This window comes from Cervus elaphus, chromosome 7, assembly GCF_910594005.1.
Source record: "Cervus elaphus chromosome 7, mCerEla1.1, whole genome shotgun sequence".
Taxonomy (NCBI): domain Eukaryota; kingdom Metazoa; phylum Chordata; class Mammalia; order Artiodactyla; family Cervidae; genus Cervus; species Cervus elaphus.
This window is the reverse complement of record NC_057821.1, coordinates 21,594,840-21,739,018: the sequence shown is the minus strand read 5'-3', so window position 1 is coordinate 21,739,018 and position 144,179 is coordinate 21,594,840. Positions and strand designations below refer to the sequence as shown.

The following is a 144,179-nucleotide window of genomic DNA, read 5'->3' as shown; positions in this document are numbered from 1 at the left end:
CCTTTGATGGTGTAGCTCCCCCTATAATGAAAACACATCTCACCTATCTGTACTAATTGTAATCAATACAAAACAGGGTGCCATAGAAGACTCACAAGAGATAATCATAGTTCCCACCACTTCTCATTTATGAAATAAAACCAATAGAGTATCTTCTGGACAACATAGCTTCCCCATAATTTCTACCATTCCAAAATACAAAACAATGTGAAAAAACCCGTAAAACACTTCAGTGGGAAAGACACAACAAAAATAGTAGCCTGACTGAAGCGAAAACTTGAAAATCATTACTTTTAAATGTTAAACTGTTAATTAATAACCATGCTAAATTAAATCAAGACAACACCAAATGTTGTCCCAATGCACAGCCCAGGCACTACACTGCTGAATATGGGGTAAATTGCTCCCTTACATCCTTCCAGCATCACATTTATACGTATACTGCCCATAGACATAACCTTCAGAATTATTCAGTTCATTATGACCAGCAAAGGCATAGCCTCGGTGCCCCGCCTAGGAAATTCAGGGTGACCAAAGCTAGATATTCTAGTCGGGGTGTTTGTTTTGCTATTAAATTATGCTCACAATGATTTAACCATTTCTGGTGTTTTCGCCAGGAGCTGTTGCTGACGCTGCTTAAGTCACTTCAGTCATGCCCGACTCTTTGTGATCCTACAGACTAGAGCCCTTCAGGTTCCTCTGTCCATGGGATGCTCTAGGCAAGAGTACTAGAGTGGGTTGCCACTTCCTTCTCCAGGGGATCTTCCTGACCCAGGGATCAAACCTGGGTCTTCTACATTGCAGGCAGATTCTTTAAAGCTGAGCCACCAGGGAAGCCCTTGCCAGGAGCTAAATATAAATAAATAATTTTTAAATAAATTTAAAGGAGTCTTCCTTTTTATATCAACTTTTGCCAGCAATTTTTTTTTTTTTTGTAGAGTTTGCCTGGAAGGGTTGCTGCTCTCCTCTGCCCATAAGTCCCCAGTTTATGAGATCCTCCAAGTGGCTGTGTCCACCTACCAGGCCTGGGCCCATAGCAGCTGCTTTAACAGCAAATGGACGTGCAATTCCCTTGTTCGTTCACTGTCTCATGCCCCTCCACTCCTCTCTCATTTCTGCATTATCCGCTCAACCTATTACAGTCCAGAGGTGATGGGTTCTTACCATTATTACCAGGAAGCCAGGTACTTCCCACAGAATCCAGGTTGATCCAACTGCTGATTTTCAGAACTGTCCTGCTCCTGGCCCATATTCTCCATTACAAGCTCCTCCTGGGAGTCTGCTCAGCTACCTTAAAAAGGTACCAAAAAAAGGCTCAAAAGAGATGGTGTTTTAAGGAGTTCTTTGCAGAAACCTGCCCTCAGCAGGAGGCCCCTTTTCTTATCACTTTAGCAAAACAATACTGTATTGAATAACTAAGTTTTAAGCCAGCACCTCCATCTTCTACTCATGTCCAGCCCAAGAACATCTTTCATATCTTTTAATCACACAATACCTGGGCTAACTTGTTGGTTCTTTCTGTGAATCAAAGGAGTAGAAATGAAGAGTAAGTAATTAACAGATGACCAGATCTCTTCGCTAGCTTCCCCTTCAACAATCTCCCAAACTGTGTGATCAAACTGTGTGAAAAAGTTTCTAGATGAAGACCATGAGTTGTCAAGCCTACACCCAGTGGGGGATGGGGATGGCTCTGACCCTTCATCTCAGTGATTAACTGAGATTACTTCCCTGTTTCCCTTTAAAAACTTTCTTGGCTGAATAGAATGTGCAGAGGTAGTTGGGTGGGGGTGGGGGAGTGCTTAGGCCACCATCTCCCCATCTCCCCAGATAGCCAGCATTCTGATTCAAGGCACCTTTACTTTCTACCAACATTTGTAAATATTGACTTTATAACCAGCGAGCAGCGAGATTTGATTTGCTAACAATGGGCAGATCTTTTCTCACCTTGGCCGTTCATCCCCATCCTGGAAGAAGTATCATCTTTGGAGAGTTCTTGGTTTCATCCTCATCCTGAGCTGAGGGCTTCATCTCTGACCCACCATCAGACTCAATAGCAGAATTAGATTTTCTTTCGGATGAATGCCCTGCCAGTTCCCCAATGACAGTGAGTTCCTGCAAAACCCTAGCTTGAAAGTATCTGTATCGTGTTCAGGTCTAGTCCTGTATTTAGTGAAGCACTGTCTCCACTCTCCTGGAGTGTTGAAAGTGACTTGCTACTTTAATGTTATTCTTCTTCACTCCCCATGCTTTAAAAGGTTTTATCAGTCTGGGTTCATCCATGGCCATGCTTCCTTCATGGATGGAACATCAAAATTTGTAGATTCAGATATTATTCTAGGCAGTTTGGATAAATCCTGCATGCTGGCTGCTGCCAAGTTTGGCTCATTTTTCAAATGGATCAGATGCTTTTCTTTTCCTCTGACAAAATTAGATTTTGTTCATTTGGGGGTGTGTGTGTGTGTATTTGGGGAGGGTGGGTGTTGCAAGTGGATGCTACATCCAAAATAGAAAATACTTACAAAAGTGTGACTCTTTGTATCAAGGGAAAATCTCTTTCTCTCTGAACAAGTTAGTTCTGGGCAGTCTATCCCCATCAACATCCCTGTAGACCAGGAAAGTGCTGACTCACCTAGCAGCCTCCTGTTTCCCTCCCCTGCTTTCCTGAGAAGGAGAATCTAACCAGCTTTGAAAAATAGCATATATTAATGCATTCCCTGGTGGCTCAGTGGTAAAGAATCTGCCTGCCAACATATGAGATATGGGAGATGCAGGTTCAATCCCTGGGTTAGGAAGATCCCCTGGAGAAGGAAATGGCAGCCCACTCCGCTATTCTTGCTTGGGAAATCCCGTGGGCAGAGGAGTCTGGTGGGCTACAGTCCACAAGGTCACAAAGAGTTGGCTACGACTTAGCGACTAAACCACAACCACCACATGGAATATAGGACAGTGGTATAGATGAACCTATTTGCAGGGCAGGAACAGAGGTGCAGACGTAGAGAATGGACATGTGGATGCAAAGGGGAAGGGAAGAGAGCAACCAGCTGGGAGAGTAGGATTGACATATATGGACTGCCATTCGTAAAATAGACAGCTATTTGGAAGCTGCTGTAGAGAACGGGGAGTTCAGCTCCAGGCTCTGTGATGACCTCGAGGGGTATAATGCGAGCGGGTGGTGGGTGGGAGGTAAGCTCAAGACAGGAGGGATATATGTATACATGTGACTAATTCACTGCATTGTATAGCAGAAGCTAACACAACATTGTAAAGCAATTATATTCTAATTTAAAAAAATACCTAAGCTCTGGTTCTGAAGACTACACTCTAAGCAAGGATTTAGACCATACTCTAAATATCATACATAGACATTAACTGGTTAAAAATTCTAGCTAAGCCTTCAAAATAGAATTCACTCTGCTTTAAATGTACTCTCCAGCTAGTAACCTGAGGGCCTGGTTGACTATTCGAGAATTTTTATAACTAGCTGAGCCTCAAAGAGAATTTCTGAGTCCACCTCTATTTCCAAAAAGATCTATAGCAGGAAATTATACTGTTCTCACTTCGGTGAAGTATCTATGGAGGGTTGGTCTTCTCGATCCTTCCATTAGAACAAAATAGACAAGGTACTCCAGCCTCCTTCTCCTTCCAGAAGGGCGCCCACTGGAATGCAGCAAACCTCTACTTTCTTGGTCTAATGTACCCCCCTGCCATCCCCAGCTGTGGTTTAAGCAGGTAAGCACATCCCCAAGGTGGTAGTTCTTAACACTAGCTATGTTGATAACGGCAGCTTTCATTTATGGTATAATTTCAAAGGGCCAGAACTGTCCTAAGAACCTTGCCAACTTAAATCACTCACAACAGCTCCAGTGAGGTAAGACTGTCCCTATTTCGCAGCTAGGACAAATGAGGACAGGAGAGAGTGACTCATCTGCCCAGACCCAAGCAGCTGGTAAATGACAGAACCTGAGTGTGAGACTAGCTCTGGCTAAATGAACATCTGTACCCTGTACTTCTACCCGGTGCTGTTTCTCTGATGCTCTAATCTTGGTTTTTGGGAGAAAATGCATAATTCACTGTGCCCCCAAACCGCCTATCAGTCTAATTTTGTTGTAACCTGGGAAAAGAAGCAGATTTGTGAACTTTTCCTTTGCTCAAACCAAGCGTTCAAATATCCAGAGTCTACAGCAGGTCACTATCTCAGGCAAGGAAAGAATTCAGTTCTGGAAGACTTGGTAGAAACCCCATATTTCTCCCCTCATCTGGAGCCCAGAGGCACCTATGCAAATCAGCTTCCCCGGATCTGTCTTGACACTCTGCATTTTCTCAAAGTACCCTACTAATGTAAACCCTACTGGTGTCTGTAGATCCCCATCTAAAAATTATAATTATTAAAAATAACATGAACCATTTATGAACTTCCCTGGTGGTACAGTGGTTAAGAATCAGCCTGACAATTCAGGACACATGGGTGCAATCTCTGGTCCAGGAAGATCCCATATGCCACAAGGCAGCTAAACCCATGAACCACAACTGCTGAGCCCATGAGTCCTAGAGCCCAGGCTCCTCAACAGGAGGGTAGCCCCCATGCGCCACAATCAGAGAAAACCCGTGTGCAGCAAAGAAGACCCAGCGCAGCCAAAAATAAATAAATAATCTTTAAAAACATTCATAGTGTAGGTAGAGGTCAAGATTTTGCAAAAACCCCAAATTCTTAGAGAACCGAAAGCAAAGCCTCCCTTTGTTTCGTGTCTCCCAAAATATTCAGGACAGGGTAGATGACAGGCCCTTTAATAAAAGCTTCCGGAATTCAAAGCTGAATGAGAGAACGCAATATTTGCCTACACAGATTTGACCAATATTAAAACCAAATTAAAAGAAAAGCAATAATAATGCACATATACAGATTGAATGACTTTTGCTCTCAAACATGTTTCATGTAATGTATATAATGCATGCTTGTCTATTCTAGAGGCTGTAATACATGTGAGGGTTAATATATATATATATAATTATATATAGTTTATTTTATGATCAATCTGGGAAGACCCTTATATACAATTACTCTAGCATGGTTCAGAAAAGCAAGTTCAAAGTAATTGAGAAAAGTACTAGCAATGCTTGTACTTGATTTAAATCTCTTAGATAAAATTGTCTTCGGAATATACTCCACACAATTTCATGACCCAATGAACATATATGTTAAAAGTTGTGCAACCTTTAAAAAATCACTCAAGGTCACAGTGGGGATCCTTGGTTTTACTTTGGGGTGGAGGTTAACTGTTTGAACTTGGACATGCCCTCCAATGTGTTTTCTTGTCAAATACCCTCTGGGTGTTATATTTCTTGATGTTAGCCCCTTTTTTCACAAGAGGAATGCAGACTGGTGCACTCTTTGGCCTTCTGAGTAATAGATCTGGCTCACTTTCTACAAAACTAGTCACTGAATCAAAGGCTGATGTTATCTTCCCTAACATTTTTTCTGTAATGACATACAGGCGCTCCTCATTTTACCGTACTTTGCTTTACTGCACTTCAAAGATATTGCGTTTTTACAAACCGAACGTTTGTGGCAACTCCACACTGAGCAAATCTAGGGGCAATATTTGTCCATTTTTCACTTTGAGTCTCTGTGTCACGTTTTTCTAGTTCTCACAATATTTCAAACTTTTTCATTATTATTGTATCTGTTGTAGTAATCTGTGATCAGTGATCTTTGATGTTACTACTAAACTCACTGAGGGCTTAGATGATGGTTAGCACTTTTTTTAGCAATAAAGTATTGTTTAATTAAAGTATGTACACTTGTTTTAGACACAATGCTACTGCACACTTGAGAGACTATAGTATGTACATAACTTTTAGATGCGCTGGGAAATTACAAAAGTCATATGACCTGCCTTATTGAACTATTCCATTGCTGGCAGTGTTTGGAACCCAGTCCACAGTATCTCTGACGTCTCCCCGTATAAACGTCCTCTGACATTGGGACAGTCTTTAAGACATTTTGTTATTCAAACATCAGTGACCCCTGCAGTATTCTACCCTCAAGCTCTTCCTTTCCCCCACTCAATTTGATAATATATCTCTAAAGCTGCTTTATACACAAAGACAAATTAAATCTGCCTATTGTAAAGAAATTGCACCAATATATAAGATGTGAAAACATACAATGAAATCACTCTATGCCACTTTTAACTGCATCTCTTTACCTGCAGACCTCACAAGGTATTTGTCAGAGGAAAAAGAGAATGAATGAAAGAAAGAACAAAGGTGACAAAGAATAAATGAATAAAGGGAACAACACGGCTATGTTCACTGCATTTGTTTCTTAAAGATTATAACTAGTAATACTCTGTATCACCCACTGCATTAATATGCAGAACTTAATATGAGAAAAATTCCATGTGAGTAAAATTATCACCAGTGGGAATTATTTTGGTCCTCAAATTCTGAGATAGAAGTGTTTTCCATTTAGGGATTGAAGGCAAAATTGATTTCCCTAGAGGACTACTTTGGGACATCACTACCATTAGAGTGTGATCCTCTCACAGCAGGAGAAGAGATAGGCTGCAAGAATCAAGAGCATCTCCCAGTCAAAGAGTCACAGTCCAACACACAGTCTCTATAATCACCCACCTACATGAGCCCCAGAAACAGCCTCCCTGGCCCTACATTAACAATAATAATGAAATTAAGTATGGCCTAATAAATAAAAGTTTCAAACATTGTTCTTAATATCTCAGGCTTAACACTTTGCATGACAATAGGCTTTAAAATAGAATTAAAAAAAAAAAAAAAAAAACCCAGGGAGGCTCATCCTAAGCAATATTCCTTAAAGTAGTAACTTATCATCTAGTTTCCATTTGGCCATTGGATTTCTCAGCAAGTCCTAGCAAGGAAAAAAAGGAAAAGTGTACAAAATATAAAAATATAATATCAAGAGAAAAGTGTGGTCACAATCAAACATTAACAGCAGTGAAGAGGCAAGTAAGTGAATCATCGTGTCCATGAGTAATGCTGTGTCCATCTTCATACCTCTTGATGGATTTCCAGCACAGCAGAAGACTTCCTGACTGTGGTTACAGTGTGCAGCCTGGACACAGGAGAAGAAAAATGCAATTTAATATATAACACACACATATTTGTATATATACACACAGTTATAGACACATAAATATGATGATGATGTCAAACTTGAGTACCATGAAGATTATTTTCACAAAACTTGAATTTTAAAGAGATGGGAAATAGTAACTCAATTTAGAATATTCAAAGTTAAAAAATTCCTTGAGCAGAGCTTTCCAAAAGCGAGCCACTTGCTTAGAGCACATTTCCTGTGCCCGAGTGAGTTTCCCGTCCTCTAGGACAAAATCCACTGCACACAACCTACCACTCAGTTGGGCCCAGTGACTCACCCAGCTAAGGTGATCAGGGGAGGCTTGATTACAAGCAATGCCAGAGTTTGGGGCTTTGTTCTTCATCTTTACTGAAATATTAGGGATGTGGAATGCCTCGGTCATTTGCTATGCACCCCCAGAGTCTTCTGAACATGTCTAGTCCATCTACAATTGGCCTTGCTTCTGAAGTTTGGGTCACCTGTTACTGGTGATGAGTGGACTCATTGGTCCTTAGGTGGGGTGGAAGGCCTATGACTTCATGAGCTGCAGTGTCAATGTCTTCCTTCCCCAGACTCTGGTTCACTGGCTTTCAGTCATGGCTGTGTGTGCGAATCATCTAGGGGAGATAACCAACCTAACAACTGACACTTGGACCCAATCCAGACCAATTAAATCCAAATTTCTGCAGATGGGTCCAGGCAGCAGTACTTTTGCAAATTTCCCTGGGTGATTCTAATACACAGCCAAGGTACAGAACCTCCACTTAGAAAATATGGGAGACTATTATGGATAATGGACCCCATGGACTGTAGCCTACCAGGCTCCTCCATCCATGGGATTTTCCAAGCAAGAGTACTGGAGTGGGCTGCCATTTCCTTCTCCAGGGGATCCTCCCAACCCAGGGCTCGAACCCGGGTCTCCTGCACTGCAGACAGATGCTTTACCGTCTGAGCCACCAGGGAAGTATTATGGATAATACAGTGCAGTGAGTAATGACACTTCAAAAGGGGCTCTTGGGCACATTTTCCCCTTCATCAGCTGCTACCAAAATCTCAGGAGACCTCAATTCAGAGGGGGGAGAAATGAGTTAACTTTTAATGAACCATTGCAATTACTCCAAGTTTATTTCCACAATCTCATATTTAACACATTAGCTCTTTCTATTTGAATTCAAAGTATTTCCCAAGAGGGTCTCCCAGTAGGAATAAATACATTTTACAGTTCAGAAAAGGAAAGACCAAGGATAAAATGAATGCAGTTTAATTGATCTGAGTTGTTCTGGTAGCATGTGAACCACTCTGGACTGGTTTCCCATCATGACACCTTACTCTATAATCCTCAACATTACTTATTTTCTTAGCTTCTTAATAAAAACAAAGACAAATAAGATTCCTTTTGTTTGTCTTCTTCGGAAAGCTAAAAATACAATTCTGGTGACCACTTCTCCATCTTCCAGTTCTCCCCCAAAATAGATCTTTCTAGAATCTGAAACTCATCACATCTCTTCAGCATTTCTTCCCTAAAGATGCTTCAACCTCTAGAATCCAAGCCCCCACCCTATTTCATCACCAGTAACTGATTTTTCCACCAAAAGCTGAAACTTTGGAGTAAGGAAGGCATCCTTGCCTTCCTCTATATTTCATATAAATGGCTGACAGGAGCAGGTGAACTGAGTTCTCTCTTGCCTGGCTGATTTTTCCAAAGGTTTGTGGCCCTAAGTCACTTTCTTCCACATAATTTTTTTTTCTCCTTTTATTATGGCGTGTTGAATATTTATGTGCTACTCACACTTGTGAGCAAATATACAGAACACAGAGTCAGTCTGAAGCAAAATTATGAGGCACGTGAAATTTGCCTTAAAGCCATGCCTGTCAAATTCTCATCTCCTTCAGAAGAAAAAATGCCTCACTGATTTCTCCCACAACTGCTGTATTAAAACTATTCCCTCCACCCGCATTCATAATAGTATTAATAGCTGATGAGGGCAAAGTGTCATTACATTTAAAGTAGATGCATTTTAGCGTTTGAATTTAGGCTTCCTTGGTAGCTCAACTGGTAAAGAATCCGCCTGCGATGCAGAAAACCCCGGTTCAATTCCTGGGTTGAGAAGATCCCCTGGAGAAGAGAGAGGCTACCCACTCCAGTATTCTGGCCCAGAGAATTTCATGGACTATACAGTCCATGGGGTCGCAAAGAGTTGGACACAACTGAGCGACTTTCACTTCACTTCATTTAGTTCAACAGAGATGGTAATAACCACCAGCAATGTGGGAAAAAAAGAGCACTAACACCACCTAGCTCTTTTTACATGGGCATTTTCTGTAATTACTACAGCCTGAAAGATGAAATCCTAGGTCATCCCAATCCTAGACTCTGAGTAGTTCATTTTTCCAAAGATATAGTTGTTGTTTGCGATTTCCCAGGCAAGAACCCTGGAGTGAATTGCCATTTCCTTTTCCAGGGGATCTTCCCAACCCAGGGATTGAACCTGCGTCTCCTGCATTGCAGGCAGATTCTTTACCACTGAGCCAAAAAGGAAGCCCTATAAATAGCAAAATCCTTCTTAAACAGTGGTCTCCTACCTCTATGTTGTGTATTCCTTCCCCCAGACCACAGCAGCAATGACAACACTACCTTTTGTTTTGTGCCTTTTAAATCTATTTTATTTGATGTTGTACCTATGTGCTAAGGAAATTCTGGGTCAAAAGATTTGCCCCTTGCTTGAGCACAGCAAAAGATCAGGGTCAAAACCTGCATCTTCTCATTAGTTCCACCTTTTTCTGCTGCTCCATATTCACTCAAGGAAAATAAAAACTATCTAGACCTCAAGTGAGTAAGAATTAAGTGGCCTTCTCAACACCCCTCACCTCAGACCTGGAATTTGGTGCCTGTTCCACATTTGACGAAGACTGTCCCTGAGTGAATACAGAAGATGACCAACTCACTGTTGACTCACTCTGAGCCTTTCCAGTCTTTAGGAAAAATGATGTTGGATCCCCAAACTCACTGGTTCATTGTGTAGCAGAAGATGTAAACCAGAACATCAAAATCACAAAATGTAGGAGAAGGGAGTACAAAGATGTAGATTTTTTTCCTGTTTAATTTTTTAAAATTATACCATGAATTAAGGATCTTTTTAGAAAGTGGGATAATTAAAAGCAACACAGTAGTCATAGCATAAAATAGCATTAATAATAAGAGTTAACATTAAAAATGTAGATCTTTCAGAATGTGTTTGAACTTAAATGAATATCAGTTTAAAGCAAGTATCAGTAAATATACATATAACCATGTGTGTGTATTAGTCACTCAGGTGACTTTTTGTGACCCCATAGACTGTTGCCCACCAGGCTCTTCTGTCCATGGGATTCTCCAGGCAAGAATACTGGAGTGGGTTGCCCTTCTCTTCTCCAGGGGATCTTTTCAACCTAGAGATCACACCTGCATCTCCTGTGTCTCCTGCATTGCAAGCAGATTCTTTACCATCAGAGCCACCAGGCAAGCCCAGATGTAACTACAGATGTAGTTTAAGCAAGAATCAACATGCTTGACTTTTGAAGCCCAATAGACCTTCACCTTCCTAAAACCTCTGTGTCCTCATCTGGCAAAGAGAAGGAATCATATGGGTCTTTTGTGAAAATAAAGAAACTGGCAGAGGTTAAAAGTGTCATCTCCCCTTCCTTTGCCTGTCCAAATCATACATCTTAGTTAACAGTAGAAATATCCCAAACAAGACACTCCTTTCTGTTGTGAAAAGTTAATTTGGGATCAATGACATGTGGCACAGACAGTACTCTTGGACTGAACTGAATCTGGTTCCACATAAGGAAGATGATGGATGCTCAAATGGGCATAGCTCCGTATCTTAGCTGCTCCATAATAAAAAACAGAATCACTGCTCTCACCCTCTACTCCTATTGTCTGACTCCTCCATATCTGATTACTTGATTTCAGGGATTTTGGCGAACAGAAAATAAAGTCCTCCTTGCATTCATCCTAAGTGATTTGAGCTCTAATCCTAAGAAGGCAGCATGTCCTGGTGCCTTGACCCCACGGGATTCTGAAACAAAAAGGGTGTCATTCATTTCCAGCTTATGAAATTTTACCTGAAGTCTTCCAAAGATTTCTTCTTGGTGGCTTTCAAACCACCAGTTTGGCAACAGGCAAATTTGTAATCGATGACCTGGTAAATGATGGGGTTGTACATTGCTGCTGATTTTGCCAGGAGGGTTGGCACCACAGACAGCTGTATGGGGATGGAGTCTGGCCGTCCAAAAGCTGACCACACAGAGACCACCGCGTAAGGAATCCAGGCAATCAGGAAGCCAGCGCAAATCAACATCGCCACCTGGTGAGGGAAAGCGACAGAGAACAAAATTGAGACACTTGGTGGAAATGATGGGGGGTGGGGAGGAACAGGTAGCCTATTCACACCCAAGGAAGTCTGTCTATCATCTTTTCATTTATCTTGCCAGTGGGAATCATTTCATATGGATTTCTGAGATATTCAGCCAGAAAAAGTAATGACTATTCTTACTCTATACACTGCATTCTCCACTCCAGAATTTGAATGTACCCAAAAGACCCAACGTTTGACCCTATAAAAGCTGTCAGAATGTGCCTACATGGAGCAGGAAAAGGATGCTGAAAAGACATGTGTGCACCTGAAATTTCCAGACTTCTCAACCCACGTTCACTTAAAAACTAGATGAAGAATATGTTCACCTTGATGAAATTTTAAATCACCCACATTTGCCTCAGGAAACTTAGAAACTCTGCCTTTGTTTGAAATTCTAATAGGAATCTTCTTCAGAGATTTCTATGAAATGCAATCTCCTTCGGCTCAAGTTTTTCTCAAGTCTGAGGCTCAGGTAGTAGAAATCCACTCGCTACAGAGGAAAAGAGAGTCGGTGAGTTCAAACCAAAGTGACACAGTTGTATGAAGTGAGACTTTTCCAGAAAGTATTTTTCTCTTTCACCAAATTATATTTACCTTGAGGAAACTCTTAACTTTTAGATCAAAGAATAGTTAGAGACAAGGTTTAACCCACCCTGACTAGTTCCTCACTTCCTCCAATCCAGTCTCTTTAAGAATGTAGTCTGACCCTATAGGTTATTCCACTTGAATCCAACAAACCTTTTTTAGCAAGTATTTTGTGTGAGATTCTGTGTAGGTGCTGTGGGGACACCAGCACACTTTCATGCCTTTGCTCCATCCCTTTACAGCAGTCCCCAACCTTTTCACCGCCAGGGACCAGTTTCATGGAAGATGATCTTTCCACGGATCAGTGAGGGGGATAGTCTCGGGACAATTCAAGCACACTTACATTCATTGTGCACTTTATTTCTATTACTGTTACAACAGCTCCATCTCAGATCACCAGACATTAGATCCTGGAAGTTAAGGACCCCTTCTCTAAAACACAAACAACGGCTCAACAAAGCTGAATATGATCTAAGTGCCAGCTTGGAGGAGGACAAAACTACACGCTCCGGAGAAAAGTAAGACACAGTCTCAGGAGGAAGGTGGCATACAACCTACACATTGGCACGTGGAAATAAAGGAACATGAGACCAGCACAAGCAAAGGCAAAGACAGGTATGTGTGAGGTTTGTACAGGACCTAGTGAGCAGTTCGCTTTGGTATACAAGAAAACAACAAAGGGAGATGAGACTGGAAAGAAAGATAACATCCACACCCTCAGGGGTCTGTAAAACCTACTACTGAGCTTGCACTGAATTCCATGTGTCTGAAAGCACTAGTAGGATTTTAGGCAGGAGACATATGAGAGGCGTGTTTAGGAAGATTAACCTATAAAAGAAAATGTGGCTGAAAAACACAGGAAGCAGAAAGGTCATTGTTTATTCATTCAACCAACAAGCATGATTGAGCATCTCTTGCATGTTTTTGTTGAGGATAAAACAATGAACAAAGCAGATACAGAAATTCTCCTCGCCTAGAATTTCCATTATGAGCAGGTTTGTTAAGGCAACATTCTAAACAAGAGACAAGAGGGGTCTTCATGAGAGTACTGAGACTTGAAAAGGAAGTCCAAGCCTTGGGTTTTATTTAAATCTGGACTATTTCAGGCCCTAGTTGAGAGACAGGTGACCTAACTTCAAAGCTTCCTTAAACTTTATCTACTAGACTATTCTTTCTGTAAAATGAATAATGAAATATACTCAAACATGCCCTCTGTGTGATGAAGATCTGGTGTTGTTCATTTGTATTTATTTTCCTCTTTCCCTTGTACCTTTGATTAGCACTGCCAGCATTCCTTCTGCCTTGTATCATCTTTTATGGAGTTGGTGTCACAGGACTCACAGGAGCTTGGTCAAACCAATGGACTGCAGGCCCCTGGCTACAGTCGTAGGAACAAGGTTGGACATATGACTATAAACAGAATAATCAGATCCACCTTGGGATTTCATACAGCAGTTTTAGGAAAAGTCAGCCTTCCTTTTACCTTTGAGTTCCCTACAGCCCTGGGAGGATGAGAGGATGGAGTTATTTGAGCTCAGGTACCGCTTTCTCTTTCAGCCCCCACCCCCTCATTTAAGAAGTAAAATAGGGACTTCCCTGGTGGTCCAGTGGTTAAGAATCTGCCTTCCAGTGCAAGGGATGTGGGTTCAATCCCTCATGAGGGAACTAAGATTTCATATGCCAGGGCAACTAAGCCCTCATGCCACAACCAGGACCTGACACAATTAAATAAATAAATGTTTTTAAAAAGAAGTAAAATAACAGTTCCCATCAACAAGGTCACAACAAGCTGGTGTGGAGGATCAAGGATGAGGAATGAGATAGCAAATGTTTTCTTAATAATAGTTAAAACAGCAATATTTGTGCATGCTTTTTTGTTTTTGAAATTCAACTGGGAAAGTTTTCCTTATAACAAAAGTCATCTGTGTGCATGTGTATTTCAATATGCTTTTGCAGAGCTGAGCTATTGTATGCAGGAAATGGTCTGTACCCCTCAGTCTTCTTGACCTGTGGAAGAGCCTGTCAGTAGGGTGCACTTGCCCTAGGAACCCCATATTTGTCAGGTGTCTCGAGGAGGAAGCATGAGAAATCTGCCAGAAAGTCTCAGGTTCTAAAGTTCTACCCAAAAAGCTCAGGCTCATCTCTAAATATTAACAGCAGCAGAGAAAAACCTCAACAATATCCATTTTGCTGTGGCAATCAATATCCCAAGCAGAGGAATCAAATGAGACCAGACCTCATGGACATCCTTAAGTCCCGAGTTAGGGTTCTGGACCAAAATTCTCACCTGTGCTCAGCAGTTATCAAGGAGGCCTAAAGCACACATGCAACTCTCTGACTTGCTTGCTTTCCCATCTTTCTGCAGAAGCTTAGCCAGGAGAAATGGTATTTGGTTTGGTCTGTGTGACTTTTGTTTGTAAATGGACTGGAGGCCTCAAAGCTCACAGTGAGGGTCTTTTTTTTTTATTTTTTTCCTAAATCCCCAAATAAACAATACGATATAAATAAAGCTTGCTCTCGCAGATGTCTAGAAACTTAACGTAACTCCATCCTTTTTCCTTTGGTGAGTCATAAGACAGTTTCACAGTATCTCAAAAGCTGTGTTGCTGCCAAAGTCATTGACAAAAAATAGATTAACTTAGTCCATAATATTTTCTACATTCTACATACTTCTTATTTTTATGGGAGTGTGCAATGGGGAAGAGTAAGGACTTACGACATTTGCATTTTGTTATCCTTTTTAAAAGGAGAGAAGAGAATTAAAATATACCAAAGCCTTTAAACACATAGCAAATGAACCCATGTGGTTTCTCTGAGATTTGAATAAAGCTAAATACTTTAAATTGAATGACTAGAAATAAAGTTTTAAAGTAGAAAGAGGGGGGAAAAACTTAGATCTCAAAGTACTGCATAATGTTACTTATGTTTTTGAAGTGAAAATGCAGTTAACATGAGGCACAATCATTTTCTATAACCTTCTCATGTCAAAATATACTCTACATTGCAGAAGAAGGTAAACTTCCAAACTCATTCTATGAGGCCACCATCACCCTAATTCCAAAATCAGACAAAGATGCCACAAAAAAGAAAACTACAGGCCAATATCACTGATGAACATAGATGCAAAAATCCTTAACAAAATTCTAGCAAACAGAATCCAACAACATATTAAAAAGATCATACATCATGACCAAGTGGGCTTTATCCCAGGAATGCAAAGATTCTTTAATATCCACAAATCAATCAATGTAATACACCACATTAACAAATTGAAAGATAAAAACTATATGATTATCTCAATAGATGCAGAAAAAGCCTTTGACAAAATTCAACATCCATTTATGATAAAAACTCTTCAGAAAGCAGGAATAGAAAGAACATACCTCAACACAATAAAAGCTATATATGACAAACCCACAGCAAACATTATCCTCAATGGTGAAAAACTGAAAGCATTTCCCCTAAAATCAGGAACAAGACAAGGGTGCCCACTCTCACCACTGCTATTCAACATAGTGTTGGAAGTTCTGGCCACAGCAATCAGAGCAGAAAAAGAAGTAAAAGGAATCCAGATAGGAAAAGAAGCAGTGAAACTCGTGCTGTTTGCACATGACATGATCCTCTACATAGAAAATCCTAAAGCCTCTACCAGAAAATTACTAGAGCTAATCAATGAATATAGTAAAGTTGCAGGATATAAAATTAACACACAGAAATCCCTTGCATTCCTATACACTAACAATGAGAAAACAGAAAGAGAAATTAAGGAAACAATACCATTCACCATTGCAATGAAAAGAATAAAATACTTAGGAATATATCTACCTAAAGAAACAAAAGACCTATGTATAGAAAACTATAAAACACTGATGAAAGAAATCAAAGAGGACACAAATAGATGGAGAAATATACCGTGTTCATGGATTGAAGAATCAATATGGTGAAAATGAGTATATTACCCAAAGCAATCTATAGATTCAATGCAATCCCTATCAAGCTACCAATGGTATTCTTCACAGAACTAGAACAAATAATTTCACAATTTGTATGGAAATACAAAAGAACCTTGAATAACCAAAGCAATCTTGAGAAAGAATGGAACTGGGGGAATCAACCTGCCTGACTTCAGGCTCTACTACAAAGCCACAGTCATCAAGACAGTATGGTACTGGCACAAAGACAGAAATATAGATCAATGGAACAAAATAGAAAGCTCAGAGATAAATCCACATACCTACGGACACCTTATCTGTGACAAAGGAGGCAAGAATATACAATGGAAAAAAGACAACCTCTTTAACAAGTGGTGCTGGGAAAACTGGTCAACCACTTGTAAAAGAATGCAACTAGAACACTTTCTAACAACATACACAAAAATAAACTCAAAATGGATTAAAGATCTAAATGTAAGACCAGAAACTATAAAACTCCTAGAGGAGAACATAGGCAAAACACTCTCCGACATAAATCACAGCAAGATCCTCTATGACCCACCTCCCAGAATATTGGAAATAAAAGCAAAAATAAACAAATGGAACCTAATGAAACCTAAAAGCTTTTGCACAACAAAGGAAACTATAAGCAAGGTGAAAAGACAGCCTTCAGAATGGGAGAAAATAATAGCAAATGAAGAAACAGACAAAGGATTAATCTCAAAAATATGCAAGCAACTCCTGCAGCTCAATTCCAGAAAAATAAATGACCCAATCAAAAAATGGGCCAAAGATCTAAACAGACATTTCTCCAAAGAAGACATACAGATGGATAACAAACACATGAAAAGATGCTCAACATCACTCATTATCAGAGAAATGCAAATCAAAACCTCAATGAGGTACCATTACATGCCAGTCAGAATGGCTGCTATTCAAAAGTCTACAAGCAATAAATGCTGGAGGGGGTGTGGAGAAAAGGGAACCCTCTTACACTGTTGGTGGGAATGCAAACTAGTACAGCCACTATGGAGAACAGTGTGGAGAGTCCTTAAAAAACTGGAAATAGAACTGCCATATGACCCAGCCATCCCACTCCTGGGCATACACACCAAGGAAACCAGATCTGAAAGAGACACATGTACCCCAGTGTTCATTGCAGCACTGTTTATAATTGACAGGACATGGAAGCAACCTAGATGCCCATCAGCAGACGAATGGATAAGGAAGCTGTGGTACATATACACCATGGAATTTTACTCAGCCCTCAAAAAGAATTCATTTGAACCAGTCCTAATGAGATGGATGAAACTGGAACCCCTTATACAGAGTGAGGTAAGCCAGAAAGATAAAGAACATTACAGCATACTAACACATATATATGGAATTTAGAAAGATGGTAACGATAACCCTATATGCAAAACAGAAAAAGAGACACAGAAATACAGAACAGACTTTTGAACTCTGTGGGAGAAGGTGAGGGTGGGATGTTTCAAAAGAACAGCATGTATACTATCTATGGTGAAACAGATCACCAGCCCAGGTGGGATGCATGAGACAAGTGCTCGGGCCTGGTACACTGGGAAGACCCAGAGGAATCGGGTGGAGAGGGAGATGGGAGGGGGGATCGGGATGGGGAATAAGTGTAAATCTATGGCTGATTCATATCAATGTATGACAAAACCCACTGAAAAAAAAAAAAAAAAAGAATTCATTTGAATCAGTTCTAATGAGATGGATGAAACTGGAGCCCATTATACAGAGTGAAGTAAGCCAGAAAGATAAACACCAATACAGTATACTAATGCATATATATGGAATTTAAAAAGATGGTAATGATAACCCTATATGCAAAACAGAAAAAAAGACACAGATGTACAGAACAGACTTTTAGACTCTGTGGGAGAAGGCGAGGGTGGGATATTCTGAAAGAACAGCATTGAAACAAGTATACTATCAAGGGTGATAGTCAGTGATCACCAGTCCAGGTTGGATGCATGAGACAAGTGCTCAGGGCTGGTGCACTGGGAAGACCCAGAGGGGTGGGATGGAGAGGGAAGCAGGAGGGGGGATCGGGATGGGGAACACATGTAAATCCATGGCTGATTCAGGTCAATGTATGGCAAAAACCACTACAATATTGTAAAGTAATTAGCCTCCAATTAATAAAAATAAATGGAAATATATATATATATATATATATATACACTCCACAAAATGTTAAACATTGAAATATTAAATTAAAGTTATTTTAGGAGAGACTACAAAAATTTGCAAAACTTTCACGTGACACTCAGTTTTCCCAGAAACTTTTTTGTCTTTGTTGATCTGTTACTATATTGCTTCTGTTTAATGTTTTGGCTTTCTGAATGTGTGGCATGTGGGATCTTAGCTACCCAAACAGGGATCCAACCTGCACCCCATGAATTGAAAGGTGAAGTCTGAACCACTAGACTGCCAGGGAAATCCCTCCCCAAAACTTTCTACTTAACTTGGAACACATTTAATCTTCTCATCAGTGTGTTCTTTACTTTCCACATTTCTAAGTGTGTCCTCATTTCTATTTTCCAAAATTTCTCTCCCAAATATCTTTAAACCAGTTCTAATACAGGCACCTGTACCAGCAGTCTCTTCTAAGTTGTTTATTTTTTAATTGCTTCATTTTTATCACTGTCTTTTGGTTCACTGAGAGAGGAGTAAAACTTTAAATTCTTAAATTAGACCGTTTTTGTGGGAGGAAATTCACAGAATATGTGTTTAGCTTCTACAAAAGAATCACACATCTGCAACTCAGTTGCTTTTAAATATATCTCGCTGCAGAGGACCAAGCAATACCGGTATGTTCCAACTATGGTTCAAGCTCATATGAAGTGTCACACAAGCAAAACTGCTCACCATGGATCAATTACAGTGAATTAACCAATTAAAGCAAGAACAGAATAGGGATGAAAAAGCTTTATAAGGCTCTACCTCTGACCCCAGTACATCTGAGGCATTACAGCAGAGGAGTTTTCCAAGAAGGAAAGTCCTCTGTCTCATCTGTGTGCGGAGGCTACATGGAACAGTAGGAAACTCTGACATGAAGGTGGGCTTCCCAAGTGGCGCAGGGGTAAAGAATCTGCCTGCCAATGCAGGAGACACAGGAGACTCAAGTTCAAGCCCTGGGCCAGCAAGATCCCTTGGAGGAGGAAATGGCAACCCACTCCAGTATTTTTGCCTGGAAAATTCCATGGACAGAGGAGAGTGGAGGGATACAGTGCATGGGGTTGCAAAGAGTCTGAGTGAGCACAAACACACACACACACAGACACACACACCGACACACACACAGACACACACATAGACACGGACACACACACACATGGACACACACACGGACACACGGACACACACACACAGACACACACAGACACACACGGACACACAGACACACACACACACACGGACACACACAGACACACACATACACACACACACGGACATGAGAACTCAGGGGTTTGGATTCCAGTCCCCATTCATCTCCACTAAGCACTGTGAGGGAATCCCTGACTCTCAAGCCCTGCCACCTTAGTTCCTTCCACCAGGCTCCTTTGCCCAGATAGAAATAAGACTTCAGCCAACATTTGAAGCTGCATGCCACCTTGGATAACAAAATAGATGAGGAGATGACTTGATGTGGAAGTGAAGGCTTAAAGTCAGGGCCAAAGAGATAGGATAAATTCCCCCCCAAGAATGAGGCTGAATCACACTCCGGAACCAGCTGGACTACCGATAACAAAGAAATTTCAGTGGCTGGGATGAGATCGGGTCCCAAGAAGAGAAATCACCACATCTGTGCTTTGAAAGACGGGGCAGGCAGAGGGTGCCACCTGCCAACAGAAAGCCTGCAGTTGGCAGGAGCACAGGCAGGATCAGATCTGGTTTTTCTCTCTTGCGTCTAGCCAGCAAATATATGGATTTGTTCCCAACCAGAGGGGAAAATTATATTAAAGGGTAGCATTGCAGTGATAAATGCCAGTTGGGAGACCACAGTCCTCCACGTGTGGGCAGCCTGCCATTGAGAGGTGGCAGAGAGGGAGCTGGGGCAACGGTGACCTTCCTTCCTTGGCGCCCTGTTCCCTCATCTATACAAAAATGGAGCAGCAATATTTTGCTTTCACACTACCTTTAAGAAGTTAAGTAATATGACCACTCCAAACTCCAAAGAGTTTCCTCTTTCCTTCTATTTCATCAACAGGATGATGACAAAGGCCAGCTGTCTCAGGCCCACCTTCATACACTGATAAAAATTTTTTTTTCTGAGAGCCCCAATACCTCTGTTATATGTTAGCCCTGGTCACGATCCAACTAGAAAATATTAATTCATACTTAAAAAAAAAAAAGTAGAAGAAAGAACAGGATTCTGCACTTCCCAATTGCAGTTTTCTCAAATCTTGAAATACCACTACTCCATAAACAAGCAAAAGCTGTGACCAGAAGCGGCGGATGTAAATTAGGTCCTGTCACTCTGCGCATCTGTGTTTGGGGCTCTGAGTCTAAAACTGAACACAATATTCCCTGACGAGGCAGTGGCTGGCTTACAGAACAGAACATACAGATTTCTAAATACCTAGTTCAACCAAACAAGGGAGACCTCACTCTTCACTTTAGATGAACTGAGGCCTCTGAGGTGGGGTTACTGCTATTCAGAGGGCAACAAATGCATGGTCCAAAGGCCCAGAGATATTAGTAATGAAAGCCATTTCCACAGACCTTTAAACCACCCAACCAACGCTAGCCATTTCCATAGCAATCCTTTTTGCCTTTCTTATCTGTCACTCAACACAGTCCCCTAAAAGCTGCCTCCTAGAACCTCGTGGGATTTCAGGAACAAAGGAGCCCAGATCCACTAGCTGGAAACAGCTCCCTGGGCAGGTCAGGGAGGCCTGAGGACAGCCTGGGATTCCACGGAGCAGAAGCTCTGGGCTCCAGCCTCCACTGGGCCCCCATCACCTGTCTGCCTTCCTGTCTCCATAGACATCATTCCCTTGGTCCCCTCATCCCACCCCCAGAATTGTGCACCCAAAAGCTACCTTGCAACACCCACCCGCCCCCTCCACCCCCACCCATCCATACACAGGGCCACCAAACACAGGGGTCCCGGCAGGAATCCTGTTTACCCGGATGATGTCATCTGACCCAGCCCTGATCTGGCCACTGATACTGCGCATCTGGTTACTGATACTGTGCATTGGCTCTCAGGGTTCAAGCTGCACACAGCTGCTGGTCTGACATCTGGGGCCAGGAGCCCGCCTCCCACGGCACAGTGGCAGGGGGGACACACAGGGGACCTGAGGGTGGCACCCAGGTCCCCAGCTGGGCTGCAAGGGCAGCATCGCCCACTTGCCCAGCACTGAGCTGAGCTCTCTGTACTATATAGCAGGGTCCCAAGAGCTGTCTGTTTTACACATGGGAGTGTATATGTCAATCCCAATCTCCCAGTTCACCCCTCATTCCCTCCCCCAACCATGTCCACACGTCCATTCTCTTGAGGCATGGTACTGAGTCCAGGGAACACAAAGTGAACCAAAAGACGTGGTTGTTGCCCCCATGGACCTTACTGCCTAGTGGCAAAGACAGACATTGACTAAACAGTCACAAAATAGGTATGCAATTGCAAATTAATTTTAAATTGTGGCAAATTCTAATAGAAAAATGCAAAAGCAATGAGGAAACATTTATATAGGAGGACTTGAATTCAATTCAGAGACTGCTTCTATGGGAAAAAGCATTTAAGCTAAGAACAAGTAAGAAGAACCAGAGGAAAGGAATTCATTAATTAGTTTAAAAAAGAAATACAATTCAGCTTTGCCACCAACTGCCCTCAGAGTCCACATGGGGGTCCTCTGACTCTGAACCCTCAACAATAAATAACATTCAATGAGCAATACTGAAGAGGAGTCTTTTGAAGGAAGCAGACATTTTTGAGTTTTAAAAAGATTTCAGGGAATTCTGAAGTGGTCCAGTGGTTGATTCCTTGCTCCCAATGCATGGGGCATGGGTTTGATCCTTGGTCAGGGAACTAAGATCCCACATGCCACCTGGCACAGTCAAAAAAAAAAAAAAAGAAAGTTGTCTTAAAAAGACTTCACAGTCAATGTGAAAAAAACAAAGCAAAACAAAATACCTCCTTGGGTATAAAAGGGACAGAGGCCCTCAAGCCAGGGGTCAAGAGAACGGTTAACACTGATCAAGGTAATTATGTTAACACAGTGTATTCAATTATTTGTCATCCCAGCAATCCTGATTAAGCATCTCACAGATGCCAGGCGCTGGAGAACTACAGCAAACAGCACTTGCCCTCATCCAGCTACTGTCTTGTAAAAAAGAGCCACAACGCTGTGTCATTCAAAAAAGTGAAAATGCGACTTCCCTCGGTCCAGAGGTTAAGACTGAGCTTCCAATACAGGGGCCATGGGTTTGATCTATGGTAGGGAAAGTTCCACAGGCCACACAGAGTCACTAAAACCAAACCAAACCAGAGTGGATATGCCAAGTGCTCTGATGGCCCACAACAGAGGGACTTCAACAAGCCAGGAGGGATCAGAAAGGTTTTCTGCTAGAAATAAAGAGACATTAGGAGATACCCAGGTGTCCACAGGATCTAGATATTAACTATAGGCCTGGGATACTGTGGATAATCTGTGTGTATTGTGTACATGTTCAGTCACTTAATTGTATCCAACTCTTTGTGACCCTATGGAATGTAGCCTGCCAAGCTCCTCTGTATGTGAGATTTTCCAGGCAAGAATACTGAAGTGGGTTGCCATTTCCTCCTCCAGGAGAATCTTCCCAACCCAGGGATCAAACCCACGTCTCCTGCATTGGCAGGAGGAATCTTTACCACTGAGCCACCAGGAAAGCCCTCAGTGTGTGTCAAGTGAATAAATATGAGGTACCAATATACACAGCACAGTAATATACAGAAAAATTCATCAAAACTTCTCTTATTTCCTTCCTGTTACCCTACCATCCCCTTTGTTAAAGCAGCAGCAGAAGTGTTCACTACAACAGCACGAAGGTTTTTACAAGCAGAAATGCCCAAAGAAGTAAAACATTCATTTCTCAGCTTATGAATTTCAAAATAGAAATTTGAAACTTATAAGAGAGGAAACAGTTGAGAGAAAAGGGTTTTGAGTGTGACAAAAATGACTTTGAGTATTTACAATCAGAGATGTGTAAGATTAGAGGCATTAAGTGTACTTACTGTGTGGACATGTTAAAGGGGTGTACATGGATTTAGGAGCCAGTTTTCCAAGCCCACAGTGAGTCAAGGGCCTGTAGCTCTTAGCAAGGGAGAACCTCAGAGGAGCTAGTAACTGACCTTGAGAAGCTGCCCTGAAAACACTCTACTGAACCAAGCACAGGGAGGAGCAATAGACTCTCAACATATTTGCAAGAGCAGAAAGCTTGTGCCTTACTTCCTAGGGTGCCAGCCAAGCTCCCAAAATCCACCCAGTGGGTTGCCATGGAAAGATGGGGAAGTAGCTCGAATTTCTAATGAGCCCAAAGAGCCCTTAACAGTTGAAAGAGATAGGATGCAAAGTGACCTATGACAATGGATGCCCGAGGCCAGAAGGAGCCAGGATCAATAAATTGACAACAACCAAACCAAGAGCCCCACCCACGGGTCCCACAGAGTTACAGAGACCTCTCTGGAATTTACATAGAGTCTAGGAAGAGGAGGAAAACCTGACTCAATTGAATATATCCTGATCCTCTAATGTTGTTTTTTTTACAAGGTCAAATGCAGGCATAAAAATGAGATTGTACTGCGTCATAGGAATACAAAGAGGTGTTCTGTTTTGTTTTGTTGGTTTCTTTGTTTTTTGTTTTGTATTTTGCACACCTCTGCAATTTTGGTAATCTGTGAAATTTCACCCTGCTATAAACGTCTGGCAAAACCATTTTTTTAATTAATCAGAAAGAAACTATAATGTGGAGAAAGGTTTATAGCTAGAAAATCCATATTTAAGCTGATGAGATCAGACTGGCAAAATGTAGGCCTAGATAATTACCCACCTAGAAATAATTAGAGGACATCAAAAATGAATGATTTTGATCCCATAATGCAGTGAAGTGGCCTTTAAGTAATAAGCTTTTAGACCAAGCCATTCTGGAGATCAGAAAGCGCCAAGTGAACAAGCAAACTCCTGATCCCAAGAGGTAGTTGAATGAGGACAAGGTTTCTAAAATTATGAAATGGTCCAGTGAAGGTTTTTCTACTTATTTTCACTCGGTACCAAAAAAAAAAAAAAAAAAGGATAAAAATTAAATAGTATTTTAAAACAGCTTAAATTTAGTAGAGAAGGTGCCACAGTAGAAAGGTGTGTTTATTTTTCAATATGGGTTGAATTGTGACAAATTTTTTGCACAAATGAGAATAATTAGAGGTATATTTTTAGATTATATTGATAAAGATTTTATATATACAAATGAACTATAAATGTAATACATAATATTACATGTGTTAAGGGTCAGTCTTGTCAACTCTTTGCAACCCCAGGGACTGTAGCCTGCCAGGCTCCTCTATCCATGGAATTCTCTAGGAAAGAATACTGGAGGAGTGGGTTGCCATCCCTTTCTCCAGGGATCTCCTCGATCCAGGGATTAAGCCCAGGTCTCCCACTTTGCAAGCAGATTCTTTACCGTCTGAGCCACCACGGAAGCCCCATATATAATATAGTGTCATTTAGAATACATGTTAGAAACTACATGTAAAATAAAATCAACCCAATCAAAAAGTGGGGAAAAGACCTAAACAGACATTTCTCCAAACAAGACATACAGATGGTTAACAAACACATGAAAAGATGCTCAACATTGCTCATTATTAGAGAAATGCAAATCAAAACTACAATGATATATCACCACACACCAGTCAGAATGGCCATCATCAAAAAGTCTACAAACAATAAATGCTGGAGAGGGTGTGGAGAAAAGGGAATGCTCTTGCACTGTTGGTGGCAATGAAAATTGATATAGCCCCTATGGAAGACGGTATGGAGATTCCTTTAAAAACTAGGAATAAAACCACCATATGACCCAACAATCCCACTCCTAGGCATAAACCCTGAGGAAATCAAAATTGAAAAAGACACATGCATCCCAATGTGCACTACAGTACTATTTACAATAGCTAGTACATGCAAGCAACCTAGATGTCCATCAACAGATGAATGGATAAAGAAGTTGTGGTATATATACACAATGGAATATTACTCAGCCATAAAAAAGAATGCCCTTGAGTCAGTTCTGATGAGGTGAATGAACCCAGAACCTATTACACAGAGTGAAGTGAGTCAGAAAGAGAAAGATAAATATCATATTCTAATGCATATATCTAGAAGAATGGTACTGAAGAACTTATTTACAGGGTAGCAGTGGAGAAACAGATATAGAGAACAGACTTATGGACATGGGGAGAGGGGAGGAGAGGGTGAGATGTATGGAAAGAGTAACAGGGAAACTGACATCATCATATGCAAAATAGATAGCCAACGGGAATTTGCTGAATGGCTCAGGAAACTCAAACAGGGGCTCTGTATCAGAGGGGGGGGATGGGAAGGGAGATGGGAGGGAGGTTCAAAAGGGAGGGGATGTATGTATACCTATGGCTGATTCATGTTGAGGTTTGACAGAAAACAACAAAATTCTGTAAAGCAATTATCCTTCAATAAAAAAAGAAAAGAAACAAACAAACAAAAAAAGATTGATGGTACAACATGGCATTTATATTGAGATTGCTGAAAAATATTTTTTCAATATAAAGGTGAGATGTGGTGAAAGTGTACAAACCACTGCATTAGGCTTTACTTGAATTCCTATAGGTTAGAAAAGAAAAGAGAAGCTACAGTTTCTTTGGCCTTCCCTGGTAGCTCAATGTGTCTGCCAGTGCAGGAAATGCAGGAGACTAGAATTCAATTCCTGGGTTAGGAAGATCCCCTGGAGAAGGATATGGCAACCCACTCCAGTATTCTTGCCTACAAAATCCCATGGACAGAGGAACCTGGCAGGCTACAGTCCATGAGATCACTAAAGAGTCGGACACAACTTAGCAACTACACCAACCAACCAATGGTTTCTTTACCATCATCTACGCACTAGATGACAAGATAATATGCTTATTTCATTGAATTCCCACCACAACCCAGAGAAACAGACGTTACCATTCCTGGTACACGAGATTCCAAGTATCTACCTCTGGGTCACAAGCCTTGCAAAAAATCCAAACCCGTGTCTGTTTTCAAATTGTCTGCTCTTTTACAGAGCACCACAATATCTGATGGCCCAGACAGTAAAGAATCTGCCTGCAATGCAGGAGACCCGGGTTAGATCCCTGGGTGGGGAAGATCCTCTGGAGAAGGGAATGGCTACCCATTCTTGCCTGGGAAATTCCATGGACAGAGGAGCCTTGGTGGGCTACATCCATAGGGTTGCAAAGAGTTGGACACGACTGAGCAACTAACACTAATATTTGCAGGACTGCCGACTCTGAGACTAGCATTTGTCAAGGGACTCAATGCTGCAGAAACTTCTCTTGTGTGAAGAACCCATAGGAAGGCAGACACAGCAAGCTGTTACTGTATAAATAAGGGATGTCCATAGTCACACCCATCAGAGTCCACATGTGCATGCATGCTCAGCCACTTCAGTCATGTCCGACTCTTTGTGACCCCATGGACTGTAGCCCGCCAGGCTCCTCTATCCATGGGATTCTCCAGGCAAGAATACTAGAGTGGGTTGCCATGCCCTCCTCCAAAGTCCATACAAAACATTAAATACTGTGAGGCATTTTAAGAGTCATAAAAGTTATTATTCTTATTGGTGAAATAATGTTTAAAAATCAATAATATCCTATTCAATAGAGGAAATAAGCCCCCAGTGAAGTGAAGTGAAAGTGAAGTTGCTCAGTCGTGTCCAACTCTTTGCGACCCCATGGACTGTAGCCTACCAGGCTCCTCAGTCCATGAAATTTTTCAGGCAGGAGTACTGGAGTGGGTTGCCATTTCCTTCTCCAGGCGATCTTCCTGACCCAGGGATTGAACCCGGGTCTCCCACATTGCAGGCGGATGCTTTACCATCTGAGCCACAAGGGAAGCCCCCAGTAGATCCATTGTATAAATTTGGTAGATATTAAAAGTGTGTGTGTGTGTGTGTGTGTGTGTGTAAATGAGACTGAGATAGAGACAGAAGGGATACTACAAAGGTTTAAATACATAAAAACCAAGTTCAGAAGGACATAAACAGAGGGCATTTGAAGTTCTCCCAGTCTTCAGCATTCCCCAGCTTCTTCACCCTGTGAAGTTTTAGTTGATTACAGAACATGTCTATAAATTATGACTGCAGTTACCTTGGTCAATTTCACTTCTAGCACATGGCTGCTATGGATCCGACTGTCAAAATGAGCTACTTCTTTGGACGAGGACTTAACCTTGGCAATGATCTTCACGTAGGAGAACACGATCACAGCCGTTGGGAGCAAGAGGCAGAAGAAGAGGATGTTCAGGATGAAAATCTGGCCCCCTACTGAGGCCTGGGCCAGCCACCAGTCCAGGGTGCAGGAAGTTCCGAAGGGCTCAGGCGCGTAGTCCCCCAGACCTACCAAGGGCATGGTGGTCCAGAAGGCAGCATAGGCCCAGATGACTGCCAGGCAGATGTAGGCGTGCTTTCTTTTCAGCCAAACCCCTGGAGGTGGAAGAAGAGCATTACCAGAATGTAATCTGCCCTCCACCCAGACACCTCCCCTCGACAGGTCAAATTCCACATCCAAAGAGTTGATCCATTGGATTCTGGGAGACGTGGTCAGTAACCAAAGCCGGAGGGAGAGTTGGGTGGAGGGATGGAGGGTTTCAGAGCTTGGGCTCTTTTTCCAAGAGAATAACACCGGAAGTGATTTCACAGGGAAGGTTTTCTCTAGGCGTCTGGGAGCCTTGGGAGGGGGAACGTGACAAAAGCTGGGGAGAGGTGGCAGTAAAAAGATGAGAGGATGCTGAAGACGGTGGAAGATATCCAGAATGACCTTGGAGATCCTATCCAGGATAAGAGGCTAACTGGTAGAATATACAAATGGAGCCCCCAAAAAGCATGTGTTAAGGGTTCATCAGACGTAGAGTCCTTTGGGGGAGAAATGAGAAGACACTGCTTGTGTCTTTAAATTATCCTTCTTCCAAAAAGCTTGTGTGCCTCTCACCTAAGAACTTGAGGAGTGGGGGTGGATGCCAGGGTCATGACTGCGTGGGGTGATGTGGTAAGGGTCGGGTGAGAGCAGGTTTTGACTCTTCCAATGTTATTAACACAACAGTCACACTCACAGCCAAAGGTGGAGAAGTGGGGAACCTAGGTAGAACATACCATGCTCTGCAAAAGTAATTCTGTGAAAATATTTTCAGAAAAACAAGGAAAAAAAAAAAAACTCCATGCTTCAGCACTGGTTTCCATTAGCCAAAAGAGAATTCCAAGAGGCAGAAACAGTGCAGTCAGTTAAGGAAAGCTGTAAAACACTAGTGATCATTTTACAAAGTTCAATACCACCACCAAAGACAGGTCAGCCTGCTCTAGGGCTTCAGCCTCTACAGGAAGTTACCTCCACCCCATTTATTGCCTGGAACCCAAAGAGCCAGAGAGGTGACTCTTACCTGCCCTGGGTTTTGGTAGCAGAGAAGAAATATCAAATCATATTTAATAAAAGCCAAATGATTTCTTCAGCACAGACTCTGCTTAGCGTCACGTGAGGTCTGGGAAAATCAGAAGGGCCTAATCCTTCTCATTTCTAGTATTTGACCCGCTTCACGTAACCTTTCCAGACGTCAGTGTTCTTAGCAGTAAAATGGAGGAAATAAAAATCTACTGCTTACAGATTTCGAGAAGGGTGAAATGAACCATGTCAGGTCTCCTTTGCAAACTATGAAGGACTACATTGACATGAATATTCACTCCTGTGTTTGTTTCATTTGGCACTAACAAGAAACGTAACAGATGGTTTCCTTGGTCTCTATTTTTTTTTTTTTTCAAATAGACATCATCATAAAATGCAAATCTCATGGTCCCACCAGATAGGAGTAACAATCAGGTAGCCACGATATCTGTCAGCGCTTGGTTATCCATTATTATAACGCAGAAAACATTGGCACGGATAATTATATAAATTTACAGGAACGTGCATAAGCATATGTAGAAGCATTTACGGTGAGGGTTGCTTGGTGAGGTGTTTTATACTTACATTCGGTTATGGTGAAAGGCTGTCAATACAGGAGGGAGTAGATTAGTAGATTGGTTCTGTGATGCTCCAGCAGTCAGAACTAGGACCAATGGGTGGAGGTTACTGGGAAGCAGTTTTGTCTCAATATAAGGAATAACATTGTAACAACCAGAGCAGACCAATCAGAGAATGGGCTGCCTTGTGCAGTAGTAAGCTCCCCGTCACTGGTCACTGGAATTACTCAAGAAGAGGCCAGGTGGCTGCCTGTCAGGGATGCCTTAAAACACTTTATCCCATTGCATGGGGTACATGGCCCCAAGCGACCTTCTAATTCCAACATTCCATGGTACCGTGTGGAGGGTTTAATTGTGCAACAAATCAAATGATGAAACCAGACTATCGAGAATCAATCTTAGAAGAAGCTGGAAAGCATATACAGTTCCCATGGTAGTTGTGCCCTGCAGTGATTCTGGGGGGTGGTGAGCAACATTATCTCTATATCGGACCTGAAGCCTAAAGTCAAGAAAATATCTAAAAAGCAGAGACATTGAGGTTTCGTATTCCTCAAATATCTTCAGGAAATTGAACTTTTTGCCTCTTCATCTGTAAAATCAATAGGTATATTTAAAGTTTACTTGATACGATCAAAAATAAGTTTATAGAAAAAAACTGACTCTGATATCATCCAGAATAGGTATAATTGTATTTTTTGTATTTTATTGGCATTTTTGATTCCAGTTATTTCTATTGCAGATTCTAAACTGTTAGAAAAAGTGATGCAAAATTTTTCTTAAAGATGAGTGCTGGATGGTGCACACGTTGGACCATGACCCTATCCCCCACCCCCACCTCCTGTATATTTTGTTTTTAATTTAGGACTGTAAACTTTCAAAATATAAAGAAAAATTCTACCCTGTTGAGAGTGTCACATCAACTTGATCTTTCCCATTTTGGGCCCCAGGCCATGATCTGTCTCCATGCTCACAGTCACCAAGCTGATTAAGACTGATGAACAAGGCAGTGTAGCGTGAACCAGTATCAATTTCTGGTTGCACCTAGTTCTCAATATTAAATTTAAAGGGCCAAATGCATCTCTTATGGGTTCAATAATTTTTCCAGAAGCCCAAGAAGCCAAAGTATGAAAAATTTATCTTTCCCATGTAGTATGGTCTTATCATTAAAATCAGATCACTAGCCTCTGAAAGTGTGTTTATGGCTGGCTCACCCCTGACCAATATTCTTACCCACTGGTCTTTCTACATACCAAGACCACAAAAAGAATGTTGGCTGGTATTTCGTATGTGTGTCCTTTCCTGCAGGCTTGGCTCTCTAACCTGGAGGAGAATTCCTCATCTCTGCAGCCACAGGGAGCCTGAGTGCTAAAGGAGAATCAGAAAAATCTTTCCATATAATTATACTTACTACTTGGGGAAACAGCTAAAACATCTTGGACCCAATATCTTTTCAACGCATTTTATTTCTTTTGCTTACATGACATAACACAGCTTACACACTTTATACAAAGAAATGATACTTTCATAAAAGCATCGTAGAGAAACACCAGACATTCCTACAAAAAATAGTATTGAAAGAAACCTACATGGACACAGGTTCAAGTCTTTAAGTGTAAGTTAGAACAAGATAGGCTATGAGTAGAAATACTCCTGGTCTCTGAGTGTATTCATAATCTTTGTTTATTATCTCTGGGTAACACATGGACCGCTCTGACAATCCACCTAGATTCGACTCTCAGGGAATAGAAACCTTCCTACTTACCATATGATAAATAGCAGATTTTCAGGTATCGGTCCAGGCTGACAGCAGTCATAGTAATAAGACTTCCACAGCCAAAGAAAAATCCAGCCCATCCATACCAGCGGCAGCCAATCCAGCCGAACACCCAGCGATGACAGAAGCAAGAGATGATGGTGAACGGTTTGCCTACAACTAGAGCGCCAAGTGACTTGTCAAGGGACGTTCCCTCCGGTTCAACTCTACCCCGCCCACCCAACTCACTGTCGAGTCTTCTCTTAGGCAGACAAGAGGGAAAGCTATATTGGGAAACGTTAGGTCCAATTTGTTTACAACCAGACCCAGATCTCTAGGACTTAAACTATTTATCCCTTCAGCCTTCATCAGCTTGTTTTGTTTCTTACCTTCTAGAAAGTAGTCTTCTATTTTAATTCACACCCTGCACCCTCCTTATCCAGCTATGTATTCAATCTCCCCACCCCACCCCCACCCCGAAGAGAATGGCTGAGGAAGCTTTCCAATTCCTGTATCTGATCCATCTATCAAAAGAGGGTTCCCCACCTCTTACACTGTTGGTGGGAATGCAAACTAGTACAGCCACTATGGAGAACAGTGTGGAGAGTCCTTAAAAAACTGGAACTAGAACTGCCATATGACCCAGCAATCCCACTTCTGGGCATACACACTGAGGAAACCAGATCTGAAAGAGACACCTGCACCCCAATGTTCATCGCAGCACTGTTTATAATTGCCAGGACATGGAAGCAACCTAGATGCCCATCAGCAGATGAATGGATAAGGAAGCTGTGGTACATACACACAATGGAATATTACTCAGCCATTAAAAAGAATTCATTTGAATCAGTTCTAATGAGATGGATGAAACTGGAGCCCATTATACAGAGTGAAGTAAGCCAGAAAGATAAACACCAATACAGTATACTAACGCATATATATGGAATTTAAAAAGATGGTAACAATAACCCTATGTGCAAAACAGAAAAAGAGACACAGACGTAGAGAACAGACTTTTAGACTCTGTGGGAGAAGGCGAGGGTGGGATGTTCTGAGAGAACAGCATTGAAACAAGTATACTATCAAGGATGAAACAGATCACCAGTCCAGGTTGGATGCATGAGACAAGTGCTCAGGGCTGGTGCACTGGGAAGACCCAGAGGGATGGGATGGAGAGGGAGGTGGGGGGGGGGGGGGATCGGGATGGGGAACACATGTAAATCCGTGGCTGATTCATGTCAATGTATGGCAAAAACCACTACAATATTGTAAAGTAATTAGCCTCCAACTAATAAAAATAAATGAAAAATAAATAAATATAAAGACAGCTCCCCAACCTTCATGCATTAGAAAACCCAAGTAACTGACATTCACAGCCTGCAAATGCTGGCCCCTTCCACTCTGTACCCTCCCTTGGTACACTGTTAGTTCAATCAAGTAACTCCTCTTTATTGGGTGCTTTTATAAGCTAGACACATATCACCTCTAGCTGTCTACACAGCCAGTGCCATACTCCAACTAACTAGACTGAGCACCTTCATCTCAGAGCTTTCTAAACCTATTGGGTCTACACTCCATTGTCAGTAGGGAAACCCAATGTAAAAGAGGTATTGTTTTGTTCAACAAATAATTATTTAATGCTCATTAGGTAAACGGTGATAGAGGACAATGTGGAGATCAAGATTAACAGATTCATTTTTAACAGAGGAGACCAAACAATAACTTGTAAGATATGATATGATGGAATGATGGCTCATGATGAGTGACGGGAAGAAAAATGAAACAGAGGAAGGAGAGAGACAGAATTTGCTGTTTTCAATCAGATCGGGGAAGACCTCTCTGTGAATGTGAGGTGTAGGTGGATGCTAAATCAGTGGCCCAGAACTCGAGCAAACATTTAGAGGGAAAACATTCTAGGCAGGGAAGACAGCAGACTCAGAGCTTGAGCTGAGGGTCTGCTGGGTGGTGCTAAAGGCAGCCAAAAAAGGCAATTGACAGTGACTTGATGGAGTACAGTTGTGTCTGTTGTGCCTGGGATCCATCAGCAAAAAAGATATTTTAGGTCTCTATCTAGAGTAGAGCCTTTAACAAACCTCTGGGATGTCATCTAGAGCCTTTGGGATGTCAAAGCATTTTTCAAATTTTTATTTTTTGTTTATTTACTTTTGGCTGCACTGGGTCTTTGTTTCTGTGTGCGGGCTTTTTCTAGTTACAGGGAGTGACGGCTACTCTCTAATTGTGGTGCTCAGGCTTCTCATTGCCATGGCAGGCTCTAGAGCTCACGGGCTCAGTAGTTGTAGCACTTGGGCTTAGTTGCCCCAAGGCATGTAGAATCTTCCCAGACCAGGGAGCGAACCCATGTCCTCTGTGTAAGCAGGCATATTTTCAACCATTGGATCACCGAGGAAGTCCATGCCAAAGGGGTTTGATGAATGTTTTGGAAGTTTCTCTCCCTAAACCCAACTGCACATCAAAATCACTGGAGGATTTTTTTGTTTTGTTTTGCTTTGCTTAGCTTAATTTTAAATATCAATGTCCAGAGTTCCAACCCCCAAATAATCTGATTTAATTTATCTCAAGAAAGCTAGGCCATCACAGTATGTTTTTTTATCTCCCCAGGTGATCATGATACATATTCATGATTGAGAGCCATTGATATATAAACAACAAATATTAGTTGTGTAGATGAAACACATCTAATGTGTTTTTCAAGGTGCTTATAATGAATATATTAAAGCAAGGGAAAAAATTTAAAAGACATAAACATTTTTTAAAAAAATAAACATTTTTAAGATTTATTGAAAGGAAAAAATGTATTTGAGAGATATCCAGGGCTTCCCTGGTGGCTCAGTGGTAAAGAATCTGCCTGCCGATGCAGGAGACACAGGTTCAATCCCTGATCCGGGAAGATCCCACATGCCTCAGAGCAGCCACTGTGTTGCAACTACTGAGCCTCTGCCCTTGAGGCCGTGCTCTGCAACAAGAAAAACCACTGCAACGAGAAGCCTGTGCACCACAACTAGAGAGCAACTCCTGCTCACTGCAACTAGAGAAAGCTCACACAGCAAGGAAGACCCAGCACAGCCAAAAATAAATTAATTTAAAAAGAGAGAGCGATCCAGAGGTTGGAAAGAATGGTCTGAGTTAATCAGAGAACCCATGGAAGAAGAGGCTTCCTGGTGAACTACTCTAAGATAGATGCAGAGCAGGTGGTTTATACAATCCTAGAGCAGACCTGCTTGGTTGAAAGCATTTTCAATGGACCCGGCCAATTATGCGTGCTGTGTGCACCCAGTCGCTTCCGTCATGACTAACTCTTTGGGACCCTGTGGACTGTTGCCAACCAGCTTCCTCTGTCCATGGGATTCTCCAGGCAAAAGCACTTGAGTGGGTTGCCATGCCCTTCTCCAGGGGATCTTCCCTACCCAGGGATTGAACCTGCGTCGCCTGCATTTCAGGCAGATTCTTTACCCATTGAACCACCTGGGAAGCCCCAGACTAGTCTAATTCAACTGTAAGCTTCTGTCCGCTACACGTGAAGGATGTGGCTGAACTGGCAGGTTTGTCAAGCATTTTATGTTCAGTACCAGAGAGAACCTCTAGGGGGCAGCATGGTGAGCCGAGCGGGAGCGCCATTATTCATGTTGCGACACCGCCATCGTGTGTCCAAATGGAAAACGGCACTCATTTTGCAGCGTCGCAAATCACCCCCAGGCGCATCTCAAATTATTTTCACAGATAGGGGCCGGGTCTGTCATGCTCCTCTTAGTATGCATGTGTATTTCCCAAAGAGCTGACGATACTTCAGCCTGTCCATGCTGAGAAAAGTCTTCCCAAATAACCAAGATCATCCAAACTCAGTAAGAAGGCAGCACATCCACTGCTGTGTGATAAATTGTAACTCAATGGATCAACACTTATCACTGAGCCCTGTTTTTAGAGATTGGCAGTAGCAGAAAAATCTACTTATGAAGAGAGAAACAAATACCAGGAAATATTTTTTTAAAGGATGCTTAGATGGGAAACTGCTAAAATATTTCTGGTGGAAAGACGAGTTGATGCGTGCTATTCAAACTCAGCTTCCCCAATTCTAGTAACTTAAGACCACATGCTACATAGCAGAGAATAGGGATCCAAAGACATATTTGTGTGTATCTAGCCAACACTGGGATTGTATGGCTGAACCCAAAAGGAGGTGACTTACCCCCAAACCATTCATATTTGTAAAAATGAATTACAGTTAAAGACAAATTGTATTCCAGTTCCTCCTTGCTGGGTAATCAGAGAGGCCAAAAAAGGAAGAAATAAACCAGGGGTTCAAAATTTTGGCTGCACAACAAATTTACCTGGAAGCTTTAATTTTCTAATCCTAAATAACCTGATCTCCGAGTAACATTCTCAACCAATTAAATCAAAATTTCTGGGTATGAAACTCAGCCATAAGTTGTTGTTCTTGTTGTAAGTTCCCCAGGTGATATTTTTGTGCAGCCAAATTCAAGTGCTATTGAACTAAAAGTTTCCTACACTTGCGATCAGTCCCTAAGCCACACTTAAGCATGTCATTACAAGGGCAGCCCTCCCTCCTTCCTAGACCTAGCCTCACCTCTCAGATTCATCTTTTAGCCTAAGACCTTAGTCCCTTGATGCTTCACAAACTTCCACAAGCGTGGGAAGGATGTGACTGAGCTCAAAACAGTGATCTACAGCACGTCTGTAAGTTTGCTTTTGGAATCGTTTAGCCCCATATACGATGAGGTATCTGAAGCATCATGTATCATTTCAAGTTGTATCCTCGCATCTAACGCACCTGGCACATTGAAAGGACTCGATACACACTAAATGGACAATCTCTATAGCCAGACAACACTCCGCTGACTTACCACGAATTCTGCAAAGATGATTTGTGAAAAAGAAAAAGCAAAAGCAGCTCAGGGTAGGGTGATCTGTGAGCCAGTGAGGACTTTATAACTGGGCACTGAAACCCTCAAAGAAGAAACAGCATGGCAGTGTTACCTGAAATCCCCAGATCACAGATTGCTAAATTGACAGTCATTATTTCCGCAGGTCTCAGCTTCTTTTTTCGTCTAGAAGACATATAAAGGACATACCCATTTCCAAACGTGGACAGAATCCCTACAAGGAAAAATAGAAATTTCCATCGTTAAGACTCGGATTTAGAGCTCCCTCGGATATGAAACACTTCTCAATTTCAAAAACGGACACCATTGATTTAAGAGGGTAGTGAGAGGACTCTAAATAAAAATCTAAGTTAAGAAGATGAAATAAAAAGCATGAGGTGTGAGTGACAGGCAAGGGATGGGTTGCCTCCAAAAAGGATAGGAGTCAGGGGTTATTAAACTGCACTTACCCAGAAAAAGGAACCACTGATTTCCCAGTGAAGCTCAGGAGGGTGAGGGAATCCCCATGGTCAGTACTTGTACTAGCCCCCAGGATGGAGCATCTCCTTAGCCATCTTTAGAGTACTGGCTTTATAGAAAAAAAACTCCTTCCCTCTGATGAGAAGGGTGAACCCCTTGGCTATCAGTAAATTCTGAAGACGAAGTGACCCAAACAAACTGAGGTGCTTTCACTCTCCTTGTGGACTCCTGAGGGGGAACTGGCATTCAGGAGTGACAGAGGCCAGATTAGGTTGGCATGGCCCCCTGCAAGGACAAGGCTCATCTCCTGGAGACACATCCAGGGCTTTCTGCATCCTGTGGACATGGACGTAGGGTGTCTGCCACTGCTACTGGACTAGGCATGGAGGGGAAGTGGGTGACAATTGGTAACATGTGCTCTCCCCCTCCCACCAAAGGGAGAGAAGGTGGCCGTCAACCCACCAACCTACCAACAATGGTATCAGTGTGTTCCCACTTTGTAATATCCTTTTATTAATGACTGATCAGCTTTGGCATTACAATGATAACTGTTCAAAAGCTCTTGCAAACCCAGTTTAAATCCAAAAAGACCCAATCCCTGCTGACTTTAGTGAAGAAAAGAATACACCTACTTCCATAGCTTAACATGTAGAGTAGATTTCTTCAGGAATTCTTGCTTCATAGCTGTGTATAAATGAGAATCTGGTACAGCTGCCTTTAGTAGTAAGGAATAAGGAGAGTATTAACAGGAGAAACCCAGATTTTTCTATCTTAACTTCTACTTCTCCACCACAATTCATTCGAGGGGCAGCCGTGCGTTTCACAGCTGGGTGTTTCAGCTGATGCTGTAAAACCAGCAGGCGCTAACTGCATTGTGCTCTTAGGAAATTGTGAATTCCAGGAGTCAGAGCGGCCTTGTGGTCCATTAAAACCTCTTTGGCTTTCTTAAGACAGAAGAGGCAAAAAATAGAAGAGATTGTGGAGATTCTAGAGCAAACCAACTGAAATGAAACCCAGGTCTCATTAAAGGGAACCACCTAGCAAGGCACACTGGGAAATTAAAAAGTGAAAACATGGCTGGAAAAAATTATAAACACGTGGCTTCTACTTCGTATCCAAAAAGATTAAAAGCAGTAACTATGCATGCGCGTTTGATACACAAAGATCATTTAAACATCCTATGTCTTTTTCTTCTCTTTTGAGAATACTGAATTTCTTACTTTTCTTTTCTTAAATTATTTTTACTACTGATTCATAAGGCTTCACCCAGTGCCCAAAGCTTATCAAAAAATAGTCAACTCTATGAGCTACATATAGATTATTCTCACAGGCAATCTCCCAAAGGGGAGTATTAACAGAACACAAGCTTATTTTTAACGAGAGTTAAAGGAGAAGAAGATGAAGAAGGTAAAAGCTAAAGCAAGGGGGGACTTTTTTGATGATGACAATCCTGATTCTTCCTATGAATACAAAAATATTAGATCTTGTACATAGACCCTTGATGAACTAAGTGTTTCCAGTAAAAGAGCAGAGGATGGAATGGGTCTCTTGTTTATTTCTCCTCTATTCCAAACACACTATTTTTTTCATCTTCCAGTTTTCCTTAAGATTTCTAGTATTTCACAAGAATGTCACTCCACTGGTTCCTTAAAAGAATCCGGGCACATCCTTACACCTGTGCTAGAAGTGGGTGAATCAGACACAGAACCGAGCCCCAAACCGGGTCAAGGATGAGTCCAGCCTCCCCTCCCCTCCAGCTGAATCTGGCCGCACCCTGAACAGTGACTCTGGAACACACGTCTGGTCCCACCTTCGACTCCCTGACTCATCTGAGGCTCCCTTTGTTCCCGGATTCTTTTGGGACCTCTTTTCCTGGCGCCTCCTCAGCACTCCCACTTGAATATTACAGTAGATTGTCCTTCAGACCCCTAATCATCCTCTCTATTTTGTGTCACCTGGAGAAATCTGTCAGGTTACAGATGCTACTTTGTACTTCATTCCTCACAACTGATTGAGACAAATTCTATTTTTAAGATGTCTATTTTTCTGTCTTTTCTGATCACTGAAGGTACTTACGTTTAATAAAAATGCAATGTGGATTTTACTACCAGAGTCTCTGTGTGGGCAGAGAGCAGTTTGCCCATTACGTTCACTGTAGTTTTTCCAGCAACATAAACAGTGGCAAAGAATGGGCACTTTGCCCATGCAGCTGTGTTTGAAAGGATGTGGAGGTCCATTTGTAAGAAGCAGAATTTAAGTCAGTATGATCATAACTAATAACAAAGCCAAGAACTCAGGAAAACCCTTTGCAGTAGAATTTCTAATTCAATTTCATTCATTCCTTTTCCTCAAGCACTGACCATAGAGGGGTCTCCAGACTTTTCTAATGAGTTTGGCTAATTTCAGGAGGTTAAATGAAAGTCTTAGCCAGTAATAAGTAGATGAGAAAGAGAAATGGGAGTAGGGAAGGAGGGAGAAGGAGAGAAAGAAATCGAGAAAGCTTGACCCAACATGTGAAAATATCAAAGGCAGACACACCTAAAGACGTAACCCACCTGCATGCTGGTTACCCAGATTTAAAACAATGATTTTAAATGTAAGAAAAATATTACGGTTGAATCTAATTACCTAGACTGGTGCTGTCCAATAGAAATATAATGGAAACCAGAAATATGAGTCACATACATATTTAATTTTTTTCTGGTAGTCATATTAAGCAAAATAAAAATATTACTATTTATTTGGAAAATACATTTATTTAACCTAGTGGGTTAGCTGTGTGTGCTATGCTAAGTCGCTTTAGTTGTGCTCAACTCTGTACGACCCTATAGATAGTGGCCTGCCAGGCTCTTCTGTCAATGGGGTTTTCCGGGCAAAAATACTGGAGTGGATTGCCATGCTCTCCTCCAGGGGATCTTCCCAAACCAGGGATCGAACCGGCGTCTCTTGGTCTCTGCACTGAAAGGCCGGTTCTTTACCACTAGCACCACCTGTAGCCAATTGTTTAAAACTATTAATGAGCTATTTTACATTATTCTTTCTGGCCCTGTGTTTTATGGTATCTGATTTCTATTTACACTACACACATCTCAATTTGGAGAAGTCACAAGTACTGAAGAGCCACTCGTGGCCACCAAACTGGGTACCAAAGCCAGGAAGAAGACGTACCATGTTGTGGATCAGGCACAAAAACTTTAGATCCTGGACTGATTTCCACTTATCATTCAGACATTTTTTCAACTCTCACCAAAATCACTTGGTGATGCTACTATGGCCGGACTTGACTTTAGGTGAAGCAAACTCAGTGTGACCCTCCTGATGGCAGCATTGGGATAGAGTTCCCTCCGTTGCAAAAAACAGAGGCTAAACTAGATGCGTCCTAAGGTCCATTCTGAGCCTATACTCTTATCATCATATCAAGAACATTTTTCAAAAAGTAAAAGCACTCTATTTTAAATAAGATCTCCTTATCATTAATTTTATTATTCGGTAGACAAACCTACTACCAAAGCAATCAAAATGAAATAGTCTCAAGATAAATTATTTTGCTGTAAAGCTTCTTTGATTATCGAGGGAATATTTATCCCTAATAATAAAGATAATGGAGTCATTTCTATGAAACATATAAAGGCCAGATGCCACCCGTTTTTCCTGCTTCCTCCCACTCTTCATCTCAAAATATTCACATAAGTGTTGGCATCTTTGTGCAAAGTCAACATAGCAGCCTATGAATTTTCTAGATGCAGCCTTTGTACGGGAAAAAAACGAGGAAACTTACCAATGATTGTTAAGTAAAAGCCGGCCACTAAATCCGCTTCCCAGGAAAGCTTGGAAGCAAAAGGATCCCCATCGCGACGATAAGGCGGCCGGCGCTCGTCCGGGGGCGGGGCCGTGTGGTTCAAAGCCATGCTCTCCTCCAGCGCCGCGGTCTGAAAGGCAGACGCGCACAGGTCACAACAGCCCAGAAGAAGCCCGCCCGACCCATCTCACGGCCGTGCCCCCAGCTTTACAATGAAAATCAAATTCGCAGGGTCATGCTTGAGTCTCTAATAACTGGTGAACACTTGAGCGTTTTTCTTCCACTATCCACACTTGTCAATATTCAATTCTCCGGTGTGTAGATTATCCAAGTGTATGCCATTTCATTCCCACCTTCACCCAGTTTGTGCCACTTCACACCCTCCTTGGGTGAATAAGAGGCTGAAGGCCAAATCTCATCCATTTTACTGCTTCTCACTATTTTTTTTAACTTTTAAACTTTTAACTTTATATTCGAGTAGAGCCGATTAATAATGTTGTGATAGTTTCAGATGGACAGCAAAAGGACTCAGCCAAACATTTAGTATCCATTCTCCTTGAAACCCCCTTCCCTTCCAGGCTGCCACATAAGGTTGCCTCTCACAATCTTTGTAAAGGTCTGAGCCAAGAAAAGATATTGTATGGATACACACACACACACACAAACATGTGAGATATTTATTAAAATACTATCAATATATAAAATGTTTTAATTTGCCAGAGTATGGTGGGTTTTTATTTATCCAAATTGCCCAGAGGAGCATCTCTGTCAGTTATATGTTCAGTGAGCTTCAGAATTTTTCTAAAAGAAAAAATAGTCATTAATTATTAGAGCATTGAGTAGAAAGAGACATAGAATCTTCACTAAATGAAGTTAAGAACTAAAAGACTGTCAGGAAAGGAACAGAAAAAACATTTTACAAAGTAATAAAATTTCAAGCTGAGTTATTCAAAAACAAAATATCTTTCAACATTAGACCATTTAGAAATGAGTTCTATTTTGGCTGTAATTGGTGCAGTGATAAAGAATCAGCCTGCAATGCAGGAGACCTAGGTTCAATCCCTGGGTCGGGGTGATCTCCTGGAGAAGGAAATGGCAATGTACTTCAGTGTTCTTGCCTGGAAAATCCCATGGACAGAGGAGCCTGGCGGGCTACAGTACGTAGGGTCACAAAGAGTCGGACACGACTGAGTAATTAAACAGGAACAACACTAGACTCATCCACAGGCAGATTTGAGTTTCAAGTTTCTTAAAGCAGAAAGCAACTCCATTATTGCCCACCCCCAGCCCTTCCAATCCATTCTCTAAATCCACTGCCTGCTGTAGAAATACCACGTAACAGTGCAAATGCTTCTGTGAAAAGTCTGATATTCCAGGGAAGATGCCAAGAGTTGCAGAAGAAGCCTCCTCTCTAAAAGTGAAGAATAAAATAAATGAGTGCTCAAGACAACCCCCCGCCCCAGATTTATGATTCTATGAAAGATTAAAAAAAAAAACCTTTGGAGTAAATTGTACATCATTAGTCACATTTTTCATATTTGGATATTCCTTTGAGCAATAAAATATACTATGGCGCCCTCACATTTGCTACTTAATGGTCTTTTGCCCATGAATAATGCTTCTTAAAACTGTTCTCATAACAGCTTATTGTAGAAAAATCTAAAAACATCCCCACTCCTCATCACCCATAAAAGTTTTCAGTATTTTTTGAGTTACTAGCATTGACCTCTATGATTTCACAATAAAAATTAAGAGGTAACTTGAGATGGAGCCAGACCCAAGTTCTCCTGTCTAAACTGAAAGAATTTACAAATGACTATTTAGCAGATATGGAAAACAGAATGGCAAATCATTACCTACTAAGAGGAAGTAAACCCCATCAATCAGTGTCAAGAATGATGATTTAATTCTGTCCAACTTTATCCAGCCTTAGAATTATCTTCAAAGAATGTTAGGCCACATATTTCTCTCTGACCTGCTAAATTGTCACTGTTTAAAGCAGGATGTAGCATGGGCATTGTAGATAGCTACCTATACAAAGGATCTGAAAGTGTTCTTCCCAAAATGGGCTTCCCTACTGGGCTGCTCTGGCTTCTGAAAAGTTTATGTTTTTGTTTTTGTTTTTTTTTGGTTTGTTTTTTTTGTTTGTTTGTTTGTTTGTTTTTTTTTGCCTGAAGGTTTTATCAACCCTGCATTTATTTCCAGGTATATACCATCTGAGGGGCTTCTCAGATGTCACAATGGTAAAGAATCCACCTGCCAATGCAGGAGACTCAAGAGACACAGGTTCAATCCCCGGGTTGGGAAGATCCTCTGGAGTAGGAAATGGCAATCCTCTCCAGTATTTTTGCCTGGCAAATTCCATGGACAGAGGAGTCTGGCGGGCTACAATCCATGGGGGTCCCAAAAAATTGGACATGACTGAGCACGCCTGCTTGCACATATATTATCTGAGAAAATAAGATGTGAATCTGTCAGCATCCATGAAATCTTTGACATCAAAGAGTTTACGAAATGAGTCACTTGGTACCCAGTAGAGCCAGAGGAGCTGAAAGTAAGTGGGATACAGGTAACATCAATTATGACACAAAGGAGGATGGAAACATGGTAACACGTGGTGATGCTTGAAAAAACATGAAGGCCATGAAATATCCAGAAAGTTAACAAAGAAGCATCCAAGAGTTAGGGAAAGGACATCAAAGAGAGAAGAGCAGCAAAAATTGACAATATTCAACTTCTAGAGGTGAAATTTCTTAGCATTAAGCCTGATACAATGTAAGCAAGGAAGCACAGATTTTAAAATTCTGTAAGTCCAATGGATGGCTTATCTAGGTCATTGTCAAGTGGGTGTTGGCCCATGTTTACTACTGTCTTCAAAGTTTACCTACAATAGGCCTAGAAGACAAAAGGTCTGTGGTTAGATTCAATTTAACCTCAATTCCAAAACTATGCTGAATCAAAGTGGTGAAAGCAGATGGACACGCTTGTCTTGTCCTTGATCTCAGAGGAAATTCTTTCAGTTTTTCACTATTGAGGATAATGTTTGCCATGGGTTTTTCATATATGGCCTTTAATATGTTCAGGTAGATTCCCTCTATGCCCACTTTCTAGAGAATTCTTATCATAAATAAGTGTCGAATTTGGTCAAAAACTTTTGAAAGAATTCCTATAGATGAAAAAAATACACACACACACATTGATTCCAGAAATGTGTGCCCCTCACTAGGCTGGAGTTTTGCAGTAAGAGGCCAAAAACTCGAGATCACGCTTCCTTGTAGCTCAGCCCCAATGACCAGCCAGCCGGGGCCCCTCATCGTAAGCAGGAAGACCACTACTAAAGACCAGGGGGTGGGATTTTCTTTGCCTGCTTTGTGCTCACCTCTCTGCTGTCCTCTTCAATCTCAGGCTCTGCCTTTCCCACCAGAGAACCACAGTGCCTTATGCCATCACCCCCACCCTATCCTTCCCTGTCAAATTCTTCTCTAAAATATTGGAGTTGACGCATGTGGTTGACATAGGAGAGTGTTCACAATATATTTGGTGGGGAAGAAAAAAATATCAAAGACTTATGAAACACTTTTCTTAAAAAAAGTAGAGAAAAAATAGATATATATCAAGGGGTTTTTTTTTTATTATGAATTGTGGTAGTATTGTTACTATGCATAGTGATATTAGGAGGAATTTTTCCTCTACTTTTTATTTGAGATCACTTGATGATATATTCATTTTCTAATTATGTAGCATGGGTATGTTACTTTTATAATATGTATTATCTATAGTTTAATAGAGGTGTTGTTACAGATTATTTGTGAAATTTGTGAAAATTTTACACCCATTCATTCATATAAACACTTACAAACTACAAGTTATATGGTAGGCCTCTACTGAGTCCATGAGTCCCTTCCCTTGGGACTTTGTCATTAAGGAGGGGCCTCACTGGAGCTGAGTTAGGAGATTTTTCTGCAAAAGACTCTATTCATAGCCCTGAAATCTCACCACACACAGGGAGCAACTCACATCTCTACCCCTGACCTGTGCCTAGCACTGGCCTGGATGTGTGTCAGCCACAGGTTGGGGACCCAGGAATTTTCTCCCCATTTCTTGAGTCTCTTCTTGCTCACTGATTATTCTGTAAATTGAATAAGCATAAACCGTGCTCTTCATGGCGATGTTTTTTTCTGTGTCAGCAGCTGCAGAAGCTTGATGTGTGTCAAGCAGTAATAATACTCATACTAAAATGTTGTAAATCACATCTGTATCCTAGTGAAGCAATTTGGATGATTCTGGTATCCTTGTATTAAGGATATGGTATTTTTATTTTTTATATACACAAAGAAGGACCCTGCAAGAGCTTCAACAAAGTGGCAATCAAGAAAAAAAAATAATGTGGGAGCTCAAATAACCCCAATCCAGGCCTCCAGAGAGGTAACCTTTATAAGTGAGTTAAGTGTTAATGAGATCCTTGCCTTCTCTACAGGGGAAATATTCACAGCCACAAAAAGAAACTAGTGATCAGCTGAGGTTGGCTGTCAAACAGAAATGCACATAACACCCTTCAGATTTTCCTGTCGTGGTTCAATATGAAGCTAGAGAAGAAAATAGTCATTTTTTGGACCCACTTAATACAAGAAGCATGAGAAGGAAGAGAGGGATAGAGGAAAAGAGAGGAAGTGAAGGCAGGAAAAGGAAGCAAAGAATATTTTCTGTGCAGAACCAAATCAGCAAGAGAGCAATCAATTCAACTCAATAGCTCCTAAGCCATGTAAAAAGGGGGCTGAGTTGTCTGTTGAGAATAATAACCTTCAAGTCAATTTATTCCAAGCAGTTCAGCTTGAAGCAAATTGACAAATCCAAGGCAATGGGAGGATTGTAAGCCATAGAAGTCTGCTTTAATACTGTCTTAAATCATTTATCTTAACTTTTTGTCAGCTGTCACATAACTCCTATTTCAACCATCTCTCCTCTTCTGAACTTCTGAGTAATGAGTTTGAAATTAATTTATCCCACATTCTCTCCAAACCACTTTTCCCAGGCAAAAGGGAGCAGTACAGATTTCATATAAGAATGACTATGTTAATTCCCAGTTCTCAGTACTTTTCATTCTCAGGACAAGAGTCCCCACCTACTCAATCCAAGTACCAGACAACATTGTCCAACTCTGGCATGGGGCACATTTGCCCCTTCCTTTGCCAAGAGTATTCCTATCCTCTCTACCTTAGGATCTCTTCCTAAGGAAGCAATCAAGTAGCCCAAACCTCTGCAGATTATCAAGATAGCACCTAACCCAGGCAGTGTCTCAAGAGCACGCAGGAAAATGTAAGCCCCAGAGGGGACGCTAGAACCTCAGGACCCCTACTTGGAGTTCTATCATGACAGAACTCCAGATCTTCAAACCCTTCTCAAGTGGGGAATACTTTTGTCTGTACCCTCACAGTGGACATTTTATTTCCTCCCCCCAGCCCTCAAACTCTAGGATAAAAAGAAACTTGGGCAAAATAAAATGGCTTTGAAAAAGGGATACATAACCCCCTGCTTCCTTCCCAAATCCATGTCCTGCAGGCTCTGAGCTCATCCAACTCTCCACATCAGATCATGTAGCTGAGATTCCTAGTGAAAACGTTGCCCTCAGGAATAGTAATGGCCAACATGAAGCACATGCAGAATCTTCAGCAACTGAATCTATTCATATTCCTTTGAGAAGAAATCAGCCATGCCACATGAGGGTTAAAGAAAAATGGGAGGAACAAACTGGCTAGACACACAGTTACTTTGGCAGGAAACTCAGAGGGCTTCAGACAGATTCGAAACTGTAATTTTACTGCAATCTCTCATTGTTCTACTCTTCTTCCTTGTTGCATTCCTGATCCAATATTCTGTTTCTGCAATGCCTTTTAAGCATAAGTTGATAAGCATTAGTTGATAGATTTCACCCTAAACTCAACAAGAGGGGGGAAAAAAAATCCAGTTCGCTTCATCAATTACACAGTGGCATTCACCATAAAGAGTCAGACAGAACGGCTCTAGCTTGCTCCTAGTTCTTACAACCCCAAAGAGGAGGGAGAGACATCCCCTAAAAGTGAATTAAGAACCGCAGTCTCTGTGTCATCCTCGGCCATCCTTAACATTCCCTTTAACTAACCATTCGACTCAAATGTCCTATTTTCCCGACAATCATCTTAGAATTTGTTGTTTCTTCATTTATTTTCCCCCTTGTTAAAACTCACCAATTTAAGGGCCTGCCAAAAAGAAATGTCTTTCCCTGGGCTTCTCGGGCTGGGGTTGCTCAGATCTTGCAATGTCTTCCTATTGGTTCTTTCCAAAACTCTAGTTACTCTGCCCTTCAGCTGATTTTAAACAGTATCAAGTGAAAGGTACTCATTTTCTAGACTTTCCTGCTCTCTCCACCCCTCTGCTAAAAGGACCAATCATATCTTTGGAAAAAATAATCTCATTTTATTGAATTATTGAGAAGAGATGCAATTTTTGGAAGCTTAACTTATTGCTGATTAAAACCCAGCAGCAGCTACTGGGCCCAGATATTGATCAGAAACTAGAATAATGCTATTTGCTGACTGTACTTTAAGACACCATATGCTTGCTTTTTTATTTCCAGATTTTAAAATCTCAGATTACTATTTAGGACCAAGAATTAAATCCTAGAGCTTTTTATTGTCTTCTTAGCTTTTTTAAAAAATATCAAAGCACACTCTCTTCGATTACCTAACTTCCTGAAGAGCACAAAAATAGAAAAACAGAAGCTCACGTATAATTTTTAAAGCATAAACCTTAATGCTTTGTCCTGAGCTGGTTTACAGCTCTGAAGTTTTACCAAAATTAAAATCAAGGGTTTTGCTCTCTGGTCGACTGAGTGACTTCACTTTCACTTTTCACTTTCATGCATTAGAGGAGGAAATGGCAACCCACTCCAGTATTCTTGCCTGGAGAATCCCAGGGACAGGGGAGCCTGGTGGGCTGCCGTCGATGGGGTCACACAGAGTCGGACACGACTGAAGTGACTTAGCAGCAGCAGCAGCATTAAGCATCTAAGGGATCCTAGCATGGATCAGATATTCTTCGCATAACTGGAACTGTGTTTAGTGTTCCACATTCCTTGTTCCATTACAACTCCACGACAATAATTTTTTGTCAGTAAGAATACTGAGGTTGGGGCTTCCTTTGTGGCTCAGTGGTAAAGAACTTGCCTGCCAATGCAGGAGGCACTGGTTCGATCCCTGGTCCAGGAAGTTCCCACATGCCTCGGAGCAACTAAGCCCATGCATCACAGCTATTGAGCCTGTGCTCCAGAGCCCAGGAGCCGCAGCTGCTGAAGGCCACACACCCTAAAGTCCATGCTCTGCAACAAGAGAAGCCACTGCAATGAGAAGCTCTTGCACTGGAAGCAGAGAGGAGCCCCTGCTCGCCACAACTAGAGAAAAGCCCACAGAACAATCCAGACCCAGCAGAGCCAAAAAATAAAATAAATGATAAACTTAAAAAAAAAAAAAAAGAATACTGAGATTTAGAGAAATTCAGCAGCTCATGAGAAGTTATACTACTTAACTCCTAGTAGAATCGCATTAAAAACTTGTGGACTAAATCAATGAACAAACACTTAACCCACACAGAACATTGCTTCAAATGTGTTCAAATGTTTTCATGGACAAAGGGGAGAAATTATATTTATTTTAGAGGAAAAAAAAGAGGTATGTGTCAATAAACACAGTCATTTTTTGGAATTCCAGTTGAGCTAGCCTCCTGAAAAATAAGACTATTTCAGAGCAGTCCCAAAAAGAAATATTCCCAGAATTTCCAATATAATCTCCATTTTAAATATTCTATCCTGTCAACACAATAATTGTGCTTTTTCAATCATGTGATTCCATTTTTAATTTTAGACTTATTGAGGTATAACTGACACACAAAATTATAAGATATTTTAAGTGTATATCATGGTGATTTGACATACATCTGCAACAAGAGAAGCCACTGAAAGGATTTCCTTCCATTGAGTTAATTAACACGTTCCTCACTTTGTATATTTATCTTTGGTTTGTTTTTCTTTCTTTTTTTTGGTGAGAACATTTAACTTACATTCTCTTAGTAAATTTCTATTATACAATATAATGTTAAATTTCAATTACAGTCACCATGTTATATATTAGAGGTTCAGATCTTATTCATCTTATGACTAAGAGTTTTTACCCTTTTACCAACCCCAGCTTTCAGCCCTGGAAACCTCTATTCTACTCTCTGTTTCTATCTGTTTGACCTTTTCTTTCTTTAATATTCCATATATAAATGATATCATGCAGTATTTGTCTTTGTCTGGCTTATTTCACATAGCAGAATGCCCTCAGTTCAGTTCAGTTCAGTCACTCAGTTGTGTCCGACTCTTTGTGATCCCATGGACTGCAGCACGCCAGGCTTCCCATCACCAACTCCTGGAGCTTGCTCAAACTCATGTCCATCGAGTCAGTAATGCCATTCAGCTGTCTCATCCTCTGTCACCCCCTTCTTCTGCCTTCAATTTTTCCCAGCCTTAGAGTCTTTCCAAATGAATCAGTACTTTGCATCAGGTGGCCAAAGTATTGGAGTTTCAGCTTCAACATCAGTCCTTCCAATGAATATTCAAGACTGATTTCCTTTAGAATTGACTGGTTGGATCTCCTTGCAGTCCAAGGGACTCTCAAGAGTCTTCTCCAACACCACAGTTCAAAAGCATCAATTCTTCAGTGCTCAGCTTTCTTTAGAGCCAACTCTCACATCCATACATGATTGCTGGAAAAACCATAACTTTGACTAGATGGACCTTTGTTGGCAAAGTAATGTCTCTGTTTTTCAGTCTGCTGTCTAGGTTGGTCATAGCTTTTCTTCCAAGGAGCAAGTGTCTTAATTTCATGGCTACAATCACAATCTGCAGTGATTTTGGAGCCCCCAAAAATAAAGTCTCTCGTTTCCATTGTTTCCCCATCTATTTGCATGAAGTGATGGGATTTGATGCCATGATCTTAGTTTTCTGAATGTTGAGTTTTAAGTCAATTTTTTCACTCTCCTCTTTCACTTTAATTAAGATGCTGTTTAGTTCTTCTCGCTTTCTGCCATAAGGCTGTTGTCATTTGCATATCTGAGGTTATTGATATTTCTCCCAGCAATCTTGATTCCAGCTTGTGCTTCATCCAGCCCAGCATTTCGCATGATGTGCTCTGCGTATAAGTTAAATAAGCAGGGTGACAATATACAGCCTCAACGTACTCTTTTCCTGTTTTGGAACCAGTCTGTTGTTCCATGTCCAGTTCTAACTGTTGCATCTTGACCTGCATACAGATTTCTCAGGAGACAGGGCAGGTGGTCTGCTATTCCTATCTCTTGAAGCATTTCCCACAGTTTGTTGTGATCCACACAGCCAAAGGCTTTGGAGTAGTCAACAAAGCAGAAGTAGATGTTTTTCTGGAACTCTCTTGCATTTTCAATGATCCAACAGATGTTGACAATTTGATCTCTGGTTCCTCTACCTTTTCTAATTCCAGTTTAAACATCTGGAAGTTCACGGTTCATGTACTGTTGAAGCCTGACTTGGAGAATTTTGAGCATTACTTCACTAGTGTGTGAGATGAGTGCAATTGTACAGTAGTTTGAACATTCTTTGGCATTGCCCTTCTTTGGGATTGGAATGAAAACTGACCTTTTCCGGTCCTGCAGCCACTGCTGAGTTTTCTAAATTTGCTGGCATATTGAGTGCAGCACTTTCACAGTATCATCTTTTAGGGTTTGAAATAGCTCAACTGGAATTCCATCACCTCCACTAGCTTTGCTCATAGTGATGCTTCCTAAGGCCCACTTGACTTCGCATTCCAGGATGTCTGGCTCTAGGTGAGTGATCACACCATCTTGGCTATCTGGGTCATGAAGATCTTTTTTGTACAGTTCTTCTGGGTATTCTTGCCACCTCTTCTTAGTATCTCCTGCTTATGTTAGGCCCATACCATTTCTGTCCTTTATTGTGCCCATCATTGGTATCTCTAATTTTCTTGAAGAGATGTCTGGTCTTTCCCATTCCATTGTTTTCCTCTATTTCTTTGCATTGATCACTGAGGAAGGCTTTCTTATCTCTCCTTGCTATTCTTTGGAACTCTGCATTCAGATGGATATATCTTTCCTTTTCTCCTTTGCCTTTAGCTTCTTTTCTTTTCTCAGCTATTTGTAAGACCTCCTCAGACAACCATTTTGCCTTTTTGCATTTTTTTTCCTTGGGGATGATCTTGATCACTGCCTCCTGTACAATGTCACAAACCTCCATCCATAGTTCATCAGACACTCTTTCTATCAGATCTAGTCCCTTGAATCTATTTGTCACTTCCACTGTATAATCATAAGGGATTTGGTTTAGGTCATACCTGAATGGTCTGGTGGTTTTCCCTACTTTCTACATTTAAGTCTGAATTTTGCAGTAAGGAGTTCATGATCTGAGCCACAGTCAGTGCCCAGTCTTGTTTTTGCTGACTGTAAAGAGCTTCTCCATCTTTGGCTGCAAAGAGTACAATCAATCTGATTTCAGTATTGACCATCTGGTGATGTCCATGTGTAGAGTCTTCTCTTGTGTTGTTGGAAGAGGGTGTTTGCTATCACCAGTGCATTCTCTTTGCAAAACTCTGTTAGTCTTTGCCCTGCTTCATTTTGTACTCCAAGACCAAGCTTACCTGTTACTCAAGGTATCTCTTGACTTCCTACTTTTGCATTCCAGTCCTCTATGATGAAAAGGACCTCTTTTTTGGGAGTTGGTTCTAGAAGATATTGTAGGTCTTCATAGAACTGTTCATCTTCAGCTTCTTCAGCATTACTGGTTGGGGCATAGACTTGGATTACTATGATATTGAATGGTTTGCCTTGGAAACGAACCGAGATCATTCTGTCATTTTTGAGATGGCGCCCAAGAGCTGTATTTCAGACTCTTTCATTGGCTATGAGGATTACTCCATTTCTTCTAAGGGATTCTTGCCCACAGTAGTAGATATAATGATCATCTGAGTTAAATTCACCCATTCCAGTCAGTCTTAGTTCACTGATTCCTAAACTGTCAATGTTCACTCTTGCCGTCCCCTCTTTGACCACTTCCAGTTTACCTTGATTCATGGACCTAACATTCCAGGTTCCTATACAATATTGTTCTTTACAGCATCAAACTACTTCCATCACCAGTCACATCCAGAGCTGGGTGTTGTTTTTGCTTTGGCTCCGTCTTTTCATTCTTTCTGGAGTTATTTCTCCACTCTTCTCCAAGAGCATATTGGGCACCTACCGACCTGGGGAGTTCATCTTTCAATGTCCTATCTTTTTGCCTTTTCATACTGTTCATGGGGTTCTCAAGGCAAGAATACTGAAATGGTTTGCCATTCCCTTCTCCAGTGGATCACCTTTTGTCAGAACTCTCCACCATGACCTGTCCATCTTGGGTGGCCCTACACAGCATGCTCATAGTTTCATTGAGTTAAACAGGCTGTGGCCCATGTGATCAGTTTAACTAGTTTTCTGTGATTGTGGTTTTCATTTTGTCTGCCCTCTGAGGGAGAAGGATAAGAGGCTTATGGGAGCTTCCTGATGGGAGAGACTGACTGAGGGGGAAACTGGGTCTTGTTCTGATGGGCAGGGCCATGCTCAGTAAATCTTTAATCCAATTTTCTGTTGATGGGTGAGGCTGTGTTCCCTCCCTGTTGCTTGACCTGAGACCAAACTATTGTGAAGGTGATGAAGATAATGGCAACCTCCTTCATAAGGTCCCACACACGCTGCTGCACTCAGCACCCCCAACACTGCAGCTGGCCACCACTGACCCACACCTCCACTGGAGACTCCTGGACACTCATGGGCAAGTCTGGGTCAGTCTCTAGTGGGGACACTGCTCCTTTATCCTGGGTCCTGGTGCACACAAGGCTTTCTTTGTGTCCTCCAAGAGTCTGTTTCCCCAGTCCTGTGTAAGTTCTGGTGGCTCTATGGTGCGGTTAATGATGACCTCCTCCGAGAGGGCTTATGCCACACCCAGATCTGCTTCACCCAGAGCTCCTGCCCCTGCGTCAAGCCACTGTTGACCCATACCTCCACAGGAGACACTCAAACACTCAAACGTAGGTCTGGCTTAGTCTCTGTGGAGTCTCCTGGTGCACACAAAGTTTTGTTTGAGCCCTCCAGGCTCCTCTGGTGGGTAAGGGGTTTGACTTTCAATGCGATTTCATCTCTCCTATGGTCTTGCTGGGGCTTCTCCTTTGTTCTTTGACATAGGGTATCTTTTATTGGTGGGATCCAACATTCTCCTGTCAATGGTTGTTCAGCAGCAAGTTGTAATTTTAGAATTCTCTCAGGAGAAGGTGAGCACATGTCCTTCTATTCCACCATCTTGTCTACTCTGGTCCCTCAAGGTCCCTTCATGTTGTCACCAAAGGATTTCCTTCTTTCTCACAGCTGAATAATATTCTATTGTGCACATTTACAGGATAAGGAAATGGCAACCCACTCTGGTACTCTTGCCTAGAGAATCCCGTGGACAGAGGAGTCTTGGTGGGCTGCTGTCCATGGGGTCACACAGAGTTGGACATGACTGAAGCGACTTAGCATGCAGGCATGCATTGGAGAAGGAAATGGCAATCCACTCCAGTATTCTTGCCTGGAGAATCCCAGGGACAGAGGAGCCTAGCAGGCTGCCATCTACGGGGTTGCACAGAGTCGGATACGACTGAAGCGACTTAGCAGCAGCAGCAGCAGTGAACATTTACACATTTTTCTTTTATCCATTTGACTTTTGATGAATACTTAGTTTGCTACAGTCTCTTGACTACTGTTGTGATCTCATTTTTGAAAATGTTCTCACCATAAATCATGCCTCATTTCCCATCACCCACTTACCCTCCTTCTGGAGGTCAGATACCTTGTTTTTCAAAACCTAGACCTGAAGGACAGATCTGTCTTTATTGAAGGTGTGTGATTTATTTTATTTTTTTAAATTTGATTGCACTGCACAGCTTGCAGGATCCTAGTTCCCCAACCAGAGACTGAACCTGGGCACTGGGCAGTGAATACACAGATTCCCATCCACTGACCAACCAGACAATTCCCAGTTATTTACATTTTGAAATTTACAAATCATTATGTCTTTCCAAAAACAGATGTTGGAATGAGAAAAGTAATGAAAAGATGGCTTAAATGGAGGGAGGGGAGAAACAATACAACGAACATTGACTTTTTAAATTTGTGTGTGGATTCTCTACCAATGCCAAGCCATGTCTTTTGTGTAGATTCATACTTGCCACAAAATGAAATCTTTATGTGGATTCAAGAGACCCAAGATCCAGGATTAGTTATACTTGGAGGTGTGCTAAATCACTTCAGTCACGTCTGATTCTTTGTGACCCTACGGACTGCAGCCTGCCAGGCTCCTCTGTCCATGGGATTCTCCAGGCAAGAATACTAGAGTAGGTTACCATATCCTCCTCCAGGGGATCTTCTTGACTCAGGGATAGAATCCGCATCTCTACCATCTCCTGCATTGGTGGGTAGGTTCTTTACCACTAGTGCCATCTGGGAAGCTCTCTACTTATGCTTGTTGTTGATATAAAAAGCTAACTAAAGACCACAGAAAGTCAGAGTTAACTGTCCAAGGAGAGACTCAAATGCTGGATTTCAAGAAGGAAGACATGAATGGTTTAGAAGAGAGTGACATCTTCTTATATGTCTCTTATGGACATATAATAGTGTACATAAAACTATTTGGGTGATAGTATCTATTTCTAAAATTGAAGAATATCTGTTCTTCTACCATGCAAATCTAATCAGTTCTGGGAATAAAACAGTAAAACAACAAAGTTTGTTCCTTCTTTCATGGAGTTGCCATTTTAATGGAGGTGCAAGATCACTACAAAAATGTATTTAATTACTGTTGAGATAAGCACTTATTCAGTAAGCATTAGTAGGAATTACAAGTGTCTCCAAAGTCATGTGGTGGGAAGTCCCTATTTTAGAGGTGGGCCAGGGGGAGTGAGAGGATGAAACAGCAGGACCCTATAGTCTTCCCCCATGTCCTCTGCCTCCTTTTGTCTGTGGAAAGCTTTAGTCAAAGAATAAGTTTAATCAGAGCAATAAAAACATGCAGAAACAAAGGGAAACAGTCCAAGGAGACTAAATGATAATAATGTAGTCATTAAACATAGTTAAGGACTTTTAGTTCCTTCACAAGGGCTATAGATAATATTACGAACCATTTCTTGTGAGCTGTCTTATAGGTACTGAAATTCCGCACCAGGTGGAAGAAGCCACTAATAATTACACGATGACCAGACTATAGCCATGACATAAGCTGCCGCAGTTCCAAGAATTAGCCTCAAAGAAATGGAAATAAACCAACCCTGGAACTGAAGATTAGCTGTAACTAAAACAACCAAGATGATGCTGGTCTGACCACTGATGATCAATTTCAAGATGTCTGCCAGAGATGACTATACTGTGTCTGCATGTAGCCCCCTCCCTCTGTCTACAAAGTTCTTTCCCTCTGACTGTCAGTGGGGGGGAGTTGGCCTTTGGACAGCGGTCTGCCCTCCGCTCCAGTTGCCAGCCCTCTGAAATAAAGCAAAATTTACTTTCCACCAATCTGACTGGTTTATTGGCATTTGAGTGGCAAGCAGCCGGATCCGATACCTTTCAGTAACAGATGTGCCTTGATAAGGTACTGGGGTAGTTAAAAGCCTCAGATGCAAGACAAGCTATCATTTATCAGATTCAGCACTTAGCCCCTGCCGGGGGTCCTCCTGATATCCAACCCAAGACAAGAATCTGTGAGGTGCGCATCTCACTCTTTTCTGAGTCTCAGCCAAAAAGATCTCAATACCACCCCCAGGACAACAGCATCCAGCATCTAGTCCACTGAACTGTGTTCTCTGGGGGGTGTGTGTGTGTGTGTGTGTGTGTGTGTGTGTGTGCGTGCATTTAGTGGTTCAGTTGTGTCCAACTCTTTGTGACCCTGTGGACTGTAGCCTGTCAAGCTCTTCTATCCATGGGATTCTCCAGGTAAGAATACTGGAGTGGGCTGCCATTTCCTCCTCCAGGGATTGAAACTTTGTCTCTTGCTTCTCCTGCATTGGCAGTATGAATATTAACAGTATTCTTCACCACCGAGCCACCTGGGAAACCTGTGTTCTCCGCTATACATTCCCAAGTAATCTTGAACTTCTCTTTCATAGAGCTCCCTTCTTAATGCATGTCTCTTCTGCCTGGCAGAAAAATTCATGGCAACAGGAATTGTGACTCTTGGTGACCAATGGTGCCCCCAGGACCAAGCACATCATCAGAAGCATATTTAGTAGGCACTCAGTAACTATTTTTTGAGTGAATCAATCAATGAAGAGGGGGCTGTTCTATGTTAGAACTGAAACCAAGAGGCAAGAAGTCAGGGTGATGCAGCAGAGGTCTTGCATAGCAAGACTGGATCATGTTGACTGTTCCCCTGTTCCCTCATGAAGAAAATAAAGAGTAGGAATTTGAGTTGACATTTATCCCTTCTCTCTTGCTTCTGAATTCTTCTGATCATTAGTCATGGTGCTATTTTTCTGATTCTCTGGTGCAACTTTTCAGTTATAAACTCTTGGGTCCCAGATATTGATAAAGGAAGATTTTCTCATCCATTTATTTGTCCTTAATCTTCTTTATCTGTCATTTTGACTTAACACCAATGATACTCAAGCAGCTGGTTGTACGTTAATGCTGCTTCCCTGGGATTTAACATATAAACTTGGGCATTAGGGGAAATGCAGATTTATGCCTCTTTTTATATCAGGAAAGCAATCACCATAAAAAAATCCATCTCAATGAATGTTTTTCCCACACAGGAAGCAAAAATCCTATGTATCTCAACTGAAATAATCTGACTTGTCAACTGAGCTACTATGAATAATGTATCGAGTGGCATTTTTTCCCGAATAGTAGCCTGCATCTGGGTACTGATGCATCTAGTACTGAGTAGCCAGCTCCCTGGGTCCACAGTTTTAAAGGACTGCTTCCATCTTAGCTGAGGTCAAACTCAAACTTATCTAAGTCATCTTAAGGGATGTGCAATTATTATTTTGAGCATTCCTGCCCTGTAACAAATACACTAGTGCGACATTTAAGTTTTACTATAGCTGAATTTTTTTTTTTCTTTATTCCCTCTTCAGGGCTTTTCTCCTTTCTTTGGCTGGATGGTTCCATTCTAGGTATTCTAGATATTTACTCTCACTTCCTTTATATCCTACTCCAATGACCTCTTTATAGTATGGTTCTTCCTAGTCAACCTATATAAAAATGCCCAGCTTTCTACCTTGGGAGAAAGGTAGATATACCTTCCAGATATAACTCAAGAATCCAAACATTCTGAGTTGAAGAGACTGAATAGGGAGTTTAAAAAGGTGGGAAAATATCATCTCTAATGGAGCCATATGTCATCCATTCAGAACTGACCCTGACTTGACACAGATGTTTGAATTAACAAAGACATGAAAACAATTATTATTACAATTCTATTATATATGTATATTCAAAACTTAACTGGAGACATGGAAAATATAAAAACATACCTAATCAAACTTCTGAAGATGAAAACTGCCAAGTCTGAGACTAAAAAAAATACTATAGATGGTAGTATTAGATCAGAAATGATGGTGACTTTGAAGAAAAAGCAATAGAAACTCAGAAATGAAACAAACAGAAAAAATATAATTTTATATATGTAAATTTTCTCTTCTTATTTAAATTCAGCATGGGATATATAGTATGTATAAAATTAAAGTGAATGAAAACATTACAAAGTTTAGAAGTGAAGAAAAATAAGTATATTACTATGTGGTTCTTATGTTATATGCACAGTGCCTATGCTTTAAAGGTAGACTGTGATCAGTTATGTGTGTAATAATTCCTAAGGCAATGACTAAAATAACAAAACAAACAGTTGTAGCTAATAAGCCAACAAAGGAAATAAGATGATGTCATAAAAGTAAAAAAGGAAGGAAGAACAGAGATTAGATGATGTCTTTGTAAGGGTTCTCCAGAGAAACAGAATCAATTGGGCTGTGTGTGTGTGTGTGTGTGTGTGTGTGTGTATGAAGAGGGAGAGATTTATTAGAAGAAATTAACTCACATGCTTATGGAGGTTAATAAGTCCAGCAATCTCACTCACTTCTGGGTATTTTCCCAAAGAAAACAAAGCACTAATTTGAAAAGATACATGTACTTCTATGTGGGCATATTTACAATATCCAACATAGGGAAGTAAACTCAGTGTCCATCAATAGATGTATGGATCCAGAAGATAAATATTGTTGTTCAGTAGCTAAGTCATGTCCAACTTTTGCAACCCCATAGACTGCAGCAAGCCAGGCTATCTTGTCCTTCACTGTCTCCTGGAGATTGCTCAAATTCATGTCCTTTGAGTCAATGAGACTACCTAATTACCTCGCCTTCTGCCACCCTCTTCTCTTTTTGCCTTCATCTTTCCCAACATTAGGGTCTTTTCTAATGACAAAATTGTTAAGAATTTTCTGGCTAACTAAAGGAAGAAAAGGGCTTTCCTGGTGGCTCAGTGATAAAGAATCCACCTGCAATGCAGGAGACAAGGGTTCGCTCCCTGGGTCGGGATGATCCCCTGGAGCAGGAAATGGCAACCCACTCCAATATTCTTGCCAGGAAAATCCTGTCAACAGAGGCGCGTGGCAGGCTACAGACTATAGGGTCGCAAAGAGTTCACCACGACTGAACAACTGAGCTTGTCAGGAAGAAATCCTCTTTGATTGCAACTGCATTGTTCAAAGGCTTTTAAAGCACACTTGTACCATGCCAAGTCGCTTCAGTCATGTCCGACTCTGCTACCCTATGCCCACCAGGCTCCTCTGTCCATGGGATTCTCCAGACAAGAATACTGGAGTGGGTTACCATGACCTTCTGCAGGGGATCTTCCTGACCCAGGAATCGAATCCACATCTCTTACGCTTCCTGCATTGGCAGACAGGTTCTTTACCACTAGCGCTACCTGGGAAGCCCAAATCATACTTACCTGTTTTCAAGTCTGAATAGAATCACAAGCCTCATGGCTTTTTGTCTAGCTAGAAGATGACTTTTGTCAGAGATGATCTTTCTCTGCCTCTTACTCTGCTCTCTGGAACACTTCCTCGCTGCTCCAAGATCAGCTAAATGTCACTGTATCATTCCATTCTCACCATCATATTCCAATGCAAAGAACCACTAATTCCTCACTGGCTATATTGACCACTATTATACTATGATAGCGTACATCCCGTTGTACCTTACCCCTGTGCCCTTGACTATCCCCTCTGTGTAACTGTTAAATACACAGACTGTGTTTTGCTCATTTTCTTTGTATACCTCATACCCTCACCTTGTCTGCCTCATAGTAAACATTCCAAAAAAAGCATACCGAGTAAACGGTCATTGTCACTGATCATTTCACACCATGAAAAACACCAGGGTCTTTGTTTCCGTTCCACCTCATCTGTGAACCCTCATCACTGACATCTACATATCATGTGTATATTAGAAATTCAAGGTCAGAGTAAGAATGTTAAAGACTGGATTGGTCAGATGTCCTTTAAAGAATTTTACTCTGATTGCACTTTTCCGATCCATCAAATGTACAAAATTGGAAGTTAGCATTTGTTGTCCAACAGCATTTTTAATTTAGAACCCTTAGTCGCCTGAGATAACTATGAGCATGATGTCCTAGGGGAAACATTCCTGGAAAGTATCGTTACTCATTCTCATCACCAATCTGCATTTAAATGTTGAAGTCCGAAGCGCCTTATTATATATGTGGGCAATGACCTTGGAAAGGATTGACTTTTCACTGTCCTCATTCATCCTCAAATAATTATTTTTTCCTAAATAAAATAAATCTTTGATGGGTATCAAAGATTAGAAGGACTTTTACATTAAAAGGGCTTCCCTGATGGCTCAGGTGGTAAAGAATCGGCCTGAAGCACAGGGTTCAATTCTTGGGTCCGATCCTGGGTTCGATCCTTGGGTCCAGAAGATTCCCTGAAGAAGGGAATGGCTACTAAGATCACATAAGCTATTTAGTCTCCTTTGGTTCTGAGACCAATTCCAGTGTGCACATGCATGCGCACACACATACGCACACACGCACGCACACACACCAGCAAGTAATTCTCCAGACAGCAACACGATGTCCTGCAATTCAACTCAGTTCTGACACTATCAATCTGAAGAGAGCTTCAGATCCCACAGGTCAAGGAAGGACAAGGTCATTTATCCTCCACCCGCTACTTGAAACACCAGCCAGTTGCAAGCCCAGGTTGTTATCTGTTTCTGATCAACTGACTACAAACTGTAGGCTCCAGACCCACCCCAGCTCAGAACACCAACTGCAAGTCCAGATGGTTACCTGTACTTCTGACCAACTGCCTATAAATTGGAGGTTCTAACGACCCCTTTTTTGGGCTAGATTAATTTGCTAGACCAGCCCTCAGAACTTGGAGAAATATTTTACTAAATTACTAAATATTAAAATATTTTACTGAATATTTACTAAATTACTGATTTATTGTAAAAGGATGCAACTCAGGAACGGCCAAATGGAAGAGATGCTTAAGGCAAGCTTGCCCCTCTCCCCAGATTTCCACATGTTCACCAGACTGAAGCTCTCCATACCCTGCCCAGTTGGGGGATTTTTATGGAGGCTTCATTACATGGGGGTTCCCCTTGTGGGTACCTTGCCTGGAGGTATTCTTGCCTGAAGAATTCCATTGACAGAGGAGTCTAGGGTCACAAAGAATCTGACACAACTGAGCACTAACACTTTCACTTTCTTTGATTACACAGGCATGATTGATTGAATCATTAGTTCAGTTCAGTCTCTCAGTCATGTCTGACTCTTTGTGAGCCCATGGACTGCAGCACGCCAGGCTTCCTTGTCCATCACCAGCTCCCAGAGATAGTTCAAACTCATGCCATCCAACAATCTCCTCCTCTGTTGTCCCCTTCTCCTCCTGCCTTCAATCTTTCCCAGCATCAGGGTCTTTTCCAGTGAGTCAGGTCTTTGCATCAGATGGCCAAAATATTGGAACTTCAGCTTCAGCATTAGTCCTTCCAAGGAATATTCAGGACTGATTTCCTTTAAGATTGACTGGTTTGATCTCCTTGCAGGCCAAGGGACTCTCAAGAGTCTTCTCCAATACCACAATTTTAAAACATCAATTCTTTGGTGCTGGGCTTTCTTTATAGTCCAACTCTCACATCCATGCATGACTACTGGAAAAACCATAGCTTTGACTATAAAGACCTTTGTTGGTAAAGTAATGTCTCTGCTTTTTAATATGCTGTCTAGGTTTGTCATAGCTTTTCTTCCAAGGAGCAAGCATCTTTTAATATCATGGCTGCAGTCACCATCTGCAATGATTTTGGAGCCCAAGAAAACAAAGTGTCACTGTTTCCACTGTTTCCCCATCTATTTGCCGTGAAGTAATGGGACCAGATGCCATGATCTTTGTTGTTTGAATGTTGAGTTTTAAGTCAGCTTTTTCACTCTCTTCTTTCACTTTCATCAAGAGACTCTTTAGTTCCTCTTCACTTTCTGTCATAAGGGTGGTGTCACCTGCATATCTGAGGTTATTGATATTTCTCCTGGGAAACTTGATTCCAGCTTGTCCTTCATCCAGCCCAGCATTTCACATGATGTTGTCTACATATAAGTTAAATAAGCAAGGTGGCAATATACAGCCTTGATGTACTTCTTTCCCAATTTTGAGTCCGTTGTTCTGTGTCTGGTTCTAACTGTTGCTTCTTGACCTGCATACAGGTTGCTCAGGAGGCAGGTCAGGTGGTCTGGCATTCCCATCTCTTGAAGAATTTTCCACAGTTTGTTGTGATCCACAGTCAAAGGCTTTGGTGTAGTCATTGAAGCAGAAGTAGATGCTTTTCTGGAATTCTCTTGCTTTTTCTATGATCCAATGAATGTTGGCAATTTGATCTTTGGTTCCTCTGCCTTTTATAAATGCAGCTTGAACATCTGGAAGTTCTCGGTTCACATACTGTTGAAGCCTGGCTTGAAGAATTTTGAGCATTACTTTGTTAGCGTGTGAAATGAGTGCAATTGAATCATTGGCCAATGGACACTGATTCAACCTCTAGCCCATCTCCTCTCCCCAGAGGTTGAAGGGTGGGACTGAATGGACTGACCATCTAATCACAGATTGGTTCCACAGGCAACCAGCCCCCATCCTTAGGTGTTTTCCCAAAATCGATCATTAACATAGCAAAAGGCAAATTTCTTGCTCTTATCACTTGGGAAATTCCAAGTGTCTTAGGAGTTTTATGCCAGAAATGAGGGAAGAAACCAAATATCTTTTTCTTAGTATAAATCAGAATATCACAAGTCAATATTATCATTTTCATGAGAGTCCAATTAAATTAAGCGCCTGAGTCTTTTTTATGTCTGCTCTCCTGGTATCTTACTGGCCTTTTTTTATTCTTTTGAAACTAAAATAAATATTGTGGAGCAATATTGATGAAAGCATCCTTGGTGGCTCATATGGTAAAGAATCTGCCTGTGTTGCAGGAGACCTGGGTTTGATCCCTGGGTCCAGAAGATCCCTTGGAGAAGGGAATGGCAACCCAGTCCAGAATTCCATGGACAGAGGAGCCTGGTGGACTACAGTCCATGGTGTTGCAAAGAGTTGGACACAACTAAGTGAGTAACACACAAGGACAAAAGAACCAGATGAGAAAGAAGGGTCTTGAAATGCAGGAACAGGAAAAAAATAGACCCTTTTCACCCTTCCCACCATGTTGTAACCATTGCAGGATTTTTGAGTCTTCCTGAGTAGTATGGCCTGTCCCTGCTCCTACCCCATTTGAGGAAAACGTATTTGCCTTACTCTTCTCCCATCCTGTGTAGGGAATGTATATACCTCATCCAATCAGGAAATGACTTGCAAGACCTCTATCCTGCTCCTTGTCCCCTGGCTATAAAAACAGACCAAGGACCCACATTTGAGGGGTTGGCTCTCCCTGGCTATCAGGAATTTGCCTTTCTACTGGCAGTTACACTCTTCCCCCCACTGCTCTAATAAACTTTATTCTCCTTTCATTCTGCGTCATGTCTGGAAATTCTTTTCCAACTCATGCACGGATCATGACATTTACATTATTAAAAAAAAAACTGCATTATATCCTTACTGAACTTTCTTTGCTTGTAGATGATATTCTAAACTGTAAAGATTTGGGCAGGGAGGTGGGTGGTTCTGTTGGGTCTTTGTGGCACACAGGATCTCTGTTGCATATGCAAGATCTTTCCTTGCAGCTCAGGGGCTCCAGAGTGTGTGGGCTCAGTTGTTGCAGGGTGCAGGCTTCAGAGTACTTGGCCTTAGTTGCCCCTCAGCATGTGGGATCTTAGTTCCCCACCCATGGATGGAACCCACATCCCCTGCATTGGAAGATGTATTCTTAACCACTGGACCTCCAGGGAAGTCCCATGTAAAGTTCCTTTTTAAATCATTGTTTTGTAAGCTCAGTATCCTACCAAAACAAGAGGGTAACTCATAAATCTAACAGGAAGTGAAGGATTTGTTAAACAATGGTATGGCAATATCATGGAAATGCAATACTTCTCTTAAGCTTTAGATGAGTCATACAGTATAACAGACTCAACCCAATGAATATTTTGGGTATGCATTGTCTCAAAAGACTTACTAATTTACCAAAAAAGCATTGGAAATCCACAGCTTAAAAAATTTGAGCTGGTGGCACAAGTATTCTCAAATCTTTCGCATGTGTCACAGAAAAATTTCTACCAGATATGAGAAATTGGTTTCTGCCACAACAGACAGTGCTCTGGATATTTTAGATCAAAGTCTATGTTTATTGAATTAAACATGAGCATAAAATCCATGTTTATTGGAATTAAACATAAACAAGGTGCTCATGCTTTCCTCACTGCTTCATTCCAATGTGTGATACATACAGAAAATATTTTTCCTCACTTTTTGGAAATAGTCTCTATGAAAAGTATCATAGATACAGTTATTATATATATTCCAGTGCCAGAATTCATCACCAATTTGTAGACTTACTGAAAGAAATAGAAATCAATGAGTTTAATTATCTTGTATTCTTTGCGAATGTCCATTGGTTGAATTTGTGAAGATTCTTACGAGTATTTATTGTGTTGCTAACTCCATTTCAAAATTTTCTTGAAACAAAAGAACTGCCTTTCAAATATCCCATAATCAAAAACAAAAAATCAGGAGTTTGATTTATTTTTCCTAACTGGTATCACACTGCATATAAATGAGCTAAATTTTCAAGTTACAAGGAAAAAAAGCTTGTTGCAACCTAACTAGAGAGGTAAGAAAACTTACGTTAGCATCAAAACTTGCAAGTTTCTTAAGACTTATTGTCACATATTTTTCTAACATAAATTAACATAAAGAAGTTTTTTATTATAATTGACAATGTTATATAAACTGGCTACAAACACTACAGGAACTTTTGAATGATGCTTTCTTAACACTGATAAATTTAAAATTGCTTTTCAACATTAACAATATGCCTTTGAAATTGGTGATAATAGTACTGAGCTGGCACAAAAGTTAATCAATTTACGAAACTTGAACAGACATATTTTTGAAAAGTATATGCTTTTGCTTCAAAAGTTAGATCAACTATTCTAAAACAGATAAACCAGTTTTGTCAATGTGAATATAAATATTAAATAATAAAAATTAATTTTTTGGCACTTGATTCAGGTATTGAAAACTTTCAAATTTGCTTTTGAACAATCTGAATATGTAAGTCTCTTATTTACTTTTTCAAATGTAAATTTTATGAAATTTAAATAGGGATCAAATAGAGCACTTGCATTGAGATGTGCTATAAGTATAGAATATACACTAAATTCAAAAAAATTTCATTAACAATTTTCTGCTAATTACACATTGAAATAAAATATGACTAAAAGCTAAATGTGGGAAATAAATGTTGCATAAAAACATAGAACTCAAAACAATATACATACCTACACACATGTAAACAACATGCATTTTAAAAATCAATATTATACAAAAGAGACTTAGAGGGTATTTTAGATACTATTTTCAGTAAAGTTGTTAAAGATTATATTTTAATATTTCTTAAACATGCTTATTACTAGCTTGGAAAAGTGAGATCTTACATAACGGTATTTCTGAATTACAAAAAAAGGAAAGTAAAAAATTGAAAGACATTATACCATGATGAGTAGCACTATAACTTGAACTTTATAGTTAGATTTTTTTAAAGGCTCAACTTGGTTGACTCAGCAGTAAAGAATATGTCTGTTAATGCAGGAAACCAGGGTTCGATCCCTGGGTTGGGAAGATCCCCTGGAGGAGGGGAGGGTAACCCACTCCAGTATTCTTGCCTAGAGAATCACATGGACAGTCTACAGGCTATAATTCATAGGGTCACAACCAGTTGGACACAACTGAAGTGACTCAGCACGCATGCACACAAAGCTCAACTTAATTTCTAATTCACACAGGTGGGGTTTCTGAAATGATCATTCAATATTTACCTTCAAAAAACCCAGAAATCTTTAGCACTGAAATCTAATAATAGGATTTAATTTGTAAGATATCCATCAACAAAATAACTATTATGATTCCTGTATAGACAAAATATATTTTCTTTAATTTCTGGGCCAATTGGTAGAGAGTTGAAAGAGATTTTCTTTTTTTCTTCTTTTTTTATTTCTTTTTTAGAAATTAAAATAGGAGCTACTTTCAGAAGAAAAAATAAATGAACCATTCAGTTTCCTTTGGGTTCAATATAGGCAGAAATAGGATAGGAAACAAGCCTTTTTAGATACTGACACTTTCCTTTATATTTGCACGTTCAGTACTTGTTTCACAGAGACCAAGAATGTGTGAATATCGTCCACCAGTTGGCTGATTTAGAAGAGCTGTGCTCCACAAACTCTGGAGTAGCCTAAACTTTTAATTGGGCGCTAAAAAAAAAAAAAAAAAAATAGCCCTTGCAGCAATCAGGAAGTTCAATATCATAAGTAAAAAGGATAATAGGCAAGGAGCCATCCAAAAGCTATATTTATTTAAAGAGCAAAGATTAAATTGGCTTACTAGGGAGAGTAAAGTGAATTACAGTAAACTTCCACAGATCACTTGGCCCCCATTAACACTTTGGAAGAGTCTTGGTAGCAAGAACCAAAGCACATTTTTCTTCTCTCCCTGTAGGTTCTGGATGATGAAGATTGCAGATTAAAATTTTCTAAATTTCCCTCTATCTGGCCTTGCTATTTTATCAATATTATTCCTCACTTTATTTTTAAAATTATATCTTTATTTTGTGTTTTCTTCCCCTGTGTGTGTGTGTGTGTGTGTGTGTGTGTGTGCATTCAGTCGTGTCCGACTCTTTGTGACCCCCCGGACTGTAGCCCTCCAGGCTCCTCTGTCCATGGGTTTCTCCAGGCAAGAATACTGAAGCGTGTTGCCATTTCCTCCTCCAGGGGATCTTCCCAACCCAGGGATTGAACCTGCAACTCCTGGGTCTCCTGCATTGGCAAGATGATTCTTTGTCACTGAGCCACCTGGGAAGCCCCATCTTTTTCTTTTCAGTTCAGTTCAGTTCAGTCGCTCAGTCGTGTCCAACTCTTTGCAACTGAATGAACTGAAGCACGCTGGGCCTCCCTGTCCATCACCAACTCCCGGAGTCTACCCAAACCCATGTCCATCGAGTCTGTGATGGCATCCAACCATCTCATCCTCTGTCGTCCCCTTCTCCTCCTGCCCCCAATCCTTCCCAGCATCAGGGTCTTTTCCAGTGAGTCAGCTCTTCGCAATCAGGTGGCCAAAGTATTGGAGTTTCAGCTTCAACATCAGTCCTTCCAATGAACACCCAGGACTGATCTCCTTTAGGATGGACTGGTCGGATCTCCTTGCAGTTCAAGGGACTCTCGAGAATCTTCTCCAACACCACAGTTCAAAAGCATCAATTCTTCAACGCTCGGCTTTCTTCACCATCCAACTCTCACATCCATACATGACCACTGAAAAAACCATAGCCTTGACCAGATGGACCTTTGTTGGCAAAATAATGTCTCTGCTTTTAAATATGCTATCTAGGCTGGTCATAACTTTCCTTCCAAGGAGTAAGCGTCTTTTCATTTCATGGCTGCAATCACCATCTGCAGTGATTTTGGAGCCCAAAAAGATAAAGTCTGACAGTTTCCACCGTTTCCCCATCTATTTCCCATGAAGCGATGGGACCAGATGCCATGATCTTAGTTTTCTGAATGTTGAGCTTTAAGTCAACTTCTTCACTCTCCTCTTTCACTTTCATCAAGGGCTCTTTAGTTCTTTTTCACTTTCTGCCATAAGGGTGGTGCCATCTGCATATCTGAGGTGATTGATATTTCTCCCAGCAATCTTGATTCCTGCTTGTGCTTCCTCCAGCCAAGCGTTCTTCATGATGTACTCTGCATATAAGTTAAATAAGCAGGGTGACAATATACAGCCTTTACGTACTCCTTTTCCTATTTGGAAGCAGTCTGTTGTTCCATGTCCAGTTCTAACTGTTGCTTCCTGACCTGCATACAGGTTTCTCAACAAGTCAGATGGTCTGGTATTCCCATCTCCTTCAGGATTTTCCACAGTTTATTGTGATCCACACAGTCAAAGGCTTTGGCATAGTCAATAAAGCAGAAATAAATATTTTTCTGGAACTCTCTTGCTCTTTCAATGATCCAGCGGATGTTGGCAATTTGATCTCTGGTTCCTCTGCCTTTTCTAAAACCAACTTGAACATCTGGAAGTTCACAGTTCACATATTGCTAAAGCCTGGCTTGGAGAATTTTGAGCATTACTTTATTAACGTGTGAGGTGAATGCAATTATGCAGTAGTTTGAGCATTCTTTGGCGTTGCCTTTCTTTGGGATTGGAATGAAAACTGACCTTTTCCAGTCCTGTGGCCACTGCTGAGTTTTCCAAATTTGCTGGCATACTGAGTGCAGCACTTTCACAGCATCATCTTTTAGGATTTGAAATAGCTCAACTGGAATTCCATCACCTCCACTAGCTTTGTTCATAGTGATGCTTCTAAGCAAATTAAGAACTTTTTCCTTTAAGCTACCTCATATCTTATGTGATATAGCAGGATCATTGGTGAAGAACAAAGTTCAAAATACCTAGGTCAAATAAATATTAAATTTATGTATATGCTTTATTGTCAAGATCCAGTAACATAACCTGTTAATGCTGCTTCTCAATAAAGCATTCTTCATTTTCTCTCTTCTTAACCTGTAATTTATATTACAAATTTATGAATATGCTGATTTTTACCTTAATGAGTTTTACCTCCTTTTGAATTCATTCATTCTTTTTTTTTTTTTTAATTCATGACAGTAGGAGACCTAGTTGAAAACTGTAAAGAGCATATCCTGGCCACCGGCCTCCTATACTGGAAGGGTGCACGATAGAGCAAGTGATCAATAATAGATAATAGCATTTCTGTTTGTAAGATGGCATGATCGGTGCTGGCTGGCATGATAGAAAGATCTAAAGGGTGATTCTGGACGTCTCTCTGCTAGTGACATGCATGCCATTCTACCAGTTGCTCTCCATTCTGCAGCCAAGACCTCTGTAGCTTCTCAGGGGTTCCAGGCAGAGTATAGAAGCAAGGACATCTTTTTGCAATGTGGTGTGCCTTTCTTTATGACCTCAAAATTGACTAAATTCGAAAGCCAACTTTGTAACCTCTCTTCAAAAGCATTCGTGAGTCTCCAATTAGAATAGTCTTTCATTCCTCAATCAGCGGGTACCAGATCCATTTAACAAGCATCAGTATTCTCATCCCTGCCTTCTTGGATTTCCACAAAACTTGCTATGAAGGCAAACAAATCAAAATGGACTGCTCCCTGAAGAAAGCCAAGCATATGAAAGTATTGATAACTGTGTCAAGTAAATTGAAAAGATGCTCCAACCTCTGCTTATTCATTGAAAGGCATCAAACCTTCTCTTAAGTCTTTGGTTATCGTGGTCATAGTTGGTAACCTGGCTGTGCCCAGTCACTCAGTCGTGTCCAACTCTGCGATCCCACAGGCTATAGACTGTAGACTACCAGACTTCTCTGTCCATGGGATTTTACAGGCAAGAATACTAGAGTGGATTGCCATTCCCTTCTCCGTGGGATCTTCCTGATCCAGGGATTGAACCCGCATCTCGCACTGGCAGGCAGATTCTTTTCTGCTAGTACCACCTGGGAAGTAACCTGGCTAAAAACTGTCATACCTGGGAGATCAGAAGTTGCTTTTTGGTACTCCAGACAAATATACTGAATACTAGCTGATTTTTTTCCAAAGTATAAAATAGATTCTCATATCATATAAAATACCAAAAGTTAATATAAATACTATTAATTAATATTAGCAAGAACAGCTTACTGAAAAAAATACATAATCATATCAAGTCACAGACTCTTAAGATATAAAGCAATAATCTCATCTGGTCCAAGGAAATAATGATTATTATTCCTTTTTAAAAAAAATATCCTTGCTAAAATCATGGCCAACTATTAATTTTTGTCTTTAGAACTTTGAAGGAAAAAAAATCTTGGAAGGGATAGGAGTGGATTGATTGTCCTTATAAGACCTCTGACATGTTTTCCAAAGAGATGCTTCACAATTTGTATACTTAGATGGACTTACAATTTCCCAGTAGTTAATGCCATGGAAAGGATTTGTAAAACACACTCTTGTTCCTGACACATGAAGTCCACGAAAATCTTTCTTCTAACATATATTTCTTCTAGAAGTATAAAGGTATACAAATCTTGAAAGATATATGATTTCTAAAGATAAGTGGGTCAAAATATATATTGAGTCTGGCAGCCACCAATGGTGCCGCTCACTCCCTTCTGCAGAGAAGCAGATGCCTAGACACCCTCCTACCATGGCTTCTGTCCTGTGTTAATATTGCTGACACGAAAATAGACTATTTTTACAACAGTAATGATGTTGTAGAATTGACAACTAACTTTTTAAAGCCAGAAACTTGCTATACATTTTGGTATTGATATGGTTAGATTTTTTTCACCTTTGCTAAGACATAATTGATCCATAATATTGTGTAATTTTAAGGTGTATCACATGATGATTTGATACCTCTGTCCTTAGTTTTGTTAACTGAAGATAATATAACCAAAAATAAATAAATAAATGAAAAGGTAATGCAGATGTTGTAGCAAAAGTAGTGCTAAGAGAAAAGTTTAAAGTGGTAAATTTCTACATTAAATAAAAAGGAAAATCTCAAACAAACAACCTAACTTTGCTAATGAAATGAAAGGAATCAAGGAATAATAATCTGCACATTAGGAATTGCAACATAGTTTTAAAATATAGTGATACCTAATCAGTCGGGGGGAAAGGTATGTTTCACATATGTAATGTTTCTGAGTAATTGAAGCCTTTCATTTTATATCCTCGTTATTTCAGGGATCTTCAGTTTTTTTATGGTAGAAATTTGTGGATCATGTATTATATATTTCTGCCCATCATTAGATTTGAAGTCAATATGGGTGATTTGTAAGATAATAGACGTTAGGCACATCATTTGAGCTTTTAGTATTTCTGATCCTTACCTATAAACTGGAAATTAAATTTTATCCTCTGGCTGCACACAAGGTGTTTGTGAGGGTCAAATGAGATAATATATGATAAAGCAGCTTCAGAATTTGAAAGTACTAAACAAAAATAAGAAATGTTAGCTATGGGGCTTTCTTGGTGGCTCAGTGGTAAAGAATCCGCCTGCCAGTGCGGGAGAAACAGGTTCAATCCCTGATCTGGGAAGATCCCATATGCCGCAGAGCAGCTAAGCCCATGCGCCCCAATCATCAAGCCTGTTCTCTAGACTCCATGAGCCACGACTCCTGGAGCCTTCACACCTAGAGCCGGGGCTGGGCAGGAGAAACCACCGCAACGAGAAGCCGGCACACCGCAACTGGAGACAGCCCCAATTGCCACAGCTAGAGAAAAGCCCGTGCAACACTGCAGATCCATAATAGCCAAACACAAATAAATAATTGGTTTTTTAAAAAATGTTAGCTATGATATTCTAGATGATTCAGGGCTATTATTATCAGTTCAGTTCAGTTGCTCAGTCTTGTCCGACTCTTTGCAACCCCATGAATGGCAGCACGCCAGACCTCCCGGTCCATCACCAACTCCTGGAGTTTACTCAAACTCATGTCCATCGAGTTGGTGATGCCATCCAGCCATCTCATCCTCTGTCATCCCCTTCTCCTCCTGCCCCCAATCCCTCCCCACATCAGGGTCTTTTCCAATGAGTCAACTCTTCGCATGAGGTGGCCAAAGTATTGGAGTTTCAGCTTCAATATCAGTCCTTCCAATGAACACCCAGGACTGATCTAAACATCCATCTTTGTTGTATGCTGGAATAAGTGATATTTTCGGATTTGTCTAGCTCCTCAGCACTCCACATTCTTCACTTTGTAGGCCAATATGCAGGGGTTTTTGTAAGTTCTGAAGTCTTCTTCTTAGAATCTAGGCTGTGATTATTAAATAAATATGGAAGGAGCAAAAAACATACACACACACACACACACACACATTCTCTGTTTTTGTTTATTATTAATGCTTTAATAATATTAAAAAGGCAACAACTCTCCTTTTAAAGAATCGGAACTCTCTTTTTTGTACAATTAAAACTTCATCATAAGTTGTGAAATTGCCTACCCTGTATCCTCTTGTCAGGGAAACAATGTAGGTTCTGACTTATTGTCTTGTGAGACTTTTCTTCTTCCCATCCAAATTCAATTCTCTAGTACCTGTGTTTCTTCTATACTCATGGACTCAGTTCTGAGAAGACAACCTATGAGAGAAATAAAACGAACATTTTATTTGCACCTCCTGAGTCATTTTGATTCACACAGGTAAGAGTCAGGGTTTAAATTAGGCAATTTCTGGCTGGGCAAGTTATGCTGTTCCTAAAATGGAACACAGAGGATGGAGGTGTGACCACAGTGTGAAACGACTCATTGTCAGCCACAATTAGACTTTCTCAAGAGCCTGCCAAGTGCTTGACAGGCCTGGACACAGGGCTGCCTAGCCCCTGCTAAAGACTTCCTTGACTTCTGGTAATCTTCCTCAGCTACTGAAAACTATTGATCTCGTTTCCACACATCTCAATGGTAATCAGCTTCTCTTCAAGCGTCCCCATGGATACCACAGACTAACCCGACCTCCTAAATAAGCAGAGTTGTTTCCTATTAATATTTTCTCTCATCTGAGTTAAAGAGTCAGACACCACCAACTGTGGCAACTTTTAATTTGTTCTTAAAATAGGACAAACATTTCCAGATGATCCACTCATATGAGTCCCTATTTCTGAGAGTGATTCAGCAGTATAATTGGTACCCAGAGAGATGGTGGTACAGGTTACGTCTAGGTAGTACCTAAATTAAAAAGAAAAAAAAAATCACAGAATAAACTAAATAAGCAGTGTGTGTGTGTTAGTTGCTTAGTCATGTCCAGCTCTTTGCAACCCCATAGACTGTAGCCCACTAGGCCCCTCTGTCCATGGGATTCTCCAGGCAAGAACAGTGGAGTGGGTTGCCATTTCCTTCTCCAAAAGGAATTATAGAAAGAAAAAAAGTGAAGTCGCTCAATCATGTCCAACTCTTTGCGACCCCATGGACTGTAGCCTACCAGGCTCCTCCATCCTTGGAATTTTTCAGGCAGGAGTACTAGAGGGGGTTGCCATTTCCTTCTCCATAAATAAGCCATAAGGGTTTTGAAATCAATTTAAATCCTTAATCTATCACTTTTTAGCTATTTGTGATTATCTATAAAAATTGCTGTTGTTCAGTTGCTCAGCCATGTCTGACTCTTTTCGACCCCATGGACTGCAGCACACCAGGCTTCCCTGTCCTTCACAGTCTCCCGGAGTTTGCGCAAATTCACGTCCACTGAATCAGTCATGTCATCCAACCATTTCATCCTCTGTCATCCCTTTCTCCTCCAGTTCAGTTCAGCTCAGTCGCTCAGTTGTGTCTGACTCTTTGCGACCCCATGGACTGCAGCACGCCAGGCTTCCCTGTCCATCACCAACTCCCGAAGCTTACTCAAACTCATATCCATCGAGTTGGTGATGCCATCCAACCATCTCATCCTCTGTTGTCCCCTTCACCTCCTGCCTTCAATCTTTCGCAGCATCAGGGTCTTTTCCAAGGAGTCAGCTCTTTGTATCAGGTGGCCAAAGTGTTGGCGCTTCAGCTTCAGCATCAGTCCTTCCAATGAATATTCAGGACTGATTTCCTTTAAGAGTGACTGGTTTGATCTTGCCATCCAAGGGACTCTCAAGAGTCTTCTTCAACAACACAGTTCAAAAGCATTGCTTCTTCAATGCTCAGTTTTCTTTATATATATTTATATTTTTATGCATATATATATATTTGTTGTTTAATTGCTAAGTCTGCCTCTTTTGGGACCCCATGAACTGTAACCTACCAAGCTCCTTTGTCCGTAGAATTTCCCAGGCAAGAATACTGGAGTGAGTTGCCATTTCCTTCTCCAGGGATCTTCCCAACCCAGCATCAAATCTTTGTCTCTCAAATTACCACTGAGCCACCAGGAAAGCCTGTATATATATATGCACACTTAGGTTATTTTCATGTCTTGGCGATTGTAAAGAGTGCTACAATGAGCATTAGGGGGCATGCATATTTTTGAATCATGTTTTTCTCCAGATATATGCCCAGGAGTGGGACTATGGAATCATATGATAGCTTTATTTTTAGCTTTTTAAGGAACCTCATATTGTTCTCCATAATAGCTCTACCAATTTACATTCCCACCCACAGAGTAGTATACCATACCCTCTTTAGCATTTATTATCTTTTGGTAATAATAATAGATAACAAAATATAAATTTTGTGATAAATGGCCATTCTGACCAATGTGAGGTGATACCTCATTGTAGTTTTGGTTTGCATTTCTCTAATAATTAGGGATGTTGAGCATCTTTTCACATGGTGACATTCAGTTGAGAACTCTGACCTCCAAAACTTTAATATATAATATGCTGGGGGATTCTTTGCTGTTGCTGTTTTAATTTTATTTATTTTTGGTTATGTGGGATCTTTTTGCCATGTGGGCCTTTCTCTAGTGGCAGGGGGCGGTGGCTACTTTTTAGCTGAGGTGCAGCGGCTTCTCATTGCTGTGGCTTCTCTTGTTAGGGAGCACAGGTTCTAGGCCCGGAGGCTTCTGTAGTTGCGGCTCCTGGGCCCCAGAGCCCAGGCTCAGCAGTTACCGTGCGCGGGCTTAGCTGCCCTGGAGCATGTGGGTTCTTTCCAGATCAGGGGTCAAATCCACGTCTCCTGCATTGGCAGGCAGGTTCTTTACCACCAAGTCACGAGGGAAGACCAATTCTGTTGTTTGAAGCCACTAAATTTGTGGCAACTTGTTATAATAGCCACAGATAACTGGCACTCATGCTTATCAAGCCCAGCCCACCTCTCATCCCTTCCCTGGCCTGCTGCTCCCATATCTCCTGCTTTCTGCTTCCTGTGTACATATATCATTAAAAAAAATACATATATATTTTTCACAATTTTCTTATACAGAGTTTCCATACTATATACAAACTCTTTGCACCTAGGATGTTTTTTTTTCTTTTTTTACTGAACAACGTACATTCTTGTTCTTTGTTAGCACCTACACAGGCCTCCACAATGAGGATGTTCTACAACTCATTCAACCAGTCCTTAAATGATCGACATTTAGGTGGATTCCGATCTCTGCTAATAAAAATGGAACTTCATAAAGAATGACTTTATGAATATGGTCTCTAATAATCAGGGAGGTGTGTTATCACACTAGATTTTTAGAAATGTTTCTCTACAGTAAAATATATCTGTGCTTGCTAAAATGCTTCAGTTGGGTCAGACTCTTTGTGACCCCATGGACTGTAGCCCACCAGGCTCCTCTGTCTGTGGATTTCCTAGGCAAGAATGCTGGAGTGGGTTGCCATGCCCTCCTCCAGGGGATCTTCCCGACCCAAGGATCGAACCCGGGTCTCCTGCACTGTCAGGCAGGTTCTTCACCATGAGCACCACTTGGGAAGTCCATGTTCTTTTGTAAATACTGTCAAGTCCCCTCCATAGAAGTCATACTACTTTTCACTCCAACAAGCAATACATGAGAATCCTTATTTCTTCACAATCTCTCCAAAAGCATCAGCTGTCTAACATTTGTATTTTTGCCAATCTGATGGTTGGAAATAGCTTTTAGAGTAGTTTTTAATTTTCATTGTCCTTATGAGTGACAGTAAGGCACTCATATAGGCCATACATGTCCAGGCAGATCCCGGTTTTCTCTGTGGAAAAGATCTAAGGGTGCTTTCTAGTTAAACAAGGTTGAATACAAGGTTGAGAAGTGTTGATTGTGCACAACTAGTATCAGGAGAGTAGCGGTCTGATAAATCTGCTGGAGTAAGTAAGGCTTGAAGGGAATGAGAGTTCCCCCAGCCACCACCATCATTGGCTAATGGTTCATAGGCAGGTCTTACCGGCTGCCTGTGTTCTATCACGGGTCCCTGTAATAAAAGGCTGTATCCCTGAATGTGTGTAAGTTGAGCTTCTTTCTCCACTGTATTATTAGGTAATACATACGAACCATTTCAACCGTATTTCATCATCTGATCACAATTAGCCTCCTGCCCTGCTTGGGGGGATAGTATCCCTGCTCTTTGTGGGGAAAAGCTATGGGCAGGCGACATTTCAGGTCCGTCACTGTAAGATTTCAGCCACCAGGGGGCGCTAAAGAGCTTAATTAATTCAAATCAATCGTTTGCACTGTCCGTTTGTCAAGACTGCGACTAATTTGCCTGTGAATTATTTATGACAATGTAGTTATAGCTACTCTATTAGCTTCCTATCACTACTGTAACAAACTGCTACAAATGTATTGGCTTAAAACAATACAACATATTATCTTACAGTTCTGCTGGTCAGAAGTCCAAAGTGGGTCTTGCTGCCTTAAAATCAAAGTATTGACAGAACTGCATTCCTTCTAGAAGCTCTAGGAGAGAACTCTTTTTTTTTTTTTTGCCTTCCCCAGCTTTTAGAGGCTCCTGTATCTTTTTACTAGGATTGTCACTCCCCCCATAGAATGCTTAGTACGATCTCAGTTTCACCAGACAGAGGGCCCTGACACTAGTCCTCCATAAAATGTACACTGGATTGTGAGATTAAGTGACGAAAGTAGCTCAAGAACGGGACCTATCCTCTGTATACTTCATTACTCTGGAAACTCTTGTTATCCAGGTAGAGTTCTTTGCTGTCTGTCACCAGCTTCCAGATCCAGTTTCAACTTCTATTCCTTGCTCTGAAACCTTGTCCCTTTTCCTATCTTGGGACCTGGCCAATCCACTAGAAGCACATTGAAAGGCCTTCTCTGACCCTTGCTCTTCAGTCTAATGAAAGGCCTAGGTCCTCAATTTCACTTCCTTATTAGTTAGTCCACACCACCACCCAGCTTGCTGCAGAGTCAAAAGCTCTGCCACACGAAAAGCAAAGCTCTCACGCCCCATCCCCAGACAGGTGGAAGGATGGGGAAGGGAACTAACATTTCTCAGCCATCTACTGTGGGGGCAGGGTCGTGGGGGCAGGGTCACTCAGAAGCATCCTCTTCTTTGCTCTCCACAATACCATAAAGCACGTTTCATAAAACCATTTAATAGAGGACCAAAGTAGGAGACTCCTAGGGACTAAATAGCCTCCCCAAGTCACTCATTAGAAGCTGGAGAGGATGGACTCCCCTGGTCACTCAGGGCTGAGAATCCATCTGCCAGGGCAGGAGGAATGGGTTCATTCCCTGATCTCGGAAGATCTCACAGGCCGTGAAGCAAAGCCCGGGTACCACAGCTGCCGAGCCCATGTTCTAGAGCCGGCGCTCTGCGACAGGAGAAGCCACGTCAATGAGAAGCCCGTGGACCACAACCAACAGCGTACCGCCCCCCTCCACCACTGCAGCTAGAGAGAAGTCCTCGCAGAAGTGAAGACCCAGCACAGCCAAAAGTAAATAAAGAAAATTGCAAATTTAAATCTTCCACAATTAAAAAGAAGAAGGAGGTGGTAAGGTAAAAATTGAAACACACATCTGTCTTCAAATCCTGTTTTCTGGCCCACACGGCTTATGTATAAAGGGCATCAGTGAACCAAGGCTCAATCCATGCTTCCTCCTCCCAAATTCCCCAGGCCTAAAGGCTGAGGTGTTTGTAGTCTTCACCTCCTGAGTTTTACAGCCCATTCTTGTGTCTGAACAAAGGTTCTACCCACTGTCTTAAAATGGCTTCTGTCTACACTTGACTGTTTCCTGTTGAATGAGTTTCAACATTCTTCATTTTGTTTTATCAGCTGAGAGCTTCTCTTTGCTGCCTCATCATATCCTGTGCTGAGGGCTCTTAAATCTTAGCAGAAGATTGAAGAGGAAATTGTGGGAAAGGGGCAGGATATGCTTCCTTCTCTGTTGCCTCTTTAAGTGATGTTGCTTTCTGACTGACTGGTTCCCAGAGATCTTGTAACTCTCTGAAAGCCAATTCCCCTCTCCCTGAGCAGTTTTTAGCTCTTGGAGACTTGGGCTGGGAAACCAAACACTAAGTGAAAGCCACGCCTGCTGTTTGCAATGCAAACTTTTAGCCACACCTCTTTAGGCAATGAATGGAAGGTAGGAAGGTAGAAAGAGATGGTAAAGTATCACCAAACCACCTCACAACGGTGAAAAATGCATTTCTCAATGGACTCATTGAGTTATCTCCAAAGATGAGAATTACCAGGAGGGGGAAAAATTCCAAGGAGAAAATTAATCTTCAAACTGAGTTGCTCAGGTCTGAGATATCTCTGCCTAAGGTTCACACCTGGATGTTGGAGTCAGAAAACAAGATATTAATATTTTGAAGAATGTGGGTATTTCACTTCTGAAAGCATAGGATTATGCAGGAGATATTGTATGTTCTGTTTTGTAATATAATTATTTTAAGTAAAGAGACAAAAAAGAAAATAAAAGTTTTCATTTTTATTTCTAAAATAACAACCAAAATAGTTGTACATATGTACAGTGGTTTAAACAGACACACACACACACACGCACACACAAATAATAATACCTACAAGAATTTTTTTTTTCTGCTTCACAAGTGAAGAAAGTAAGGTCCCGGGGCAAAATTATTTTACTCAAGATCTAAAACAGAGCAAAATAGCAAGCACATTGAAAAGTCTTCTTGGGAATTGCCTGGTGGTCCTGTGGTTAGGATTCCACAGTTTCACTGCTGAGGGCCCAGGTTCAATTCCTGGTTGGGGAACTAAGATCCCACAAGCTGCACAGTGCAGCTCCCCCCCCCCCCCAAATAAGTCCTTTTTTTTTTTTTTTTAATTGTTCCCTATCTTTAGGAAACCTAGCATGCTTTAACTGTCTCCAAAGTAAATTAAGTATGTTCCCTGCCACCCCACCCCCATGCCTATCCCCAACCAGCCCCAAACCTGGATCCAGATCCTGACCTCCCAAAGTGCCCAGGATCCATGCAGAGACATGGGAGGTTGAGCCAAGGAACCGCAGAGCAAATCCTGGGGGGTGGAAGGGGATTAAGTCTTAATCTTGCCAACATTGACCAAGAAGCTAGGCTTTTGCAGGTCATGGATAGATCAAAGGGTCCACAAATCTACGTCCTTAAAGCCCAGTCACCAAATGCTCTCCTCAATTTTTCCTCGGCAAACCTTCTTACTGAGAGTTCAGGCATCATTTCTGGCAAGAAGAGAAAGTCTTCCAAAGAAACATGACTGTCCCTCTACATTGCAGCCTGTCTTCCAGCCTCCTGCAGGAGTTCAACTCCCCAGCCAGGACCCAGGACTTCCATGAAGCATGGGGCAGCCTAGGCAAAATGATTGACATGCTGGTTAAGTCAGAATAATAGCTGGCATGTACGGATAACTTGCCTCCCAGGTGGCTCAGTGGTAAAAAAAAAAAAACTCTGCCTGCCAAGGCAGGAGACACAGGTTCAATCCCTGGCTCGGGAAGATTCCCCTGCACAATGAATTGGCAACCCACCCACTCCAGTATTCTTGCCTGGGAAATCCCATGGACAGAGGAGCCTGGCAGGCTACGTTCCATGGGGTCACAAAAGAGGCAGATACAACAACTAAACAAAAAACAATAACTTAATTTGAACCAGGTATTAGTCTATGAATCTTGAATATGTTGGCTCATTCAGTCCTGAAACCTGAGAGGTGTGTACTGTTATTATTAGCTTCATTTTACAGATGAGGAAATGGAGACACAGAAACATTGAGCAATTTCTTCAAGGTCACACAGTAGGAAGGCTAAGCTCCCAGCTTTATTTTTCTGGGGCTTTTGCCTTCCCCATGCCACTCCCGCACACCTAAATTCTCAAGGCCCCCTCTCACCCTTCTGCTAAGTAAGCTTGATCTCTAGAATGACTCAGTCCTCTGAATTTGCAACTTTCTAGGAAAACCTTGGTGCTTCTCTCCGGGTATCTGTTCTATCCGTCCCGTTTCTCCCTTGGAATAAAGAGATTTTTTAAGTGAAGTTTAACCACGAATACGTGGAAGAGATTTCAGAAGAAGGGAGGAGCCATCCTAGTGACTCTGAAATCACACTAGGTTAATAACAAGCTAATCACAAGCTCTACTGGGTCCTATTAAAGGCAGGCCCTCCGAAGGAACAGCAGAGGGCGCTGTGCAGCGTTGGCTGCGTGTTAAAAACTCCCTTCCCTTTCCTCCCCTGCTTCCCAGGACGGAGTCCCCCAGTTAGGATGTGGGGAAAATGGCCCGGTTTTTCACACCGCTGCTGTCCTTCCACAGTCCCCGGACCTCTCCTAACACGTGTCCAGACCTTGTTCCTAATAACAGTCCCACCTGAGGTCCCTGGGATATGTGGTGTTTCCAACAATGGGGGCCCCTTTTCTGACCCAAGACCTCTTTAGTCTAAGATTTTGTGTCCTGGTTTAAGCTCTGAAAAACTGCCTTTGCCTTGTGATTAACCCCAGCCTCGACCGCGATCCAGCCTTATGCTCCCCAACTGCCTGTGTCTTGAGCTGTAATTCTGTTCTCAGCCCCCTGACGGGAGACTTGCTTTCTGCTGAAAGGCCTTCCCAGGGCTGCAGAGGATCCCTGGTCATGAATTCCCGTCCTATCCTCTGAGCCTGTTTTGCCTCCAGCATGGTGCCAGCTGCTGCTTTTGAGCGCTTCTGATTCTTCCTGGGTCCAGATGTAAAAAGCAGAGAGACTGCAATTACCGGGAAAATTCAATAGGCCCAGGGTCACCCACAGATGTGCTGAAAGAATGCAATCCTCATCCATTCCCCACTTCACAGGTTCAGAAATAGAGGTTGAAAGCTGAAGAATGAGGCGCTGAGCATTTCTTTGGGCAAAGTTGTTAGTGTGTTGCCGCCTCCTTCCTCCATTTCCTCCTGATCCGGGCCAAACATTGAGCACCTCCGATTCTACTAACTGGTGCAATCCCTGATCTTGTCTTCTGCTGGTTGTCTCCAACAATTAATACAGTCAGCCAGGTGTGCTGAGCTAGCTAAAGTGGAGACTTCATCTACACCTCTCTTCTCTAGAATCGTTAGAGGTCATATCCCCAGGTGGCCCAGCCTCCTCCACCCAAGATAGTCTAATACAGAGGTCCTCAACCTCTGACACCTAATGTCTGATGATCTGAAGTGGAGCTGATTAGAATAAAGGACCCAATAAATGTAATACTCGTGAATCATCCTGAGACCATCACCACCCCAAGTCCATAGAAAAACTCTCTTCAGCGAAACCAGTCCCTGGTGCCAAAAACATTGGGGACTTCTGGTCTAAAAAGCTTCCCCAAACAGATCCAGTTAGAACCTTGATGGAAAGATTGGACTTTCCTGGTGGCTCAGTGGTAAAGAATCCACTGCTAATGCAGGAGATGTGAGTTCAATCCCTGGTCCAGGAAGATCCCCTGGAGAAGAAAATGGCAACCCACTCCAGTATTCGTGCCTGGGACATCCCATGGACAGAGGATCCTGGTGGGCTACAGTCCATGGGGTTGCAAAAGAGTCAGAAATGACTTACAACAACAATGGAAAAGATTGGCTTTACTTGGTCATCTGAACTACCTCTCCTCAGGGACTAATCAAGAAATTCTATAGCAATGTCCCACCATGGAAGATCCCTATAGGCTAGGATATGGACAGAAGTTGGGGGCATTAGCTCTTCAAAGTTCTACTGAATCCTCCCCTTTAAAGTTCTAAAAATTAAAATTCAAATATGAAGGCGATTAACTAAGGATAATGCACCAGTGTTTTCCCCTCTCTTTTCATAGCACCAGGTACATGCCAGTCAATGTATATGAAAGAGCCCCTTCCCTCTTCTGGGGACCATGTGACAATGGCCACAGCAGCATGACAGCAGGTTTGTATCATCTTTAATCCAAGAGGTCCCTTAAAGTTTCTTCCAACTCAGAGAGTTTTTCATTCCATGAGATTGTTTCAACCCCTTCCTTTGCCCCATTGCTCAATAGATGGGCCATGATTCAGAAAGGAAAGGAATGTAAAAGAGGTTGTGCCTGTTGCTGGGTGGTGTTAAAAAAAAAAATCTGAGACTCCTCTGCATCCATGCAGAAAGGCAGGAAGCCTCTCCGATTACCCTGCCCACATTCCCCTTTTACCTCTCAGGCTTCAGGCTGCCACTTTGTGATTTATCCTCCCCTGCATGACTGACTAATATTTGTTTTCCCCTGATTTCACCTGTGTAGAAATAAGGCTCAGAGGGTGGCTGTGAGGAGGCAGCTGATTTGCGCAACTCCACCCTCATCCCTTTAGGGATGATTCCGAACACCAGCTTCTTTAGGGAGAGACGTGCTTGTTGCTTTGTGATTCCGATCAATGTCTTCCTGCTCAACAATGGGGCTACTGTAAGTGTCAACACTCACTGGCAAGAGAGAATTAAGGTGTGTGTAATCACTGCAGATGGTGATTGCAGCCATGAAATTAAAAGACGCTTACCCCTTGGAAGGAAAGTTATGACCAACCTAGACAGCATATTAAAAAGCAGAGACATTACTTTGTCAACAAAGGTCCGTCTAGTCAAGGCTATGGTTTTTCCAGTGGTCATGTATGGATGTGAGAGTTGGACTATAAAGAAAGCTGAGTGGGAAGAATTGATGCTTTTGAACCGTGGTGTTGGAGAAGACTCTTGAGAGTCCCTTGGACTGCAGGGAGATCCAACCAGTCCATCCTAAAGGAGATCAGTCCTGGGTGTTCACTGGAAGGACTGATGTTGAAGCTGAAACTCTAATACTTTGGCCACCTGATGCAAAGAGCTGACTCATTGGAAAAGACCCTGATGCTGGGAAAGATTGAAGGCAGGAGGAGAAGGGGACAACAGAGGATGAGATGGCTGGATGGCATCACCGACTTAATGGACATGGGTTTGGGTAGACTCCAGCAGTTGGTGATGGACAGGGAAGCTTGGCGTGCTGCGGTTCATGGGGTCACAGACAGTCGGACACGACTGAGCGACTGAACTGAACTGAACTGAAACAGCAAGATATATCCTGTATCAGAATGGGGATGATGACTGCGTCCTCTCACTGAGGACAGAAAAAAAAAAAAAAAAGATGTATTCTTAAGATCTGATCAAGTAAACTGAGCTGACATGGGTTTTAAAGATGTGTGTATTTTCATTAATGTGCTCGGCAATAAAGACGTTTCCATTCTCTGAAAGATATCCCTAGCTCCCTTCCCAAAGCTTCTCCTTGATTTTTTAATACTCACGTCTTATCCTCAACGATTCATTAATTTAGATCCATAGGTTGGGCTTAATGATGCATTCTAAATAGGGGAAAAAAATAACACTGATGTCAATGAAGAATGGCATTGACTGGAAAGCACATAGATTTATATTTATGTCTATGCCTGACTGAAGATAAACATACAACAATGGAAACATGAAGTACCAAAGTTGACACAGCTACCCTGAATTAAATTATCATATTTCACTGAATCTCACATTGTAAGCAACATCATTATAATTTATGTCTGCGGAGGAAGGACATGAAAAAATAACTTGCCAATTAAGTCATGGCATGCCATTGATTACCCAATGTGTTCCAATTTCAGAAATATTCAAAAGTGGATAAAAAATGCCTATCTTAGAATCGATGGTCTCTGGCACTAAAAGTCACTCAGTACTAGCTGACTATAAATTCTGACTCTATATGTCTCCGGAGAGCCTTTTATTCGTTTGTTTAAAAGCAGCTCTTATTGAGAAACTGTTGATTGAGTAAATGACTTCTTTCTCATTAATATAACAATGGTGGCAATTTCAGTTGGTAGTTGATGAGACAGATAACTAGGTCAAAAGTCATCTTCAAGATCTTTAGATACACAGACAGTTCAGTTCAAGGGAGTGTGGCTCGCTGCAGAAGCCCGCAGCAGGAAGAATGCTAATTCTCACAAATTGCTGGGTTGCTCTGGTCAAATCTCATGAGTACTCTGGGCCTTGGTTTCCTTACCTCTGAAATGACAAGGGTGGTCTAGTATCTCATTTCTAACTCATGTCTTATTTCCAGCTCTGGCATTTTATGAATCTATGGTCTGCGTTCACATTGTCTCTCTCTTAATGGTCCAAATGTATTTAGTTGAAATACAACCAGTATGGAAACTTTGCTTTTTTTTCTTTTCTTGCCATGCTGCAGGGCTTGCAAGATCTTAGTTCCCCAACCAGGGATCAAACCCAGGCCCCGAGTGTGAAAGCATGGAGCCCCAACAACTGGGCCATCAGGGAATTTCCTGGAATTCCATTCCAGGAAATTCCCTGGAAACTTTTCTTGAGGGGTATGTTCCAGTGACCCTGAGCTCTAGCAGGATGCTCCAAACTTGTTGATTGAAGAAATGAATGAATAAAGGTATGCCCTCATGATTCTGTTTGCTAACAAATCCCAAACATTGAGCTATAGTATTTGTCTGCATGACTCGACTGAGAACACTGACCTTCCGGTTTTGAGACTGAAAGGGAGAGGCTTACCTCTACTACCCTCGACTGCCCCTTCAGTGAAGACATCCTTATCCTCAAAGCATCTCGTATCTAAAGAAGCAATGAGAGTGAAGAGATGACAACATCCTCAAGGTCTAGATCTGGGTCCTGAAACTCTGAGGCCAGCCACTCTGGCAGAAGCAGCATCAGATGGTTCAGCACCGTGCTTGAAAAATAATGAAACTTGGATAAAAGTTGAGGTGTAATCATAACTCGATTTAGGACTAAGATTAAAGTTCTGGTCATGGTTTCTATTTGTTTCACTGGCTATGTTCAAATATAACCTCCAGTTGACTTGAGAAGGAATAGGACAATAGAGAGTATAGTTCTTCCCTTCCCCCCCACCCCGCAGCTGATGCCTTGAACCACCCCACAAACTCAACTCTTCTCCACCGTCCTCTCTGATCAAGGCTGTTTCATCCTCCCGCTCCCCCCAACCACATGGAAAACACTTACAGTGAGTGACACAAATTCAAATTACCTTGTGGTCCACAATGGTTCCAAACAGCAAGATGAAGAGCCCCTGTGACAGAATTCAACAAAAGTATGACGGACAGTTCTGCAGACCATAACCCAGTAGTTATTTTAATACCACTCTTCCAGATTCCATCAAAGACAGTTATCATATATTAGAAACTTCAGTGTCTACTGACTCTCATGCACTAATGAGTGTTTTCTTTGAATGGACCTCAAAAAAAGAGGACCACCTTCATGTTTGTGCATGAGAGTGATTGATATTTCTTGAATGGCTTCAAATGTAGGATAGTTTTCAAACTTATTAAATCTGTTTACTTTCTTCCCAGGTATTAAGGTGGTTGTTCTTACTCATGATGATAGTAACACACACGTAAAATTTTGTCATTCAAAGTCACAATCAGGGAAGGTGTCATGGGAAAATGAAATGTATTCTAGCCTACTTTCAATGGAAAAGTCAAGAAACAGGCAGCTAGAGTCTCTAAAACTGGTGAAAGAAGTTACTGCATAAAAAAAAGAGAGAGAGAGAGAGAAGTCTAAAGAAACCTGTAAGACCAAGGTCTCTCGGAGTTTAAATTATCTGGTCACCTACAAAATCAGAGTAATTGACAGTCAATCCTTTTAAGTCATGGGAGTTGGGGGTCCAAGGAAAATCTGAATCCTGCCACAAGAGTGAAGGGAAGCCTGGTTTCTAAGGATGGTTTCATGGAGAAGAAACATTGATCAGAAAACTGAAAATGTTTAATTGTAAGTCACAGAGAAAGCTTGTTTTAGAAAAATGGAATGTGTGTAACTAAAGGGAGTCTAGAAATTTTCTTTCTACCAAGACAATAGAAACAGAAATGATCCAAAAGAGAAATGCAGAACAGAATTTCCTGGGGTTTAATTAAATTGCAAAATAATGAGGTAAGGTCAGTGGTAATGAATATAACTTCAAGAGCAGGCGAGATTTATGTGAGTCCAAGAGCTTTTGATCCCCACCCCCAAAGAAAACCTTAAGTAAAAGGTTTCTCTTTAAGGCAATACAGAGGAAAGATTGAAATAAATGTTCTCCATCGTTATTAAGGAATTATGAATAAGGTATATAATTGTACTGAGTTGGCATTACTTTAAAGTTGGCTTTATTATTTCGCATTAGGTTTTGAAATAGAGTAATTGTGACATGGAATATTTTGTTGCTTTATTAAACAGTTATGTTTATTTTCTTTAAAGCATTGGTCAAAAAATTTTTGAATATATTTTTCTGAAAAGAAGCAGATAATAAATATTTTAGGCTTTGCAGTTTCTACAGCCTCTGTTCCGACTATCTCACCCCTGCCACTGCAGCACAAGAGCCACCACAGGGGAAATGTGTGTGTGTGTAAGTGTATTTCAATAAAAAGATGTGTTTGTAAGCCTGTGTGTAAGGTGTGTTTCAAAAAAAACTATTTACAAACACAGGCAGCAGGCCACAGTTTGCCAGCTCCTGATTTAAAATATATTAAAAAGATATGAACCTTCTGGGATTTCCCTGGTGTCCCAGTGGCTAAGACTCCACACCACTAATGCAAGGGGTCTGGGTTTGATCCCTGGTCTGGGAACTAGACCCTACTTGCTGCAACTAAGACCCAGTACAGCCAAATAAATAGATATATTTAAATATATATATATATATACATAAACTTCCTAAATTTTCTATTACCCATGGGTGCAGAAAGCAGCCTAATGACAGCTTCCTAAAAGTGGCTTAGTAGCCAAGATGAAGTGGAATGACTTTTAGGTGGATAATCTTATTAAAGCAAGCATGGTAAACAAGAAAAGACATTAGAGATCATTTTAGATCTATCTTTATCTTACAGAGGAGAAGTCTGAGGACCAGAGAAAGTGACATTGCTGGGATCCATTTCTGTGAATAACAAATGACACTTATTTTACAGAGAATAGCAGGGAGGGGGTACGAGAATCCCTGATTGATTAACATCCAAAGTGAGTAGCATGGGCCATCATCTCTGCATGCTGTGAAAAACGACTATTATTTCATAGATTCCCCAGACTATTTGAGAAAGGATAAAAATTGTGCTTGTTTTGAGACATAATATGTAACCGTAGCCTCACACATCCCTAACCAAAGACTAGTCCTTCATAAGTGAAGGTCAACATCTTTTCACGTGGAAACTTTAGAAAAGACAAAAGGAGATGCCTACCCAATCAGCTTGATCATCAAAATCCAACTGGACAATCAAAGGACAAAGAGATGTCACAGATAAATGTCTCTAAGATATAAAAGGAAATGGAAGGAATATGGGGTATTCTATATTTTTAAACCATAACCATATTATGTTGTATAGCCAGAATACCAAATTATAAGATAATAATACTTTGTAAATAAAAAGTAGCTAATAGTATCAATAAAATAAGTCTCTCTCCCAAAATTACCTGGAAAGCATTGAGCAGGGCAAAGATTATATGGAATATCAAGGAAGTGCCTTCTATGAGCGTAGCTATTCCAAAACCCCAGGTCAGTCCCAACAGTGGGGTGAGGATGGCGACATTTTTGCTGATCCTCAGGATTATGGCCACATCTTGAGACTTGGAACTGCCAATAGAGGGTCTCTGAGTGTTGACAGCAACAACCAAAACCACAACAAGATTCACAGCCACAATGACCAAGGCTGGGATGGCAAAGGCTAAAAGGGCTTTGGTGTCATCCCAGTTAAGCCAACAGGCACCGTGTCTCACGTAGCCTTTCCCCGGCTCTGTGACAGCCACGGTGGTGGCAGCAATGACTAACGGGCACCCGTAGCCAACGGCAAAGCCAATGGCCAGCATGCGGGACTTCATCATCCTCCGGAAAACGACCAGCAGTCCATAGATGATGAGCAGGGCTTTGAAGAGCATCCAGAAAAACAGACAGAGGTAGAAAAAGTGGCTAAAAAATGTCACGGCAACACACCAGTTGTAGTCCTGGGCCTTTTTGTTGAAGTTGGAGCCTAAGATGAACCACACATTGGCAGTCAAGAGCGACACAGCTATATTCACAATGCATACATGTCGCATATATGATATGTCCGTCATGACCACACGGGACCAGACGGTGGCTTCGATGATCAGGCAAAGAATCAAGCTAAGGATGGAGACGCTGAGTCCAACACAGGTGATATAGTCCAGGACTTTGTTGTCCACAGATATGGGGGACATGAGGATGGAAAAAGACATCATCACGTTGGTGTAGTTACACCGGCATTTCACTCTATGCTTGGTGTCCAGCGTTGTTTCGCAGACATTCTCATCCCACCTCCTTTTCCTGGAGTGCCAGCCAACACATTGGGCCCTGGCATTCTGGGATTTGTTGATCTTCTCAAAGGTGAATAAGATTTGCTCCAATCTTTCTGGTAAAATCACCGACAGGACCAGTCCATTTACCAGCCTGGGAAGGTGGGCATTTTCCAAGTGGGCCTCTTTCAGGACAGCCCCCAAAGTGGGAAAAGCTATGCCAACAGCTTGGGAGGCATTTGGGGGCAGCTTCCGCAGCTCTTGCCTGGGAATCTCTATGATTCCTAGGATACCCTCCACTGTATTGTTCAAGTTCATGGAGAAACTGAGACTTCTCTCCGAGGTATTGTTGTTGATGGGGAACCCTTTCGTCTGAATGAAGAATTCATCCACAATGTGCTCAGGTTCATCCTGGATGTGGAGTTGCCTCGCAAACCAGTTCACTGACTGCAACAGATCGGAGCTGACATTTTTGTCCGGAATGAAAGCCCAGTTTGGAATGACCGCTGGGTCGAGGATGTGGTTGGCCACTTTGCTGTAGCTCTGCAGTGGAGAAAAGTGGATACTATACTGGGGATGTCCACGCTATGGTACAAAGTTGATTTCTAAAACCTCAAGTTTCTAAAGATCAAATGATTTGCTATTATGTGACATGTTTCTCTTCAAATTCACTGTTTATTAGAATTCTCATACTAGTAGGACTTCAGAGAGAGGAAAAAAATTAGAAATGTTAAAAACAAAATATGATAAAAAGAAAGGAAATATGCAAAGTAAGATTGAGGGTTGACATATATACACTAATATGGATAAGATAGATAACTGATAATATTGATAACTCTACTTAATGCTCTGTGGTGACCTAAATAGGAAGGAAACCCAAAAAAGAGGGGATCTATGTATACTTGAAGCTGGTTCACTTTGCTGTATAGTGGAAATTAACACAACACTGTAAAGCAACTATACCTCAATTTTTAAAAATCAATAAATATAAACTAAAAAATAATAAGACAAAATAAAATGAAATAAGCAAATAAGATGAAATGAAACCACAGAGCAGGGATACCTGCTTTATCATATGCCCCAGGCAGCATTTCCAACTTCAGTTTGTATAACCCAAGTTTTCCATGAGATATTAATGACTGTTTAAGGAGGAAGTTGGGAGTAGATCCTATGGCAATCCAAATACAGCACACCATATCCCTATCCACCACCCGCCCCGTCCCGCCGACCCTTGTGAAGAGTGCCAAAGTTTATTAACACATTTAAAGCTCTATAAAGTCCTGCCGTAAGACCTACTTGGCTTCATTTACCCCAGAATTCCTATATCTGCTGTACTACAGATCTCTCTTTTAAGAAATGGAATCTCTGCTGACATTTCTCAGTACAATTACATTTTACAAAAATAAAATTTGGGAAACTTTATAGTAGTCAAAGTCTTCCTCACAGGATTATTATGTGATAGTTCCTTGCAAATATTCAGTCTGTACAAAAACCTGTATTAAAAATATTCTTATTTCTTGAAAGGGGTTTCACTGAGAGCTCAATTGGTAAAGAATCCACCTGCAATGCAGGAGACCCCAGTTCAATTCCTGGGTTGGGAAGATCCGCTGAAGAAGAGATAGGCTACCCACTCCAGTATTCTGGCCTAGAGATTTCCATGGACTGTATGGTTCATGGGGTCGCAAAGAGTTGGACACAACTGAGCGACTTTCATTGTTTCTTAAAAACGTCCACAAACTAAGATGAATCCATACCCAAAACTGAAATGAACTGTTATTGTGGTTATGGTAGTTTTTACCCTGAAAACTATTTTGAAACTATTAAAGTGCAAGATTTTGGAAAAAAAAATTGTCAGGTTTTTGAATGAAATTAACAAAGAATACCTTCATTTTCTCTTGGGTGACATTATCAGACAAATCCATAGAAATGTTTTTTAGTAACTCCACTATAAATGCAATATTTCCGGATGTTGCTTCTGATGATTTCACAGCATTAATTATGCAGGCGTAATCCAATGGGCAGTTCTTTTGGATTCCTTGAGCTACACTCCTGATGGGCTCTGGGGCTTGGTAGTCAAGAATGTGCAGAGTTATAGACGGTGCTGCCACGGAGAGGCGTGATGCACTGTTTGAGTCCTGTTGGTAAAAACATGGTTGTTTCACTCAAAAATGATTAAGCACCCAACATGTCAGACGAAGGAAGTTAAAGGCACAAATAATCCACATGAGAAAAAAAGAGGAGCAAGAGGTCCTGAAAAGTGGTTTAGAGGCTGAAAAATATGGAGAAGGTAAGGAGCTCACAGCAGGGCAGGAGATTCCACCAAAATCCCCACAGAGGTCAGGATGTGAACTTTTCTTACTAGAATCTGCTTTCAGGACAGTGATTGTAGCTAAGTATTACAACAAGACAGTTTTCTCCAGAGATATGGAGGAATTCTAGAAACAAAAACTGTCTAATGATTTTCATTGTTTTTTAAAGAGGATCTATATAGAACTTCAGAGGGGAGTAATTTTTGGAGGTTGACAGTTAAACACAGAAGGCTAAAGCACTGTGATTTTTAAAAGTTTAGAGTTCACTAAATAGAAGAAGCTGGGCTTCCTGGTGGCTCAGTGGTAAAGAATACACCTGCCAATGCAGGACATGCAGGTTTGACCCCTTGGTTGCAAATATCTTCTGGAGAAGGAACAACCCACTCCAGCATTCTTGCCTCAGAAATCCCATGGACAAAGGAGCTTGGCAGGCTACAGTCCATGGGGTTGCAAAGAGTTGGACACAATTGAGCAAGTGAAAAACAGCAAAATAGAAGTTGTTTGCTCACTTCCTCATACCTTTTACCTAGAATTTCCCAGAATAGGCCTTAGGATAGGCCAAAATAATAATTTACTTCATTTAACTCCCTTTTAAATGGGCTATAGTTGCAAGGACGTCTATGTGATTAGCCAAACGATTATACAGTGGAAGTGAGAAGTAGATCTAAGGGACTAAATCTGATAGACAGAGTGCCTGATGAACTATGGACGGAGATTCGTGACATTGTACAGGAGACAGGGAGCAAGACCATCCCCAAGAAAAAGAAATGCAAAAAAGCAAAATGTCTGTCTGGGGAGGCCTTACAAATAGCTATGAAAAGAAGAGAAGCAAAAAGCAAAAGAGAAAAGGAAAGATATTCCCATTTGAATGCCAGAGTTCCAAAGAACAGCAAGGAGAGATAAGAAAGCCTTCCTCAGTGATCAATGCAAAGAAATAGAGGAAAACAATAGAATGGGAAAGACTAGAGATCTCTTCAAGATTATTAGAGATACCAAGGGAATATTTCATGCAAAGATGGGCTCAATAAAGGACAGAAATGGGATGAAACTAACCGAAGCAGAAGATATTAAGAAGAGGTGGCAAGAATACACAGAAGAACTATACAAAAAAGATCTTCACGACCCAAAGATAATCACGATGGTGTGATCACTCACCTAGAGCCAGACATCCTGGAATGATAAGTCAAGTGGGCCTTAGGAAGCATCACTACGAACAAAGCTAGTGGAGGTGATGGAATTTCTATTGAGCTATTTCAAATCCTAAAAGATGATTCTGTGAAAGTGCTGCACTCAATATGCCAGCAAATTTAGAAAACTCAGCAGTGGCCACAGGACTGGAAAAGGTCAGTTTTCATTCCAATCCCAAAGAAAGGCAATCCCAAAGAATGCTCAAACTACCACACAATTGCACTCATCTCACACGCTAGTAAAGTAATGCCCAAAATTCTTCAAGCCAGGCTTCAACAGTACATGAACCATGAACTTCCAGATGTTCAAGCTGCTTTTAGAAAAGCAGAGGAACCAGAGATCAAATTGCCAACATTTGTTGGATCATAGAAAAAGCGAGACAATTCCACCAAAACATCTACTTCTGCTTCATTGACTATGCTAAAGTCTTTGACTGTGTGGATCACAACAAACTATGGAAAATTCTTCACAAGATGGGAATTCCAGACCACCTTAGCTGCCTCCTGTGATATCTGTATGCAGATCCACAAGCAACATTAGAACCAGACATAGAACAACGGACTGGCTCCAAATTGGGAAAGTGGAACGTCAAGGCTATATATTGTCACCCTGCTTATTTAACTTATATGCAGAGTACATCATGAGGAACGCTGGGCTGGAAGAAGCACAAGCTGGAATCAAGACTGCCGAGAGAAATATCAATCACCTCAGATATGCAGATGACACCACCCTTATGGCAGAAAGTGAAGCAGAACTAAAGAGCCTCTTGATTAAATGAAAGAGGAGAGTGAAAACATTGACTTAAAGCTCAACATTCAGAAAACTAAGATCATGGCATCCGATCCCATCACTTCATGGCAAATAGATGGGGAAACAGTGGAAACAGTGGCAGACTTTATTTTTGGGGGCTCCAAAATCACTGCAGATGGTGATTGCACCCATGAAATTAAAAGAGGCTTACTCCTTGGGAGAAAAGTTATGACCAACCTGGACAGCATACTAAAAAGCAGAGACATTACTTTGCCAACAAAGGTCCATATAATCAAAGCTTTGGTTTTTCCAGTGTATGGATTTGAGAGCTGGACTATAAAGATAGTTGAGCACCAAAGAACTGATGCTTTTGAACTGTGGTGTTGGAGAAGACTCTTGAGAGTCCCTTGGACTGCAAGGAGATCCGACCAGTCCATCCTAAAGGAGATCAGTCCTGGGTGTTCATTGGAAGGACTGATGTTGAAGCTGAAACTCTAATACTTTGGCCACCTGATGCAAAGAGCTGACTCATTTGAAAAGACCCTGATGCTGGGAAAGATTGAGAGCAAGGAGGAGAAGGGGACGTCAGAGGATGAGATGGTTGGATGGCATCACTGATTCAATGGACATGAGTTTGAGTAAACTCTGGGAGTTGCTGATGGACAGGGAAGCCTGGCGTGCTGCGATACATGGGGTTGCAAAGAGTCGGACACGAATGAGTGACTGAACTAAACTGAACTGAAGTGAGAGACTGCATTGATACTCCTATTCTAAAAACACTTGACATTTTAGGATACGCAGAAATCAATGTGCTTCTACAAGGATGAAAGGGAGGCAGAAGGAAACAGTGGCTAAGTGAAAGGATACAAAATAAAATATTTTAATTGAGAATTGTTTCATTCATTGAATTTTTATCCTTTCTGGAACACACACCTCTGTCTTCCTTTGGTCAAGTGATTGAAAGTATTAGAAAAAGATATTAAAGTGAATTTAACCCTAGACACATTCTGTTGCTTAATTCATTAGCGTAAGAGGTATAAAAATCCATTTTTAAAGCTAAGACTTTAATCTCTAAGTGTTTATCACTCTCGGAATGAATTTCAGATCCTTTTTTGTTGTTGTTGTTGAGAAAAGATTTTGAGAGAGAGAAATAAAGTGGTTGAGAGTTTGGATGAGGAAGGAATGATAAGAGACAAACTTGAACCCACTCTGTAGAATTTCTCAAGTCCAGATCTGAAACTTATTATCATGCTGAACAGAAAACATTTCAAATGTTTCTGGTAGGATATGCAAATAAAGTGCAAATATGCAAATACATCACCATAAAGAGTGTTTCCACAGAAAGGCTTGTACATGTTTCAGTTGATTTCTGCCACTTGTTTCCATTACAGATAAATCCTATTTCTCCATGAAAGTGCTGAGCACAGGGCTGGCTGCAGTTAGAAGAAGGGCTGCAAGGTCCATGGCATTTTCCTTAGAAGAGAGAGAGAGGCCTGATTAGCATTTCCACACTTTGACAAGGACATCTAACTCCTTCCTGGGGCTTGGGGGTTGCTTCCCAGATGAGGCGACTTTGAAATGGGTTCTCAGCCACCAACCACTAAGACGTTTCAGGCAGACTGTGAAGCTGATGTCTAGAGAGAGTGAAGAACATGTGGAAAGGAGGGTCATTCATAAAGAGTTCAGAGTGTCTGAGGGGTGAGTGGCGAGAGATGAGGGTGGGGAGGAAAGCAGGGTCAAGTCCTGAAAGACCTTGGATTCTGTGCTTATATGAGGGGTACCAGGAAGTATGATTAGATTTGTATAAGATAATTAACCATGCATGGAGCAGGAGTTAGTAAACTTTTCTGTAAAGGACCAGGTAAATAGAGTTGACAGATAAAATACAGGTTAAATGCCAGTTAAATATTGATTTTATTTTCAGATACAGTCAATTCTCATTATTTGCAGCAGTTGTAGTCTATAAAGTCACTGCCACAAACACTGAACTAGTGAATATGTAACTATTGCTTCTAGGAGAAATACAAGGTTAGGTGCCTATAAGCTTCACTCGCATTTTCACCAACCAATCAATATATCAATATATAAGCTTGTTTTGTGTGTTTCCATTTAAAGACACCTTATTTAATATATGCTTTTGATTCCCTGACATTGAACTCATAGCCAAGGGCACTATAACTAGTGACAACACATTAACAAAGCTTATCTAGCATATTTTCCCCATAAGGCACATCACAACCTTCTTAGGCACAGTACACATCGCTTTGGAACTATATTTGGGGGCCATTTTAAGCAGCAAAATCACCAACTAAAAAACACAAAACACGTGACACTACATAGACCACAAAAAACACTTGTTTATAGTAGGAAGGTCAAGTGCCGCCTCATTCAACTGGGAGCATGCACCTTGGCTGATAATTTTTCTGTTATTCTGTGCATGTCTGTTAAAGAATCAGAGAGCACTGTGACTGCTGATTTGGAAAAGATGCAAATACAGAATCCATGCATAAAGAGAACCGACTAAATATGTTCAGTAGAACAATGGATAATTTTTCATTTATGTATAACCCATGAAATATTACTCATGGCTTATCTGAAATTTAAATTTCACCAGGCATTCTATGTTTTTGCTAAATACAACATAGCTAACCAGAGAGTAAACATTTCAGTTTTGAGGGCCATATGGTCTCTGTCACAAATACTCGGCTCTGCTTAGTAGCATAAAGGCAATCAAAAACAATGTGTGAATGAGTAAGCATGGCTGGGTTTCAATAAAACTTTATTCAAAAAAACTGGTGGCAGCCTAATTTGGCCCCTGAGGAGAGTGGATTGACTTGATGCAGCTGTTGAAGTATTCCCAGGAAGAATTGCCTTCAGATAGCAGCAGTGCAGTAGGAAGAAGTAGATGATACTGAGAACTATCGAGGTATTGAAATAAATACAAAGTGAAGTGCCCTACTGGCTGTGAGCCAAAGGATATTGATGACCAGTATTTATGATTCAGACAGAAGAATAGAAGCAGGTTGTTTTGCATCTTTCTTTGACATCTACCCAAATGTATTCATTGTTGCGATTTCTTTAAGCTGAGTGCATCTCATTTTCTCATTCATATAGTTTGGAGATAATGCCATAGTCTTGTTACAAACATTGAATGAGACAGCATCTTGTACAGCACTTAGATCAGTGTTGTCATAAATGTTCAATGCACATTAGCTACATTTCTCTCCTCTTTCCTTTCTTAGTTCCAAATCTGTATATATTTGTATTTGCCCCCAGAAATATACTTGGCCGTGACTGTGCAGATCCCAGTAATCTATGTGGGTGAGAGCCACAGGATTTCACTCTTACTTCTCATGATGGTTCCATAGTTTGTCTCTCACTTCTCTAGAGTGACCAATCTTGCCAGTTCAGTTCAGTTCAGTCGCTCAGTCATGTCTGACTCTTTGCAGCCCCATGGACTGCAGCACTCCAGGCTTCCCTGTCCATCACCAACTCCCAGAGCTTGCTCAGACTCATGTCCATCAAGTTGGTGATGCCATCTAACCATCTTATCCTCTGTCAGTCTCGCCAACATGATACCTATTACATCACTTGAAGAGATCGCTCAGCCTCAGAGGGCTACATGCTTTTGAGAACCTTGAAAGTATCTTTGAATGAAGGAATGAATGATCCTGTCCTCTTCACTCTTCTGCCTCTTGTTAGCTCATTAGTTCAGATTTCCCTTTTGAGTTTTAAAAGGGACTCTCGTCTACTATTCTAGAACATGTATGAATATCTGCCAACTTGTTTCATTGACTGTGCCGTGGGTAATAGTATAATTACAAGAAAATCTATTGATGATGTTTAACATTTAGAACTTATTTGAGATGGTTATTCTATGTGAAAACTTGTGGTCTGGGGATTGATCTGCAATATCCATGCCCTTCCTTTATTCTGCCCAGTCTTCAAATGGAAGAAGACTGTTCTGTAGCTACATACCTTGAATTCTTCCAGTCTTGGGTTTTCTTTCAGGACCTTGAAGTTTATCTCCATCCTGTAAAACATAAATTCTCAGAGGTTTTCTTTACAGTGGGACTCTACTCTCTCATCTCAACTTAGAGACTCCATGTGAATATGAAGAGAAAATGTGTTCAAGACTAGGAAGAAAATGGCATCTGATATTGCAGGAATTTGCTGAAGGGATGTGAGCCCTGACTGAGAACATGCTGCTGCCCCCAGTGAAGGCTAGAAACTGGGTGTGGTCACTTAGGCGCTGAAGGTCAGGGGATGGGGTACATCTGTTGGAAAGTTTAAGGACCCATGGAGAGCACAGTGACAGCAATTAGAGCACTAAACTCTTCTCTGCTGTATTAACTGTAGCTAGGATAGGGAACTAATATGGTTCACCCAATACACAGAGAAAGACCTGAGCAGATACTAGGAATGAGTGCTAGGTTGCAATAATAGAATCATAAATTTTTTTGTAGCTATGTTGTTATTGTTTAGTTGCTAAGGGTGTCCAACTCCTTTGCAACCCCGTAGACTGTAACCCACCAAGCTCCTCTGTCCATGGGATCTCCCAGGCAAGAATACTGGAGTGGGTTGCCATTTCTTTCTCCAGGGGGAGCTTCTTGACCCAGGGATCAAACCCGAGTCTCCCCGGTGGTTCGGTGGTTAAGAATTCGCCTGCCAATGCAGAAGATATGGGTTCAATCCCTGGGTTGAGAAGATTCCCTGGGGAAGGAAATGGAAATCCATTCCAGTATTCTTGCCTTGGAAGTCCTATGGACAGAGGAGCCTAACAGGTTACAATCCACGGGGTCACAAAAGGGTCAGACACGACTTCCTGACTAAGCATCTTGTAGCTATAAAGGACTGTAAAACTCTAAAAGAGAAAAAGACACTGTTCGTGTTATAGGTAAGGAAATTAAGACCCAGAGAAGTGAAGCAACTTGTGTGGCTAACAAACAAACTTAAGGTTTGAACCTAAATTGCTGGACTGCCAAGTTAGTGCTTCTGCCTCTCAAGAGCTGCCTGTCTACATGCTCCGTGGCTTGCAAAGTCGTTTTTCTACTAGACTGTTGCACCCTGTGACAATACTGCTCTGTCACAAGCCCCAGCCACCTCTCAACTTTTCATTGTCCCTTTCTTTAGAAAGTTGCCATCAGAAAGGGTAACATCGTAATCATTTGAAAATTTCTTTGAAATGACATGTTATTTATCATAAATCAATCGTCTCAGAGAACTGATTGATTTCTCATGGGATCACATAAGAACTGATCAAACTTACTTTTGTGCGGATATGGAATCTACTATGAGAATATTCTGTGGCCAGAAATAATATTAAACAGCAAATCGTGGTTGCCTGGGACTTCATTTTCACACATGAGGATCTTCACCTGCAACAGACAAGGGTGCATCCAGCTGAAGATGACAACACCACATAACTAACCTAATATTTAGTCAGCTAACCAACCACTGAGTCTGCAGCAAACGTAAATTTCCTTATGCTCTAATGGAGATGCACTCACTCTTATCCATTTAGGCTCCCAAGGCAAACTGACCAAGAAGCAGATGAAACTCATGGGTCTTGGATCAAAGCCTTCCTGACTGGAGTCAAGACTAACAGGGACTTTCACAACTCTACTGTGCCTTCTGCTGAGATGATGATCCACGGACACTTACAGGAAGGCTTCCAAGTTGTCTTTTAGTTTAAAATTGTCTTTGAACTGCTAACCAATGAACAAAAGGAAAGTATATTTTGATGTACACCATCATCTTGTAGAACAAGTCTGAGCAGGAGAAAGGGAACATGGTAGAATGACAGGCAAAGTTGGTAATGGATTTGCATAGGTGTTGAAATAGAATTGTGGAATTCATAATCTTACAGTGTGGGTAGAAAGATGTTTTCATGTATGCAACCAATTGGTGGATAGGCGCAGAAGGCAGTTTTCAATATCATTATTGTTTAGGATAGATTTTTAACTGATCCTCACAAAGAGAAGTAACAGAAGAACCAATACGAGTTGTCTTAAAATAACTGTATGGTTTACATATAATTCTCCTGTAGCTTTCAAGATGATGCTTTTGAACTGTGGTGTTGGAGAAGACTCTTGAGAGTCGCTTGGACTGCAAGGATATCAAGCAGTCAATCTTAAAGGAAATCAGTCCTGAATATTCATTGAAAGGACTAATATTGAAGCTGAAACTCAAATACTTGGGCCACCTGATGCAAAGAACTGACTCATTAGAAAAGACTCTGATGCTGGGAAAGATTGAAGGCAGGAGGCAAAGGGGACAACAGAGGATGAGACGGTTGGATGGCATCACCAATGTGATGGACGTGAATTTGAGCAAACTCCGTGAGTTGGTGATGGACAGGGAAGCCTGGTGTGCTGCAGTCCATGGGGTCATGAAGAGTCTGACATGACTGAGCGACTGAACTGAACTGAACTGAGCTTTCAATAATTTTTTACCATAACACAGTAATAAACAGATCTTACATTGTGACTCAGTGTGTACCAACAAAAATATGTGTGTATAAAGCTATGTCTATATAAACATTTAAAAATAAATAATTTTTATGTTTTGAAAACTTTTATGTTAAAATACTATTCTTCCTATCTGCAAGAAAGACATTCTGATAAAGTCACAATTTTTATCTTGTATTCCACTTTATTCTATCTGACATTCTCTCCAAAATTGGTTGCTACCCACTAAATTGAATTCACAAACTTCTAATGGATTGTAGCCTGCAATCTGAAAAATGGAAATATAGACTATAAGATTCATTTTCCTTTTCAAGTCAAAAATTGTTCACTTCTCCTGCTGAATTGGTCATGTTGATCCTTTCTCTTTGCTTTTCTTCACAATTCGATCACAATCTCCTTCCCCACGTACACTTCTCAGGGAGAAAAGAACCAAAGAACAGGACTGATGGGTGAGTGCAATTCTCCTCTACCTGGAGAACATTGTTTGAAATGCACAGTCAAATGATCAAAGTCAAGCCAAAGGGAGGCATTTAAAAATATTAATGCCTGCTATCTAAGGCTTCAGGTGAGAGGCCATTCTTATTTTTCATTATTTTCATTATAGGAATCCTGCTTAAAGCTAATCTTGCTGGAAGAAAGTCAAGGGTTTGGCATAGTGACGTGATGTGATTTATGGAATCCAAAAATATTCCCCAACCAGTGCTAGGGCCTCCAAGGCCACAGTTTCAAAAAATGTTCAAGGAATAAATAGCCCAATAGCCATGGCATTTTCTGTAGATCATTATGCTCTTTGTGGAAGACTATGAAATGATACATTTTATGTATTCATATAAACTAAGAAAAATTTTACTGGTATAAATATTTATGCAATATGAAATCATAAGCATACACATAAGAAGCACAAATTTTGAACTAAGCACTCTTGGTTAGTTTGAGGTTAATTTGCTACTTAATCATTCATGTTATCATTGTCTGGTATGTGCAACCCACATACCACAAGGTATGATAATTATATGATAAATTTCCTTCAGTGACTGCAAATGCTGGGGAGATACTGTTTCATGATATTACTCAAGAGAAGTCATAGCATTCTCATCTTTATCCAGTTTGACTGATGGGGATGAGTCAGATGGATAGATGTTTTTAGGTTAGTTCCAATTGGGTTGTTTCTCTCCTCACCAGAAAGAGTTGGATGGAATCCCTCCCATCAGAATTCAGATGTTGGCTGAGGCCAAAAGCCAGAGTGCTCTGCAGAGCAAAGGGGAAAGCTTAAGACCCCTGAGAATGAGGAATTAAAAAATAATAAGCACTGCCGGCATAATCCATAATCAGAGGTTGATATTGTACAGAAAAGAATGGAGGAAACATGTTTTCTTAGATTAATCATTGATAAAGCCTTGATGGGGGCTTCTCTGCTGGCTCAGACAGTGAAGAATCTGCCTGCAACAAAGGAGACCTGGGTTCGATCCCTGGGTTGGGAAGATCCCCTGGAGAAGGGAATAGCAAACCCACTGCAGTACTCTTGCCTGGAGAATTCCATGGACAGAGGAGGCAGGCAGGCTACGTTAGTCCATGGGGTTGCAAAAAGTCGGACATGACTGAGCGACTAATCCACACAAAGCCTTGATAACTAGAACAAACTTTGAGTTTGTATAATACCAAGCTGAAAAATTTCTGGAAGTACAAATAAAATGCCTCTCCAAGGCCTAGCACAATGTCTACATATAGTAAGATTCTCCTTGAGGCTTAATACTCATATCTTATCCTCAGTGATTCATTAATTTAGATTCATTGGTTGGGCTTAATGATACCTTCTAAAAAGGAAAAAAAAATAACAGTGAAGGCAATATGAGAAGTGACATGGACCAAAATGCACATATGTTTATACTCATGTCCATGCTTGACTAGAGATAAACATGTAAAGATGGAAACAAGAAAGTACCCAAATTGACATTGCTACACTGAATTAAATTATCATGTTTCATTGAATCCAACATTGTAAGCAACATCATTATTTTCATGTTCACTAAGAAAAGAAAAGAAAATAAGCTTGCCTATTAAACCATGACATGCCACTTATTGTACAATATATTCCAATTTCAGAAATGTTGAAAGGTTAGAAAAAAATGCCTATCTTAGAACTGATGAACTATGGCACTAAAAGAGGGCCTTCCCAGATGGTTCAGTGGTAAAAAAAAAAAAATCTGCCTGCTAGTGTAGGAGCTGCAAGAGACTCAGGTTTGACTCCTGCATCAGGAAGATCCCCTGGAGTAGGAAACAGCAACCCACCCCAGTATTCCTGTCAGTATAAACCCATGGACAGAGGAGCCTGGCGGGCTACAGTCCAAGAGGTCACAAAGAGTCAGACATGACTGAGCTCTCACATATGCAGCACTAAAAGTCTCACTCAGCATTAGCTGACCATAAATTCTGACGCTCCATTTGTCCAGAAAGCTTTTTATTTGTTTGTTTCTAAGGAAACAGCTCTTCTTGAGAAACTTGGTTGAGTCAATGATTTCTTTCTAATGACTATAACAATGATGGCAATTTCAGTTTTTACTGAAAAAGATAGATAGCTAGGTCAAAATTCATCTTCAAGCTCTGTAAATACCCAGACACTTCAATCCAAGGAAGTGTGATTTTCACTGATATAGCCCAAAGCTAGGAAACTTCTAATTCTCACGAATTGCTGGATGGCTTTGGGCAAATCTCACAAGCGCTCCATGCCTTGGTTTCCTTACCTTTGAAATGACATGGTTGGACTAGAATCTCATTTCTAACTCGTGTCTTATTAGAAAGCTCTAGTGTTTTTTTTAATTTAAGGTTCTGGGTTCACAGTGTTTCATATCAATGGTCCAAATCTCAAGTTGAAACGCAACCAATATAGAAAATTCTTTTGAGGGGTATATTTATATAATTTAATTCCTGAAAACATAACAGTCAACTCTCTTGAGGCCCCACAAGCCAGCTCCAGCCCAGAAGTAGACTAGCGCTACAATCATGTATATTTATCACGGGATTGATGCGTATTATCCACCAGCTGTTGGGCAATAATTTGTCCCAGGCATCAAAAAGTGAAGACAAAAAGGATGGAAGAAAAACAACACTGAGGACTTTTATATACTTAAATGTTCTACAAATTCAGGAAATCTCTCTGCTTCACTCTTAGTAGGCAACAATATAGAATTTGGTGTCTAATGGATTTTGCCAAGGCATTCTGGTCTCATAGAAGAGCAAGGGGGCCCATGGTCAGGTCCATTTGGGAAACACTGCATACCAGCACCACCACCACCCACCCCTCACATACACATGCTTTCATAAAGCAATGTTCTGAGAGTTCTTGAAGTGACAAGATTGGCACCCAGGTTTTACCAAATTTACTCCATCATCAAAAGCGCCTTGGGTGCATTGAAAGCTGCTATCCAAACACAGTATGCTATTTGGGAACACATTGATCTCCCCAGATTTGGGCTTCCCATGCCTTTGTCAGACCCCTACCCCATGCTACCACCAGGGACTTCCCCGGTGGCTCAGATGTTAAGGGGTCTGCCTGTAACACAGGAGACCCCAGTTCAATCCCTGGGTTGGGAAGATCCTGTGGAGAAGGAAATGGCAACCCACTCCAGTATTCTTGCCTGGAAAATCCAATGGATGGAGGAGCCTGGCCAGCTACAGTCCATGGAGTCCCAAAGAATCGGACATGACTGAATTACTTCACTTCACCCCATGCTGCTAACTGCTAAGTCACTTCAGTCATGTCTGACTCTGTGCGACCCCATCCCTGGGATTCTCCAGGCAAGAACTCACCCCATGCTAGTCCTGTCCTAATTCCTTCAATTCACTCAAATTGTGATGCAAAGTAGCCCAGCAGAGGGTGATAGTCCTGGTGTTAGCACACCCTGAAAGAAGGAGGCAGTGTAGGGGTCATCTTTAGTCCATGATAAGCCAGAATTATCCTGAAACTCGAGATGATGCTCGGAGTAAAGAGGGAGGGGAGGCAGGCACAGGTACGCGGCAGGCAGACGTTTGGGATGACCACACGGAAGGGCAAGACAGTCTCAGAAATGAAGGATAAAGAAGAGGAAAAGAAAGATGCAAAAAACTCTCACCAGAGGCCATCTGCGGTAATTAGGTAAATAAATAGCTATCTGATTTACAAAGAAACTCCCTCCAGCTTCTATACTTGTCACCCAATAAAGGCAACTCTGTCGAGAGCCGTTATGGGGGGTCCTGCCCGTGACGAGGTCATGAAGAAAATACCGGGCAGGCAAGGCCGTCCGGGACCCCATCCATGACGAGGTCACGAGGAAAAAACCTGACAGGCAAGGCCGTCTAGGATAAGGGACCCTCCAGGTTGTCCTCGGCCTCTATCCCACCCTATATCCTCCCCCCTTTTCTGCTGTTGCTCTTGTTTACCCTGCTGCAGATTCTTGTGTTGCCTGCTGAGAGCTCTCCTGCTCCTCTTTCACTGAATGAGGACCAACTTAAAACCCTAATTAATAAATCTTCTGGACGCTGGTACCCTATGAAGGGACCAGAGATGAAGAAAATGCTTCAATTCAAACCCTTTTGCTGGCATTCTGGCTTGTTTGATAAATATGTGCTCTCATTGCACAAAATGCTCTTGATTGTTCCAAACATCCTAAGCACAGTACGCTAACAAAAACTATTAAGCACAGGCCCCTTCATGGGGTGAAAAAAGCTCCACAAATATGATAGCCACAAATGTGCCTAACAAAAAACACTTTAGATAGAGATTAGCTGGCGACTTCTTGCAGGTGGTTAACTTTTAGACTAAGAGCCTGTTTTGTGCCATATCTGCTGTTTCTGCAGTCCTTCGCATTTCTGTTCTGTAAAAATGTAATCCTATCTAGTTCCCATAAAGATGACGCTTATTAGAAAGGAAATAGATTAATTATACGAAAAACAGGGTCAGCTACTGAAGTTGCTTAAGCCACACCAGGTGCAAGCCATAAACTGTTAGCAGGCCTGAAGGCCAAATGATAAGAAAGACTCTTGTGAACGAAAAAGTATGTGGGTGACGTCCTGTTTCTGTTGAAGGTCAAGTTGCTGTAAATGTTTTGAGATGACCTGTGTGTAAGCAATATGCACTTCCCCCAAAAGATGTTCTTAAGGGTATAAAGGGGCAGTGCAAAAATAAACTTCAGACTTAGCCCCGAGCTTTGTCTCACTCTCTCTCTCATTCACCGACGCCGTTCATCCTGAGGGTTCCCCTGGATCCTGCTGGGGCTGGACCCCGGCACAACTCCACATTTTGTCCCAAAGTATCCAGAATAAGATTTATTTCAGAGATAAAAGCAACAACCAGGGGACTTCCCTGAGGGTCCAGTGGTTAAAATCTCACCTTCCAGAGTAGGGTGTGCAGGTTTGATCCCTGGCCGGGGACCTAAGATCCCACATGCCTCTTGGCCAAAAAACCAAACAAAATACAGAAACAGTGTTGTAACAAATTCAATAAAGACTTTAAAAATGGTCCACATCAAAAAAATCTTCAAAAAATAAAACTAACAAAAAAAAAAAAAAAAGCAGCAAGCAATCAATCTGAAATGGTAGCTTCTCAGGAACTAGAAAATTTCCAATTATTCCTCCTTAATCCCAAAACCCACCTCTCTGTGCATCCTCATAAAGGTGTGAATCACCTCCTTTTGCTTTTCGCTTTATAATAAGCAGCAATTCTAGGTGGCTGAATGGAAGCCAGGCTCCCTGCTCTAACATGGTGATTACTTCGGAGAGAGAGAGAATATAGTGTTTGCAGCATTCAGAGGCTTAAAGGAAAATACAGCTGCACTCAAAAGTCCCAGAGGGACCGCATCTCAGGATTTAACTTGCTGGAGAATTCAACGCCACAGGCATCTCGCACACCATTCACTGCCTGTGCTCTGAGCCCTAAGGCCACGGCGTCAGCACAGTACTAGGCTTAACGCTTTTAGCCCCAGAACCCTAGAGAAAGTAGACTGCAACTGTGGGAAACTCAGGTTATCATTAGTTAGGAGGTAAACACAGAAGGACATTTCTCTGTCCCCAGCATCCAGCAAAGCATAAAGTGTATAATAGACTCAGTAAATATTTGTTAGAGAAATGAATAAAGGAGTGAATAATGTCAGCTTCTGATGCTTTTGTTTTAAAACCACAGAACCATTCTCCCCAGGTGGAAGGAAGGTCCAAGAAGGAGGGGATATATATATTATATATATATAATTGATACATACATCAATTCTGTGGTACAATTCAATTCATTGTACAGCAGAAACTAGCATAACATTGTCAAGCAATTATATGCACTCAGTTGCTCAGTCATGCCTGGCTCTTTGCGACCCTTTGGACTGTATCCCTCCAGGCTCCTCTGTCATTGGGACTTTGCAGGCAAGAATACTGGAGTAGGTTGCCATTTCCCTGTCCAGAGGATCTTTCCGACCCAGGGATGGAACCCTCATCTCCTGAGTCTCCTGCATTGCAGGCAAATTCTTTACCTGTTGAGCCATTGTGCAAGCCTGCCAAAGCAATTATACCCCAACAAAAATTAATTAATTAAATGATTAATTTAAAAATAAAATCACAGGACAACTTTCCTATCTTAGGGGAACAGATGAGCATATTTGCAATGCTAGGTAAACTTCAGTTCAGTTCAGTCGCTCAGTCGTGTGTGACTCTTTGTGACCGCATGGAAAGCAGCACGCCAAGCTTCCCTTGGATAAACTTGGAACCTGGTAATGTAAGTTGAAATGCACCCAGTCTAATGGACCTCCTCTTTGCTATACTACGTGGAGCTTTATGTAAAAAAAGATTTTGAGGTCTCATGTAGTTTCAGTAGGAAAGTATGTGCTGTCAGATTAGTGATGTCTTCCACAGGCATGACTGCAAATGTCTTTCCACTGTGGCCATAAAGTCGGGAATCACAAAATACTGTCTCCCTGGACACACATAGAAGATGCTGGCTATGAACACCATCTTCTAACTGTCCCACCTTCCTTGTACCTGGAACTGAGTTTCTGAATGAGTTGGAATTCAAAAATACAGTTAGCCTTCGTGGGTCCTGGAACTGTTTCTGATACTAGATGCTAGACGGTCTTGGAGCAGGTGACTCACACAGACTCAGGCGCTCCCCACCTGTCTGAACATGCTGAGCGAGGGCTGGCATCAGGACTCGCCAAGAAAATAATAGGAAGTGCAACCTGGGAACTGTAAGTGCAGTCAGGCAGGGAGGAATGCAAGGAAATGTGTGATCTCTCAAACCTCTTCATGCGAAACGCTCTGAGGTGAGCTGCCTGAGAATGCTTGTAAACTCCCTGGACACTTTCCCAAGGCATTGCACTCCACTGAACTTCACCCCAGGATGAGAGGGACAGAAAGCTCATTTTCAAACCTTCTAGCTGGCACCTCACCGCATACTCCTCAGCCAGTCACTGGTGGGAAGGATCAATCCAGAAAGGGTAACTGGAGGCTGAGGAACTCAAAGAGTTCAGTGACCCACATTTTGGTGTGTGTGTGTGGGTATGCTGCCCTCAGCTTAATCTCCTGTCTATCCCACTAGTGTAATTAAAACTCTGATTAAATAACCAGATGGCAAGTTATTTGTGCGTTTCTTGGCCTCGATAATAGAATGTATTCAGTCTCTCTTACAGGTTCTCCCTTGCCATGGATGAGTTGATTCATAGGGAGCCTTGGGGGAAGAAAAAGATCCAAAAGATTTGCTAGAATCAGAAACATCTCATCCTAAGTTATTTTAGATGGCGTCCAGCCAGGGTCTTTGTAGTTGAGCATCTTCTCTGAAAATTGCAGTCTGGATTCAAATTCTGATAAGTCTGAATAATCACATCATCTCAGAGTTGGAAATCTTCCAGCATCTCACCAACTATCTTGATACTTATATGATGTTAAAGAAATTGATAAGACAGGCAATTTCCCTGCTTCATGAAGAAAGTTCCCTGGAGGGTTGACACTTGAGAAAAAAAAAAAATAGCGTCTTAAGATGCACACTTTAGAGGTCCCAGAATTGTCCTCAAAGTATAAGGAATATATGCCATCAAATGACATAGTATTGGTCACAAAATGAGGGGGAGATGCCTTTGAAAAAGGTTTCAGCGGTTAAGTGGAGGAAATGTTTCCCCTTTAAGGGCAGATTTGTCAGTCCCACTAAAAGAAGAAACTACTAAAGCACGCTTCATTAAAAAAAAAAAAAAGAAGAAGAAGAAGAAAGAAAGAAAACATCTAGCTTTACACTCAGCCTAAATAAGGGAATTGAAAGCTAGTTTTCTCATCCAATTATCAAGCAAGGGGGACTATTGGAAAATAGAGGATTTAATTGCCATTTTCAGCCCTAGGAGTGAGCAATTTAGAGCAAATGACAAATGACTTTTTAAAGAGAAACCAATGTAAAAGAGATGGAGGAAATACTCCAGACCTGAGTTAGCCAATCTCTAAATAATAGGAGGGAAGTTTCCTGCAGAGTCAAGCATTCCAGAAAATACCATCATAAATCACACATCTTCCCCACTCTGGGATACGTCTAACAACAGTCCTGTCTTCAGCAGGAAAAGGTGCTGGTGTGGCGTGTGTACTCACGGCATCCAGGAAAGCCCGCAGCCCAGCAGGGGGTCGGCGCTGGGCTCCCCCCCAGGGTGCCCCACCATCACTGTGTCCGCCCTGGCACCCCCCACGATCCTGTCAGCGGCTGTGATCTGTCTTGTCCATGATTGAAAGGAAGCCGAGGAGGCCCTGGTGCTCACCAGCCTTGGTGAGACGCCGATGTGAGAACGGTAAGCCTGCCCTGGGTTTCGAGGCTTGTGTAAGTCTGTGATTCACTCCTCAGTGGGTCGGTCAAACACGCCTAAGAGAAATTACAGGTTCCTCTCGTCTGAAGCAAATCCATTAAAATGAGTCAGTTGTTTGTCCTTTCCTTCCTCCTCTTTATCTCAGATAATCACATGAGACGGTTGCACCTACTGCACTGGGGTAATGAGAACTCAGGCAGGCGGGTGGTAAATGCAAGATTGTGCCACTGTTGTTGTCGATGTTAAATTGTTAAAAGGCGATCCTGTTTTTGCCTGCACTGACGTTAAACTTGGAACACACTGGCTAGGACATGATCCAATCCCTGCCTTAACACCAAAAATATCTTTGGTTTATTTTTTAACGACTGATCCAAGGAGTTCTTACTGAGCCTCTACCTTGGTGCACATCCATGGGGAATTGAGATGGAGAATTTCGCCTGTGGGAAACTTCCCTTGGTCTGACTTGGGACAGGGTGGCCAGCTGGATTGTCCTTGTCACCCCCAAATGGTCCCACACCTCCTGATTCTAGCCCCTCCCATTAACCTACCTTCCTGGCTCCTCCATATGACTGTTGCAAACTTCCATTTGACTATTACCAGGGGAGATGTAGACATGAAGAAGAAATAAGTGAAAGGAGTTTTATTATGTCTGTTGTACTCATGAGGCTCAAGGAGACCACGCCTGTGGAAATAGGTCATTCCATTTAGGTCATTAGTTAAATACCGTGTCATTTGGAAATTTTGAAAAATCAGTATCATCAAACTTTTGGTTGTATAATCACAGGACTTTATTAAACATATTTTATGTACAAAGCACCTTGTTCTGCTCTTTGGACATACAAAGCAAGTGACTTATCGAGTAACAAGGGTAAATCTGTCTCCAAATGTTTATGGTCTTATCTGGGAAAGAAAATATAGGCACACAAGAGGGCTAAAAGTAAATAATACTACATAATAAATACTGACTCAACAGTGAATGGGCCAGATATACATATTGCAGGAAATCAGTGGAGAGAATAGCACTTCTGGTTGGACTGATCAGGGAAGGCTTTACAGGGAAGGCAAAAAGTGATGCACAGTTCGGACACAGAAGGCCCTGGATACGTGTATAGTCTCTGAAATATACTCCTCCCAGGGCAGGATACCAAGTATCACAATTCTGTAAACACTGAGTGAAAAGATCCTTCAGTAGATTTTGCTGGCTAATCACCCTGATGAAAGAAACTGAATCCAATGTTCAACACTTTCATCTAGATGCCAGTGAACCAAGACTTCCCTGGTGGTCCACATTTCTGAAGCAGGGGGCACAGGTTTGATCCCTGATCAGAGAACTGAGATCCCACATGCTTCACAGCCAAAAAATTTTCTTTAAAAAGAGAAGAAATTAGATGTCAATGAACCAACTCTTATGAGAGTGTCTCATCCACACTCATGCACATACATGAATTCATAGGTACTCTATTACAAACAGCTTACATTTTAATGCCAATTATTATTTGCCAAGTCTTATTCTCAGTATTTTATCTACATTTGTTCATTTAATCTTTCCAATAGCCCTATAGGGCAAGTGCCATTATTCTCAATTTCTGGTTGGGAAAATCAATGTCCCAGGAATTTAAATAACTGCCCCAAGGATTATCAAGTACTAAGTGCTCTGTCCAAGAATCTGCCTTAGACACCACTAGCACCAGTTTCTCCTTGAGCCACCTGGCCAAGTCACTTCCTTGGTGAGATGTGAACGGGGCGTTCCACGTATCTCCACCCTGGGTCTTCCACGGTCAGCCTGATCCATGCCGTTCTTTGTCACCTTTCAGGATGGGACAGACTGAAGTGTGGGCCGCAAGAGGGAGGGTGGACTTCTCCAAGGGATCGTCAAATGATTGTGGGGTTTCTCTGTTAGCATCCATGAGCTTTTATTCAATTATTTTTTATCTTTAGGTCACACCACGCAGCAGGTGGGATCTTAGTTTCCCTGCCAGGGGTCTGACCTTCACCCCTGCACTGGCAGCGCTGAGTGTTAGCCACTGGACCACCAGGGAAGTCCTTCATGAGGCTTTCTTAATGAATAACAACCCCAACATAGAGTCTTTTGCACCTCCTCTCTTAGGGAGTGAGTGCATCGGAGCAGAGGGTGCTTTCACATGAGACGTGGTTGCCAAATTCACAATACAGATGAAAGGCCAGTCTCTCTGTCTCTCAACCTCTCTCTCTCACGCTCAGACATTCCATCTGTAAATTGAGGCCGTTGGACTCAGTCTGTTCTAAAGTTTTTTTTCAGAATTATAAATCCTAAAACCATCTAACTCCATGACATTGCGTCCTTCCTTCAACATGTTGATTTGGGGTAAGTGACCTTTCTTCATATGGAAGTCTCTGCATCGGGAAAACCAGGACTGTGTCTGCTCCATGCTCTTCCCTTGAAGAGACCCTACAGAGACACTGGGAAATGTCAAATTGAAACTTCTTTCTGACCTTGCTTGCAAAGGGTGCAATTGTTGTCCCAAGATGAACAATACCACTTAGAAGATGACTCATTCTCCCGGTTGGTATATTTTTCTACCTTCTGATTATTATATTTTTGCTTTCTTAAACATTCCTACTTAGAGGAAATTTTCTATAGTAAAAAAAAGAGAGAGAGAATAAAAAAGTTTTACTACAGTTTTCTGTGGTAAAAAAAAAAAACATGACACCCCTCATTCACAAAGTGAGTCACCCTTTTCCATTTGTAATGTAACATCATTAATACTGGCTTCTTTTGTATATAACTTTAAAAAATCATTTATTTATTTGGCTGTGCAGGATCTCAGTTGCAGGATGCGGGCTCTTAGTTGCAGCATGTGGGATCTAGTTCCCTGACCATGGATCAAACCTCAGCCCCCCTGCATAAGGAGCTTAGAGTCTTAACCACTGGGCCACCAGGAAAGTCCCAATACTGACTTCTTGGGGAGATAACTAAGGGCTACTCATTGCCTCTTGTCCTTTATTCACTAATTTTTTTTTCCTGCTGCATCGGACTGTGTGCTTGCTTTAAAAAGGACCTTTTTTTTTTTTTTCCTAGAAGGATTTTTATCTCTAATACTGTTCTCCTATCAGGTGGTTCCTGATTTGAACATTGAATTTGTTTACATACAAGGTAAGAAAATCAGTAGCTCTCTACTTGAAATATAATATTTCTCCTTCCTCATCCCCGGTTTCAAAACACCATATTGTTCGGTGGGGGTTCATCTTACATGGGCTTCCCAGGTGGCGCTAGTGGTGAAGAACCCACCTGCCAATGCAGGAGACACAGGAGACATGGGTTCGATTCCTGGGTCTTGCAGATCCCCTGGAGAAGGGTATGGCAACCCACTCCAGTATTCTTGCCTGGAGAAGCCCATGGACAGAGGAGCCTGGCAGGCTACAGTCCATAGGGTGATAAAGAGTCAGACACCACTGAAGCAACTTAGCATGCAAGCACCTCTTACATAGTCAGAGTAGACAGGGAGACCCTCGGTGGCCCCGTGGTCTTGAGGAGAAAGTCCAGGGCTAGGAATCAATAGTCTTGGGTTTTTACCTCTGGCTTAAACCTCTATTAGCTGTTACTTGTCACTGCAGCTTCAGTTTCCTTAACTTAAACACCTTTCTGGTTCCAAAGCTCTGTGGTTTTGCTTGGTTCACGGCCAAAGAAGTTGTATCTAAGCCCACGCTAGGCTGACCATACAATCAATTTAAAGGTGGAGGGGTGGAACATACTGGCCCTTGAATTTCTTTTGTCCAAAGAACAATGACCTACTTAGAGTCGGCCCAACATTGGTGACTATGCCTGAGGGCCCTCCCTCAGCCACCCATAGAATCCAGCTGGGTGACATCCCTGGCCACCACTGCCAAGACAGGCCAGCGCTCTCTTCCTGATTCCAACAGCACGAGGCTGGAGACCCCGGCAAGACCAGGATTCTGCTGTCTGCTGTTGGATACCCAGCATGGTATATATATGTAGAAGGTGGATGGGGAAAACGTCAGCAACACAGAACAGCTTAGACAGAGGGGCCTTCCATCCTCTCTTCACGCCCTCCTCCGTCAGCACCACCAAGAGGGAGGCTTCCTTCATACTCTTCGGAGGCAAGAAGACACGAATCAGGACATTTCTCCTGGGGTCTCTGCCACTCCTGAAATGTATGACCTGGTCAAGAACAGACAATCACAGCTTTAACATGCAAGCAGCAACATCTAAAAGCATCATGACAACGGCATCATGGATTGACTCTTTCTTGAACAAGAAGCCCCTTTGGGTAGAGCCCCCTTGGCAAATGAAGACTCGCTTCCCTTTAAGTCCCTTGGGAATCCAGGAATCAGCTTTGTTCTCTTGCCTGCAAAAGCTGTTACAGAACTTGTCTGTCTCCAAGTTGGACCATGCCCTTTCCTCTTGGGAAAGACCTCTTTTTTGACCAAGGCCCTGGGTTGCTGCAGAAGGTCTCAGCCACACTGGCTACTAGAGCCCTGATGTCCTGGGATCAGGGAGGCAGGCTCTTTCTACATTTCTTTCTTGGGCAATCTACGTGTGTCTGTGTGAGTCTCTGTGTGTGTTGCTGTCTGTGTTTCTTTCTGGATTTCTCTATGTCTCTCTCTGCATTTCTCAGCCTCTCTCTGTACCTCTTTGTCTCAGCGTGAAAGTAGGGGTCCTGCTGTAGATGTCTCCATCTCTCTGCCTGGTCTTCGGTCTCTAGATCTAGAGGGACACGGAGACAGAGGATTGGAAGTCCTGGCTTCATGTCTGTTTGCTCTTCCAGCTCTGAGCTGCCGCCACATGTCACTAAGAATCCCTGTCTGTCTGTATGTCTCCCCTGTGCCTCCCTTGCCTTTGTTTCTGTCTCTGACCCTCCTGCAAATGGAAACTAACTTCTGCATTATCTCCGAGGGCCTCCCACAGACAGTGTGTATCATAATGCCTTGATCTTTTAACACTGGGGAAGAGAGGGTGACAGTAGGAAATGTGGGGATATTGTTGATATCATGGAGGATGTCCTGGGGATGGGAAATAAAAAGAGGGGGAAAGGGAGCAGCTGGGACCACGGGTCCCTCTGCTCACTCCCCTCTCAGATACTCCTGTTGATTTAGAAGGCACCCCCCGCCCCCCGCCCCAGACAAGCCTGACTGTTTTACAGGGTCAATAACAATTTCAGACATCCAAGAATTAGAAGTGTGAATATATCTCCAACCAGAGCTAGGTGGGAGTAGATTGCCTGAGAAGAATCATTTCAATCAAGAAAACATCATTTCTGATTAGAATGAATCAAATTGAGATTTTTTTTTTTTTCAAGAAATGTCACATACAGGCCATGTATATGGGGTCCCCTTTGCTGGGTACTCACCTCACCTCCCAAGTTAGGAGTATAGCCTGGCTTACTAGCTTGGCCCTTTGGTGGGGTGACGAGAGAAATCAGAAGAAACATTCTGAGGAAGACACAGGATAGTGGACTTGTCACCAGCAGTCTTTTCAATTATTCAGTCATTAATATGATCACAGTTATTCAAAGCACATGGAGAATTATTTCATTAAGCCCAGTATTGTGCTTACTAAAACATGTCAGACAAACACAAACCCTGGATGCTATCACTTATATGTGGAATCTAAAAAAAATAAAACAAACCAGTGAACAGAAAAAGAAGCCGACTCACAGATATAGAGAACAAACTATTAGTTACCAGTGGGGAGAGGGGTAGACTAGGAGTAGAGGATTAAGAGGTACAAACTACTATGTATAAAATAAATAAGCTGCAAAGATATACCATACAGCATGGGATATAGAGCCAATATTTGGTAATCACTTTAAATGGAGTATAATCTATAAAAACATTAAATCACTATGCTATACACCTGAAACTAACATGATATTGTAAATCAATTCCATCTCAATTTTTTAAAAAAGCACATGTAGAATTGTGACCTACAGCAGTTTATTTCTTGCCTTCACCTCCTCCCTGTCCTTTTTTATTTTAGAACCATTGACAACATGCAAATAGGCTGGTGTGAGAGACTCTCCTCCTCCCTGGCTTGGATCCTTCTCCTGAAGCCTCTAGTTTGAGACAGAGGTGGGGAGAAGGCAGTTGACTGGCGTGGAGAGAGTGAAACAGGAAAGTGACCCCTAGTCTTCAAACGACTCCACTTCTTCAATTAACTTTTATTGGAATATAGTTGCTTGGCAATATTTTATTAGTTTCTACTGTACAGGACAGCGAATCTGCACAGATACAAATATCCCCTCTTTTCTTTATTTCCTTCCCATTTCGGTCACCACAGAACACTGAATAGAGAGTCCCCTGAGCTATATACCTAGAGGCTGTCAAACAGAGTGAAGTAAGTCAGAAAGAGAAAAACACATGTCAGTATTAACACATATATGTGGAATCTAAAAAATGGTATAGATGATCTTATTTTCAAACAGCTCCTTCTCAGCTACTGAAATTCTCAACAGTATCATCAACTCCTTGTGCTAAATTATCCTTGTGCTTCAGATACATGTTGTGGATTGGAAATATCATCTTGTTGGTGGAATTATCACCATGTGAACATGGCACCCCACTCCAGTACTCTTGCCTGGAAAATCCCATGGATGGAGGAGCCTGGTAGGCTGCAGTCCATGGGGTCGCCAAGAGTCAGACATGATTGAGCAACTTCACTTTCACTTTTCACTTTCATGCATTGGAGAAGGAAATGGCAACCCACTCCAGTGTTCTTGCCTGGAGAATCCCAGGGATGGGGTCTCACAGAGTCGGACACGACTAAAGTGACTTAGCAGCAGCAGCAGAACATAGATTAATTCATCACATAGGATATAAAATGAACACAAACAAGTATGTTTATTATTTTAGTTTAGGGGAGCTGGGACTGCAGGTAGCCCAAGGAGAAACACTTAAATCTGGACTGTAGGATATGGTGACCTAGAAGTCAGAGACCTACAGATAGGAGAGGAGGAGACAGGTAATAGCCTACTTCCTCTGATTAGGGCTAAAATACCAACTTACAAAGGCTACAGCTGGTGGCAGAGTGAAGGAAGGACATAAAAAGGTAAAAACAAATTTGCCTAGGACCCAAAAAAGTGATTCTCTTTTTTTCACACTTATTTTTCTTTTATTTAGCTGTGCCAGGTCTTAGATACGGCATGTGGGATCTAGTTCCCTAACCAGGGATCAAACACAGGCCGCCTTCATTGGGGGAATGTGGAGTCTTAGCCACTGACCCACCAGGGAAGTCCAACAGACCAGTGATTCTTAACATTAACAGTACATTAGAATCCCTGGGGAGCTTAAAAAGTATAATAATAACTCGGCTCTACTCTAAGACTTTCTAGTTTAATTTCTTGAGTGAAACCTGGACAGTGGTATCATTTACAAGCTCTCTAGGTGTTTATGAGGTGCAGCCAGCCTAGAAAACCACTGATTCGGACAATCAACAAGCTAATAATGAAATTCTGGGTATTATCCTGACTTATCTAGCATATAAAGACACAAAGAGAAGGATGGGGGGAAATCATTTTCTATACCACCACCAAACAGCAGAGCTTCCCTGTGGTAGCTGAATGGATAAATACCAGACACATGTAAAGGAGTGAAACTAGGCTGAAAGAGATTGGAAGAGTCAGACCCCTCTCCTGAGAGCATCCTGGCTGACCCAGGGAAGAGGTGGGAATACATCAGATAGGGTAGCTGGAGGCAAACATTTACATTCTGAGATACTTCAGGAAGGCTTAGATGAATGAGTCTCAACCCTGACTACGCTAGAACCACCTAGAGAGCCTAAGCATCTCCCCAAACCCAAGTCACAGTGCAGACCAACGCAATTAAAACATCGGGGGACGGCAGGGGTGGAGCAACATTTTTTTGCAAGCTTCCCAGTTGCTTCTGATATCCAGCCAACATTGAGAATCACTGCTTTAGATAATCATTAGTGTTTCCTCTCAGTAAAAGTTGGCTTTTCTTTTTTACAGCTGGAAAGCATGTAAAGGTATCAGCCATCTCCCAGGTACGCAGACCAAGGACTGGGAAGGAGACCAAAGCTTCGGTAACAGTAAGGCGAAAAGGTATTTGCAACAACATGAATGGACCTGGAGATTAGCATACTACATGAAGTAAGTTAGGCAGAGAAAGACAAATATCATATGATATCACTTATATGCAGAATCTTTTAAAAAATGATACAAATGAACATATTTACAAAACAGAAACAGACTCCCAGACATAGAACACAAACTATGGTTACCACAGGGGAAAGGTGGGAGGGAGGGATAAATTAGAAGCTTGAAATTGACAGATACACACTGCTATATTTAAAATAGATAACCCACAAGGACATACTATATAGCACAGGGAACTCTGCTCAATAGTCTGTAAGAACCTAAATGGGAAAACAATTTGAAAAAAGAATAGATACATCTGTATTGATAACTACCTTTGCTGTCCACCTGAAATGAACACAAAATTGCTAATCAGCTATGTTGTTGTTTCATCTCTAAGTCATGTCTGACTCTTTTTGGGACCCCACGGGCCTTAGCCCACAGGCTCCTCTGTCCACGGGATTTCTCTAAGGCAAGAACACTGGAAAGGGTTGCCACGCCCTCCTCCAGGGGATCTTCCTGACCCAGGGATCAAACCTACCTTTTCTGCTTGGCATGCAGATTCTTTACCACTGAGCCACCTGGGAAGCCTACTCCAATATAAAATTTTAAAATGTTTTTAAAAAGTAAGACAAAAGTATAGGAAAATAAAGAGGAAAGGAGGGGAAGAGAAGATGAAAGCTAAAGAAATCAAAGGACAGGAACCAGAAAGGCAAGGAATGTAGGGAGGGGGCAGTGCTGTTACTCAGGGCCACTGACCCAGTCCCCCTTCATGCAGAACTCCTGCAAGGTTAATCCACACAGAACCACAGGGATTCCTTCAGATGCCGGCATGGGAAACCCTAGATCACCTCTCCTCTTATTGCTGGGCTTGTTCTCCAAGTCAACCCTGAATCTGTTTTGTTGCCATTTAAAGTTTTTCCAGTTTTTCCCTCACTCAGAACAGCTGAAGGGTCACACCTTTGCATAACGATACATGGTTTCGAACTTTATAGGAACTTAAGATAAATGGTAGGGTTTGTACACTATGCAATGACCGAACCATCTCTACGATATCCTGACCAGGTCCCTCACCTTCTACAACTTCAGTAACCATGGAAACAAGCCCTCTTGAACATCAAGCTATTGATATTAGGGAAATCTTTGTGTAGGGTTAGAATTCGTTCCCCTGGAATTGTCACACCTTGAATATGGGTCAACTGATCAGAGTCACAATGAACGAGTGAGCTGTCATGGGGACCCAAGACTTTCCATCTGCTCTCGTTTCTGTTTCATCACCTGCTCTCCTGCTCCATAGTTTGAGGGTCACCCCCTCCAGGCCCTGCTGCCTTGTCACTCTCCTCTAAATGCATTTAAGTCTACTTTCTGTCTATGGATGTGGTCCCAGCGCTCCACCTAGATTCTGAACAGCTCAAAGAGGCACTCACAAAGCTCTTCTGAAAAATCCATACCGCGAAAGTGTTAGGTGATGGTTTGAGCAACACTCCAGGTGCCAGAAACTCCAATGTGGCTGTTACCTCGTCAGACTTTTAAATGCAAAAATGAGCGTGAAGGCTTTACCTCTGAGATCCTGGAGATCCATTTTGCAGAGTTTACTCGATCCTTTAAGGCATCTCTTATCTGGGGCGTTAACAAAAGGAATTAAGGATTATAAGATTATGACGAACTAACGCATATGCTTGAGATAGGCAAACACTATGGTGAGAGTGTGTCTCCAGCAAGTATTGTTGGCGGGATCAACAGTAATATGCTGTTGTTGATACTTTGACTACAAATACTAGTTGTGGTATTCGATTCATTTAAAAAGTAATCATATGGTCTATAACTACAGAAAACCTTAAATGCTTTTTATGCAGTTTCACTTGCAAAATTGCATTTGTTCTTTATCCTAGTCTAGCAGAGAAGGCAGGGCATCCCAGGTGGCTCAGTAGGTAAAGAATGCCCCTGCAGTGCAATTGCAGTGAGAAGATGTGGGTTCAATCCCTGGGTCAGGAAGAGCCCCTGGAGGAGGGCACAGCAACTCACTCCAGTATTCTTGCCTGGATAATTCCAAGGACAGAGGAGTCTGGTGGGCTACAGTCCATAAGATCACAGAGTCAGACACGGCTGAAGTGACTGAGGAGCACGGAAGGCAGGGAAAGCATTATTATGTCTGTGTCCCATTGAAGAATCTAAGGCTCATGAGTTAAGGACTCTCTATCAGCACACAGCTATTCCACAGAAATACCAGGATGAAAGGGCTAATTTCTTAACCCTTACCTCTTTTACTTTTAGGTTGATATTGTACCCTCATGGGAAAACAAAAGAACCTCTGTGAAATATGTCTTTTACAAACCTTGCATATTAACTTTGTAGTAAAACAGCATTGATAGTACAACAAACAGATACATAAAATTCAAAAAATAAAAAATAAGCCCTGCAGTGTGAGTGTTTGCATCTACGATTTAGGAGGTTTGCTTTTCTCAATCCAAGAGGCAATGTAATAAAATAGAATGAGGGTGATCTTAAAAGCCTGAATAAACATCTGACGTTTTGTTCCCTTTTTTCACCTATTTTCATCACACCACCTACACACACCCATCTGTATTTGGAGAATTTCCTTCCTTAAGTCCACTGCTCTTTAAGGTAGAAGCCAGCAACTCACTTTCTCAGCCTCTCTTGCAGCTAAGATGTAGCCACGTGACCTGGGCTCAGCCACTCAGACATGATAATGCAGGAAGCAGGTATCAGTGGTCCTCCCCAGGCAGTGTGGAGGGGCTGCAGTAGCAGGAACTCTAGCTTAGCACACACCGTCTGATGTTGCCCCACTGAGCTATGCTCTCTGTGCCCAGAAAAGTAGGAAGGGGCAGGGGAGCCTCATGTGGAGTCGTCTGTGCTATGAATCAGGAACTACTCTTTATGCATAGCCTCCATGCCTCCCAGCCACAGAGAGACCTTCCCAAAGATGTTATTGTGAGATGTAATAACTTTTTCTGCTTCAGCTAGCTAGAGTGGGTTTCAGAGAAATTGTGAGCAAGCTACTTCATCACTCTGAGTTTCAATTTCCTCATCTGTAGAACTAAAAATAAGAATAACCAGGATTGCTTTCAGGGTGAGAGCTAATGAATATAAGAGCTTAGCCCCATAAGAGTTTGAAAGCTGGTAGTATTACTTGCATCATTGAGACCTCGATGTCCTGCTCAAGTGTCTGCACAAATGATTGAGGTGAGAGACTCCCAATAAGTGGTCTTTACAAGTGAGCATTTCAGGGCCAAATATTGATAATGCAGAAAACAGCAGAAGAACTTATTGTACCTTTGGATCCAGGATTGTTCCAAACACCAGGATGAAGAAGCCCTGAGAAAGATAGAAGAGGGAGGAAGAGCCATTAAACAAAATAAAATGATGATAATAAATACCAGTACTTATTATCAGTTCCTATTCTGGTAGAAGGTAAAAATAATTTTACTAAATCCTTAAATAGAAAAACAAAGACCATTTTATTAAATCTTTGACTCTCATTTTAAAGTCGCAACACCTAGATTGATCCATTCAACAAATATGGATATAGAATTTTTCATGCACCAGCCACAGCTCTCGACACTTAGAATACTACAGTAAACTAAGCAGATTGAGGTCCCTGATGCATGTAAGAATACTATAGGAAGTTTTTATTTGGGCAAAATAAAGTGTTTTGTGTTTATCAGGAGTTGTGCATCTCATCAGAGTATAATGGCCCAAGAAAGTCCGAGGAGACAGGCTATGCACAGCCACCTCAGAGTTCTTGAACAATCAGTAATGAAAGAAACTTTTACAGAAAATAATAAAAGCAGCTGTGTTCAGCTTTTATTGAACACCCCCAACCACCTTCCCCCATCCACAACTAAAAACTGTTATAAAACGTGAAGAAAAATTAAGTCCACAGATACCCATAAAAATTCTAGAGTTTCTAAGTAGACTAACAGGTGCTCAGAAATGGGTGCTCCAGATATTGTACTATAGAGAGAATTTATTAGTTCTCATCTCTCTTATCTCATACCAATACTTTGGCCATCTGATGTGAAGAACCAATTCATTGGAAAAGACCCTGAGGCTTGGAAAGATTGAGGGTAGGAGGAGATGGGAGTGACAGAGGATGAGATGGTTGGATGGCATCACCAACTCAATGAATATGAGTTTGAGAAAACTCCGGGAGATAGTGGAGGACAGGGAGGCCTGTCATGCTGCAGTCCAAGGGGTTGCAAAGAGTCAGACACTGAACAACGACAACATCTCTTATGATTCATACAAAGATAGACCCCATTAAAGTCACACAGTGGCTGTTCTCCTATCATTATAGTCCATTTGAGTTTTCAACTTTTTTTCATGGAATTGGCACAAAAGCACCCTGGGAGAAGGAAGGAAATGTATTTGTCCCATTTTTCACCTAAGGAAGCTCAGAGATTTCACTTTCAGACTGTGAAAGGCAACAACAAAATACATTAGACAAAATTCCTCTTGGAGATGAGGTTACTCAGGTCTTGACTCACCAGACAAGAGATGTAAGATAATGACCTTTGATTTAGGCATCCTTGTTAAGCTGCTTCTATTTCATAATCAAATGTGAGCCTTACCCAGGCTGAGGCCTGCTAACGTACCTAGTTTAAGACAAACGGCACCATAAAGATGTTACAACCAGGTGACCATCAGCAGAAACAATATAAAACCGCCTGCAATCATGATCTGTAAAAACCCGGCTGAAGGGTGGAGGACTTCACAGACCAGTACGTGGTTATACAACTCAGCTATTCCTCCAAACACACTAAAATATGCCTCCCTGTTCACCCAGTCCGTCGAGCGCTCCCAAGCATGGAATGATTCTATCACATTACTGTTTTTAGTGTTTCTCTTAGCCTACAGGAAAACCATTGAAATCTATCATTGTGTCTACTAAGAAAATGTCATTGATTTCGTGAACCATTCAGTTATAAAGTATCACTTGTATAAAGATGCTTGGGCCAAATACATCCCAGTCTGGTTTTGGTACTAGGAATATATTTTTAAACCAAAATCTTCACGAATTTTACGCAGGAATTAAAGTTTAAAAGATCTAGGAACCACAATTCTAGCCTGTTTCCTGAAGGCTAAAGGACTAAGCTCTCTCTTTGAAAGATCTTTAATTTCTTGAGTTTGGATTAATTATATTCATATCTGAACATTTACCATAATGCTCAGCACAAAAGAAATAATAAATGTTGTGTCTCTGTGTATTTCTGTATGTACATGTGTGCATTTAATTGCTTTATTATACAACCTGCATCTATAGCAATAAATACGTAACAGGAAAACATTCCACAAGGATCACTTTTCATTGGTCCATGCCACCTTGGGAAGAGTTACAAAAAATATCCTTCAAAAAATTTAGATAAGATTTTAGTCACAGTTTTATATCTGAATAAGAAGAATTCACTGGTAGCAGCTTCTTTGAATTTCTTTTAGTAGATAAAGCACAATTCGAGCAGGTAAATCTCAAGATGTTCTCCCAGGTTTTGAAATATGTGCTTTAACTGCTGTAGACTGAATATTTGTGTCCTCCAAAAATTCATATGTTAAATCCTAGTGCTGAATGTGGAGATATTTGGAGGTGGGGCCTTTGAGAGGATTAGTCATGAGGACAGAATCTCATGAAAGGGATTTAGGGTCCAGATAAAACAGGCCCCAGGGAGCTCCTGGCCCCTTTCACCAGGCAGGGTTATGGCAAGAACAAAACTGTCCATCTGTAAACCAGGAAGTGAGCTCTCACCAGATACTCAATCTATCTGTGTGTGCCTCAATCTTGGACTTTCCAGCCTCTAGAACTATAAGAAATAAATATCTGTTGTTTATAAGCCACCCAGTCTACGGTACTTTTTGTCATAGCAGTCCAAATGGACGGAAACATTTACTTTTCTCCCACCAAAACAGCTAAAGGGAGTCCTCAAACCTTACCCAGCCAGTTATTCTCAGGAAATATGAGGGAAGACACGGGTCAGAAGTTATGGATTGACAAATGAACAGTCAACGTAGCTCTTGACTACATAATAACACTTCCCTACCTAAAGGGTGGGGCTTCCCCAGTGGCTCAGAGGTAAAAAATTCGCTTGCAATGCAGGAGCCACAAGAGCTGTGGGCTCAATCCCTGGGTTGGGAAGATCCGCTGAGGGAGGAAATGGCAACCCACTCCAGTATTCTTGCCTCAAGAATCCCACAGACAGAGGAGCCTGGTGGGCCACAGCGAGTGGGGTCACTGAGAGTTGGACTTAGCACACACGCAACTTGAGCTTTAAAACCCGTGGTGATGCTCCCACAGAGACAGAACCATGAAATCTTTAAGAAGGTCTTTCTGCTACATCCTGTTGACCTCCTGTATGTTTAGGAGTCTCTCTTCTCCGTCTGCCTCGTCAGCCTCAGCTGCCCCACATCTCGGTTCATCCTTAGTCCCCACATGTCCTACTTCTTCTTGCTCAATTGATTCCGTCTCCTCCATCAGTGAGGGTTAATGACTGTCCTTTCTCTCCTCTGGCACTGGGCATCCTCAGGATACTCTGATCCACAGACTTGCTGGTAAACAGCGATAACCAACTCGCCTACTTTGTAGCACTTGCCATTCTCCATGGTTAAATACTTCCACCATGGCTGATTTAAATCTAGCAACACTACCATGTGTAAAATAGATAGCTGGTGCAATAGATAGCTGCTGGATCAGCTCAGCTCAGTGCTCTGTGATGATGGGTGGGGGGTGACGAGGGAAGGTGGGAGGCAGGCCCAAGAGGGAGGGGATATATTATACATACAGCTGATTCACTTCCTTGTACAGCAGAAACTAACACAATATTGTAAAAAAATTATACTTCAATTAAAAAAAGATAAAAAATGAAAATAATATCAATCAATCAATCCAGCAACATGGCATCAATGAACATGGAGTCAGGAAGAGATGGACACATCATATACAGTGTTCCCACCACCCAGATATAACGGTTGCCAATAACCTCAAAAGCACAGTGAAATGTAGATGCAATTACAAAGTGATGCATTTTGAGGATGTATGACCTTTGTTTTCAATCTAACTTATTTAATTTGTAGGGATGTCTATGTTTACAATCAGCTCCCAAAATTCCTGAAAGGTAGCAGTCAGCTCTCTTGAGCCAATACAAGCCAGTTCCAGCCCAGCACTGCCTCATGCCTGCCCCAGTGTCTGACCTTCACCCAGACTCTGCTCTCAGCTCCTCACTGTCCCAAGGGTCCTGGCGTTTAGATGGATGGCCCCACCCTCCTCCTTGTCAGGAGTCAAGGCAGAAACAGCTGAAATTACAGGTTGACCCTGTAATAATAGGTAAAGGAGTTCATGGTATCAAAATAAATGCTCACAGCCTGGTTTAAAACAAAAATCACAGTAAAACGGCCCCAAGGGAGACAAGGGAAAAAAAGGCTTAAAAGTGAAACATGAATTCATTAAGCGCTCATGATGAATGGCCATGGGGTACCCAGAAGAGAAGCTTTAGGAACATTACATTTTTTTAAATATTTTTTGTTTTGGGGGTCTTGCTGCACAGCATGTGGGATCTTAGTTTCCCAACTCATGCCCCCAGCAGTGGAAGCGTGGAGTCTGAACCACTGGAGTGCCAGGGAAGTCCCTCGGAACACTACATTTTGAACCCAGTTCTACCAGTGACTAGCTGCATAAATGTGGATAAGGCAATTGATAATTACCAAGATAATTGATAATACAAAAAATGTATGGTGCAATTAATATTTTCCATAGAAATGAAAAAACAAATTTGAAAGGTGAAACACCTCTATTTTTGTGTGTGTTTTTAAAACTGAAGGATAGCTACTTTACAGTTTTGTGTTGGTTTCAGGAGTACAACAACGTGAATCAGCCATAAATGTACGTATATCCTGTCCTTCTCGAGTCTCCCTCCCACATCCCCATCTCACCCCTCAAGGCTGTCCCCAAGACATCAAAACACTGGCTGCAGAATGAAATCATGTACACTGAAATTCTGAAAAAGTAAAATGAGAAAACATTTGACTTAAAATTTCTAGTATAAATAAAACATTTATTTGAAAAGAACCTTATTTGAGATAATAAAATAATAAAAATAAGGTTATTTAAATACACAATTAGGAACAAAAAGAATATTTTTATGCTTTATAAATATTTTATAAAATATTTTATAAATAAAATAAAAATATTTTTAAAAAATATAAAAAACAAAATTTTTATGTTTTAAAGGAAGCCTTTAAAACAATAAAAGCTCACTTTTCAATTAGTTACTATACATTTAACATTCAGTAGAAGAAACTATGGTATACTATAACTGAAAAAATGAAAAAAACATTTCAGTCAGGCAGGGAATTATTAAAGATACATACACAGTCACCTGGTAAAATGCTCGGATGTATTTTTAAGTGAAAACATACATTGTTTTTTAACCCCTATGCTATGTGAAAGCATATTTGTATGTAAGCATAGAAAACTTAGCAAAGATACATATAAAACTGAATATCACTTAATTCACAGAGGTGAAAGATGAGAAGAGAGATTGTCTTTAATATCACTCTGGATGGCTTGCCTCATTAAAATAAGATGGTTTCCAAAGGCCTGTAAAAATTCTAAATGGTGATGGGGTGGGAGGGAGGTTTAAGAGGGAAGGGACATATATGTACTCATGGCTAATTCACATTGTTGCACAGCAGAAATCAACACAACAGTGTAAAGTAATTATCCTCCAAGAAAACACTTTTATAAAAAAGTAAAAATAAATTTAAATTTTTTTAAGTTTAAATAGAAAGAAATATAATATATGGGCACATTTTAATACCTCCACTTACATACCTAGATTTTGGGGGAAGTAGTTTTATTTAGTTTCTAAACAGCAACAGCTCAGCTTTTAATATTTTATTTATCTATCTCGCTGTTACAAGTCTTAGTTGCAGTATGCAGGATCTTTCAGTTGGGACTTGAGGAATCTCAGGTTACAGCAAGTGGGATCTAGCTCCCTGACCAGAGAACAAACCTGGCCCTCTGCACTGGGAGTGCAGAGTCTTAGCCACTGGACCACCAGGGAAGTCCCCCATTCACTGTTTTCTTTCCTTTTTAAACAGTCCTATAAAATGGGAATTCTACCCATTTCATAAGGGAAGAAAACATGTCTTGGCAAAGTTAAGCAACTATCCCAAGAGAGTGTTACACATTCATAAGTCAGAGAGTCTAGATTTTAATCCAGGTCTTTCTGGAACAAAAGCTTGCTTCCTGCCTCAATTTCCCTTCCAGGAGCACGCTCAGTCAAATCAATCATGTCCTACTCTTTGCCACCCCGAGGATTGTAACCTGCCAGGTTCCTTTGTCCGTGGGATTCTCCAGGCAAGCATATTGAAGTGGTTGCCACTTCCTCCTCCAGAGGATCTTCCTGACCCAGGGATCAATCTTGAATCTCCTGCGGCTCCTGCATTGGCAGGCAGATTCTTTACCACTAGCGCCACCTGGGAAGTCCTCCTGACTCAATAGGCTATTTCAAATTCTTTGTCTTTTATAAAGAATTATGATGCTATGAGCTCCTGATCACATTACTTTCTCCTAAAGTCTCTCACTGTGGACTCAGTCAGAACCTCTGGACTTACCTGGAAGGCATTGAGCAGGGAGAAGATGATGTGGAAAGCCAGCAAGCCGTCATTGAGGACCGTGGCTATGCCAAATCCCCAGGTCAGTCCCAGCAGTGGCGTGAGGATGGCAATGTTCCTACTGATCCTCACAATGGCCCTCACCTCCTGGAACATGGAACTGCCGATGGCCGCTCGCCGGGTCTTGACAATCACCACTGTGACTGTGAGCAGGTTGACAACCACAATGGCCAGAGCCGGAACCACAAAAGCCAGAAGGGCCTTGGTCATGTCCCAGTTGAGCCAACAGGCCTCAGGCCGGAGATAACCTTTGCCAGGCTCAGTGGCAGCGACCGTGATAGCAGCGATGAGCAAAGGGCACCCGTAGCCCACCGCAAAGAGAGCTGCCACCAGGACGGACTTGGGCAACGTATGGAAGACAATCAGGATTCCGTAGAGGATGAGGAATGCCTTGGCGAGCATCCAGAAAAACACAGAAAGGTAAAAGAAGTGAACAAAAAAGGTTGCTGCCACGCATGCGCTGTGGCGCCTCATTGGACCACTGAGAAAGGAAGCCACGATGAACCACACATCAGCCATCAGTAAGGTGGTCGCAATGTTAGCAATGCACACGTGGCGTAAGAATGAGATCTCTGTCTTTGTCACCTGGCCCCAGACCAGGGCCTCGATGGACAAGCAGAGGACCAAGCTGCAAATAGAAACACCCAGGCCTATGTAGGTGATGTAAATCAGGATCGGGCTCTGCACGACATGGGGTGCCATCAGAATCGAGAAAGAGGTAAATATCTTGCTTGGGCTACATTTGCAAACCACCTGCTGGGAGTTCTCCTGAATCATTTGGCAGACCTTGCGGTCCCATCTGCTCTCCAAGGAGTGCCAGCCTGCACACTGTGTCCTCCTGTCCTCCGACTTGCTGATCTTTTCAAAAATCAGAGAGATTCTTTCAAGTTCCTTGGGCAGAATGACAGACAGGACAAGCCCATTCACGGTGATGCTTTCCAAAACACTGGTTTCTAAGATGGCCCCGAGAGTTGGGAATGCGATGCTGACGGCCTGAGAAGGAGAAGGCACCTCCTGAAGTTCCTCTCTACTGATCAACACCTTCCCCGTGACCACGTCGCTGGTGTCGTTAACTCTCATTGAAAAGGTGAAATTCTTTCCAGCATTGTCTCTAGAGAGGATGGTTCCCACCGTATGGATGAAGCTCTCTGCTATGTCAATGGGATGCTTATTGAAAAATAGCTTTCTTGCGAAAGAATTGATTGAATGTAGCAGAATGCAGCTGCTGTTTCTGTCGGGGATGAAAGTCCAGTTTGAGATGCTTTTGCTATTAAGAATGTGGTTGGCCATGATGCTGTAACTCTGTCAATGAAGAACCAGGATTAGTACTGAGCCACTCTCTGAATCTGCCAGGACAATCAAGATTTACTTTTTAAAATGCATGGTCCTGGGACTTCCCTGGTGGCTCAGTGGTAAAGAATCTGCCTGCCAGTGGGGAAGACACGGATTGGATCCCTGAACTGAGAAGATCACACATGCCATGGAACATCTAAGCCCATGCGCTACAACTGTTGAGCCTGTGCTCTAGAGCCCAGGAGCCACAACTACTGAAGTCCACACACTCCAGAGCCCGGGCTTCGCAATAGGAGAAGTCACCGCAATAAGAAGCTCTCACACCATAACTAGAAAGTAGCCCCTGCTCTCTGCAACAGAGCAAAGCCTGAGCAGCAACAAAGACCCAGCAGAGCCAAGACTACATAAATAGATAAATAAATAATTAAAATTATACATTAAAATGTGGTCCTCCAGCTGGCAGCAAAGGCATCCCCTGGAACTGCCTAGAGATCCAGAATCTCAGGCCCCACCCCAGACCTAGTGAATCAGAATCAGCATCCTTTTTTACAACTGAAGTATTGTTGATTTACAGCGTTGTATTAATTACTGTTGTCCAGCAACAGACTCAGTTACACACACATATATATAAAGACACATTCTTTTGCATTTCTTTTCCATTATGGTTTATCACAGTATATTGAATATGGTTCCCTGTGCTATACAGTAGGACCTTGTTGTTTATCCATTCTCTGTATACTAGTTTGCATCTGCTAATTCCAACCTCCCGATCCAGCCCTCTGTCACCACCCTCCCCCTTGGCAAACCACCAATCTATTCTCCATGTCTATGTAGAGCCAGCATCTTCAGGAGACTCCCAGGTGAGGTTAGTGCTGCAAGGGAATTGCCTTCCTCCCCATTTTGTGCAATGCCTTCCTTCCCCATGCCCGTTGCCATCATCAATTCCTTTTCATACCTTAGTGAAACTAGCATTTGTTTACCCTGGTCAGAGCACCCATTACGTAATTAGCATCTAATGAATCCCAGTTGTGAGCAGCACCCTGTATAGGAACATTTGTTGTTGCTTAGTTGCTAAGGCATGTCCGACTCTCTTGTGACCCCACAGACAGTAGCCTTCCAAACTCCTCTGTCCAGGGGATTTCCCAGGCAAGAATGCTGGAGTGGGTTGCCATTTCCTTCTCCAGGGAATCTTCCTGACCCAGGGATCGAACCAGTGGCTCCAGCATTGATGGGGGGGTTCTTTACCAATGAACCATCAGGGAGCCCATGTATAGGAACATGCCAATCTGGATCCTAGAGGCTAAACTTAGTTTTCAATGTCCTCTGCTTTGAAGATCAAAGCGAAAAAAAAAAAAAGGATCCAGTTCCATTTTATATTCCTGAGGCAGATATGTATGATTGTTTTCTTTGCACTCAGTTATTCTCCTTTTTTGCAACCTGTTCTGACTCCAAATGAAAGTAAGAAAAGACTCTTTCTCCCTGCTACTGTGGTTCTTAGTTTTCCATAGCCAAATAGACACTGCAAAGATGTACGCTGGGGTTTGATCCACACCCCATAAGTGGTCTCTCTAAATGTTGTTTGAATGTTTCCACCTTTTCGTTCTTCTATTCATTAGCTCTTCATTCACTCTCCAATGATGATTTATTGAACACTTGCTGTGCTAAGCCCTGGAGATACTGAGATGAAAAACACGGTTCTCAGGCCCCCAAAAGCTCATAGAGTATCCAGCTCACCTGCATTTCTTTTCATCAAGATGATACTCCACCACATCCTCACCACCACTCACCTGCATCTTTGCCTCACCAACATCCGTCATTGGCACAGTGGAGATGTTGTGTAAGAGCTGCACAATTACAGCGATGTTTCCTGGAATCCGGGGAGACTTCTGAATGTTCCTGACCACACAGGACAGATCCTGTGGACACCTTTCCATTAACAAATCTGTAATGGTCTCAGGCTTCTTGGTATATTCACTGAATTTTGATCCTCCAAATATTTGAACATGAGTTGAATCTTCCTAAGAAATGGCAAAAAACAACAAAAAGTTTCTTAATGTTCATTTTGTTTTAAACAGAAAAGGAATGTTACTAAAATTTACAGCAGTCTGATTACTTGATTGTATATTGCATAATGTTTTTGTATTTTACATTCTCAAGCTCATACTCGCTGTGAATAACCTGCCCAATACCACGGTGTTTCAACAGAAAAAGGAAAGCCCTGCCTTGCCAGCCACCTGCTTCCTGCCCAAAATAGCAACTGTGGTCTTTAGTACAGCCCTTCTGACTTCCTCTATGTATGTATGCTGCACATTCATTCTGTAGGTAGATTTCTAGTGCCCTCTAAGCTTATTTCTACTCTTCTTGAGGGGCAAAGCATGAGATATGAGCATATTTTTAAAATAGAAATTCTGAACTGAATTTGGATGAATCCGTTGGAACATCCATACAGAAGGACTGAAAGTATTGATAGATCTCCCATGGATTCAGGTTTGAGTCTCACCCTTGAGAGCAAGCAGGTCAAACTGTGGCCCTAGGATAACCACCTGATTTGGGGCAGGAGGCGGGGCAGAGCATGCGGCACGGCTTGTGGGATCTTAGTTACATAACAAGGAATCGAACCCAGGCTCTCAGCAGTAAGAGTGCAGAGTCTTAACCCCTGGATCACCAGGTTACGGCGATAGTCACCAGGTTATTATCACCAAAAATGGCCTGATTTTTGGTAAATATAGTTTTATTGGAACTGATAGATTTATTGGACAGGTACAAACACACTTACCAACCGCACAGCCTCATGTCCACTTTCCCCTTATTGAGTGCTACTTGCATTGCTAATTTCTTATTTTTAATTGAAGTATAGTTGCTTTGTAATGTTGTATTAGTTTCTTCTGCACAACAAAATGAATCAGCTATATGTATACCTATATCCCTACCCTCTTGAGTCTCCTTCCCACCCCTCTAGGTCGTCACAGAGCAGTAGGCTGAGCTCACTGTGCTACATAACAGCTTCCCACTGGCTGTCTATTTTATTCATCGTAGTGTATATATGTCAATACTACTCTCCAGTTCGTTCCGCCCTCCCCTCCCCTGCCACAGCCACATGTCCATTCTCTATGTCTGTGTTTCTTATTCCCGCCCTACTAATAGGTTCATCTGTACCATTTTTCTAGATTCCCTATGTGTGCATTAATATACAACATTTGCTTTTCTCTCTCGGGCTTACTTCACTCTGTGTGACAGATTCTAGGTCCAACCACATGACTACAAATGATCCAATTTCATTCATTTTTATGGCTGAATACATATATATATATTTTATGGCTGAATATATATATATATATACACACAATACACACAATATACACAATATTGTATACATATACCACAACTTCTTTATCCATCTCGCTGTTGATGGACATTTAGGTTGCTTCCACGCCCTGACTACTGTCAACAGTGCTGCTAGTGTGGGGCTCCACTTTGCAGGTGGGAGAAAGGATGTTACCTCGAAGATGTTGAAGGCGGTGAGAGTCCGGCAGGTGTCAGTAACTTTGTGCCATTTCTTTTGCCTGCATAAAAACCCCACATCCCCTGGAGTGTCTGGAGGGCAAGGTTGGCTGCAGTAGGAATTGTCCACACAAGCGCCATGGCATTCACCTGAGAAAAGAAAAGGTGTCAGCGTCAGATGGAGAGGTCTGGGCTCTGGACCACATGGGCCAGTTACCACGGCGTCTGCACAGTGAAGGCACATCAGTCCTATGGACATCAGGTGTCTTTTCTTTGTAAAGTGCAGGACGATTGAAATAGATCAGGGATCATCATCTCTTTCAGTGACAACCTCCTATTATTTCTAACAAACTAGTATCCTGAACTCTAAGGTTTAAAATAGATAAAAATGGTACCATCTCAGCACAAGTGAGTAAGAGAGAAGAGCCCACAGTTCAGTCCACTAGCTCCCTCTCTCTCCTCACAGGAACCCCCTAAACATGCCTCACACCTGCAGCTAGCTCCCCAAGAATACAGTTTGGAAGCCAGCATGCCTGATATTCTGTAAGAAATTTCTCAACTCCAATTCCTTAAAAAGCTAGGAAGAAAACCACATATGACCCAGCAATCTCACTCCTAGGCATACATCCTGAGGAAACCAAAACTGAAAAAGACACATGTTCCCCAATGTTCATTGCAGGACTATTTACAATAGCTAGAATATGGAAGCAACCTAGATATCCATCGACAGATGAGTGGATTAAGAAGCTGTGGTATATATATACAATGGAATATTACTCAGCCATAAAAAGGAATGCATTTGAGTCAGTTCTAACGAGATGGGAGAACCTAGAACCTATTTTACAGAGCAAAGTAAGTCAGAAAGAGAAATGTAAATATCATATACTGACACATATATATGGAATCTAAAAAGATGGTGCTGATGAATATATTTTCAGAGCAGCAATGGAGAAACAGACATAGAGAACCAACCTATGGACGTGGGGGGAGGGGAGGAGGGAGAGGATGAGATGCAAGGGGAGCGTAAAATGGAAACTTACAATACCATATGTGAAATAGATAGCCAGTGGGAATTTGCTGGATGACTCAGGGAACTCAAATCAGGGCTCTGTGACAATCTAGAGGGGTGGGATGGGGAGGGAGATGGGAGGGGGGTTCGGGAGGGAGGGGACATGAGTGTACCTATGGCTGATTCTTGTTGATGTGTGACGGAAAACCACAAAATTCTGTAAAGCAATTATCCTTCAATTAAAAAAGTAAATTTAAAAAAGTATTATAAAAAAAAGAAATTTCTCAGTTCCAAAACTTTACAAGGAGTTATGTCCTCGATGGGGTCTCATAGACCACCCCCCCCCACATAGCCTCTGCTCTATTTTGAGTTGGTTCAATCCAAAGGATTTATGGCAAAGAACTCTCAGACCAGGATGGAGCAAGAAGGGAGCAGGGGTCAAAGGTACAATTTAAGATGAGAGGAGTAAAAAGAAAGTCCAAATGCATGCCATCGAGGTGTGCCATCTACCATGCCATGAGACAGAGGGCTGAGAAGAGCTCTGTATTACAACAGATGGGTAGGAACACGCCCATCTCTTAGTAACTACTGCCAACATACCGTGTGCCCTGGTAGATACCTGCTCCTTGCTCTTGCTGGCAGCCTAGGAAGGGAAAATTAAAATTCAGGTCAAACGCAATCACTAAAATGTGCACCCAGTGATTCACTTTCATCACATCTGAATCAGCTCTGATGCCAGCATGCCACTAAATCTAAGACCATGAATTTGTCACCATGGTCCCATTTCCCCTCAGCCTGAACAGATTTCTTTCCACGGCTATTCAGCAGGAGAACTCCTTCCACTCCAGGAAGAATGATCTGCTTTCTATCCAGGAAATACACCCTGGGTAGATGTGGACTTATTGGAAATTAATGAAGGTTAAGTTGCAGAACCCCTAGCTTGCATGGGCCCCTTCCATGCACTGAAAGATTGTCTAGCAATGTGTTCACATGATCATTGTTGTTGTTGTTTAGCTGCTAACTCGTGTCCAACTCTTTGTGACTCCATGGACTGTAGCCCCCCAGACTCCTCTGTCCATGGGATTTCCCAGGCAAGCATATTGGAGTGGGTTGCCATTTCCTTCTCCAGGGGATCTTCCTAACCCAGGGATCAATCCTGCATCTCCTGCATTGACAGGCAGATTATTTACCATTGGGGCACTAGGGAAGCTCCATCATTATCATATGTTTTATTAAATTTTCAGAAGCAAAATAGTTTAGCCATCATCTGTTCAGTCTTTTTTTTTTTCTTTTTCCAGTTTCCCCTCCTTTACATTCTCCCTTATTTTGGATAGCACTCGAAGGATGTAGCTGTTTTTGGTAGAAGTTGAGTTGGGTATGTGTTTAGTTTGGATTCAATAGGATATATTTATGTAGCTTACAGTCATATCTGCATTACAAGGAGGACATCAACATATAATTGGCATTCGTTCTCAGAGTATTTACAATTAGTCATAGAACAAAAAAATCCTAAGTGCTCGAGATACCTTGCAACTAACATATGAAAAAAAATTTGGTTTCCACAAATTTGAAAACAGTCTTTCTTACATGTTTACATGACATTATTAACAATGAATTGAGAAGCTGAAAGCTACTTTTTTTAAAATTAGCAATAAGAATGAAAAAAATTTTGATCATCAATTTTAGAGGTAAAACTGAATCATCTTTCTATTTTTGTTATAGAAGAAAACTACAAAATTATTGACATTAAGTATGCAGCCAAAAAAATGTAGGGAGGAAATGTTGGCAGTTTATTTATAAAAATATTGTTATTAATTTATTACTGGAGGGACTGCCCTGAGGGTCCAGTGGTGAAGACTCCATGCTTCCAATATAGGGGACACAGGTTTGACCTCTGGTCAGGGAACCAAGATCTCACATGCCACTTGGTGCCAACCAACCAAATAAATAAATAAATAGATGCATGCGAAGTGCAAGCACTTCAAGATGCCCTCAGCCCATCTTGAGTGGATCATGGTCTCCAAGGAACCATAATAAAGCACTTCAAAATGAACAATTCTGGATAGTACTTGGCCCATTAAACAGACTCCAGTGAGGTCACATCCTGCTCGTCAGGTAGGAGGGCAGAAGGTGATGGTGTGCTATTTCCAAGGAATTCTGGAAACTGTCTTCTCAAGTGAAGGAACTGATTCACTTCCAGTTAATTTGCCAAAGTCCATGTATACACAACCCCATGTGACCTCTTCATTTCTAGGCTGGTATCCGATGGGGCCACTTAAGCTTCAGCTAGCAACAATGCACAGACAGAACAGCTTGGTAGGCTACAGTCCATGGGGTCGCAAAGAGTCAGACACAATTGAGCCACAACACACACACACACACACGTAGCAACAATCCTCGGACTAATACTGTGAACAAGACACTTGCAAACCCATCACCCGCTAAACCTGCAGAATTGCCTGAGAGAGGTTGGAAGGCAGACAGCACCCCAAAGAAAGCTCAGCCCCCAGCAACTTGTAAATTGAAAAGAAAATGATGGAACATTTCTGGTAAGGTGAGTCCCCAATTATCAAGAAAACAAAGCCAGCCTCCCATGCTCAGCCTCCAAGTTCTGTCTTGTGGAAGAGTGTGGATGAGGAAATGAAGAGGAAATAGTGTGGGGTTGGGGTGCCTCCCAGAAAAGGCCTTTCTGAGGGGGTCTCTAATCTTTCCCAGAAACTGGGCTGTGACTCAGTATTAGGGGGAGGGGAGTCATGGAGAAAATTCCCATCCAGGGGCACATTACTCACAGGGTGAATATTATTTGGAAACTTCTAGAAAGAATCCTTTATTTAGGTTTTTATTTTATACTGGGTTATAACTGATTAACAATGTTGCGATCATTTCTGGTGAACAGCAAAGTGGCTCAGTCATACATACACACGTGTTCATTCTCCCCCAAACTCCCTCCCATCCAGGCTGCCACATGACCAAGGTGCTCATTACTCCTTCCTGCCCCTTGGTGGTGTTCACCATCAGGCTCCTCAAAGGAGATGCCATTTTGGGTGTGACAGTGTTTCACGGTGTCAGGACCATTCCTAAGTCCTGCTCACTCAATGCCATTAACCATCTCCCAGTCAAGGTTGGAGACTTCCCAATAGTTCAGATGGTAAAGAATCTGCTGCAATGCAGGAGACTCAGGTTCAATCCCTGGGTCAGGAAGAGCCCCTGGAGAAGGAAATGACAACCCACTCCAGTATTCTTGCCTGGAGAATTCCATGGACAGGGGAGCCTAGCAAGCTACCATGGGGTCACAAAGAGTCAGACACGACTTAACTAACACACACACACAGTCAAGGTAACACTCCTGCCAGCCTCCACATTCTCCAGTGCCTTTAAGGAAGAGGCACCACCCTGTTTATCAGCCACTGAAAGCTTCACCATCAAAGGATATGGGAAGAAGAGTGGATTACCCTTACATCATTTGGACCCCTTTGCATCTCAGGAAGTTATGGAAAAAACAGATGGGAAAATAATTGGCAGCTATTAGCTAAAACGGATTTCAGTGACCTTCAGTTGCAGTTTCTTCTGGCTGGACAATTCTACCCTGTCTTCGGGCTTCCCTCACGGCTCAGTTGGTAAAGAATCTGCCTGCAATGCGGGAGACTCCAGTTCGATTCCTGGGTCAGGAAGATCCCCTGGAGAAAGGATAGGCTACCCACTCCAGTATTCTTGGGCTTCCCTTGTGGCTCAGCTGGTAAAGAATCCGCCCACAATGCAGCAGACCTGGGTTCGATCCCTGGGCTTGCAAAGAGTCAGACACAACTGAGCGATTTTCACTTTCACTTTCACCCCATCTTCTACCTACCCTTCAGCTCAGATGGGCTGGCTAACTCATGGGTTCTAGTTTCCATTCGGTCTCCCCACCAGCTCATCCACCCACCTCCCTCTTCTTACCTGGCATAACGTCCTGCAGGACTCTGTGGCCAAAAGAAACATGAAGCCGTACAGCAAGAGCAGAAGCATCTGAGTCATCGTCTTCAGCACAGTTGACTTTCTGGCTACTAGAAGAACAAACGAAAAGGCAAAATGTCTCCCATCAGAAGCTTTCAATGTTCCACGCAGAACCAGTCAGCCTGAGACTGGGTTCTGTCCTTAGCGCTGTCTGCTTGGGCTCCTCTGCTCCAGAGGTGGGGTCCCCGTGGTCTCCCTAGACCTTACCAGGATGCCGCAGGTATGCGCACCAGCTGGCCCTGGGAGGTGCAGGCAATCGCTGTGATAACCTTCAGGTTCTGCTGTTGTCTTGCATGTAACACCTAGCATGGGAATCCCTCCAAAGGCATCTGCCTACTGGGGTGTGACATATCCAGCCCATATTTGGGGAGCAGGAAGGATGGTGCTCTCTCTGGGTTAGGCAGGGCTGAGAAACCTGTGGGTGGCTAGGTTGGAAGGTGAGCTGGCGTTCCCACATGCAAACTCAGGTTAGAAATCGCTTTTGAAGGAGAGTAAGCACCAGGCTTGACCTATGCTCCCTCCTTTCCACCTAACTCTAGAGCTATATTTTCATAGGTAGGTAGCAGCTTCTTCAAAGCTGATTTTAGACATGCCCTAAGGTATTTGTTATTTCTGCCAAAACTGATGTCAAAACTAAAATGATTTCTTAGCATCTAGAACCATGTTGGACACATGATAAGGACATAGAAAACTCCATAAGAAAGAGGAAAGGAATGGGGGAGAGAAAGGAGACTGGAAGAACTGAGGATTTGCATCAGAGTCCATGCTCTATAGATATAAATTTTAATAACTTCAATATTTTTTTATCCCTGAGTAAGATATTCTTTGAGTGGTGTTGGCTGTTTCTTCGCTTTTAGATGGAAGGAGATTTGGATGTCATCAACAAAGGCCAGGAGCTTTTGCAATGGTTGATACTGACTATTTGACCATTATTTGGTGAAAAACAAATAGTCTTTATCCCAACCATGCATAATTCTATAGAAAACAATGCCATCTGGAGAAGGAAATGGCAACCCACTCCAGTATTCTTGCCTGGAAAAGTCCATGTACAGAGGAGTCTGGTGGGCTGAAGTTCACGGGATTACATGACTGAGCATGTGTGCGTGAGGGTGGAGGGAGATGGGTTGGTAGCAATAAAGTGGTAGAACTAAAAAAAAAAGAAAATAATGCCATTATTTTAAAGACTAGGCAAATTGCATTTTAAAATCATGTTTGCTGCATGGAAAGAATTGCTTAGCTGAAATTCCACAGAAATCTAATGATTATTTAAAATATTTTACACTGCCTGTTTCAGACCATCATTAACAGTTTTCTCAAAGTCCTATAGTGTTTTATTCTCCTTTAATTAAAAAGAATTTTTTAATTGAACTGTAATTGGTTTACAATATTGTGTTAGTTTGAGATGTACAGCAAAATGAGTCAGTTAAACACACACAAATATATATATATATATCTATTCTTTTTCAAATTCTTTTCCTATTTAAGTTGTTACATAGTAGTTCCTTGTGCTATCCAGTAGGTCCCTGTTGGTTATGCATTTTAAATTCATCAGTGTGTACATGTCAATCCAAACTCCTTAAATATCCCTTCCCCCCACCACCCCTGCTTCCTCCTGTATTTGTTCTCTAAGTCTGTGAGTCTATTATTTTGTAAACAAGTTCATTTGTAGCAGTTTTTTTTTAGATTCCACATACTAGTGATATCATACTATATCTGTCTTTCCCTGTCTGAGTTACTAAAAGTGATATATTTTAATCTGGACTTAAGGAAATCCTTTTTCTTCCAGATTTGTTGACATTTAGCCGAAGTCATGAGCTCTTCCTCTAGTTCCGTGCAAGCAGAAAACTTAGAAGTAAAAGTATAGTGGCAAAACAGTAACAGGAATCCAATCTTTGACTACCCTCTCCCCAACCCAGCCTCCTTCCTTCCCCATTTTCATGCAAAAAGTCAAGGTTTCTGATGATCCAGACCTGCTTTCCCAGGCTTGCTCCACACCTTTCTGAAAGGCAGGGGTAGCTGGAGTGGGATGCTTCCCTCTCAAACAGATGTTTAAAAATGTCGGTTCCAGGGACTTCCCTGGTGGTCCAGTGGCTAAGACTCCATACTCGCGATGCTCGGGTCCCAGTTTTGATCCCTGGTCGGGGAACTAGATCCCACCTGATGCAACTGAAGGTCCTGAGTGCTACAACTAAGGCCTGGCTCAGCCAAATTAATTAATTAATTTAAACAAGTGTTTATTCCATGCAGCTCAAGCCAAAAAAAAATTTGTTAAGGACATTTATTTCAGAAAAGATTTATCTCTCCAGAATGTACAATATGAGAAATGTCACTTCATGATTCTCATGAATCATGATTCTCACCAAAAAAAATTTCATGAAGCAATCACCTCAGCTCTGAAATTTCACACAGTGAAACATTCCAAATACAAAGTGCTGGAATGCTTTTTATTAAGCATTTTTTTATTTTTTATTAAGCATTTTTATTAAGAAACTGCTCCCCTTTCCTTTATCAAAAAAAATCAACAAAACCAAAAACCTCAGCAACATGAATGATTACAATAGCTAGATCTGTACAGATAACATTTCAACGTAGAATGTTTTCTCATTCTCTGTTGACCACTTTCTAAATATGAAAAAAGTGCTTATGATGTTCATTTATGTATTTTCTCAACAAACATAAAATGAGCTTCCTGTCTCCAAGCAATGCCGTAACAGAAATTAAACAGTGGTGTCCTAAATAGAAATTAAACAATGACAGCAAGGATGACTACTTTCCGTGTCCCCTCAACATCTCGGGAAGTCGAAGTCTAATGGCACTCTTGAAGCACCACCCATTGGGTGGCAACTTGGCTGGGGTTTGCTCCCTGGAGATCTCCGGACACTTGAAGTCAAAGCAAGACAAGTAGACATGACAGGAAGTGTCCCTAAGTTCCAGATTCCACAAAGCAATTCCCAAATTTGTTAGCAATTCAATTCTGAAATATTTCTTCCTATCTTTATGTCAAATTCCTCCATCCCCAAAGCCATAGGTTGAGTGGTAAAGACAAAACAGGCAGAAAGAAAGCATATGGGCTGCACACTGCATGTGTTTTGCGTATGGCTCCATTGGAAACAAACATTTGTTTAATTTAAACACACTCACACATACAAGTCATAGAGACCAGAGTGGTTCTATAGAGTGATTTGAGGGGGAAAAATTCTACAACCTTAACCCTTAAATCTTGACTAGGAAAAAAGAAAGTATTGGAATAGCAATCATGGCAAACACAAACAAGAGTCAAGAAAACTCCAGACATATTTTGATCAGACACCCAGGAGTATTTCAATCACCAGCCTGGTCACCTGAGTCTGCGGCTCCTACTTGCATAAGTAGGTTTCGACGTGAATTGCTGAGGCTTCTAGTGAGATCCACAAAACACTATGTAAGTTCCCAGACAGACTGTGGGAATACACTTCAGATGATCTCAGGGGTGGAAGATTCCATAGCGTCTATCCTGTAGACATTGTACTCTTTCACCCCTAGTCAATGACCAATCCCTCCTCCTGCCTAAATGCAGACACTATGAAAGGCAAGAGATTGGTAAAACAAATAGACACTGCCTATTACTATGTGTCTGACACTATATTTATATTCACCCTTTGCGTAGTTCTAAGTAACTGAGTGACTGCCACAGTTTTTTTTTAATTAAAGGGATAAAATTTGACCCTGGCTAACCTCAAAATTACTAAGTGGCATAGCTAAGATTTAAACCCAGATCTGCAATTTTTTTCAGTATGTCACGTGTCTTTTCTGATATAAGAAAGAGCTGATCTTTGTATGGAGTTAATTCCTTCAGAACATTTCACATATTGACTTTTACCTTGACCTCATAAAATTTTATGCAGTAAACAAAAAAGTTACCATTTTCCCTTTTTTATCAAAGAGGAAATTGTCCAGATAGCAGGGCTTTTCCAAGATCATACCCCAAGTTACTGGAACCAGATTCTTTTGACTCTTGATCAAGGGCTTTTTAAACTGCATCGATCTGTCCCTGTCCTCCTTCCTGTCTTCATTGGAGATGTAAAAGAACTGATCACTATCTCTCTCTCAGTAAAAAATATATATATACATAGATATAGTTAGGGACACAGATGGAAACAGTGATGTCAGAGATAGATGATAGATAGAGAGATCTAGGTTTAAATAATCTTTTAGCAATATACAACCTAAGTAGAATTGCCTTCAGAACTCCTTCAGTCTTCACCCTGAGTCATGTCCATGCTGTGCCCAGATGCTCAGGGTCTCATTTTTACTCCAGTCTAAAATCTCTGTTCTTGAACGAAGCTCCTTCCTTACTCTGAAGCAAATTTTGCCACATCAATGACCTCCTTTCTTGGGTCTTAGCCATTTGGAATTCTTCTGACTGCCAAGAAGGAACTAATCAGATAGGTTGACTACCAATAATGCGAAAGTGAATATTAATGGTTTGTGATTTGATCATCCCAGGTAAGTGTACATTCTAACAGGAATTTCCCAGAGGCAACCTCTCCAAATCTGGCCACCTAACACGAAGAACTGACTCATTGGAAAAGACCCTGATGCTGGGAAAGATTGAAGGCAGGAGGAAAAGGGGACGACAAAGGATGAGATGGTTGGATGGCATCACTAACTCAATGGACATGAGTTTGAGCAAGTTCCAGGAGTTGGTGATGGATAGGGAAGCCTGGAGTGCTGCAGTCCATGGGGTCGCAAAGAGTCAGACACAACTGAGCGACTGACCTGAACTAAACGTCTCCAACAGTAGGAAGTAAAGGCACTGACCCTGGTCAATGGGCCAAATTCTTGGGCGCAAGGATGACCCTCTATGATCCCAACCATACCCACAGAACTACCTCCTCTGATATGTTTATGTAAGTCCTCTGTTTTCTCTAGATGCCCAGTTTTTTAAACTTTCCATCAGCTTCACTGGTTCCCCTGAGCCTTGGCAAGCTTCACTAACCTGCCTTTGAATTGGATGTTTTTCTCTTTATGCATGCAGATTTTAAGCCATGATGAGTAATGAAGTACTCATACCTGAAAGGTAAACAGCAAACAGGCAGGAACATGGGTTGATGGCGTCTACGCAGGCACTTGGTAAAGGTGTACCCCAAGAACCACCTGCCTCATGAGTCACCACAAAACCAAAGAGAGAATTTACTCTGACAGAGGCAGTTGAGATAAATTCAAGAGATCATAAACGTATACAAAATTTGGAAAGAAAGGCTAAGTAACTAGGTAAACCCAAACTATTGTGGCATTGAAGCACTTCTGGAATGCCATCACATAGAAGTAACTTGAAGTACAGAAAAAAGCATGACTATGTAAGTTTGCTGATCACACTTGCATAACATATAGTAGGTGGAGCAAGTGGTAAAGAATCCGGCTGCCAAGGCAGGAGACACAAGAGACCAGGGTCCCATCCCTGGGTCAGGAGGATTGCCTGGAGTAAGAAGTGGCAATCCACTCCAGTATTCTTGCCTGGAAAATTCCAGGGACAGAAGAGCCCAGCAGGCCACAGTCCCTGGGGTCACAAAGTCAGACACGACTGAGCGACTGCACAGATAACTGTCAAATAATAATACAGTGCATAGTAAATTCTGATAAATCTATATAAAGGAATATTACATAAATATTAAAACCATTTATGAAGAGCTTTGATAATATATTAGTATGAGGTAGCAGTGTTTTATATATATATATATATACACATACATAATTTTATAATAGCAAAGGGAACATCAGTCAATAGGATGCAACAGTCTCATGGGTTATCTTTGTGAACTTTAGCTCCATCTTATTTGACATTTGGTATTCTCTCATTTATATTATATATATGAAAATAGCTGTTCACAACTCATACATATGGAAATCATGAATATTTTCTAATATAAATAGAGGAAAATGTCTGCAAATAGATCTTCAGAAATTAAAAAATATATATATGGAGGGGCTTCCCTGGTGGCTCAGTGGTAAAGAATCCACCTGCCAATGCAGGAGACACGAGCTCGCTCCCTGATCTGGGAAGATTCCACATGCTGCAGAGCGACTAAGCCTGCGCGCCACAGCTACTGAGCCTGTGCTCTCGGCCGGGGGAGCTGCAACTACTGAGCCCATGAGCTGCAACTACTGACGTCCTCGCCCTGGAGCCGACACTCCTCAGCAAGAGAAACCATCACAATGAGAAGCCTGAGCACTGCAACAGAGAGTAGCCCTCACAGCAACAAAGACCCAGCACAGCCAAAAATTAAATTTAAAAAAATTACATTATTTTTAAAAATAGTGGGGAGTTTAAAACAAAACAAAACACAAAAAACACAAAACCCAATATGGAAACAAGGCGTCACCTAGCTCCTAAACCTGAAACAACATGCCCGCCCTGTTCAGTTCTGAGTTTCGGAAAAGAGACACTACTCCTCCTGGGAGTCACTTTCTTTCTTGTGTTCTGTGCCTTTTCTCTATATTCACTTAGGTCTTGCTGGAATGTATCTTCTCAAACTTCTGTAATGAAGATCTCTGAGCGGTGAATCCTCTTAATCTTTCCTTCCTGAAGATTCCTGGGGTGAGGACTGGTCTGCCTAGCTTAGGTCAGCTGCCTTCCCCTAATCCAATCAGCTGTGGCCAGGCCCATCTTTCAGCTCCATGTGCAGTAAACAAGGAAGATGTAGGCAGTTTCTAAAAAGTGTGGGTGAGGTGAGGGTTTATCTAGGCAAAATGATTAATAATGTAATAATAATAATAATAGGTGTCCAATGTATTCCTCCAACAGAAATGCAAATTGAGTCCTGAACTGCTGCATCTGAGAGTATCTGTTGATAAGCCAAAGCCATTATTTCCTACTTTAGCTATCTTTCAAATTATGTCATTTTTTTCAAAACACTCACTCTCTTCTAGAGAAGCTGAAAGAGACAGCAGCTCACGCCAGTAATTTTCAGCTTTACACATTAGGATTCCCAGAAAAGCTTTCTTTATTTACTTTTAGTTGCCAATGTCTGGATCCTACCCCAGAACCACTGAATCAGAATTTCTGACAGTAAGACTCAAACACTAATATTTTTCCCCAAACTTTTTATTTTGAATAATTTCATTACTACTGAAAAGTTGAAAGAATAGTACAGTGAAACCCTACATATCCTTCACCTAGATTGCACTAATTATCAACATTTAGTGATGAGTGGGTTTTTTTTTAAGTCCCCAGCTGATGTTCGTGTTATGGGATTGAGAACACCCCTAACTACAAAACAAAAAAGAGAACAAAATGAAGTAGATACACCAAGAAAGACAAAGATTAAAAAAGGTGTCCTGACAACACTCAAGATCCTATATTTCATGCCCTGGGTTCTATGAGCCACCTTAGTATCATCATCATAAAATCACCTTCGGGCCTTAAAGTAGCATGACTTAAGAGTTTGTTTATTGCTATCAAAAGAGTCAGGAATAATATTCCGAGGCAATAAAATTCTATAACCTCATCCCTAAATTAGCAACAACAACAGAGGGCTTATTGACTTGGAAGATCAAGATTACAATAAGAGGAATATATATTTTTTTTACCAACCCAAGCCATCGGAGCCCCCAGGGAAGACCTTTTAAAACCAGAAGCTGTGTATTCCCGAGAGTGGGATGGGATTAAAGATAATTAGACCACAGGCTATGGTTTTGTGGAAGCAACAACCACTAAAGTAGCCAGTTGGTGAATTAAGTCAAGCCTTGCACAAGCCAGGCTCCATCTGAAAGGGGAGGTGTGGGGAGGAGGAGAGGGAGGGGAATGGTGTGTCCTCGAGATGACAAGTGTTGTATCATATCACTGATGTGGTTTAGAATCACCAAAACCTGATAATACAAGGTAGACTGAATCTCAGCTAGTTCTATTATTCTTTTCAGACATATTTAGAAATATGACTGTCTATGGATACTACATCCCATTATTGGCTGGACCCGGGCAAACCACTTCTACTCCCAACCCGTGTGCCTCTGCATCCATGTCCAATTTTAGAAAGATCAAGCAGTCACCAGGCTTGGAACTGTCCCCTGATCACCTCATATTTGAATGAAAGCCTTGGTTTTTGTTTACAAAATATCATTTATTTTGCAAAAAGACAATGATGCCATAACTCTATATCATGCAAATACTGTTGGAAAAGGCATTTGGGTCTTTATGATCTTAAGATAGTTCTAAAGACAGAAAATAGTTTTTGCTGTCTTTTAAGTTTTGCAGGGGTTTTTTTTTTTTTTTTTTTTTGTCTTTATTGAATTTGTTACAATATTGCTTCTGTTTTATGTTTTGGTTTTTTGGCCTCAGGCATGTGGAATCTTAGTTCCCTGACCAAGGATCCTTCACCCTGCAGTGGAAGGCAAAGTTTTAACCACTGGAACACCAGGGAAGTCCCAGTTTTGCAGTTTTTAAAGCTAAACATTTGCCCAGACATGTACTTGAAATCATTCCTGTAAGCTACAAATAAACTGATTTTTCCAAACTGTAAAAATATGAATGAATTTTCTAGGAGAAAATTTAATAAACCCAAATAATGCGAGGCCCAGTCAAGCCTCATTCTTTAATAGGCAAGTTTACTTTAGAGGGGAAAACTCATTTTGTCAAAATTCAAAGGGAAAAAAGTTTTTAAGCAGAACTAAACTTTCAAAATTCACACTCAACAAATACAAAGAATCCTTCAGAAAAAGGAAAGACTCAAATTAAGCACCAATTTCAACAATATTTTAAGGAAGAACATGAAAAGCAATAGACATGGGGATGTCTGGGTGGCTACCACCTCTCCCCGACCCGCCATGCAAAGAACAACACAAGTCAAGAGAAATCTACCCAAACTTTGTATTCCTCCTGAGAAAGTCTGATCTCAGGAAAACAGCATTCAGGATCAGGAATTCTTAATGCCATAGGTGAGTCGTTAGAAGTGCAGAATTTTTGTGTGTGAGGGTGTAAAAAGATTCCTCTGTATTCAAGGAGACTTTAAGGCTAGTGATGACTTGATAATAAGCCAAAATTATAGACAAAACATTACAAAGTGTGCTGAGGGAAAATCATGATTTTAAAAAAGTTGATTAGCTTCTGTATCTGTACTTAATCACTGTCAAGTCATCAAAGAAAAATTTCTTTAAAGATTCTAGTTTCCTGGACTCTATTTGCATGGGATCAGAGAAGCAGAGAGTAATAAACAAAAACAATATTTTCCTACCAGATTAGTGCTCTTATTGAATTCTGCCAAGTGCCCCTAGGTTACCAAATTCCTTTTTAAGACTAACTCCCTGTATACGTTATTAATGAAAGCCCACACTACACTGCCTCATTGGCTGCTCATCCCTGAAATTCTCCAAAGGAAGGCCTTGGACTGAGAAAGTCATGGGGCTACTCACTGTGGCTAGCCAACGACACTGGCGAATTTGTCACTGGCAAATTCGACCTACTCCCGGCAGCAGGAGATGCAGGTGTCAATGACTTCCCTTTGCCATATCTCACAGCAAACCAGCAAGCTGGGCTCCTGTATCTCTGAGCAGTCAATTCAGCCCCGAATGGTGGTGCCCTGGCTGAGGCCGTCAGGCTGGGCTCTGCCTGACACAGGCAGCCAGCCCCATATGCCCTGCAGCCTGACAGGCAAGTCCTGCTTGGGAGTAGTCTCTGCCGTGGGAGGGGCAGCGTGCCGAAAAATGGATGAGTCACACACTAAGTGAGCACATGCAGACTCTCACAAAAGGCCAAGGCTTCTCTTTCTGGCAAAGGATCCACAACTCTAGAGATGGCACAAGATCTGTGGTACTTGGTCACAGCTACTAACATCCTCACGCATCTGCCTAAGCCTGAAAATGGGATACGGGAAGCACAAGTGTCTGTGCTTGGAATTCTGTCTTTGGCTGGCTTTCTGGTTATGAAGATTATGGTTGTTTGGTTCTCTAATTGTCTCTGGATGTCCCTAGTTCAGGTACAAGGTGACACTGCCATTCCCAACCTCCTTGTAGTTGGATGGGGTCATGCAGGTTGTTCTGCCATGAAGAGCAGC

At 41.6% G+C, this 144,179-nt stretch overlaps 3 protein-coding genes across 9 annotated transcripts; all 3 read right to left on the bottom strand.

Moving 5' to 3' along the window:
• Positions 1–7,026: 7,026 nt before the first annotated feature.
• OPN5 (opsin 5) lies at positions 7,027–40,344 on the bottom strand. Its single transcript, XM_043908738.1, has 6 exons — positions 40,195–40,344; positions 36,052–36,171; positions 31,048–31,218; positions 27,424–27,758; positions 11,222–11,463; positions 7,027–7,090 (listed from the first exon to the last, which is right to left on the bottom strand). Exons 1-6 carry the CDS (start codon positions 40,322–40,324, stop codon positions 7,027–7,029), a joined length of 1,062 nt encoding a protein of 353 aa, XP_043764673.1. The 5' UTR covers positions 40,325–40,344.
• Positions 40,345–77,315: 36,971 nt separating this feature from the next.
• On the bottom strand, positions 77,316–106,598 carry ADGRF4 (adhesion G protein-coupled receptor F4). 4 transcript variants are annotated; one of them, XM_043907675.1, is made up of 11 exons: positions 106,373–106,588; positions 96,830–97,027; positions 96,589–96,697; positions 95,298–95,352; positions 92,641–92,792; positions 88,956–89,207; positions 86,236–87,615; positions 83,828–83,869; positions 83,338–83,397; positions 82,086–82,142; positions 77,316–78,188 (listed from the first exon to the last, which is right to left on the bottom strand). In XM_043907675.1, exons 3-10 carry the CDS (start codon positions 96,673–96,675, stop codon positions 82,095–82,097), a joined length of 2,076 nt encoding a protein of 691 aa, XP_043763610.1. In that variant the 5' UTR covers positions 96,676–96,697; positions 96,830–97,027; positions 106,373–106,588; the 3' UTR covers positions 77,316–78,188; positions 82,086–82,094. The 4 variants fall into 4 exon arrangements, with proteins under 4 accessions (XP_043763610.1, XP_043763611.1, XP_043763609.1 ...); XM_043907676.1 differs by lacking the exon at positions 96,830–97,027 and having other exon boundaries at positions 106,537–106,598; XM_043907674.1 differs by lacking the exon at positions 96,830–97,027.
• Positions 106,599–107,345: 747 nt separating this feature from the next.
• On the bottom strand, positions 107,346–143,748 carry ADGRF2 (adhesion G protein-coupled receptor F2). 4 transcript variants are annotated; one of them, XM_043907681.1, is made up of 11 exons: positions 143,539–143,748; positions 139,204–139,287; positions 134,095–134,201; positions 130,759–130,801; positions 129,148–129,299; positions 127,436–127,666; positions 124,296–125,657; positions 117,966–118,007; positions 116,232–116,291; positions 111,930–112,011; positions 107,346–110,740 (listed from the first exon to the last, which is right to left on the bottom strand). In XM_043907681.1, exons 3-10 carry the CDS (start codon positions 134,170–134,172, stop codon positions 111,964–111,966), a joined length of 2,016 nt encoding a protein of 671 aa, XP_043763616.1. In that variant the 5' UTR covers positions 134,173–134,201; positions 139,204–139,287; positions 143,539–143,748; the 3' UTR covers positions 107,346–110,740; positions 111,930–111,963. The 4 variants fall into 4 exon arrangements, with proteins under 4 accessions (XP_043763616.1, XP_043763614.1, XP_043763613.1 ...); XM_043907679.1 differs by lacking the exon at positions 139,204–139,287; XM_043907678.1 differs by lacking the exon at positions 139,204–139,287 and having other exon boundaries at positions 111,935–112,011.
• Between the last annotated feature and the right edge of the window lie 431 nt (positions 143,749–144,179).

Bases quoted from the DNA above. Each gene is read 5' to 3' on its own strand.
- OPN5 (XM_043908738.1), bottom strand. From the start codon at position 40,324: ATGGCTTTGAACCACACGGCCCCGCCCCCGGACGAGCGCCGGCCGCCT. The intron at 31,219-36,051 runs GTAACACTGCCA...TTGGCGCTCTAG, and splicing joins CTGTGATCTGGGGATTTCAG to TTGTAGGCAAACCGTTCACC. The intron at 27,759-31,047 runs GTAAGTAGGAAG...TTCCACCTCCAG, and splicing joins AATCTGCTATTTATCATATG to GGGTTTGGCTGAAAAGAAAG.
- ADGRF4 (XM_043907676.1), bottom strand. From the start codon at position 96,675: ATGAAGTCCCAGGCAACCACGATTTGCTGTTTAATATTATTTCTGGCC. The intron at 87,616-88,955 runs GTATTCTTTGTT...TCTCCACTGCAG, and splicing joins TCACCCAAGAGAAAATGAAG to AGCTACAGCAAAGTGGCCAA. The intron at 82,143-83,337 runs GTAAGCCTCTCC...TCCCCTATTTAG, and splicing joins GGCAGTCGAGGGTAGTAGAG to AATGCATCATTAAGCCCAAC.
- ADGRF2 (XM_043907681.1), bottom strand. From the start codon at position 134,172: ATGACTCAGATGCTTCTGCTCTTGCTGTACGGCTTCATGTTTCTTTTG. The intron at 129,300-130,758 runs GTATGTTGGCAG...TTCTTTTCTCAG, and splicing joins GGTATCTACCAGGGCACACG to GTGAATGCCATGGCGCTTGT. The intron at 112,012-116,231 runs GTAAAGCCTTCA...TGTCTTCCTCAG, and splicing joins GGATCTCCAGGATCTCAGAG to AATGTTTCTTCTGATTTCTC.